Source organism: Callionymus lyra, chromosome 1, assembly GCF_982586985.1.
Source record: "Callionymus lyra chromosome 1, fCalLyr1.hap1.1, whole genome shotgun sequence".
Lineage (NCBI taxonomy): Eukaryota > Metazoa > Chordata > Actinopteri > Syngnathiformes > Callionymidae > Callionymus > Callionymus lyra.
In genome coordinates this window covers 36,483,426-36,622,851 of record NC_141818.1, presented here as the reverse complement: position 1 = coordinate 36,622,851, position 139,426 = coordinate 36,483,426, and the positions used below count along the sequence as shown (strand labels likewise).

Here is a 139,426-nt window from a genome sequence, read left to right as displayed (position 1 = left end):
GAAGTTTTAAAGAAAGTTGAAAATTCGACTTTTCTCTTGACCCCGGGTATGAAAAAAGGGTGGAAAGTCAACGTCTCTGAAATCGGGCAATAATGTCTTTAAACCATAGTTTATGATCAGGCGGATGATGTGAACGCAAAAAAATGTTGCCTAAATGTTGAAAATGTTGTTTTCTGAAGCGTCAAAGAAAGTTTAAAATTCGACATTTCTCTTGACCCCGGGTATGAAAAAAGTGTGGAAAGTCAATGTCTCTGAAATCGGGAAATAATGTCTCTAAACCTTAGTTTAATATCAGGCGGATGATGTGAACACAAAAAAATGTAGCCTAAAAGTTTAAAATGTTGTTTTCTGAAGCGTCAAAGAAAGTTGAAAATTCGACATTTCTCTTGACCCCGGGTATGAAAAAAGGGTGGAAAGTCAACGTCTCTGAAATCGGGCAATAATGTCTTTAAACCATAGTTTATGATCAGGCGGATGATGTGAACACAAAAAAATGTTGCCTAAATGTTTAAAATGTTGTTACTGAAGTTTTAAAGAAAGTTGAAAATTCGACATTTCTCTTGACCCCGGGTATGAAAAAAGGGTGGAAAGTCAACGTCTCTGAAATCGGGAAATAATGTCTTTAAACCATAGTTTAATATCAGGCGGATGATGTGAACACAAAAAAATGTAGCCTAAAAGTTTAAAATGTTGTTTTCTGAAGCGTCAAAGAAAGTTGAAAATTCGACATTTCTCTTGACCCCGGGTATGAAAAAAGGTTGGAAAGTCAACGTCTCTGAAATCGGGCAATAATGTCTTTAAACCATAGTTTATGATCAGGCGGATGATGTGAACACAAAAAAATGTTGCCTAAATGTTGAAAATGTTGTTTTCTGAAGCGTCAAAGAAAGTTGAAAATTCGACATTTCTCTTGACCCCGGGTATGAAAAAAAGTGTGGAAAGTCAACGTCTCTGAAATCGGGCAATAATGTCTTTAAACCATAGTTTATGATCAGGCGGATGATGTGAACACAAAAAAATGTTGCCTAAAAGTTGAAAATGTTGTTTTCTGAAGGGTCAAAGAAAGTTGAAAATTTGACATTTCTCTTGACCCCGGGTATGAAAAAAGGGTGGAAGGTCAACGTCTCTGAAATCGGGCAATAATGTCTTTTAAACCATAGTTTATGATCAGGCGGATGATGTGAACGCAAAAAAAATGTTGCCTAAATGTTTAAAATGTTGTTTACTGAAGTTTTAAAGAAAGTTGAAAATTCGACATTTCTCTTGACCCCGGGTATGAAAAAGGGTGGAAAGTCAACGTCTCTGAAATCGGGCAATAATGTCTTTAAACCATAGTTTATGATCAGGCGGATGATGTAAACCCAAAAAAATGTTGCCTAAATGTTTAAAATGTTGTTTTCTGAAGCGTCAAAGAAAGTTGAAAATTCGACATTTCTCTTGACCCCGGGAATGAAAAAAGGGTGGAAAGTCAACATCTCTGAAATCGGGCAATAATGTCTTTAAACCATAGTTTATGATCAGGCGGATGATGTGAACGCAAACAAATGTTGCCTAAATGTTTAAAATGTTGTTTACTGAAGTTTTAAAGAAAGTTGAAAATTCGACATTTCTCTTGACCCCGGGTATGAAAAAAGGGTGGAAAGTCAACGTCTCTGAAATCGGGCAATAATGTCTTTAAACTATAGTTTATGATCAGGCGGATGATGTGAACGCAAAAAAATGTTGCCTAAATGTTTAAAATGTTGTTTACTGAAGTTTTAAAGAAAGTTGAAAATTCGACATTTCTCTTGACCCCGGGTATGAAAAAAGGTTGGAAAGTCAACATCTCTGAAATCGGGCAATAATGTTTTTAAATCATAGTTTATGATCAGGCGGATGATGTGAACACATAAAAATGTTGCCTAAATGTTGAAAATCCTGTTTTCTGAAGCGTCAAAGAAAGTTGAAAATTCGACATTTCTCTTGACCCCGGGTATGAAAAAAGGGTGGAAAGTCAACGTCTCTGAAATCGGGCAATAATGTCTTTAAACCATAGTTTATGATCAGGCGGATGATGTGAACGCAAAAAAATGTTGCCTAAATGTTTAAAATGTTGTTTACTGAAGTTTTAAAGAAAGTTGAAAATTCGACATTTCTCTTGACCCCGGGTATGAAAAAAGGGTGGAAAGTCAACGTCTCTGAAATCGGGCAATAATGTCTTTAAACTATAGTTTATGATCAGGCTGATGATGTGTACGCAAAAAAATGTTGCCTAAATGTTTAAAATGTTGTTTACTGAAGTTTTAAAGAAAGTTGAAAATTCGACATTTCTCTTGACCCCGGGTATGAAAAAAGGGTGGAAAGTCAACGTCTCTGAAATCGGGCAATAATGTCTTTAAACCATAGGTTAATATCAGGCTGATGATGTGAACGCAAAAAAATGTTGCCTAAATGTTTAAAATGTTGTTTTCTGAAGTTTTAAAGAAAGTTAATAATTCGACATTTCTCTTGACCCCGGGTAAGAAAAAAGGTTGGAAAGTCAACGTCTCTGAAATCGGGCAATAATGTCTTTAAACCATAGTTTATGATCAGGCGGATGATGTAAACCCAAAAAAATGTTGCCTAAATGTTTAAAATGTTGTTTACTGAAGTTTTAAAGAAAGTTTAAAATTCGACTTTTCTCTTGACCCCGGGTATGAAAAAAGTGTGGAAAGTCAACGTCTCTGAAATCGGGCAATAATGTCTTTAAACCTTAGTTTAATATCAGGCGGATGATGTGAACGCAAAAAAATGTTGCCTAAATGTTGAAAATGTTGTTTTCTGAAGCATCAAAGAAAGTTGAAAATTCGACTTTTCTCTTGACCCCGGGTATGAAAAAAGGGTGGAAAGTCAACGTCTCTGAAATCGGGCAATAATGTCTTTAAACCTTCGTTTAATATCAGGCGGATGATGTGAACGCAAAAAAATGTTGCCTAAATGTTTAAAATGTTGTTTTCTGAAGTTTTAAAGAAAGTTAATAATTCGACATTTCTCTTGACCCCGGGTAAGAAAAAAGGTTGGAAAGTCAACGTCTCTGAAATCGGGCAATAATGTCTTTAAACCATAGTTTATGATCAGGCGGATGATGTAAACCCAAAAAAATGTTGCCTAAATGTTTAAAATGTTGTTTACTGAAGTTTTAAAGAAAGTTTAAAATTCGACTTTTCTCTTGACCCCGGGTATGAAAAAAGGGTGGAAAGTCAACGTCTCTGAAATCGGGCAATAATGTCTTTAAACCTTAGTTTAATATCAGGCGGATGATGTGAACGCAAAAAAATGTTGCCTAAATGTTGAAAATGTTGTTTTCTGAAGCAAAAAAGAAAGTTGAAAATTCGACTTTTCTCTTGACCCCGGGTATGAAAAAAGGGTGGAAAGTCAACGTCTCTGAAATCGGGCAATAATGTCTTTAAACCTTAGTTTAATATCAGGCGGATGATGTGAACGCAAAAAAATGTTGCCTAAATGTTGAAAATGTTGTTTTCTGAAGCGTCAAAGAAAGTTGAAAATTCGACTTTTCTCTTGACCCCGGGTATGAAAAAAGGGTGGAAAGTCAACGTCTCTGAAATCGGGCAATAATGTCTTTAAACCATAGTTTATGATCAGGCGGATGATGTGAACGCAAAAAAAATGTTGCCTAAATGTTTAAAATGTTGTTTACTGAAGTTTTAAAGAAAGTTGAAAATTCGACATTTCTCTTGACCCCGGGTATGAAAAAAGGGTGGAAAGTCAACGTCTCTGAAATCGGGCAATAATTTCTTTAAACCATAGCTTATGATCAGGCGGATGATGTGAACGCAAAAAAATGTTGCCTAAATGTTTAAAATGTTGTTTTCTGAAGCGTCAAAGATAGATGAAAATTCGACTTTTCTCTTGACACCGGGTATGAAAAAAGGGTGGAAAGTCAACGTCTCTGAAATCGGGCAATAATGTCTTTAAACCATAGTTTATGATCAGGCGGATGATGTGAACGCAAAAAAAATGTTGCCTAAATGTTTAAAAAGTTGTTTACTGAAGTTTTAAAGAAAGTTGAAAATTCGACATTTCTCTTGACCCCGGGTATGAAAAAAGGGTGAAGTCAACGTCTCTGAAATTGGGCAATAATGTCTTTAAACCATAGCTTATGATCAGGCGGATGATGTGAACGCAACAAAAATGTTGCCTATATGGTTAAAATGTTGTTTACTGAAGTTTTAAAGAAAGTTGAAAATTCGACATTTCTCTTGACCCCGGGTATGAAAAAAGGGTGGAAAGTCAACATCTCTGAAATCGGAAAATAATGTCTTTAAACCATAGTTTATGATCAGGCGGATGATGTGAACGCAAAAAAATGTTGCCTATATGTTTAAAATGTTGTTTACTGAAGTTTTAAAGAAAGTTGAAAATTCGACATTTCTCTTGACCCCGGGTATGAAAAAAGGGTGGAAAGTCAACGTCTCTGAAATCGGACAATAATGTCTTTAAACCATAGTTTATGATCAGGCTGATGATGTGAACGCAAAAAAATGTTGCCTAAATGTTTAAAATGTTGTTTACTGATGTTTTAAAGAAAGTTGAAAATTCGACATTTCTCTTGACCCCGGGTATGAAAAAAAGGTGGAAAGTCAACGTCTCTGAAATCGGGCAATAATGTCTTTAAACCTTAGTTTAATATCAGGCGGATGATGTGAACGCAAAAAAATGTTGCCTAAATGTTTAAAATGTTGTTTACTGAAGTTTTAAAGAAAGTTGAAAATTCGACTTTTCTCTTGACCCCGGGTATGAAAAAAGGGTGGAAAGTCAACGTCTCTGAAATCGGGCAATAATGTCTTTAAACCATAGTTTATGATCAGGCGGATGATGTAAACACAAACAAATGTTGCCTAAATGTTTAAAATGTTGTTTACTGAAGTTTTAAAGAAAGTTGAAAATTCGACATTTCTCTTGAACCCGGGTATGAAAAAAGGTGGAAAGTCAACGTCTCTGAAGTCGGGCAATAATGTCTTTAAACCATAGTTTATGATCAGGCTGATGATGTGAACGCAAAAAAATGTTGCCTAAATGTTTAAAAAGTTGTTTACTGAAGTTTTAAAGAAAGTTGAAAATTCGACATTTCTCTTGACCCCGAGGATAAAAAAAGGGTGGAAAGTCAACGTCTCTGAAATCGGACAATAATGTCTTTAAACCATATTTTATGATCAGGCGGATGATGTGAACGCAAAAAAAATGTTGCCTAAATGTTTAAAATGTTGTTTACTGAATTTTTAAAGAAAGTTGAAAATTCGACATTTCTCTTGACCCCGGGTATGAAAAAAGGGTGGAAAGTCAACGTCTCTGAAATCGGGCAAAAATGTCTTTAAACCATAGTTTATGATCAGGCGGATGATGTGAACGCAAAAAAAATGTTGCCTAAATGTTTAAAAAGTTGTTTACTGAAGTTTTAAAGAAAGTTGAAAATTCGACATTTCTCTTGACCCCGGGTATGAAAAAAGGGTGGAAAGTCAACGTCTCTGAAATCGGGCAATAATTTCTTTAAACCATAGCTTGTGATCAGGCGGATGATGTGAACGCAAAAAAATGTTGCCTAAATGTTTAAAATGTTGTTTTCTGAAGCGTCAAAGATAGTTGAAAATTCGACTTTTCTCTTGACCCCGGGTATGAAAAAAGGGTGGAAAGTCAACGTCTCTGAAATCGGGCAATAATGTCTTTAAACCATAGTTTATGATCAGGCGGATGATGTGAACGCAAAAAAAAATGTTGCCTAAATGTTTAAAAAGTTGTTTACTGAAGTTTTAAAGAAAGTTGAAAATTCGACATTTCTCTTGATCCCGGGTATGAAAAAAGGGTGGAAAGTCAACGTCTCTGAAATCGGGCAATAATGTCTTTAAACCATAGCTTATGATCAGGCGGATGATGTGAACGCAAAAAAATGTTGCCTATATGTTTAAAATGTTGTTTACTGAAGTTTTAAAGAAAGTTGAAAATTCGACATTTCTCTTGACCCCGGGTATGAAAAAAGGGTGGAAAGTCAACGTCTCTGAAATCGGACAATAATGTCTTTAAACCATAGTTTATGATCAGGCTGATGATGTGAACGCAAAAAAATGTTGCCTAAATGTTTAAAATGTTGTTTACTGATGTTTTAAAGAAAGTTGAAAATTCGACATTTCTCTTGACCCCGGGTATGAAAAAAAGGTGGAAAGTCAACGTCTCTGAAATCGGGCAATAATGTCTTTAAACCATAGTTTATGATCAGGCGGATGATGTGAACGCAAAAAAATGTTACCTAAATGTTTAAAATATTGTTTACTGAAGTTTTAAAGAAAGTTGAAAATTCGACTTTTCTCTTGACCCCGGGTATGAAAAAAGGGTGGAAAGTCAACGTCTCTGAAATCGGGCAATAATGTCTTTAAACCTTAGTTTAATATCAGGCGGATGATGTGAACGCAAAAAAAATGTTGCCTAAATGTTTAAAACGTTGTTTACTGAAGTTTTAAAGAAAGTTGAAAAGTCGACTTTTCTCTTGACCCCGGGTATGAAAAAAGGGTGGAGAGTCAACGTCTCTGAAATCGGGCAATAATGTCTTTAAACCATAATTTATGATCAGGCGGATGATGTGAACGCAAAAAAATGTTGCCTAAATGTTTAAAATGTTGTTTACTGAAGCCTCAAAGAAAGTTGAAAATTCAACATTTCTCTTGACCCCGGGTATGAAAAAAGGGTGGAAAGTCAAAATCTCTGAAATCGGGCAATAATGTTTTTAAATCATAGTTTATGATCAGGCGGATGATGTGAGCGCAGAAAAATGTTGCCTAAATGTTTAAAATGTTGTTTACTGAAGTTTTAAAGAAAGTTGAAAATTCGACATTTCTCTTGACTCCGGGTATGAAAAAAGGGTGGAAAGTCAACGTCTCTGAAATCGGGCAATAATGTCTTTAAACCATAGTTTATGATCAGGCGGATGATGTGAACGCAAAAAAATGTTGCCTAAATGTTTAAAATGTTGTTAACTGAAGTTTTAAAGAAAGTTGAAAATTCGACATTTCTCTTGACCCCGGGTATGAAAAAAGGGTTAAAAGTCAACGTCTCTGAAATCGGGCAATAATGTCTTTAAACCATAGTTCAATATCAGGCGGATGATGTGAACGCAAAAAAATGTTGCCTAAATGTTTAAAATGTTGTTTTCTGAAGCCTCAAAGAAAGTTGAAAATTCGACATTTCTCTTGACCCCGGGTATGAAAAAAGGGTGGAAAGTCAACGTCTCTGAAATCGGGCAGTAATGTCTTTAAACCATAGTTTATGATCAGGCGGATGATGTGAACGCAAAAAATGTTGCCTAAATGTTTAAAATGTTGTTTACTGAAGTTTTAAAGAAAGTTGAAAATTCGACATTTCTCTTGACCCCGGGTATGAAAAAAGGGTGGAAAGTCAACGTCTCTGAAATCGGGCAATAATGTCTTTAAAACTTCGTTTAATATCAGGCGGATGATGTGAACACAAAAAAATGTTGCCTAAATGTTGAAAATGTTGTTTTCTGAAGCGTCAAAGAAAGTTGAAAATTCGACATTTCTCTTGACCCCGGGTATGAAAAAAGGGTGGAAAGTCAAAATCTCTGAAATCGGGCAATAATGTTTTTAAATCATAGTTTATGATCAGGGGGATGATGTGAGCGCAGAAAATTGTTGCCTAAATGTTTAAAATGTTGTTTACTGAAGTTTTAAAGAAAGTTGAAAATTCGACATATCTCTTGACCCCGGGTATGAAAAAAGGGTGGAAAGTCAACGTCTCTGAAATCGGGCAATAATGTCTTTAAACCATAGTTTATGATCAGGCGGATGATGTGAACGCAAAAAAATGTTGCCTAAATGTTTAAAATGTTGTTTTCTGAAGCGTCAAAGAAAGTTGAAAATTCGACATTTCTCTTGACCCCGGGTATGAAAAAAGGGTGGAAAGTCAACGTCTCTGAAATCGGGCAATAATGTCTTTTAAACCTTCGTTTAATATCAGGCGGATGATGTGAACACAAAAAAATGTTGCCTAAAAGTTGAAAATCTTGTTTTCAGAAGCGTCAAAGAAAGTTGAAAATTCGACATTTCTCTTGACCCCGGGTATGAAAAAAGGGTGGAAAGTCAACGTCTCTGAAATCGGGCAATAATGTCTTTAAACCATGGTTTAATATCAGGCTGATGATATGAACGCAAAAAAATGTTGCCTAAATGTTGAAAATCTTGTTTTCTGAAGCGTCAAAGAAAGTTGAAAATTCGACATTTCTCTTGACCCCGGGTATGAAAAAAGGGTGGAAAGTCAAAATCTCTGAAATCGGGCAATAATGTTTTTAAATCATAGTTTATGATCAGGGGGATGATGTGAGCGCAGAAAATTGTTGCCTAAATGTTTAAAATGTTGTTTACTGAAGTTTTAAAGAAAGTTGAAAATTCGACATATCTCTTGACTCCGGGTATGAAAAAAGGGTGGAAAGTCAACGTCTCTGAAATCGGGCAATAATGTCTTTAAACCATAGTTTATGATCAGGCGGATGATGTGAACGCAAAAAAATGTTGCCTAAATGTTTAAAATGTTGTTAACTGAAGTTTTAAAGAAAGTTGAAAATTCGACATTTCTCTTGACCCCGGGTATGAAAAAAGGGTGGAAAGTCAACGTCTCTGAAATCGGGCAATAATGTCTTTAAAACTTCGTTTAATATCAGGCGGATGATGTGAACACAAAAAAATGTTGCCTAAATGTTGAAAATGTTGTTTTCTGAAGCGTCAAAGAAAGTTGAAAATTCGACATTTCTCTTGACCCCGGGTATGAAAAAAGGGTGGAAAGTCAAAATCTCTGAAATCGGGCAATAATGTTTTTAAATCATAGTTTATGATCAGGCGGATGATGTGAACGCAGAAAAATGTTGCCTAAATGTTTAAAATGTTGTTTACCGAAGTTTTAAAGAAAGTTGAAAATTCGACATATCTCTTGACTCCGGGTATGAGAAAAGGGTGGAAAGTCAACGTCTCTGAAATCGGGCAATAATGTCTTTAAACCATAGTTTATGATAAGGCGGATGATGTGAACGCAAAAAAAATGTTGCCTAAATGTTTAAAATGTTGTTAACTGAAGTTTTAAAGAAAGTTGAAAATTCGACATTTCTCTTGACCCCGGGTATGAAAAAAGGGTGGAAAGTCAACGTCTCTGAAATCGGGCAATAATGTCTTTAAAACTTCGTTTAATATCAGGCGGATGATGTGAACACAAAAAAATGTTGCCTAAATGTTGAAAATGTTGTTTTCTGAAGCGTCAAAGAAAGTTGAAAATTCGACATTTCTCTTGACCCCGGGTATGAAAAAAGGGTGGAAAGTCAAAATCTCTGAAATCGGGCAATAATGTTTTTAAATCATAGTTTATGATCAGGCGGATGATGTGAACGCAGAAAAATGTTGCCTAAATGTTTAAAATGTTGTTTACTGAAGTTTTAAAGAAAGTTGAAAATTCGACATTTCTCTTGACCCCGGGTATGAAAAAAGGGTGGAAAGTCAACGTCTCTGAAATCGGGCAATAATGTCTTTAAACCATAGTTTATGATCAGGCGGATGATGTGAACGCAAAAAAATGTTGCCTAAATGTTTAAAATGTTGTTTACCGAAGTTTTAAAGAAAGTTGAAAATATGACATATCTCTTGACTCCGGGTATGAGAAAAGGGTGGAAAGTCAACGTCTCTGAAATCGGGCAATAATGTCTTTAAACCATAGTTTATGATAAGGCGGATGATGTGAACGCAAAAAAAATGTTGCCTAAATGTTTAAAATGTTGTTTACTGAAGTTTTAAAGAAAGTTGAAAATTCGACATTTCTCTTGACCCCGGGTATGAAAAAAGGGTGGAAAGTCAACGTCTCTGAAATCGGGCAATAATGTCTTTAAACCATAGTTTATGATCAGGCGGATGATGTGAACGCAAAAAAATGTTGCCTAAATGTTTAAAATGTTGTTTTCTGAAGCGTCAAAGAAAGTTGAAAATTCGACATTTCTCTTGACCCCGGGTATGAAAAAAGGGTGGAAAGTCAACGTCTCTGAAATCGGGCAATAATGTCTTTTAAACCTTCGTTTAATATCAGGCGGATGATGTGAACACAAAAAAATGTTGCCTAAAAGTTGAAAATCTTGTTTTCAGAAGCGTCAAAGAAAGTTTAAAATTCGACATTTCTCTTGACCCCGGGTATGAAAAAAGGGTGGAAAGTCAACGTCTCTGAAATCGGGCAATAATGTCTTTAAACCATGGTTTAATATCAGGCTGATGATATGAACGCAAAAAAATGTTGCCTAAATGTTGAAAATCTTGTTTTCTGAAGCGTCAAAGAAAGTTGAAAATTCGACATTTCTCTTGACCCCGGGTATGAAAAAAGGGTGGAAAGTCAATGTCTCTGAAATCGGGAAATAATGTCTTTAAACCATAGTTTATGATCAGGCGGATGATGTGAGCGCAAAAAAATGTTGCCTAAATGTTTAAAATGTTGTTTACTGAAGTTTTAAAGAAAGTTGAAAATTCGACATTTCTCTTGACCCCGGGTATGAAAAAAGGGTGGAAAGTCAACGTCTCTGAAATCGGGCAATAATGTCTTTAAACCATAGTTTATGATCAGGCGGATGATGTGAACACAAAAAAATGTTGCCTAAATGTTTAAAATGTTGTTTACTGAAGTTTTAAAGAAAGTTGAAAATTCGACATTTCTCTTGACCCCGGGTATGAAAAAAGGGTTAAAAGTCAACGTCTCTGAAATCGGGCAATAATGTCTTTAAACCATAGTTCAATATCAGGCGGATGATGTGAACGCAAAAAAATGTTGCCTAAATGTTTAAAATGTTGTTTTCTGAAGCCTCAAAGAAAGTTGAAAATTCGACATTTCTCTTGACCCCGGGTATGAAAAAAGGGTGGAAAGTCAACGTCTCTGAAATAGGGCAATAATGTCTTTAAACCTTAGTTTAATATCAGGTGGATGATGTGAACACAACAAAATGTTGCCTAAAAGTTGAAAATGTTGTTTTCTGAAGCGTCAAAGAAAGTTGAAAATTCCACATTTCTCTTGACCCCGGGTATGAAAAAAGGGTGGAAAGTCAACGTCTCTGAAATCGGGCAATAATGTCTTTAAACCTTCGTTTAATATCAGGCGGATGATGTGAACGCAAAAAAATGTTGCCTAAATGTTTAAAATGTTGTTTACTGAAGTTTTAAAGAAAGTTGAAAATTCGACATTTCTCTTGACCCCGGGTATGAAAAAAGGGTGGAAAGTCAATCTCTCTGAAATCGGGCAATAATGTCTTTAAACCATAGTTTATGATCAGGCGGATGATGTGAACGCAAAAAAATGTTGCCTAAATGTTTAAAATGTTGTTTACCGAAGTTTTAAAGAAAGTTGAAAATTCGACATATCTCTTGACTCCGGGTATGAAAAAAGGGTGGAAAGTCAACGTCTCTGAAATCGGGCAATAATGTCTTTAAACCATAGTTTATGATCAGGCGGATGATGTGAACGCAAAAAAATGTTGCCTAAATGTTTAAAATGTTGTTTACTGAAATTTTAAAGAAAGTTGAAAATTCGACATTTCTCTTGACCCCGGGTATGAAAAAAGGGTGGAAAGTCAACCTCTCTGAAATCAGGCAATAATGTCTTTAAACCATAGTTCAATATCAGGCGGATGATGTGAACGCAAAAAAATGTTGCCTAAATGTTTAAAATGTTGTTTTCTGAAGCCTCAAAGAAAGTTGAAAATTCGACATTTCTCTTGACCCCGGGTATGAAAAAAGGGTGGAAAGTCAACGTCTCTGAAATAGGGCAATAATGTCTTTAAACCTTAGTTTAATATCAGGTGGATGATGTGAACACAACAAAATGTTGCCTAAATGTTTAAAATGTTGTTTACTGAAGTTTTAAAGAAAGTTGAAAATTCGACATTTCTCTTGACCCCGGGTATGAAAAAATGGTGGAAAGTCAATGTCTCTGAAATCGGGCAATAATGTCTTTAAACCTTCGTTTAATATCAGGCGGATGATGTGAACGCAAAAAAATGTTGCCTAAATGTTTAAAATGTTGTTTACTGAAGTTTTAAAGAAAGTTGAAAATTCAACATTTCTCTTGACCCCGGGTATGAAAAAAGGGTGGAAAGTCAACGTCTCTGAAATCGGGCAATAATGTCTTTAAACCTTCGTTTAATATCAGGCGGATGATGTGAACGCAAAAAAATGTTGCCTAAATGTTTAAAATGTTGTTTACTGAAGTTTTAAAGAAAGTTGAAAATTCGACATTTCTCTTGACCCCGGGTATGAAAAAAGGGTGGAAAGTCAATGTCTCTGAAATCGGGAAATAATGTCTTTAAACCATAGTTTATGATCAGGCGGATGATGTGAGCGCAAAAAAATGTTGCCTAAATGTTTAAAATGTTGTTTACTGAAGTTTTAAAGAAAGTTGAAAATTCGACATTTCTCTTGACCCCGGGTATGAAAAAAGGGTTAAAAGTCAACGTCTCTGAAATCGGGCAATAATGTCTTTAAACCATAGTTCAATATCAGGCGGATGATGTGAACGCAAAAAAATGTTGCCTAAATGTTTAAAATGTTGTTTTCTGAAGCCTCAAAGAAAGTTGAAAATTCGACATTTCTCTTGACCCCGGGTATGAAAAAAGGGTGGAAAGTCAACGTCTCTGAAATAGGGCAATAATGTCTTTAAACCTTAGTTTAATATCAGGTGGATGATGTGAACACAACAAAATGTTGCCTAAAAGTTGAAAATGTTGTTTTCTGAAGCGTCAAAGAAAGTTGAAAATTCCACATTTCTCTTGACCCCGGGTATGAAAAAAGGGTGGAAAGTCAACGTCTCTGAAATCGGGAAATAATGTCTTTAAACCTTCGTTTAATATCAGGCGGATGATGTGAACGCAAAAAAATGTTGCCTAAATGTTTAAAATGTTGTTTACTGAAGTTTTAAAGAAAGTTGAAAATTCGACATTTCTCTTGACCCCGGGTATGAAAAAAGGGTGGAAAGTCAACGTCTCTGAAATCGGGCAATAATGTCTTTAAACCATAGTTTATGATCAGGCGGATGATGTGAACGCAAAAAAAATGTTGCCTAAATGTTTAAAATGTTGTTTACTGAAATTTTAAAGAAAGTTGAAAATTCGACATTTCTCTTGACCCCGGGTATGAAAAAAGGGTGGAAAGTCAACCTCTCTGAAATCAGGCAATAATGTCTTTAAACCATAGTTTATGATCAGGCGGATGATGTGAACGCAAAAAAATGTTGCCTAAATGTTTTAAATGTTGTTTACTGAAGTTTTAAAGAAAGTTGAAAATTCGACTTTTCTCTTGACCCCGGGTATGAAAAAAGGGTGGAAAGTCAACGTCTCTGAAATCGGGCAATAATGTCTTTAAACCATAGTTTATGATCAGGCGGATGATGTGAACGCAAAAAAATGTTGCCTAAATGTTTAAAATGTTGTTTACTGAAGTTTCAAAGAAAGTTGAAAATTCGACTTTTCTCTTGACCCCGGCTATGAAAAAAGGGTGGAAAGTCAACGTCTCTGAAATCGGGCAATAATGTCTTTAAACCTTCGTTTAATATCAGGCGGATGATGTGAACACAAAAAAATGTTGCCTAAAAGTTGAAAATGTTGTTTTCTGAAGGGTCAAAGAAAGTTGAAAATTTGACATTTCTCTTGACCCCGGGTATGAAAAAAGGGTGGAAGGTCAACGTCTCTGAAATCGGGCAATAATGTCTTTAAACCATAGTTTATGATCAGGCGGATGATGTGAACGCAAACAAATGTTGCCTAAATGTTTAAAATGTTGTTTACTGAAGTTTTAAAGAAAGTTGAAAATTCGACATTTCTCTTGACCCCGGGTATGAAAAAAGGGTGGAAAGTCAACGTCTCTGAAATCGGGCAATAATGTCTTTAAACTATAGTTTATGATCAGGCGAATGATGTGAACACAAAAAAATGTTGCCTAAATGTTTAAAATGTTGTTTACTGAAGTTTTAAAGAAAGTTGAAAATTCGACATTTCTCTTGACCCCGGGTATGAAAAAAGGTTGGAAAGTCAACATCTCTGAAATCGGGCAATAATGTTTTTAAATCATATTTTATGATCAGGCGGATGATGTGAACACGTAAAAATGTTGCCTAAATGTTTAAAATGTTGTTTACTGAAGTTTTAAAGAAAGTTGAAAATTCGACATTTCTCTTGACCCCGGGTATGAAAAAAGGTTGGAAAGTCAACGTCTCTGAAATCGGGTAATAATGTCTTTAAACCATAGTTTATGATCAGGCGGATGATGTAAACCCAAAAAAATGTTGCCTAAATGTTTAAAATGTTGTTTACTGAAGTTTTAAAGAAAGTTTAAAATTCGACTTTTCTCTTGACCCCGGGTATGAAAAAAGTGTGGAAAGTCAACGTCTCTGAAATCGGGCAATAATGTCTTTAAACCTTAGTTCAATATCAGGCGGATGATTTGAACGCAAAAAAATGTTGCCTAAATGTTGAAAATGTTGTTTTCTGAAGCATCAAAGAAAGTTGAAAATTCGACTTTTCTCTTGACCCCGGGTATGAAAAAAGGGTGGAAAGTCAACCTCTCTGAAATCGGGCAATAATGTCTTTAAACCTTAGTTTAATATCAGGCGGATGATGTGAACGCAAAAAAATGTTGCCTAAATGTTGAAAATGTTGTTTTCTGAAGCGTCAAAGAAAGTTGAAAATTCGACTTTTCTCTTGACCCCGGGTATGAAAAAAGGGTGGAAAGTCAACGTCTCTGAAATCGGGCAATAATGTCTTTAAACCATAGTTTATGATCAGGCGGATGATGTGAACGCAAAAAAAATGTTGCCTAAATGTTTAAAAAGTTGTTTACTGAAGTTTTAAAGAAAGTTGAAAATTCGACATTTCTCTTGACCCCGGGTATGAAAAAAGGGTGGAAAGTCAACGTCTCTGAAATCGGGCAATAATGTTTTTAAATCATAGTTTATGATCAGGGGGATGATGTGAGCGCAGAAAATTGTTGCCTAAATGTTTAAAATGTTGTTTACTGAAGTTTTAAAGAAAGTTGAAAATTCGACATATCTCTTGACTCCGGGTATGAAAAAAGGGTGGAAAGTCAACGTCTCTGAAATCGGGCAATAATGTCTTTAAACCATAGTTTATGATCAGGCGGATGATGTGAACGCAAAAAAATGTTGCCTAAATGTTTAAAATGTTGTTAACTGAAGTTTTAAAGAAAGTTGAAAATTCGACATTTCTCTTGACCCCGGGTATGAAAAAAGGGTGGAAAGTCAACGTCTCTGAAATCGGGCAGTAATGTCTTTAAACCATAGTTTATGATCAGGCGGATGATGTGAACGCAAAAAATGTTGCCTAAATGTTTAAAATGTTGTTTACTGAATTTTTAAAGAAAGTTGAAAATTCGACATTTCTCTTGACCCCGGGTATGAAAAAAGGGTGGAAAGTCAACGTCTCTGAAATCGGGCAATAATGTCTTTAAACCTTCGTTTAATATCAGGCGGATGATGTGAACGCAAAAAAATGTTGCCTAAATGTTTAAAATGTTGTTTACTGAAGTTTTAAAGAAAGTTGAAAATTCGACATTTCTCTTGACCCCGGGTATGAAAAAAGGGTGGAAAGTCAATCTCTCTGAAATCGGGCAATAATGTCTTTAAACCATAGTTTATGATCAGGCGGATGATGTGAACGCAAAAAAATGTTGCCTAAATGTTTAAAATGTTGTTTACCGAAGTTTTAAAGAAAGTTGAAAATTCGACATATCTCTTGACTCCGGGTATGAAAAAAGGGTGGAAAGTCAACGTCTCTGAAATCGGGCAATAATGTCTTTAAACCATAGTTTATGATCAGGCGGATGATGTGAACGCAAAAAAAATGTTGCCTAAATGTTTAAAATGTTGTTTACTGAAATTTTAAAGAAAGTTGAAAATTCGACATTTCTCTTGACCCCGGGTATGAAAAAAGGGTGGAAAGTCAACCTCTCTGAAATCAGGCAATAATGTCTTTAAACCATAGTTCAATATCAGGCGGATGATGTGAACGCAAAAAAATGTTGCCTAAATGTTTAAAATGTTGTTTTCTGAAGCCTCAAAGAAAGTTGAAAATTCGACATTTCTCTTGACCCCGGGTATGAAAAAAGGGTGGAAAGTCAACGTCTCTGAAATAGGGCAATAATGTCTTTAAACCTTAGTTTAATATCAGGTGGATGATGTGAACACAACAAAATGTTGCCTAAATGTTTGAAATGTTGTTTACTGAAGTTTTAAAGAAAGTTGAAAATTCGACATTTCTCTTGACCCCGGGTATGAAAAAAGGGTGGAAAGTCAATGTCTCTGAAATCGGGCAATAATGTCTTTAAACCTTCGTTTAATATCAGGCGGATGATGTGAACGCAAAAAAATGTTGCCTAAATGTTTAAAATGTTGTTTACTGAAGTTTTAAAGAAAGTTGAAAATTCAACATTTCTCTTGACCCCGGGTATGAAAAAAGGGTGGAAAGTCAACGTCTCTGAAATCGGGCAATAATGTCTTTAAACCTTCGTTTAATATCAGGCGGATGATGTGAACGCAAAAAAATGTTGCCTAAATGTTTAAAATGTTGTTTACTGAAGTTTTAAAGAAAGTTGAAAATTCGACATTTCTCTTGACCCCGGGTATGAAAAAAGGGTGGAAAGTCAATGTCTCTGAAATCGGGAAATAATGTCTTTAAACCATAGTTTAATATCAGGTGGATGATGTGAACACAACAAAATGTTGCCTAAATGTTTAAAATGTTGTTTACTGAAGTTTTAAAGAAAGTTGAAAATTCGACATTTCTCTTGACCCCGGGTATGAAAAAAGGGTGGAAAGTCAATGTCTCTGAAATCGGGCAATAATGTCTTTAAACCTTCGTTTAATATCAGGCGGATGATGTGAACGCAAAAAAATGTTGCCTAAATGTTTAAAATGTTGTTTACTGAAGTTTTAAAGAAAGTTGAAAATTCAACATTTCTCTTGACCCCGGGTATGAAAAAAGGGTGGAAAGTCAACGTCTCTGAAATCGGGCAATAATGTCTTTAAACCTTCGTTTAATATCAGGCGGATGATGTGAACGCAAAAAAATGTTGCCTAAATGTTTAAAATGTTGTTTACTGAAGTTTTAAAGAAAGTTGAAAATTCGACATTTCTCTTGACCCCGGGTATGAAAAAAGGGTGGAAAGTCAATGTCTCTGAAATCGGGAAATAATGTCTTTAAACCATAGTTTATGATCAGGCGGATGATGTGAGCGCAAAAAAATGTTGCCTAAATGTTTAAAATGTTGTTTACTGAAGTTTTAAAGAAAGTTGAAAATTCGACATTTCTCTTGACCCCGGGTATGAAAAAAGGGTGGAAAGTCAACGTCTCTGAAATAGGGCAATAATGTCTTTAAACCTTAGTTTAATATCAGGTGGATGATGTGAACACAACAAAATGTTGCCTAAATGTTTAAAATGTTGTTTACTGAAGTTTTAAAGAAAGTTGAAAATTCGACATTTCTCTTGACCCCGGGTATGAAAAAAGGGTGGAAAGTCAATGTCTCTGAAATCGGGCAATAATGTCTTTAAACCTTCGTTTAATATCAGGCGGATGATGTGAACGCAAAAAAATGTTGCCTAAATGTTTAAAATGTTGTTTACTGAAGTTTTAAAGAAAGTTGAAAATTCAACATTTCTCTTGACCCCGGGTATGAAAAAAGGGTGGAAAGTCAACGTCTCTGAAATCGGGCAATAATGTCTTTAAACCTTCGTTTAATATCAGGCGGATGATGTGAACGCAAAAAAATGTTGCCTAAATGTTTAAAATGTTGTTTACTGAAGTTTTAAAGAAAGTTGAAAATTCGACATTTCTCTTGACCCCGGGTATGAAAAAAGGGTGGAAAGTCAATGTCTCTGAAATCGGGAAATAATGTCTTTAAACCATAGTTTATGATCAGGCGGATGATGTGAGCGCAAAAAAATGTTGCCTAAATGTTTAAAATGTTGTTTACTGAAGTTTTAAAGAAAGTTGAAAATTCGACATTTCTCTTGACCCCGGGTATGAAAAAAGGGTGGAAAGTCAACGTCTCTGAAATCGGGCAATAATGTCTTTAAACCATAGTTTATGATCAGGCGGATGATGTGAACACAAAAAAATGTTGCCTAAATGTTTAAAATGTTGTTTACTGAAGTTTTAAAGAAAGTTGAAAATTCGACATTTCTCTTGACCCCGGGTATGAAAAAAGGGTTAAAAGTCAACGTCTCTGAAATCGGGCAATAATGTCTTTAAACCATAGTTCAATATCAGGCGGATGATGTGAACGCAAAAAAATGTTGCCTAAATGTTTAAAATGTTGTTTTCTGAAGCCTCAAAGAAAGTTGAAAATTCCACATTTCTCTTGACCCCGGGTATGAAAAAAGGGTGGAAAGTCAACGTCTCTGAAATCGGGCAATAATGTCTTTAAACCTTCGTTTAATATCAGGCGGATGATGTGAACGCAAAAAAATGTTGCCTAAATGTTTAAAATGTTGTTTACTGAAGTTTTAAAGAAAGTTGAAAATTCGACATTTCTCTTGACCCCGGGTATGAAAAAAGGGTGGAAAGTCAATCTCTCTGAAATCGGGCAATAATGTCTTTAAACCATAGTTTATGATCAGGCGGATGATGTGAACGCAAAAAAATGTTGCCTAAATGTTTAAAATGTTGTTTACCGAAGTTTTAAAGAAAGTTGAAAATTCGACATATCTCTTGACTCCGGGTATGAAAAAAGGGTGGAAAGTCAACGTCTCTGAAATCGGGCAATAATGTCTTTAAACCATAGTTTATGATCAGGCGGATGATGTGAACGCAAAAAAAATGTTGCCTAAATGTTTAAAATGTTGTTTACTGAAATTTTAAAGAAAGTTGAAAATTCGACATTTCTCTTGACCCCGGGTATGAAAAAAGGGTGGAAAGTCAACCTCTCTGAAATCAGGCAATAATGTCTTTAAACCATAGTTTATGATCAGGCGGATGATGTGAACGCAAAAAAATGTTGCCTAAATGTTTTAAATGTTGTTTACTGAAGTTTTAAAGAAAGTTGAAAATTCGACTTTTCTCTTGACCCCGGGTATGAAAAAAGGGTGGAAAGTCAACGTCTCTGAAATCGGGCAATAATGTCTTTAAACCATAGTTTATGATCAGGCGGATGATGTGAACGCAAAAAAATGTTGCCTAAATGTTTAAAATGTTGTTTACTGAAGTTTCAAAGAAAGTTGAAAATTCGACTTTTCTCTTGACCCCGGGTATGAAAAAAGGGTGGAAAGTCAACGTCTCTGAAATCGGGCAATAATGTCTTTAAACCATAGTTTATGATCAGGCGGATGATGTAAACCCAAAAAAATGTTGCCTAAATGTTTAAAATGTTGTTTACTGAAGTTTTAAAGAAAGTTGAAAATTCGACTTTTCTCTTGACCCCGGGTATGAAAAAAGGGTGGAAAGTCAACGTCTCTGAAATCGGGCAATAATGTCTTTAAACCTTCGTTTAATATCAGGCGGATGATGTGAACACAAAAAAATGTTGCCTAAAAGTTGAAAATGTTGTTTTCTGAAGGGTCAAAGAAAGTTGAAAATTTGACATTTCTCTTGACCCCGGGTATGAAAAAAGGGTGGAAGGTCAACGTCTCTGAAATCGGGCAATAATGTCTTTAAACCATAGTTTATGATCAGGCGGATGATGTGAACGCAAACAAATGTTGCCTAAATGTTTAAAATGTTGTTTACTGAAGTTTTAAAGAAAGTTGAAAATTCGACATTTCTCTTGACCCCGGGTATGAAAAAAGGGTGGAAAGTCAACGTCTCTGAAATCGGGCAATAATGTCTTTAAACTATAGTTTATGATCAGGCGAATGATGTGAACACAAAAAAATGTTGCCTAAATGTTTAAAATGTTGTTTACTGAAGTTTTAAAGAAAGTTGAAAATTCGACATTTCTCTTGACCCCGGGTATGAAAAAAGGTTGGAAAGTCAACGTCTCTGAAATCGGGTAATAATGTCTTTAAACCATAGTTTATGATCAGGCGGATGATGTAAACCCAAAAAAATGTTGCCTAAATGTTTAAAATGTTGTTTACTGAAGTTTTAAAGAAAGTTTAAAATTCGACTTTTCTCTTGACCCCGGGTATGAAAAAAGGGTGGAAAGTCAACGTCTCTGAAATCGGGCAATAATGTCTTTAAACCTTAGTTCAATATCAGGCGGATGATTTGAACGCAAAAAAATGTTGCCTAAATGTTGAAAATGTTGTTTTCTGAAGCATCAAAGAAAGTTGAAAATTCGACTTTTCTCTTGACCCCGGGTATGAAAAAAGGGTGGAAAGTCAACGTCTCTGAAATCGGGCAATAATGTCTTTAAACCTTAGTTTAATATCAGGCGGATGATGTGAACGCAAAAAAATGTTGCCTAAATGTTGAAAATGTTGTTTTCTGAAGCGTCAAAGAAAGTTGAAAATTCGACTTTTCTCTTGACCCCGGGTATGAAAAAAGGGTGGAAAGTCAACGTCTCTGAAATCGGGCAATAATGTCTTTAAACCATAGTTTATGATCAGGCGGATGATGTGAACGCAAAAAAAATGTTGCCTAAATGTTTAAAATGTTGTTTACTGAAGTTTTAAAGAAAGTTGAAAATTCGACATTTCTCTTGACCCCGGGTATGAAAAAAGGGTGGAAAGTCAACGTCTCTGAAATCGGGCAATAATTTCTTTAAACCATAGCTTATGATCAGGCGGATGATGTGAACGCAAAAAAATGTTGCCTAAATGTTTAAAATGTTGTTTTCTGAAGCGTCAAAGATAGTTGAAAATTCGACTTTTCTCTTGACACCGGGTATGAAAAAAGGGTGGAAAGTCAACGTCTCTGAAATCAGGCAATAATGTCTTTAAACCATAGTTTATGATCAGGCGGATGATGTGAACGCAAAAAAAATGTTGCCTAAATGTTTAAAAAGTTGTTTACTGAAGTTTTAAAGAAAGTTGAAAATTCGACATTTCTCTTGACCCCGGGTATGAAAAAAGGGTGGAAAGTCAACGTCTCTGAAATCGGGCAATAATGTTTTTAAATCATAGTTTATGATCAGGGGGATGATGTGAGCGCAGAAAATTGTTGCCTAAATGTTTAAAATGTTGTTTACTGAAGTTTTAAAGAAAGTTGAAAATTCGACATATCTCTTGACTCCGGGTATGAAAAAAGGGTGGAAAGTCAACGTCTCTGAAATCGGGCAATAATGTCTTTAAACCATAGTTTATGATCAGGCGGATGATGTGAACGCAAAAAAATGTTGCCTAAATGTTTAAAATGTTGTTAACTGAAGTTTTAAAGAAAGTTGAAAATTCGACATTTCTCTTGACCCCGGGTATGAAAAAAGGGTGGAAAGTCAACGTCTCTGAAATCGGGCAGTAATGTCTTTAAACCATAGTTTATGATCAGGCGGATGATGTGAACGCAAAAAATGTTGCCTAAATGTTTAAAATGTTGTTTACTGAATTTTTAAAGAAAGTTGAAAATTCGACATTTCTCTTGACCCCGGGTATGAAAAAAGGGTGGAAAGTCAACGTCTCTGAAATCGGGCAATAATGTCTTTAAAACTTCGTTTAATATCAGGCGGATGATGTGAACACAAAAAAATGTTGCCTAAATGTTGAAAATGTTGTTTTCTGAAGCGTCAAAGAAAGTTGAAAATTCGACATTTCTCTTGACCCCGGGTATGAAAAAAGGGTGGAAAGTCAAAATCTCTGAAATCGGGCAATAATGTTTTTAAATCATAGTTTATGATCAGGGGGATGATGTGAGCGCAGAAAATTGTTGCCTAAATGTTTAAAATGTTGTTTACTGAAGTTTTAAAGAAAGTTGAAAATTCGACATATCTCTTGACTCCGGGTATGAAAAAAGGGTGGAAAGTCAACGTCTCTGAAATCGGGCAATAATGTCTTTAAACCATAGTTTATGATCAGGCGGATGATGTGAACGCAAAAAAATGTTGCCTAAATGTTTAAAATGTTGTTTACTGAAGTTTTAAAGAAAGTTGAAAATTCGACTTTTCTCTTGACCCCGGGTATGAAAAAAGGGTGGAAAGTCAACGTCTCTGAAATCGGGCAATAATGTCTTTAAACCTTCGTTTAATATCAGGCGGATGATGTGAACACAAAAAAATGTTGCCTAAAAGTTGAAAATGTTGTTTTCTGAAGGGTCAAAGAAAGTTGAAAATTTGACATTTCTCTTGACCCCGGGTATGAAAAAAGGGTGGAAGGTCAACGTCTCTGAAATCGGGCAATAATGTCTTTTAAACCATAGTTTATGATCAGGCGGATGATGTGAACGCAAAAAAAATGTTGCCTAAATGTTTAAAATGTTGTTTACTGAAGTTTTAAAGAAAGTTGAAAATTCGACATTTCTCTTGACCCCGGGTATGAAAAAAGGGTGGAAAGTCAACGTCTCTGAAATCGGGCAATAATGTCTTTAAACCATAGTTTATGATCAGGCGGATGATTTAAACCCAAAAAAATGTTGCCTAAAAGTTGAAAATGTTGTTTTCTGAAGCGTCAAAGAAAGTTGAAAATTCGACATTTCTCTTGACCCCGGGTATGAAAAAAGGGTGGAAAGTCAACGTCTCTGAAATCGGGCAATAATGTCTTTAAACCATAGTTTATGATCAGGCGGATGATGTGAACGCAAACAAATGTTGCCTAAATGTTTAAAATGTTGTTTACTGAAGTTTTAAAGAAAGTTGAAAATTCGACATTTCTCTTGACCCCGGGTATGAAAAAAGGGTGGAAAGTCAACGTCTCTGAAATCGGGCAATAATGTCTTTAAACTATAGTTTATGATCAGGCGAATGATGTGAACACAAAAAAATGTTGCCTAAATGTTTAAAATGTTGTTTACTGAAGTTTTAAAGAAAGTTGAAAATTCGACATTTCTCTTGACCCCGGGTATGAAAAAAGGTTGGAAAGTCAACATCTCTGAAATCGGGCAATAATGTTTTTAAATCATATTTTATGATCAGGCGGATGATGTGAACACGTAAAAATGTTGCCTAAATGTTTAAAATGTTGTTTACTGAAGTTTTAAAGAAAGTTGAAAATTCGACATTTCTCTTGACCCCGGGTATGAAAAAAGGTTGGAAAGTCAACGTCTCTGAAATCGGGTAATAATGTCTTTAAACCATAGTTTATGATCAGGCGGATGATGTAAACCCAAAAAAATGTTGCCTAAATGTTTAAAATGTTGTTTACTGAAGTTTTAAAGAAAGTTTAAAATTCGACTTTTCTCTTGACCCCGGGTATGAAAAAAGTGTGGAAAGTCAACGTCTCTGAAATCGGGCAATAATGTCTTTAAACCTTAGTTCAATATCAGGCGGATGATTTGAACGCAAAAAAATGTTGCCTAAATGTTGAAAATGTTGTTTTCTGAAGCATCAAAGAAAGTTGAAAATTCGACTTTTCTCTTGACCCCGGGTATGAAAAAAGGGTGGAAAGTCAACGTCTCTGAAATCGGGCAATAATGTCTTTAAACCTTAGTTTAATATCAGGCGGATGATGTGAACGCAAAAAAATGTTGCCTAAATGTTGAAAATGTTGTTTTCTGAAGCGTCAAAGAAAGTTGAAAATTCGACTTTTCTCTTGACCCCGGGTATGAAAAAAGGGTGGAAAGTCAACGTCTCTGAAATCGGGCAATAATGTCTTTAAACCATAGTTTATGATCAGGCGGATGATGTGAACGCAAAAAAAATGTTGCCTAAATGTTTAAAATGTTGTTTACTGAAGTTTTAAAGAAAGTTGAAAATTCGACATTTCTCTTGACCCCGGGTATGAAAAAAGGGTGGAAAGTCAACGTCTCTGAAATCGGGCAATAATTTCTTTAAACCATAGCTTATGATCAGGCGGATGATGTGAACGCAAAAAAATGTTGCCTAAATGTTTAAAATGTTGTTTTCTGAAGCGTCAAAGATAGTTGAAAATTCGACTTTTCTCTTGACACCGGGTATGAAAAAAGGGTGGAAAGTCAACGTCTCTGAAATCAGGCAATAATGTCTTTAAACCATAGTTTATGATCAGGCGGATGATGTGAACGCAAAAAAAATGTTGCCTAAATGTTTAAAAAGTTGTTTACTGAAGTTTTAAAGAAAGTTGAAAATTCGACATTTCTCTTGACCCCGGGTATGAAAAAAGGGTGGAAAGTCAACGTCTCTGAAATCGGGCAATAATGTTTTTAAATCATAGTTTATGATCAGGGGGATGATGTGAGCGCAGAAAATTGTTGCCTAAATGTTTAAAATGTTGTTTACTGAAGTTTTAAAGAAAGTTGAAAATTCGACATATCTCTTGACTCCGGGTATGAAAAAAGGGTGGAAAGTCAACGTCTCTGAAATCGGGCAATAATGTCTTTAAACCATAGTTTATGATCAGGCGGATGATGTGAACGCAAAAAAATGTTGCCTAAATGTTTAAAATGTTGTTAACTGAAGTTTTAAAGAAAGTTGAAAATTCGACATTTCTCTTGACCCCGGTATGAAAAAAGGGTGGAAAGTCAACGTCTCTGAAATCGGGCAGTAATGTCTTTAAACCATAGTTTATGATCAGGCGGATGATGTGAACGCAAAAAATGTTGCCTAAATGTTTAAAATGTTGTTTACTGAATTTTTAAAGAAAGTTGAAAATTCGACATTTCTCTTGACCCCGGGTATGAAAAAAGGGTGGAAAGTCAACGTCTCTGAAATCGGGCAATAATGTCTTTAAAACTTCGTTTAATATCAGGCGGATGATGTGAACACAAAAAAATGTTGCCTAAATGTTGAAAATGTTGTTTTCTGAAGCGTCAAAGAAAGTTGAAAATTCGACATTTCTCTTGACCCCGGGTATGAAAAAAGGGTGGAAAGTCAAAATCTCTGAAATCGGGCAATAATGTTTTTAAATCATAGTTTATGATCAGGGGGATGATGTGAGCGCAGAAAATTGTTGCCTAAATGTTTAAAATGTTGTTTACTGAAGTTTTAAAGAAAGTTGAAAATTCGACATATCTCTTGACTCCGGGTATGAAAAAAGGGTGGAAAGTCAACGTCTCTGAAATCGGGCAATAATGTCTTTAAACCATAGTTTATGATCAGGCGGATGATGTGAACGCAAAAAAATGTTGCCTAAATCTTTAAAATGTTGTTAACTGAAGTTTTAAAGAAAGTTGAAAATTCGACATTTCTCTTGACCCCGGGTATGAAAAAAGGGTGGAAAGTCAACGTCTCTGAAATCGGGCAATAATGTCTTTAAACCATAGTTTATGATCAGGCGGATGATGTGAACGCAAAAAATGTTGCCTAAATGTTTAAAATGTTGTTTACTGAAGTTTTAAAGAAAGTTGAAAATTCGACATTTCTCTTGACCCCGGGTATGAAAAAAGGGTGGAAAGTCAACGTCTCTGAAATCGGGCAATAATGTCTTTAAAACTTCGTTTAATATCAGGCGGATGATGTGAACACAAAAAAATGTTGCCTAAATGTTGAAAATGTTGTTTTCTGAAGCGTCAAAGAAAGTTGAAAATTCGACATTTCTCTTGACCCCGGGTATGAAAAAAGGGTGGAAAGTCAAAATCTCTGAAATCGGGCAATAATGTTTTTAAATCATAGTTTATGATCAGGCGGATGATGTGAACGCAGAAAAATGTTGCCTAAATGTTTAAAATGTTGTTTACTGAAGTTTTAAAGAAAGTTGAAAATTCGACATTTCTCTTGACCCCGGGTATGAAAAAAGGGTGGAAAGTCAACGTCTCTGAAATCGGGCAATAATGTCTTTAAACCATAGTTTAATATCAGGCTGATGATGTGAACGCAAAAAAATGTTGCCTAAATGTTTAAAATGTTGTTTACCGAAGTTTTAAAGAAAGTTGAAAATATGACATATCTCTTGACTCCGGGTATGAGAAAAGGGTGGAAAGTCAACGTCTCTGAAATCGGGCAATAATGTCTTTAAACCATAGTTTATGATAAGGCGGATGATGTGAACGCAAAAAAAATGTTGCCTAAATGTTTAAAATGTTGTTTACTGAAGTTTTAAAGAAAGTTGAAAATTCGACATTTCTCTTGACCCCGGGTATGAAAAAAGGGTGGAAAGTCAACATCTCTGAAATCGGGCAATAATGTCTTTAAACCATAGTTTATGATCAGGCGGATGATGTGAACGCAAAAAAATGTTGCCTAAATGTTTAAAATGTTGTTTACCGAAGTTTTAAAGAAAGTTGAAAATTCGACATATCTCTTGACTCCGGGTATGAGAAAAGGGTGGAAAGTCAACGTCTCTGAAATCGGGCAATAATGTCTTTAAACCATAGTTTATGATAAGGCGGATGATGTGAACGCAAAAAAAATGTTGCCTAAATGTTGAAAATGTTGTTAACTGAAGTTTTAAAGAAAGTTGAAAATTCGACATTTCTCTTGACCCCGGGTATGAAAAAAGGGTGGAAAGTCAACGTCTCTGAAATCGGGCAATAATGTCTTTAAAACTTCGTTTAATATCAGGCGGATGATGTGAACACAAAAAAATGTTGCCTAAATGTTGAAAATGTTGTTTTCTGAAGCGTCAAAGAAAGTTGAAAATTCGACATTTCTCTTGACTCCGGGTATGAAAAAAGGGTGGAAAGTCAAAATCTCTGAAATCGGGCAATAATGTTTTTAAATCATAGTTTATGATCAGGCGGATGATGTGAACGCAGAAAAATGTTGCCTAAATGTTTAAAATGTTGTTTACTGAAGTTTTAAAGAAAGTTGAAAATTCGACATTTCTCTTGACCCCGGGTATGAAAAAAGGGTGGAAAGTCAACGTCTCTGAAATCGGGCAATAATGTCTTTAAACCATAGTTTATGATCAGGCGGATGATGTGAACGCAAAAAAATGTTGCCTAAATGTTTAAAATGTTGTTTACCGAAGTTTTAAAGAAAGTTGAAAATATGACATTTCTCTTGACTCCGGGTATGAGAAAAGGGTGGAAAGTCAACGTCTCTGAAATCGGGCAATAATGTCTTTAAACCATAGTTTATGATAAGGCGGATGATGTGAACGCAAAAAAAATGTTGCCTAAATGTTTAAAATGTTGTTTACTGAAGTTTTAAAGAAAGTTGAAAATTCGACATTTCTCTTGACCCCGGGTATGAAAAAAGGGTGGAAAGTCAACGTCTCTGAAATCGGGCAATAATGTCTTTAAACCATAGTTTATGATCAGGCGGATGATGTGAACGCAAAAAAATGTTGCCTAAATGTTTAAAATGTTGTTTTCTGAAGCGTCAAAGAAAGTTGAAAATTCGACATTTCTCTTGACCCCGGGTATGAAAAAAGGGTGGAAAGTCAACGTCTCTGAAATCGGGCAATAATGTCTTTTAAACCTTCGTTTAATATCAGGCGGATGATGTGAACACAAAAAAATGTTGCCTAAAAGTTGAAAATCTTGTTTTCAGAAGCGTCAAAGAAAGTTTAAAATTCGACATTTCTCTTGACCCCGGGTATGAAAAAAGGGTGGAAAGTCAACGTCTCTGAAATCGGGCAATAATGTCTTTAAACCATGGTTTAATATCAGGCTGATGATATGAACGCAAAAAAATGTTGCCTAAATGTTGAAAATCTTGTTTTCTGAAGCGTCAAAGAAAGTTGAAAATTCGACATTTCTCTTGACCCCGGGTATGAAAAAAGGGTGGAAAGTCAATGTCTCTGAAATCGGGAAATAATGTCTTTAAACCATAGTTTATGATCAGGCGGATGATGTGAGCGCAAAAAAATGTTGCCTAAATGTTTAAAATGTTGTTTACTGAAGTTTTAAAGAAAGTTGAAAATTCGACATTTCTCTTGACCCCGGGTATGAAAAAAGTGTGGAAAGTCAACGTCTCTGAAATCGGGCAATAATGTCTTTAAACCATAGTTTATGATCAGGCGGATGATGTGAACACAAAAAAATGTTGCCTAAATGTTTAAAATGTTGTTTACTGAAGTTTTAAAGAAAGTTGAAAATTCGACATTTCTCTTGACCCCGGGTATGAAAAAAGGGTTAAAAGTCAACGTCTCTGAAATCGGGCAATAATGTCTTTAAACCATAGTTCAATATCAGGCGGATGATGTGAACGCAAAAAAATGTTGCCTAAATGTTTAAAATGTTGTTTTCTGAAGCCTCAAAGAAAGTTGAAAATTCGACATTTCTCTTGACCCCGGGTATGAAAAAAGGGTGGAAAGTCAACGTCTCTGAAATAGGGCAATAATGTCTTTAAACCTTAGTTTAATATCAGGTGGATGATGTGAACACAACAAAATGTTGCCTAAAAGTTGAAAATTTTGTTTTCTGAAGCGTCAAAGAAAGTTGAAAATTCCACATTTCTCTTGACCCCGGGTATGAAAAAAGGGTGGAAAGTCAACGTCTCTGAAATCGGGCAATAATGTCTTTAAACCTTCGTTTAATATCAGGCGGATGATGTGAACGCAAAAAAATGTTGCCTAAATGTTTAAAATGTTGTTTACTGAAGTTTTAAAGAAAGTTGAAAATTCGACATTTCTCTTGACCCCGGGTATGAAAAAAGGGTGGAAAGTCAACGTCTCTGAAATCAGGCAATAATGTCTTTAAACCATAGTTTATGATCAGGCGGATGATGTGAACGCAAAAAAAATGTTGCCTAAATGTTTAAAAAGTTGTTTACTGAAGTTTTAAAGAAAGTTGAAAATTCGACATTTCTCTTGACCCCGGGTATGAAAAAAGGGTGGAAAGTCAACGTCTCTGAAATCGGGCAATAATGTTTTTAAATCATAGTTTATGATCAGGGGGATGATGTGAGCGCAGAAAATTGTTGCCTAAATGTTTAAAATGTTGTTTACTGAAGTTTTAAAGAAAGTTGAAAATTCGACATATCTCTTGACTCCGGGTATGAAAAAAGGGTGGAAAGTCAACGTCTCTGAAATCGGGCAATAATGTCTTTAAACCATAGTTTATGATCAGGCGGATGATGTGAACGCAAAAAAATGTTGCCTAAATGTTTAAAATGTTGTTAACTGAAGTTTTAAAGAAAGTTGAAAATTCGACATTTCTCTTGACCCCGGGTATGAAAAAAGGGTGGAAAGTCAACGTCTCTGAAATCGGGCAGTAATGTCTTTAAACCATAGTTTATGATCAGGCGGATGATGTGAACGCAAAAAATGTTGCCTAAATGTTTAAAATGTTGTTTACTGAATTTTTAAAGAAAGTTGAAAATTCGACATTTCTCTTGACCCCGGGTATGAAAAAAGGGTGGAAAGTCAACGTCTCTGAAATCGGGCAATAATGTCTTTAAAACTTCGTTTAATATCAGGCGGATGATGTGAACACAAAAAAATGTTGCCTAAATGTTGAAAATGTTGTTTTCTGAAGCGTCAAAGAAAGTTGAAAATTCGACATTTCTCTTGACCCCGGGTATGAAAAAAGGGTGGAAAGTCAAAATCTCTGAAATCGGGCAATAATGTTTTTAAATCATAGTTTATGATCAGGGGGATGATGTGAGCGCAGAAAATTGTTGCCTAAATGTTTAAAATGTTGTTAACTGAAGTTTTAAAGAAAGTTGAAAATTCGACATATCTCTTGACTACGGGTATGAAAAAAGGGTGGAAAGTCAACGTCTCTGAAATCGGGCAATAATGTCTTTAAACCATAGTTTATGATCAGGCGGATGATGTGAACGCAAAAAAATGTTGCCTAAATCTTTAAAATGTTGTTAACTGAAGTTTTAAAGAAAGTTGAAAATTCGACATTTCTCTTGACCCCGGGTATGAAAAAAGGGTGGAAAGTCAACGTCTCTGAAATCGGGCAATAATGTCTTTAAACCATAGTTTATGATCAGGCGGATGATGTGAACGCAAAAAATGTTGCCTAAATGTTTAAAATGTTGTTTACTGAAGTTTTAAAGAAAGTTGAAAATTCGACATTTCTCTTGACCCCGGGTATGAAAAAAGGGTGGAAAGTCAACGTCTCTGAAATCGGGCAATAATGTCTTTAAAACTTCGTTTAATATCAGGCGGATGATGTGAACACAAAAAAATGTTGCCTAAATGTTGAAAATGTTGTTTTCTGAAGCGTCAAAGAAAGTTGAAAATTCGACATTTCTCTTGACCCCGGGTATGAAAAAAGGGTGGAAAGTCAAAATCTCTGAAATCGGGCAATAATGTTTTTAAATCATAGTTTATGATCAGGCGGATGATGTGAACGCAGAAAAATGTTGCCTAAATGTTTAAAATGTTGTTTACTGAAGTTTTAAAGAAAGTTGAAAATTCGACATTTCTCTTGACCCCGGGTATGAAAAAAGGGTGGAAAGTCAACGTCTCTGAAATCGGGCAATAATGTCTTTAAACCATAGTTTATGATCAGGCGGATGATGTGAACGCAAAAAAATGTTGCCTAAATGTTTAAAATGTTGTTTACCGAAGTTTTAAAGAAAGTTGAAAATATGACATATCTCTTGACTCCGGGTATGAGAAAAGGGTGGAAAGTCAACGTCTCTGAAATCGGGCAATAATGTCTTTAAACCATAGTTTATGATAAGGCGGATGATGTGAACGCAAAAAAAATGTTGCCTAAATGTTTAAAATGTTGTTTACTGAAGTTTTAAAGAAAGTTGAAAATTCGACATTTCTCTTGACCCCGGGTATGAAAAAAGGGTGGAAAGTCAACGTCTCTGAAATCGGGCAATAATGTCTTTAAACCATAGTTTATGATCAGGCGGATGATGTGAACGCAAAAAAATGTTGCCTAAATGTTTAAAATGTTGTTTTCTGAAGCGTCAAAGAAAGTTGAAAATTCGACATTTCTCTTGACCCCGGGTATGAAAAAAGGGTGGAAAGTCAACGTCTCTGAAATCGGGCAATAATGTCTTTTAAACCTTCGTTTAATATCAGGCGGATGATGTGAACACAAAAAAATGTTGCCTAAAAGTTGAAAATCTTGTTTTCAGAAGCGTCAAAGAAAGTTGAAAATTCGACATTTCTCTTGACCCCGGGTATGAAAAAAGGGTGGAAAGTCAACGTCTCTGAAATCGGGCAATAATGTCTTTAAACCATAGTTTATGATCAGGCGGATGATGTGAACGCAAAAAAATGTTGCCTAAATGTTTAAAATGTTGTTTACTGAAGCGTCAAAGAAAGTTGAAAATTCGACATTTCTCTTGACCCCAGGTATGAAAAAAGGGTGGAAAGTCAATGTCTCTGAAATCGGGAAATAATGTCTTTAAACCATAGTTTATGATCAGGCGGATGATGTGAGCGCAAAAAAATGTTGCCTAAATGTTTAAAATGTTGTTTACTGAAGTTTTAAAGAAAGTTGAAAATTCGACATTTCTCTTGACCCCGGGTATGAAAAAAGGGTTAAAAGTCAACGTCTCTGAAATCGGGCAATAATGTCTTTAAACCATAGTTCAATATCAGGCGGATGATGTGAACGCAAAAAAATGTTGCCTAAATGTTTAAAATGTTGTTTTCTGAAGCCTCAAAGAAAGTTGAAAATTCGACATTTCTCTTGACCCCGGGTATGAAAAAAGGGTGGAAAGTCAACGTCTCTGAAATCGGGCAATAATGTCTTTAAACCATAGTTTATGATCAGGCGGATGATGTGAACACAAAAAAATGTTGCCTAAATGTTGAAAATGTTGTTTTCTGAAGCGTCAAAGAAAGTTGAAAATTCGACATTTCTCTTGACCCCGGGTATGAAAAAAGGGTGGAAAGTCAAAATCTCTGAAATCGGGCAATAATGTCTTTAAACCATAGTTTATGATCAGGCGGATGATGTGAACGCAAAAAAATGTTGCCTAAATGTTTAAAATGTTGTTTACCGAAGTTTTAAAGAAAGTTGAAAATTCGACATTTCTCTTGACCCCGGGTATGAAAAAAGGGTGGAAAGTCAACGTCTCTGAAATCGGGCAATAATGTCTTCAAACCATAGTTTAATATCAGGCGGATGATTGTAACGCAAAAAATGTTGCCTAAATGTTGAAAATGTTGTTTTCTGAAGCCTCAAAGAAAGTTGAAAATTCCACATTTCTCTTGACCCCGGGGTTCAAAAAAAGGGTGGAAAGTCGATGTTACACAGAGTGTGGACGCTGGTGCTGAAGCACACTGTTTTGGCTGACACACTGGAAGTCTTTATAAAACGTTCGGACCATTCTGATTATCTTGTCTGGGATTCCATACTTTTCCATGATTATCCACAGGCTTTTGTGATGGACAGAATCAAAAGCAGAATTGAAGTCTACAAAGTTAATGTACAGTGTTTCTTGCCATTGACTTGTTCTATGATGTTTTGTAGTATGAAGACTTGCTCTGTTGATCCCCTTCCCGTTCTTTTTCAGTCTGCAGTCAATTCAATTTCTTATACAGTCTACAATAATCCTATTTTTCCTAGACTAGATTCCTAGGTTACTGTACTACTGCCGTACTCTGTCTGGGTCTCTCGTTACATAATGTGTTTGTGAGTCCAGATAGTGTCTTCATGTGTTGTTTTCTTGCGGCGCTTCACGAGTGATGTTCTGCAACCATTTCCTTTTGTCTGCTTTTATAATTTTCTTAACCTCTTTGTTCTTCTCTGCATACTTCTTTTTTAGCTGCTTCTTGATACTTTCCGAATGTGTTTCTAGGTTTGTCTTATTTATCCTCTTTTTCCGTGGTCTACCGAGGACTGCTTCGGCTACTTCTTTGTATGCCTTCTCCATTACGTGGGCGTCACGTTCTACCGCTTCATCTCCTACTCCTTCCGTTTCCACTTCCCTTTCCAACACCTGGAACCTGTTTCGCAGACTAATTATAAAGGTCTTTAAGATGGTTTTATCCTTCAGCTTTGCTGTGTCATACTGGACTCTGGAGTTTTTCTCTTCCTTTTGTCGTTTCTTCAGTGTTAGCTTCATTTTTGTGCATACAAGCTGGAGGTCACTTCCAATGTCCGCAAATCTGTGTACTTGTGTATCTTTAACTGAATTCCTAAATCGTTTGTTGACTAGTGTATGATCTGATTCCAGGTTTTCCCATCTGGAACTATCCAGGTTGCTTTATGTATGTCTTAATATGAGAACAGAGTTCCTGTTATTACTAGCTCGTTCATGTCACACATCTCGCATAGCCTTTCTCCGTTATCGTTCTGCTGTCCGAGACCCTGCCTGCCCATGACCCTGTCATAAGCCCTACTTTAGCATTCATGTCTCCTGTTACAATAAACTGTCATTTATTTCTGCTGTCTAATACATCCTGTAGTCTTGCATAGGATTTGTCTTTTTCTTGTTCTTCTGCATTTTCTGTGGGTGCATAGATGTGTATGATTGTCAGCTTCTTGTGTTGGGAGTGGTATCTGACTTGAATGAGTCTCTCATTGACTGGAGTCAAATCGATCAGGGTTCTTGCTGCTGTTTTTGATGTCAGTATGCCTACTCCTAGTCTGTGGTTGTCGTCGTCTCTTCCAGAGTAGATGATGGTTTGTCCTTCTGATAGTTCCACCTTTCTTTGTACTGTCCAGTGTGTTTCACTGATGCCCATGATGTCGATTCTTCTGTTCGACATTTCTCTTGCTGCTATTGAAATGTTGCAACTTGCGTAGAGTGTATATACATTCCAGTTTCTGATTTTCAAGGTGTTCTTTTGGGTGCAGCGATAGCCTAATCAACCCATCCTGTTGGCTTTGGCCCCTGTGCGTCATGGTGTCTCTCCTGTTGTGAAGACTGGCTTCAGCGTTCCTCGGATATATATGGTGCTCTGCTTCTGGTTTCTGTGATCATTTCCAACCCCCAACCTGGAGGCCCAGTGGGATCACTCTTTGTCTGATCTCTACCCTTCGACCTGTTGTCATGGAGACACGCAAACCACCCCACCACGATAAGGTGGCAAACCTGCAGGGTAATCTGTTCATCATCTATCATTATTATACACAAAAATAAATTAGTATTGGTATTCACAGTTTAAAAATCACTCACGTTTACATGAATTTATTTATTTGGATTGTTTACGCCAACTTTAATTCACAAGCAACTTGTTATATTTTATTCTTTTACCACAAAAAAAAGCCTGTGGTGTTGCAATGAACCTTTTCTGATTGTATTATTTATTCGTAGTAGTTCTCTCAATCCTCTTTGGTTTTCACATACACATGCAGGCAGTAAACATTTATAATCTGATGTTTATTTTTTTTTATGTTCGTGTTAATGTTGTAAATGTTGAATATTGATTTTCCTGAATCTGTGACTTTTTACGGATTTTGTCCATGCTAAACACCCGTTTTATTTTCATTTGAAGAAAAGACAGCTTTGTAACAATAATACAATATTTTATTCAGAATAAATAACAACTTTGTACCAACTCAACCCACACAATTTAGTAAACACCAAAATGATATAACTCTGAAGAAGGTTTTGAAGGGACACGTGATGTTAGGTTTTTCCCATTTAGCACAGGGAGCTGATTTCACTCTTGCTGCAGCCCCACTTGCAACAAGCGTTAGACAGGCCCACCACCACATCTCGACCTTTCCTGTCAGAACTTCGGAGAGCTTCCAAAACTTCCTCTAAGATGGGTGAGCGAGACGAGCGGCTGAATCCAGCGTTCAGTGTTTCTTCTTTCCAAAATTGTGAACGTGCAGCATCCTGCTCGCTGGTCAGCTGAGTCATTGAATTTGTGCTCCAGGGATCAAATCTCTCCTCTCCAGGAACTGTTCAATAGAAAAAAGAGTGTTTCATTTTAGTAGTTTTAATTGACATTTTTTTTGTTTACTGACAACTTACAATATTATTAAATTAATTTATTAAGCCAGTCTGTGAGGCTTTAAATTATAACATATTTTCTCTCCCATGATGTTCACCTGCGCCTCTTGATACCTCAGGACACTTGTCTCGGTCATTAGATACACAAAAAAGAAGCCTGGAAATAATTTATGTGAAAAAACTACTTCATAGTTATAATAATGCTGGTCCAGGTTGCATTAAACAATATTTTAAATCCTCAAGATGGTATTGACTTATCAATATCAGGGTTCCCCAAACATTTTCGTTGCATCACAGATACATAAAATGTGGAATTATATTCACAGACTGACCTTTAGATGAAAAACAGTAAAAACGAAATGAAAGAGAGTTTGTGTTTCACTCATTTTCATTAGATTAATGGTTTATTTTAACCGGTCTTGACGCTGAGTCACAGGCTAATATTACTTCAAAAAAATTACTAACTATGTTCTAAATAAAACACAGTTCAGACAGTAATAATTAATAGAACATAAATGATATATATTTTTTCTTTATAAGCGGCTTGGTCACAAATGCATCACGGCTGAAAAATACTTAAAGGACTGGGTGCAGATACTGAAATAAAAAATAGTAACCATCTTGAATAACCCTTGAGATTTTTGGGAGTTTAATTTCATCCTCATCAACCTCTTTGTAGTAAAATTTACCATGTAATCAAAAGATAAAACTATTCCAGAATCTGTGATTTGCAGCATAAACTCTTTCTATCCGCACCTGAATTTACCCGGTTAAGTATTATGAACACAACAAACCTCAAAACGATTCTGAAAAGTACAGAAGATGAAATGAATATCAGGCACATTTACCTGTTTCGTCAACGCTTCTCCTCCAGCGAGAACCTCCACATGTAAAGATGACCGCCCGGATGAACTCTCTTCCACACAGCTTCACACCGTAGAAAGATGGATGCACTTCATTGGCCCGCGCTCTGTCTACCAGTGCGACCAAGAGGCAGATGGTAAATATCTTCGCCTTCCACATGGTTGAAGATTCAGAAATGCTTTGGTTCTGCCTGATCATTTGTGGATGACTCTACCTTATATACCAAAGTCAGAGCGAGGCTGGAGAAGATAACCACTGGAGACCTTTAGATACAACAATGCACAAACGGTGACGGCAAAAGTTTTGATTAAGAAGAAGCCGATGCTACACGTCGAGTCAGTCCAAGACAATCTAATCACGTGTGACCTTTTATTGGCCTTTCCGGTCATCGTCTCATGGTCGTAGGGGGCGGAAATCAGAATGGAGAATTGGATGGAGATGAAAATCTTGTCACCTCAAGCAGGTTAAAGCCACTCGCCCTCCTCCCACAAACGCACAGTATTTCAGAGGTCACACGTTAATATGGGTGTGAGTCACATTAGGTGACTGGCTGTTATCGTAAATGCTAAAGTAGATGATACCTGATTGGCTTGTTTACTGCAATTTGACGTGGCAGAAATCTTCCAGTTCCAACTCCTGCATTGATTTTAATTTATGGTTTAATATTTATTTTTTTATAAATAATTGTATTTAGGTCATATAGTTACATTTTGTTTATAGGTTTATAGGTTTTCTTCTGGAACTCTGGTTATAAGGTTAACTGTTGTGTTATCTCTGGGTCAAGTTGACCCGGAGGCCAGCAATAAAATTGGTTTGTGGTATCCCTTGACACAGAGGCAACACAAGCGATACCGCAAACACATTTGTTTTCAGGCAAAAGGGTCACCTTGAACCAACTATTTACAGTGCCTTGCGAAAGTATTCGGCCCCCTTGAACCTTTCAACATTTCGCCACATTTCAGGCTTCAAACATAAAGATATAAAATTTTAATTTTTTGTCAAGAATCAACAACAAGTGGGACACAATCGTGAAGTGGAACGAAATTTATTGGATAATTTAAACTTTTTTAACAAATAAAAAACTGAAAAGTGGGGCGTGCAATATTATTCGGCCCCCTTGCGCTAATACTTTGTAGCGCCACCTTTTGCTGCAATTACAGCTGCAAGTCGCTTGGGGTATGTCTCTATCAGTTTTGCACATCGAGAGACTGGAATTCTTGCCCATTCTTCCTTGCAAAACAGCTCGAGCTCAGTGAGGTTGGATGGAGAGCGTTTGTGAACAGCAGTCTTCAGCTCTTTCCACAGATTCTCGATTGGATTCAGGTCTGGACTTTGACTTGGCCATTCTAACACCTGGATACGTCCATTTGTGAACCATTCCATTGTAGATTTGGCTTTATGTTTTGGATCATTGTCCTGTTGGAAGATAAATCTCCGTCCCAGTCTCAGGTCTTTTGCAGACTCCAACAGGTTTTCTTCCAGAATGGTCCTGTATTTGGCTCCATCCATCTTCCCATCAATTTTAGCCATCTTCCCTGTCCCTGCTGAAGAAAAGCAGGCCCAAACCATGATGCTGCCACCACCATGTTTGACAGTGGGGATGGTGTGTTCAGGGTGATGAGCTGTGTTGCTTTTACGCCAAACATATCGTTTTGCATTGTGGCCAAAAAGTTCGATTTTGGTTTCATCTGACCAGAGCACCTTCTTCCACATGTTTGGTGTGTCTCCCGGGTGGCTTGTGGCAAACTTTAAACGAGACTTTTTATGGATATCTTTGAGAAATGGCTTTCTTCTTGCCACTCTTCCATAAAGGCCAGATTTGTGCAGTGCACGACTGATTGTTGTCCTATGGACAGACTCTCCCACCTCAGCTGTAGTTATCTGCAGTTCATCCAGAGTGATCATGGGCCTCTTGGCTGCATCTCTGATCAGTCTTCTCCTTGTTTGAGATGAAAGTTTGGAGGGACGGCCGGGTCTTGGTAGATTTGCAGTGGTCTGATACTCCTTCCATTTCAATATAATTACTTGCACAGTGCTCCTTGAGATGTTTAAAGCTTGGGAAATCTTTTTGTATCCAAATCCGGCTTTAAACTTCTCCACAACAGTATCTCGGACCTGCCTGGTGTGTTCCTTTGTCTTCATGGTTCTCTCTGCGCTTTAAACAGAACCCTGAGACTATCAAAGATCAGGTGCATTTATACGGAGACTTGATTACACACAGGTGCATTCTATTTATCATCATCAGTCATTTAGGACAACATTGGATCATTCAAAGATCCTCACTGAACTTCTGGAGTGAGTTTGCTGCACTGAAAGTAAAGGGGCCGAATAATATTGCACGCCCCACTTTTCAGTTTTTTATTTGTTAAAAAAGTTTAAATTATCCAATAAATTTCATTCCACTTCACGATTGTGTCCCACTTGTTGATTCATGACAAAAAATTAAAATTGTATATCTTTATGTTTGAAGCCTGAAATGTGGCGAAATGTTGAAAGGTTCAAGGGGGCCGAATACTTTCGCAAGGCACTGTAAATACAGAGGTTATTTGAAACAAACAAACTTGGTAACAAACTGCAGAAAAAGGTTTGTCTAGTGATACAGAAAGAGACATAAGTAAGTTTGTGATGCTTCTCAGACAATGTGTTGATGTTTGGAATAACCTACCAGCCTAATTCCATCAAAACATGTGTGCAAATGTACCTGTATATGTATATTATATATGTATATTTTAGATTTATGATAACTTGTTAGATATCCTCATGATCCATATAAGCACAATGACATTTTCTGAAAATGCATATTTAGATGTAATCTTATGTTTTTATCTTTTCTATTCATTTAATTTAAAACGGTCAAAACAGGAGTCCGTTACGGTCGCTCCAACACGCCGTCACTTCCTGTTCCCGGGTCTTAATACTTCGCTTTGTGGAGAAAAATGGTCAATGCAGAGTGTCACGGGTCTTTTATTCGCCGCTTCATGTCAAACAAAATACAAGCTTTACGATCGATCGGGCGCACTTTCTCCCGGCGACTTTACAGGTCAATAGCCCCGGGAGAAAAAGGTCTGGAGTTGTAGAAACATCGCGATATTTAAGGAAAATTTCCCGCCCCGGGCGTCGTCTTTTCCGGGGCAAATGGTTCTTTCAACTTACCTGTGTCTCGATCACCCGCAGAGCCATCTTCCTAACTTGCCCTCTTGCAATCTATCATTCAAATGTTCTCGGGTGGGGCTCTTCGTCTTCCAGCACCCCCCCTCCTGGATGTGAAAAGGCAGACAAACAGACATTTTTAAAATAACCAGTGTCATGTCTCTAATTCTGTTTCAAGCTTGTCTTGAAACAGTGTAAATCAGTCTGAGTGAAATGTTGATTGTGAATGTGTATTCAAACGTTTAAGCTCTTAGATGCGAGTCATTTATACTTTATATTTTGATTATCTTTTAGCGATCATTTAAGTATGGCGTATACGTATAGTGTATAATAGTAGATCATTTATTTATGATATTTATTTATTATATATACTGTATATATATATTACTTATTATAATATAATATTTATAATATTATAATAATTATAATAAATAGTAGATCATTGATCTATGTTCTGTCTTTGTCTTTATCTTTAGACTTAGATTGTGTAATTGTGTTCTTTCTCTTTATTTCTCTTGTTCTTATTTTATTTTGATTTTTTTTTTTTTTTAATAAAAAATTGCTGTATGTATTGGCTATTGGAAAAAAAACAATTTCAATAAAGTTTTACCTTACCTTACCTTACCTTAATAATTTTTAATCTAACAAATTTTTGCTTTTAATTTTTTTTACAATATGCTGAGTAAATACATCGGTAATAGTTATAATAAATAATAAAGTTATCTAAGGTAAAATGTGCCAAAAGTTTCAAAAAAGGTTGCTGGCCCCGGATATAAAAACAAAAGCACATTAAGCAGGTTTAAAACTGTCAGAAAGTGATTTCTGATCAAGTATTACGTCGAATGTTAAAAGTAAATCCTGTTTCTATGTATATTCTTTTTGCTCAGACGTGTTGTTTTCGATCACTAACTTTCGAAGAGAGAAAGTACAACTTGTTTGACGACCTGCTGGATATATATATGATGGACAGATATTATCGACCAATCAGGTACAGGTTTTTTAGGTGACGCCGCGATCCCCGCTGACGTCGACCAATGAGCGCGCAGCGTAGGGCGGGGTGAAGAGAGGAGGGTAGCAACAGTTGCCCCGGTGAAGGAGAGGCGCCATAGTCGCGGTAGTCCTGGCGACAAGAACCAAGCAACAACCATCAACAACTCAAATCAAAAGAAAAATAGAAGAACCGAAGACAATTCTAGGAGAATCAAAACACAGGTGAAAATGAAACGTTAACCGCGGATGACATTTTGTTGCTTTTTTCCACGGCCTTCCGAAGTGAAAGTGTTGACGCTTCTTCAGAAGAAGCTCCGTTGTTATGACGATGTCAGGTTTTTTTTTTTTGATAAGCGCACAAGATGGCGGGCGTGTCGAGGAACTTGCGCTGGTGGTTTGATAGAAAACGTGGACTTCTTCCAAAAAGTACAACGTGACACTTTTTTCCGGTTGATCGTTAACCTTCCTCACGAACCAGTAGTAGCTCAAACGCCCTCCTAACTACACGTGTCAAGCTAACAGAGAAGCTAATAAAACTCTTCTCAAGAGTTGACATGAGTTGTTGGACGTGTCATGGAGGTTGCTGGTTTGAAACCTTCGACGCTTTGACTCGGTTGGTTTCATAATGTGTGGTGACGGGGAGAAGTTTTTATGGGTCAGATGGTTTAAAGTCCTCGTGGACTGTCTCACATGATTTAATACAGATTTATGTTTTGAATGTTGCATTTCCAATGAATTAAAAGTGAAAAGTGCTTTCACTTGTGAAAGTAGTGACCTACTTTCTTTTTTTTTTTGACTGAATCAGGAAAATACAGCTTTGACGAATCGTTACTTCCTCTTGGATACACCAGAAAAATGTGCCTAAAAGAACATTGTTATTAACTGTCAATCTATATCACTTCTGTTTTTTTTTTTGGACAGAATCCTTCCCTTTCGGTCGCTATGGCAACTTCTGGATATTCAGAAGAGCTTCAACCTCAGCAGTCGAACAACATCACCATAGCAACGCCTTCCGTCGCCACACCCTCCCCAGCGAAGACGGGACACTTCCTGTCCGAGATGCCTTTGACCTCCGTGTCGATAAAATCCGGCGAGGAGACGCATTGTTCTCGTCCGCTGACGGCGGCTCACGGCCAGAATCCAGGGGTACTGGCCACTGCCGCCCGACAGTTTGTGACCCCACAGATTCAGCACTCGCCCGTGCAGACAAACAATGGCCAGAACATCTCTCCCCAGTACATCATAGTGACAGTTAAAGGTAAGACATTAATTCAGGTTTGTTGTTAAACACGTCTAGATTTGTGAAGGATCATTATTTTATTATAAAAGTAAGAGCTGTAGCTACTTTAAAAACATGAAAAACAATTAGTAAACAAGAGATGCACTTGATAAAAACACACAAACTATACAAAAGTTAGTTTCCACAACTATCTTTTAAAGTTAAATAATGATACAAGAAAAAGTTTTATGACATCAAAAGAATCTTCAGGAGACATTTTGTAAAGTGATTTAATTCTAAGGATAGGGAATAGTATTGAATCCGGCCCGGGTGAGGTTATTTTTGGGCGGTCTATTAGTGGGTGTTTTTGCTGACCAGTGTCAAGTTACACCAGACTGAGAGATGTAAAGGCTGAGGCGCTTGTGCTTTTTCAGAGTCGCAACTGAGCAATAACTACAGGTACATGTGTTTTGGAAGGTCGTTGTCGTCGCCTTTCAAGAAAAGTTAAAAGATAAAGCGAGGCTTCTAATTGAAAAATCTTTAAAGCTAAGTGGTTATTCGTTAAAAGTAAACATTAGTTAAAGAAAACATTTAAATATACACCAGGGTTAAGTAGTTTAGTTATGTTTCGTAAAGCAGTTATATTTATATTTACATAATATTTATTTAACATAACTGAAAACAATTAGTTGGCAACAACTTTATCTGAAAAGAAAATAAGTAATGTTTATTATTTTGGACAGTTCTTCAACTTTCTGATAGGCTTCGACTAGTTATTTGTGGCTCAAATTATACCTCAATAATATTTATTGATATCTTTAAAAAGGAAAATTAAATAAGTCAAAGTTTGTTAAAATGTTCATCACAAACACAATCGTTTTTAAAACATTTAAGCCAAAGAATATAAATATATATAAATATATCTGCGTGTTATCTTATTTTATTCTTTTATTCTGCACGACTCCCACGAAGTAGCAATAAAAGTTTCTGATTCTGATATGAAACGTTCATTCAAACTGACTTTATTGCACTTCTAGATTTGATATCAATTTAAATTGCTTTTTTATTTTGGAGTTTTATTGTATTTGTCATTTAACTGTATTACATGATGTTTTTGGAATTGTAAATGGATCTTGATTTTAAAGGCACTCTGAAACCAAATGTATTATTATTTCCGGTATGAATCACATGTTGTTTTTTTGGTACAAAATGATTTAATTCTACATTTGTCAGTGTTAATTCAGTAAAAAGGGGAAAACATAACCATAAGAGGTGGACAGAGAGTAGGAAGTAGAATGAAGTTTTGCTTTGGTTTCTATTATGATCTTGAAGAAGTGTGTTGTGAGTGACTTCCACTCATATTTTCATTTACTGTTCATTCGTCTCATGATTGTAATTTCCCCGTGACGTTGTTTATCAGAAGGTTCTGTGCAGTCCAGTGACAGTTTGTCAGACGCTAGTCCTCCTGGACCGGCTCTTCCTGCTCCAGTGCAGACGAACCCACAGGTAAGATAAGGTGACCTACAAATGAACTTGTTTATTTGTCTTGTCAGAGCTACTTAAGTCGTCTTTTGCTCTGCGGTCTTTGTCTCTGTGGTTGTTGGCGTTTACTTACAGTCCAGAAAGAAGATTATTTTGTTGTCAGCTCTGTTTACGGACCTTCCATGATGTTCGTGATTTAGCTGCATGTTTAAGAGTCTTTGCAACCTTTTGGTCTTGTGTTATTACTTTATTTTTTATTCTGTTTGTGGTTATACAATTGTTTATATGTATATATGCTACTTATCAGAGCAGGGGTGTCACACTCATACTGGGGGCCAACTGAACATTTGAACAGTCAAGCCAAACAAAGGTATATTTACTTAACTGTAACAGGAAGTATGAGCCTGACTGCAACATTTTAATATGTATTCCTTAAGGCTTGATGTGTCTTAACCAATTAAATTAAATTTAAAGACTGATCTTATCTCAAGACAATTTACAGTCTAAATCTCTACATTTTCCACGATCAAGGCACTGGAGAGCTGTCAATCATAGCTGACTGATCCAATACAAAGTGGGTCACATGACACACATGTGTTGCTTTTTCCCAGCATATCAGCAACATGAACCTTACATGTATATTTAGTTCACAGCATGAATCTCTGGAGTCAATGCCTTAAATGTTTTGGAGAGATTTGTTGCTGCTGATCGATCAATAAGGTTAAGAACTGCAGTACTCTTACTCGCCTCAAGGGGTGAACTGTGACGGGTTATTTCCAGCGATCTAGGATTATTATTTCTTTCTTATCATTTTGATAGACAATCTTGTGTTTTTCACTTTTAGATCCAAGTAAGCATTATTTTTATAGTTTGTCTTTTTCAGTTTTTGGATCCAAAATCAAGTACAATTGGGAAAAAAAACATCTTTAACCAAAGTTCATGTTTCTACCAGAGTTTGTATGATGATTTGTCTACTTCCTGTGTCCAGGATGAGTCGTCGGTTTACTCCAGTCAGGTTCAGTTCGTGGACGGAGGAGGCAACACGACTTACACATCAAACATGTGAGCAGCGAGGAGAAATCATCTTCGTAACCTTGACACGTCATAACAATCGTTTTCCTGCCGTCTCTTCTCTCTTCAGCCGATCCAGCAAGTTTCCGTACTCCGACTCCCTGCTCTACGCGCAGTCCACGCCCACGTCCTCCTCCAGCTACTACGACGCCACCTCCAGCTCCAACTCGGACATCGGCGCGTCTCTGGCCTCTCAGCCGGCGGCTGCGGCGGCCGTCGGGACGAACGGCGGCGGCGGCGCTCCCGGTGTCGGCGCCGGATACGCCCTCCAGACGCCTTACATGCTAGGAGGAGCCGGAGGAGGCGTTCAGAGCTTTTCCAACCCTAACTCTCGTGCTCCGCCCGCAACCGTGAGTGTGTGAAGCTTCTGCAGATCCGAGGGTCGAACATTAAACCTCCCCCCCTCTCAGGTGCAGTGGCTGTGCGAGAACTACGAGGGGGCCGAGGGGGTGAGTCTGCCTCGCTGCACCCTCTACTACCACTATCTGCTGCACTGCCAGGAGCAGAAGCTGGAGCCTGTGAACGCTGCTTCCTTTGGAAAACTCATCCGGTCGGTCTTCATGGGTCTACGTACTCGAAGACTAGGGACCAGGTCTGAACACCCGACACAGATCCTCTCGTCATAAAGTCGTCTGCAGACAAACTTTTATTTTCTATGCTTTTTCAGAGGGAACTCCAAATACCACTACTATGGTCTTCGGATCAAATCCGGCTCCCCTCTGCTCAGACTGATGGACGAACAGCAGCACATGGCCATGAGGCAGCAGCCTTTATCTCAGAAGAGCAGGTGTTTAAACCCCAGTTCCATGAAAAACCTCTATTGTCTGATCATTATGAAAGTAAATCAATCATCAGAGTATGAAATGGTTGAATTTACGGAAAATTTCCCCAAGTCCCCGATCAACCTGTTTGTTTTTGGACTGTGGGAGGAAACGTACAAGTTCAACACGGAAATGTCGTCTATAGATAATTAACTTATTAATGTCTTGAAGGCAAAAGCTGGTTCAGAAAATGCAAGGCGTGAGCAATGGAACGCCCATCGGGACGGCTCAACAACAGGCCGCCGGACTGAGTGACATCTCTGCTCAGGTTCAGCTGTACCAACAGTTTATGGGTGAGAAAATAATCTTGGGCACTCCATTGACACAAACCCCGTTTAAAAAATGGTTCCTTTAACAAAATTTTGAAAGTTTGTCAAAACTGAACCATTAAAGCATGAACTTTCTGTCACAGTCTTATCATGTGCTTTCTATCTTGGATCTTGAAGAGTCATCCCGGCCGCTGCCAGACTTCCCAGAGATTGATCTGCAAGATCACGAGTTGCCTGATGGAATTCTTCTGGAAAATTTAAAGGCATTCCAGGCCTATTACAGAGAACACTGTGAGGTAGGGGTTTAAGATCATGTTGATACACTAGAACATCTCCACATATTCTTCACTGTATTGATATTCAACAGGATTTTGTTCACAATTCACATGCAAATATACAAATGTTTATTCATGTCGCCACTAGATGTTACCTTTTTATTGCCAGTGTAAGTTTGAATGCTGTGATTAATCAATTCAGACAAAAGTTAAGAACAAGAACAAATATAACAAAATTATTTGGGGTGTTTCGACCAATTTTAGTCTCAACAATCTGATACAATTTATTTCCCCCCTATGAACTTGAAACCTAAATTCGCCACTAGTTCTCAATGTTCCTTTTGATCACACAAAACGATTAAATAAAAAGATTGTTTCTTCCCATCTTTAGCTCGTCCACTCATTCATTGTTCATTGAATTAAAAGAGTAATAGCATAAACTTCTATTTATCGTATGTATATAAATAGCCTCTTATAAATTGTTTTGAAGTCATGCGGGTCTCAAAGTGTCTGCTTTCTCATGACACTGTTGATCTGCCAAGAGAACGAATAGAACAAAAGACGTGTGTGAAGAAACGAGTATCAAGGCTGTTGATTACGCATTACTCCCAACACTGGTGATGACTGAGGACAAGCGGATACAGTCAAATCCAGCAGCATTTAAAGTTGGATGTTTGGACATATTTTGGTTTCAAAACAAATGAAAGCAGTCACGCCTTCGTCAAGAGTCATGTGGTCTGTAAATACTACAACACCAGAGTCAAGTACTCGACAATACTACAAATATATCCCTATTACTACAGTATAATAATATATCGTATTGTTGCCCCTGTATCTCGATGCGTATATCCAGATTCTTGATAAAACACACACCTACCTGGAGATATGAACACAAAACCAAGTCTTGTTTTCCATTTACTGGCCTGACTTCAGACTGTAGGTTGATCTACAGCAGCTTCTTAAAGGCCACAGTTGGTTTGGATCCAGCGAGAAGGTCCTTTGTGACTGTTGTTCCTGATCTCAACAGGCTATTCTTGACGTGATGGTCAACCTGCAGTTCCCTCTGGTGGAGACATTGTGGAAGTCCTTCTGGAGGTTCAGCCAAAGTGGCACCACAGACTCACTAAACCTGTGAGTGACAGGAACAAAGAGCTGTGAAGAACCAGTGTAGGATCCTAACACTGTTCTGTCTTTACCCTGCAGCCACAACGAGTCTGAGAAGCGTTTGCCGAAGTCGTGCCTGGTGCTGCTGTGCAAGTTCGAACCGGTGCTGCACTGGACCCGGCGCTGTGACAACCTGCTCTACCAGACGCTGGTGGAGATCCTCATCCCGGACGTGCTTAGACCCATTCCCAGTAAGTCTGGGAAAGATGTTGAAGATAAGATGGAGGAGACTTTGAGTCATTTCAATACAAAAATTCACTTTGATTTGAAGACTTGACGGGTGTGGTTGTCCTCAGGTGCCTTAACTCAAGCGGTCCGTAACTTTGCCAAGAGCCTGGAGAGCTGGCTGTCTGGTGCCATGATGAACATCCCGGAGGAAATGGTTCGCCTGAAGGTATTTGTCTGCTCGACGTTTCCCGGTTGACTGTAAGTTCAATGCACCTCACTGTCCTCTAGGTGGCGTGTGTCTGTGCCTTCTCCCAAACCCTGCGGCGCTACACCAGCCTGAACCATTTAGCTCAGGCAGCTCGCGCCGTCCTGCAGAACTCAGCCCAGATCAACCAGATGCTCTCCGACCTCAACCGGGTGGACTTTACCAACGTGCAGGTCCGTCTGCTGTGGTTTCCTGGTCCCGGGCACACGACCTCACTCTGCATCTGACCCCCCACCCTCAGGAGCAGGCATCCTGGGTGTGTCAGTGCGAAGACCTCGTGGTCCAGCAGCTGGAACACGACTTCAAAGTGACCCTGCAGCAGCAGAAGTCTCTGGAGCAGTGGGCCTCCTGGCTGGAAGGTGTTGTCACACAGGTCCTCAAACCGTTCGAGAACAACCCTGCTGCTCTACCCAAGGCTGCCAAGGTCTTCCTGCTCAACTGGTCCTTCTACAGGTGAGGCGGTGACTGAAGGTCATTCAAATGTGCTAATGGAAGTCTGTCCCTCAGCTCCATGGTCATCCGTGACCTGACCCTGCGCAGCGCGGCTAGTTTCGGCTCCTTCCACCTGATCCGCCTGCTGTACGACGAGTACATGTACTTCCTGATCGAGCACCGGGTCGCCCAGGCCAAGGGAGAGACGCCGATCGCCGTCATGGGAGAAGTACGTCCATCTTTACTTTACTCACAGACGAGGATGATTCATGATGCAGTTGTTGAGTTTTCATTGAGGTTTCGTGATACCGTTGATGAGGTTTCATGATGCGGTTGATGAGGTTTCATGATGCGGTTGATGAGGTTGCATGATGCGGTTGATGAGGTTTCATGATGCGGTTGATGAGGTTTCATGATGCGGTTGATGAGGTTTCATGATGCGGTTGATGAGGTTTCATGGTGCGGTTGATGAGGTTTCATGATACGGTTGATGAGGTTTCATGAGGCAGTTGATGAGGTTTGATGATGCAGCTGATGAGGTTTCGTGATACGGTTGATGAGGTTTCGTGATACGGTTAAGGAGGTTTGATGATGCAGTGGATGAGGTTTCTTGATGCAGTTGATGAGGTTTCATGATGCAGTTGATGAGGTTTCATGATACGTTTGATGAGGTTTCATGATACAGTTAAGGAGGTTTGATGATGCAGTTGATGAGGTTTCGTGATGCAGTTGATGAGGTTTCATGATGCAGTTGATGAGGTTTCATGATACGTTTGATGAGGTTTCATGATACAGTTAAGGAGGTTTGATGATGCAGTTGATGAGGTTTCATGATACGTTTGATGAGGTTTCATGATACAGTTAAGGAGGTTTGATGATGCAGTTGATGAGGTTTCGTGATGCAGTTGATGAGGTTTCATGATACAGTTAAGGAGGTTTCATGATGCAGTTGATGAGGTTTCATGATATGTTTGATGAGGTTTCATGATACAGTTAAGGAGGTTTGATGATGCAGTTGATGAGGTTTCATGATACGTTTGATGAGGTTTCATGATACAGTTAAGGAGGTTTGATGATGCAGTTGATGAGGTTTCGTGATGCAATTGAGGAGGTTTCATGATACGGTTGATGAGGTTTCATGATACGGTTGAGGAGGTTTCATGATACAGTTGATGAGGTTTCATGATGCAGTTGAGGAGGTTTCATGATACGGTTGAGGAGGTTTCATGATACAGTTGATGAGGTTTCATGATGCAGTTGAGGAGGTTTCATGATACGGTTGAGGAGGTTTCATGATACAGTTAAGGAGGTTTGATGATGCAGTGGATGAGGTTTCGTGATGCAGTTGATGAGGTTTCATGATACAGTTAAGGAGGTTTGATGATGCAGTTGATGAGGTTTCGTGATGCAATTGAGGAGGTTTCATGATACGGTTGATGAGGTTCCATGATACGGTTGAGGAGGTTTCGTGACGCGGTTGATGAGGTTTCATAAACTTTGATTCATCTAATGAACGTGGATTTTGTGCGCATGAGTCACTGTTGTTGTTCCAGTTCTCCAGCGCCGCACGCAGCCGGACATGTCGTGATCTGGAGAAAGGTCAGTTTGAAGCGTCTCTTTTCTCCGTCATCATCATCATCGGACGACTAACTGTGTTGTTCCTCAGATGAAGAGGAGGACGAGGAAGAAGAGGAGAGCGAGGACGACGGGGGAGACCTGGTGATGCAGTCCGGGTCTCTGGGCAGACTGGACGAGGAAGAGAAGGAGGGGCCTCCAGCCAAGCAGCCGAGAAGCAGCTTGACCCTGAACACACACAACCCCTGAGTGACCCTTGTGTTCCCCCATCATGTGTGGAGGTCACGGACCTTCTTCTCTTGTGCCTTCCAACATATTTATTTCCTTCCTGCCTTAACTTCCGAACCCGTCTGCTGCTCCGGAAACTGGAATCTATGCAGAGAAGTTTATCTTTCATGTTCTCGCCTGATAAGATTGTGCCTCAGAGATTTTAGCAGCTTGATGAACTTTTCTGTGTCAGTGATCAACGAATTAAAGCTCAATCATGATGTTCTTCTCATTTCTCCTTCTACTCAACACGACACGGTTTCCCTGGCAACGCACAGCTGGCTGCAGCATCTGTATATAAGAAGTCACAGAGGAGTCAGTCTAGTGTTAAAGGCTGAAGCAAGTGATAAACGTATACATAGGGAACGGTTGAGATACACTTTCGCAGCGAGGACGTTTTTTTAGGTTTCCATTTTCAAACACTCAAGAAAAGGAAAGTCGCGTTCGCAGCATATTAACCAATCAACGCCAGAGATACAGCGACATATGCAGAGGAAACATGTCAAGAATAAAACTCAGTTGAGAGGATCTCTCACTTCAACATAAAAGCTCGACCATAACACCCGTGATTCACCATTTTGACTCAAGACACTTTCAGCTGCGGCTCGATAGTTAGTCGCTGAAAATAAAAACACATTTCGATTTATTTTTTTTAACTTCGTCTTGTATCTGACGCGGTTCTATCGTGATGCGAGAAAGTCTCTAACTTTTGAACAAACACTCAACAAACGGTGACAATTAACAAACATTTTATTCAGTGAAATCTTTACTTACTCTTAAGTGTATGATAAAAAAAAAAGACTTTTCTCTGTAGTGAAGGAACATGGAGCTTCATGAAGCTTCATCACTTGTGAAAAAGACACCAATAGAAAAATGTAATTCCATTAAACATAGTCTTGGATTTTTTACAACTGCACGAGTGACTCCGGTCGGTCGTCGCCGACATCATAGAACGATCCACGTGGAGCGGTCGGCGTCCGCCAACACCTGGAGCGACGAACCTACGGCGGGAGCATGAACGCATCATCAGACATTTGTTACCACAGTTGAAGGAGAACATTGTGACAGATGTGCACGGACCTCAATGCTACACTAATGGCTCACACTTTTTAACAAATCGATTCATAATGGAGATTTTGTCTTTTGATGAGTTTGTCAATAACTTGCAAAGTAAAGATTAGAAATTTTTTTATCTTTATCTACCATTTATATAGTAGATTTTTTCAATTCTGGACCCTGAAGGCATCACCTTTGTGCAGAGCTTCGTTGGTCATGCGGTTGATGTATCTGGAGCTGCCCTCTGGAATCAGCCACTTCATCACCGTGTTCACGCACGACTTCCTGTACGAGCTCCACACGACGCCACTGCAGACGAAACACATGACACTTTATTAAAAAACAGCACATAATAAAAAGAAGTTTTAAACCACCATTATTGTGTTCAACACTAGAAGATTCTCCGCTTTAAATGCAAATATCATTGTTGTGAGACACTGGAAAATAATCAACGTTCATCAAAGAGAACAAGGAGATTGTTGTCGCTTTTCAATGGAATCTTTTCTTTCTTTTTTTACATCTGATAAACAAGACTTGTGGTATTTCTCACAATAAGTACGATTTAAAAACATGGCTCCCTCTAGTGTCAGAACACTGTATCTGCAATCTTGCGTCAGTTTCATGTTTTAAATTCCAACAATCAAGTCAAATACATTCATTTAACATCCATTTTATCGTGAGCTGAACAAGAGAAGGATCGTCACCTGGTTTGACCTTTGACCTCCGTCAGGTCTCCCACACCCACGGTGCAGCACACGCCGGTGTTGAGGTTCCAGCTGACCTGCAGGTGCGAGTGGTAGGTGTTGGGTCTGAGGACAGAAGCACAGGTGAGTCGTCAGGTGAGCCGAGGCGGCAGAGGCAGCGACGCACCTGCAGTGTTCCTCGTCGGTCGAGGAGAAGGCGAGGAGCAGGAGGCCGATGTTGATCATCACCGTGTTGGTGTCTGGACACACCTGCGACACACGTGTTGAAACGACTCTTAAACACACACATCTGACCACAATCTTGTAGCTGCTGGTGAAAACTACTGTAATATATCAGTGTCATCAGAATATTACATATATTTATACTTTTTACATTTCATTAAATCTTATAACTTTGACATTTTAAAAGTGACATTTTTAAGTATTGACTGTATTTTAAATTGAATTCTTTTTATCTTCAAAGATGTTATTCTTTTTTTTTATATTGCCAATTTTCTTTTTCTTTTTTTTTTCACATTTTCTATATGATTCAAATGTTTAAAAATTGAAATTTGTAAATTATTTTTTAATTTTGTATCCTTTTAAATTCTAAATACAACTGATGGAATAATAGAGACACCAGATAATACCATTACTTACCATTTATTTTAATGCCAACATTTATATAACATTCAAAGTCTACAAAATAAAATATTTAATTAAGAAAATGTATTTTTGAATTATTGGAATTAGAATTTCAAATTATAGTAGTAGGAGTAAGAAAAAAAAATATTTTGAAAATAATGGATTTCTATTTTTAATTTTAAGAACAAATTTCACCTTTTAATATATAAAATATTTCATTAAATTATTACAAAAAATCTTCTAAAAACCCCAACATTCAACGGAAAGATTCAAATATTTGAAATGTTAAATTCAACCATTGAATTTTCTGATGGCACTGATCTACTTCCATCTGCCACCATCAAAGTGAAGATACCATAAACAAAGTTTCACTAAACTAAAGAACTAACTAAGGGTTTTATAAAATTAGGCAAAAGTAACTCATGTGTTATTTTCACTCTAACAACAAAACAGAAGTTTACCTCCAGAATAACGACGTCGTAGTCACTGAAGGAGCAGAACTGCGGCGCCCACACGGCGTCGCTCCGGATCACCTCGTTGATGAGATACTCAAAGTCCAGAGTCAGCTGTTCTACACACACGCTCTGGAAGACACGACAACACCGTATCATACAAGCGACACTTTTGGAGTTCATCGTTTCAAAGTTTCTTTATACATGTGTTCAATGAAAATGCAGAATCAGCAGATTAAAGCCGGTCATCCGTGTAGAGATGAAGTGTCGCTCACCTGTCCTGCGTGTTGCCCGGTAACCAGCTGTAGGTTTCTGCCCTTTAGATCCGTGACTGTGAACGGAAGCTGGAACTTATCGTCATAACCTGGAGACACAAACGAACATGTTGCTAAGAAGATGCAAATGGATTTGGTGAGAAAATATTAATACACTTCAAATATGGCAATATTGACGATAATCATAATTATTTAAGGTTTCACATTTTAATTAAGTGTCTATATAATCATCATTGGATTTAGATTTTTTTTTTTATATTATGTCAATATTCACGTTTGTACATTTTTCCGTGTCACGATTAAACTTTCGGCCGCTAGGTGTCGTTACATCCAATGTAATCCCGACACTGACTGAGGACAAGAGGATACAGTGACTCCAACAGTTTTTAAAGCTGATGTTTGGACATATTTAGGTTTAAAAACAAATCAAGGTAGTTACGACTTTAAGAGTCACGTGGTTCTTAAATTCTACAAAACCAGAGTCAAGTTCTCGACAATACTACAAATATACCTTGTTACTACAGTATCACAATACAAAACATGTTTGCTCCTGTATCGTAATACGTATCCCCAGATTGTTCTCAATACACATCCTTTGTAAAAAAAAAAGTACTTTGTACCTTCGCCTCCTCCTTCACTCTGCTCTGCTGCCCCCGGATGTGGGAGGCGGAAGTGCAGGCAGGAGTAGTTGACATATCCAGGCTCACTGGGGTCATTGTCTTGTAATGTGGGCGAAGAGGACGTTGTGGGTGACGAGGATGAAGAAGCTGTTCGATCTTCTGAACTCGATGCCTGTGCAGGCGAGCGGGACTCCTCGTCTGAGCTCGATTTACATTCCTGCTCGTCTGCCAGAGGCGGCATATTTAAGGGCGCATCCTCATCTTTGGCCTCCTTTTCGTCAGCCTTACTCGCGGCTCCTCCTTGGGCCCGTCGGAAGAGATCGGCTGCAAACTCCCGGGCCCGCACTGTCGCCGTCGACGGACCAGGAGACGCAGAAAAGTGCGGAGGCCTAGTGGTCGGTGGCGGAGAGTCGGGAGAGCCGTGAGGTAGCGAGGAAGTGGACGAGGACGGGCCGGGTAGTGTGGAGGGAGACAGTCTTTTTGTGTAGAGAATCTGTGACGACTGACTCTGTGGACCTGAAGACACATTATGGAGTGAGATCATGTTGCATGTCGTCTTGTTTTCATCTCGTCAAGAAATCTAGCTTTTGTCATAAACGTTTTAAGTTTTAAACTAGCACTCAGTGTAGGACAAAAGAACTAGAGGAAGGCAGAGTGAGGTTGATCTCAACCAGACTTTTTCCCCACCAGTGTCACTATGATCAACGGGAACGAATATAAGGAGTGATATCACAGCTTATGTGTTTCAAATTGCACACTTCTGGTCTTACACTTAATATTTTGAGTACACGAGTGTATGACACAGAGCAGTGTGCGAAAATGTGCACACTCAAACGGCCAGAAAATTGTGGATCGATGGACACTTTCCACCCTTAACGGCCGCCATCTTAGATGACACTAAACGGAAGCTATGACGCGTCTTCGGAGCAGATTCTGACGTAAATGTCTCGAGAAAACACTCATTTATCTCCAAAACAACACAACAATAATGATAACAAAATTAACCACAACTTAATAACTTCAATTGGCAAAAGTTGCTGTCAAGTGTCATCAATAGGGTTAAAACAGCAACAGCTAGTTTCGATCAGAGTTTAAAAAGTATAATATGCTAAACAGTCATTTTCGGTAAGAGTGTAGCAGCAGTGTTTGATTTCAGTCAGTACTGTTCTGTCGTAATTTGCGCACTGTTCAAATAAGTTCACTGTCTTACAGTGTACTAAGAGAAGTGAAACAAGAGACAATAGTTCAGAACTTAATAAATCTAAATCTTCAACCAGACAAACAGGTAAAACATTAACGTATTTAGGAAATAGCATCAACAGTTTTACGCTTTACTGTAGTGTTTTTCCTTTGATCTGATTCAAAAGCTTGAGCTGCATGCACCTGACAAGAACCAACCGAAAAGACCCCCTGAATTACCCATTTAACATTTTTAAAAATCTCAATAAAGGTTTCTGAAAAAAGGACAATGTCTAAATAAAGAAACACTGCCTGGCGTTTTCTTTCCAGTTAACAAGCAATTCATAATTTTTGTAAATCAAGTTTTCACTTGTTTTTGTAACTCATCGAGGGACGCAAATGGCCCCCAAGCTGCAAGCCCTTTAAACAGCATAATCAATCATTTTGGGGCTTAATAAAGGGTGAGAATCACCTGTGCAGAGTGAGATGGCACATGCCACCAGAGAGTAGCTGGTGTTCAACAGGATGACCTGGTCCTTCTTCAGTTGGAACGCTGGCTGGAAGGTCGGGAAAGGATAGACAACTTGGTAGCGGCTGTTGAGCACATATCCATGCTCCAGACACTCTCCGCCTGCCGAGACACCAACAAGCTGCCGTCACTGGAGAGAAAGCGGGCGAGTAGAGTGGGGCGGGCGTGAAGTACCTGTGCGTATGGTGGAGTGTGTGGGCACAGGGCAGCAGTCGGGGCACGGCTTGGACGGAGGCATGGCGGCGACAGTGATGTAGATGTCTCGGTTGTTCTCGTCGCTCATCATCAGATTCATCAGAACCGAGGTCGACCGGGTGCTGTGAACATGGACAAGTAATTAATTAAAACTATAATCAGAAAATCATTTTTTGAAAATAGATTTTGGGAGGTAAACTCACTTAAAACCAAAAATGACAATTTTGGAAGGGTCATTCGGCCACTCGCAGACGGTCAGATACAGATCACTGTAGATTTCCTCGTCTGCAAAGAGTCGCACATGATGGACCTGCAGAGGAGCCGTCAAGAAAATAAATTAATATAAAACTTGCATTTTCAGGACAGTGACGAGAGCAACAGTTCAGAGGACAAAGGACAAAGGAAAGCCACGAATGATGATGTGTTTGCACTTCTTCTTTTTTAGAAGCTTGTATGATTTGTGGATTAGAATCTACTGATGGTTCCAGAACATGGTTCCGGACCAGAGGAGAGAAATCCTTCCAGACTGTTGCTCCTAAGCTTTGGAACGATCTTCCTCTCTCTCTGCGCTTGATGGAGTCTACTGACTCCTTCAAGAAACATCTTAAGACACTTTTATTTGTTTATTTGGAGCTGCTGGGTTTGTCTTATGTCTTGATCTTTCAAAGCATGTATTTTAATTGTGTATTGTTTTGATTGTTTAAGTGTTTGTGACCCTGATCTAGAAAGGCGCTTTAAAATTAATAATGACTTACTTAGAGAACAAAGAAATACACGAGAGGATCTTGAAAAAATATGCAATAAAAATACAAGTCATTGAAAATACTAGTGAACATGTTTATTAGTTTATTTTTTGTACACATCAGCCTCTAATGTGAAGAAGCTGATGCTCACTTAGTTAAGAAGTCCTGCGAGAAAGTTTTGACTCACCTGTTTTAACCTGCTGTGCACGTTAAACTCCCACCAGTAGAGATGGTAGGTGAAGAAGGAGAAATCATCATCCTCGCCACAGTTGCTGGTGTAGGACAAAACATATCGCCCACATTTGGTGAAGCCGAGGAAGATGTGCCTGCAACAATAACGAAGGGAAGTGACACACAGGAAGCCAGAATAATTCAACCAAAGTTCTATTTTTACTTGTTTTCTACTCGGCTTCACGTCGACTAAACTGGGATTATTTAGTAAATAACATTATCCTTTTTAGAGTTATATGCAAAAATGCAAGTCCATTTTAAGGCAGTGAATTTTGCTCAGTGATCATGGTCCAAAACACCCACACGCTTAAACATCCAAAGTATCGGCTGATACCAGTGACAATTAAAATAAAAAATGACTACATATAAAATGATAAAGTTGGTATTTATTCAAATAAAGTGTTTAATATTTACCAGCATTTTGAGAACAAAAACAAAAGAAATAGAGTTAAAATTGCAAACTTTGTCTTTTAAGTTGAGAAGTTGGTGAAAAAAACAACTTTGGGTGACAATGTGGGACAAAGTGCAAACATGTCGGGATTAGGGATCACAAAAAGTCAAGTAGTAAATAATAATAATAATAACACTTTCGTAATATCACTTTATAATAACACACAACTTTTATAATAAGTCAAATAAACTCTTAGAGTCTTCCCTGCTTTAATATTAAGTAGGTGTTGAGAATAAATATAAAGATGTATGCAAGACAAACACTCAATATAATCATATTAGAACAACATTATGTAAACAAATCCAGTAAACTAGTTAGAACCTGATTCACAGAAGTTGCCTGTACGCTTGACCTGAGATCACAGAGAAGGTCTGGAGGACTTTCTTTCACAATTGAAGTTTTAAACACAATTTTAAAACAATAAACATTAAATAATAAAAAGGAAATTAATAGTATTGACAGATACTGTTTGGTGCTGGATTTATTGAACAATGATGAGTTTTCTGTTTGCAATTCTCAAACGTAAATCATCATTTTATCTGTAATCGACACAATTTAAAATTAAGTTCAACAGTGCTATGACTAAACTAAACTTTTTAAATTTACTTTTGTGTCATCATTGATCGCCCTGCAGTTTGTGAAATTTAAATTTAAGGGACGTTGACGTCACAAACACGGAACTGCGCTGTCAGCCTTTATTAACCCACTATCAAACACAAACTATTTATTGTACGAGTCAGATTCCAATGAGGAAGTCAACATTAACACTAACAAGAACGTTTGTTATCGTTGACTTTCATGGATCGACTGAAAGTTTCTCTCGTCTCTACAGAACCGCAAAGTTAACCGTTTTCTTTTGTCACTTCTTGTTTCTTCGATCTGCTCATATTCTTTGTCCTGATGCTTCTTTAGATGCTTAATAAATGTAGTTGTCTAAAATGCTGTGGAGGGATACACCCTCTCAAAACATCTGCTCACATCTTCTCTGGAAATATAGTTGTTAACTGTTTGGATCAGATGAACTGAACTGATATTCGATGCCAGTATCGTATCGGTGGATCCCTAATCCAAATACCTCAATACTGGTCGTCTGGAATGTTTCTCTTGCAACACCTCGACATGAGGAATTGTTCCAGAAAAATCTAAAAAAAGTGTATATTTCAAAGTTATCTGAACAGAAGCTAAAAGGCAAACATGCTACACGGACAGTAAAGACTCCGGGTAAACAAGTGAAGACAACAGACTGGAGAACATCAGGGTAAACATGGCATACAATCAGCATGGAGGTATTTGGATGTTTTCAGAATCAGAATCAGAAATACTTTATTGGTCCCGCGAGGGGAAATTCAGTTTTGAAGTTAATATTGTTGGACGACGACGATCGAGCATGATTCACTACATCAAAAAAAAAAAATGTTAATCCATAGAGGAAAGGATTACCCTAAAATAATCTCAACCCTAAATCGTCATGAGGGGGGAGCGAAGTTTGATTTTTTGGGGACAACACTCATTAAAAAACAAAGATGGGACACAAGGTGGATCATTGACTATCATAATTTACATCAGAACCAGACACGTTTATGCCAGTTGTTGTAAACAAAACATATCAGTATATAAAACCATAGATGAGGATGAAAGAAAGAAAGAACACACAGCTAGCCTGGCTCTGGTGCTTCAACAATCCTGATGTAAGATGGAGTCAGACACGGGTGTCAACTCACCCTGCCTTGAGGAACTCTCTACTGACGATGCTCTTCAATGGGACACACACTCGAGGTGGCAGCTTCCTGAAGAGTCGCTGGGAAAACTGTCCTGTTCGCTGTCAAAGCCAAAGGAAAGAATAGTTTCAGTCACAGTGTCGCAACATGTATCGATATTATTGGTTGTTGTTTTTTTTTTAGCTAAAGACAGAACTGGAAAAACTATCGTCAAGTTTGTGGTCTAACAGGAGCTGACAAAGAGAAACCTTACTGCTTTATTTCTGACAGTAAAAACTGTTAATGCTACCATGTGCTTACTATTATATACATTATTAAAAAAAACTAAGAAGAAAAAGTGTTTGACAGTAACATATATAATAGCGCTAGTTAGCCAGTAAGCTAGGTAAGTTAGCTTTGAACGCTGCAGAAATGAGGAAATGCTACGTTCAGGTTTGTCCATTTTTAATCCACAAAGTGACACAAGTGCACGCCTACCTGTCCGCGCACGAGAAGCTTAACAACGTGGTCCTTGTGTTTTCTTTGGGGCTTGTGTTTGCCCTCGTCCTTCTCAGACTTCGAGCTCGGCGCCATCTCTGACTCGGCTGTTGCGCGATGGCCCGCCTACCTGCTCCCGATTGGTCGGATGACTGCACTAAGCTCCGCCCACTCGTTCAAGGATGCGTCAATCACAATCTGGACACAACACTTTTTCCTTGTATCATGCTATGTGATCGAGTATTTACAATTTAATCCTCAGTATCAATATAGTTAATAGTAATGGGAGAGGCGGTGGCAGTAGCATTCAAAACGTTATCAACAATTCAAATATTTTTTCCGCAATAAACATAAAAATGGCAACATGGCAGGAGTTAAAATGAAATCTCTTCCACCAAAATAGTGATAAAGTTTAGACATACCCATCTTTTTTTTAAAAAACAGTTAATAAATTAACGTCATAACAATGTCAGCATGCTTTTTTTTTACATTTACAATTAACATGCCAATCATTAACATTTGTTCATTTTTGTGTTGCAATTAAACTTCCGCCACTAGATGGCAGCAGTCATAACGTCCTGCACAGTTAGAGGAATTAAATCCAACATGATGCAGGTGAGAATAAAAAGGCAACAGTGCACTTCAGCAGCTTATACATTTGACATTTTAGTTTCAAAACAAACTAAATCCGTTAAACATTCATCAAGAGGTCTGTAAACTCTTCAACACCAGAGTCAAGTACTCGACAATACTACAAATATATCCTTGTTCCTACAGTATCGTTGACCCGGTATATGTACACAGCCCTACTTTACAGGTTTAACTTCTGCATAAAAATGGGTGGGAAGTCTGCCGACGTACACAAACATCCCTCGGCTCGCACATGTGACATTTTATTTATTGAACAAAGTCATTTTTAAATGACCAAACATAACCTTTTCATAACAAAAGTCTCAAGATCAAGAAAGTCACTTTTAATGTTTTTATTTTAAGTATTTAAAAACAAGCTGTAAAAAAAAACAAGATACAATGACAAAAACTATTAGGACCAAAAATAAACAAAAAAACATCTGTCATTAATGAAGTAATTAGAGGGCAGACATTCACACATGCATGCACTCGAGCAGCCAACACACTGTAGGTCAGAGCGCCTTTTTACAGCTAACACACGCACTTCTGTCAGTAGCATACACTGTATACAGACACACAAACACCAAGCCCTCTAAGTGAAATTAATTACAGTGAATAAAAAATAAGAAATTGTGATCGCAAGGAAACATAATCCTGCAAACGAAATACTGGGAAGATTTAAAACTTAATTAAAAAAAAAAAAGAAAAAAAAAGGAAAAATAGTTTGATCTCAAAATTTATGTTTTCAAAATACTGCACAGACTTGCCGCCAGAAAAATGGTAAAACATGTGAATCAACATAAGGGTGTTCAAGCTTGCGGTGCTTCTTGATTCACATTTGACTGAAACAGGATCAGAAATGATTAGGAGGGGAAAGTCACTGCTCAAAGAAGTAATTTAGTGCTTCGATCGATGAGAGAAAAACATCTTCCCTTATGAAATCTTCAATTTAAATAGACAAATACAAGATGGGTGGTTTGTGTCAACCACAGTATTGTGATGTCGAGGGAATAAGGAGGGAAAAAGTCCAGAGAGTCACTGTCCAGCTGGCCAAAGGTCTTTACTGGGCCTGGAGAAAACAATCAAACGTGTATTACAACTATGTTATTGATCGATTGACGAGAACGAGGAAGAACATCTACCTGCTGTCCTTGCTGTGGAGCAGCTCCAGGTCCAGGCGCTTGACCCGTCTGTCCATAATAAGCCGCCTGCTGTCTGTAGTACTCGGCCCAGGCGGCGCTATAATCTTGTTGACCTCCTGCTGCAGCGCCCCCAGCTGGTGCGGCAGCGGCGGTACCCGGAGCCACTGCAGCGCCTCCGGCAGGCTGGGCTGGGAAAGACGGAGAACAAATATGAAACTCGACTCGAGTTATATACAATTACAGTACTTTCTTTCTGCAACTGAATATAATCTGTGTATAAAAGTATCGATACACCTAAATATCAATGTTTTTTAACAATATCATATATGGTAAAACAGTCATTTTTTCAGCCTAAACCTTGAACATGCTCATTACACTGGCAATGCGTTTGCATGAGCAAAGAATTTTTTTCCCCCGAACAATTCTTATGGTGCAATTAAACTTCCAGGCTTGAAGACAGCAGTCATTAAGTCCTCAAAAACTAACGTAACAATTAATAACGCAATGACCGAGGAGGTACAAATATATCGTTCCCACAATAAAAATCTAAGGCACAGATACAATACCTTCTTGCAAATACACACCCCTAGTGTTACGGTGCCCACCAGCAGTAAAATGACTTTTCTAAACTCAAATATGCAACTTACTCATGCCCATCTTCTTGTAGTATTCCTCCCAGGCCTTTGTGTAGTCCGGCTGTCCACCAGCAGCCTGTGGCGATTGGCTGGGGTCACCTGGCGCGGCTGCCTGTGCGGGGCCTCCAGGATTCTGCCCTCCCATAGCGCCACCTGGCTGCTGACCATAGTATTGGGCGTAGTAGGCTGCCCATGCGGCGTTTGGATCAGCGGGAGATTTATCTTGAAATTAGGATTAAAAATAGTCAGCGATTTGATCAAAATTAAACCTCCTTTTTGATTCCAAAGTAACTACACACTTGGGTCATGTGGCCCAGGTGCCTGCCACTGCTGGTAGGCGTTACCCCAGCCCTGCGGACAGTACCCCGGACCTCCAGGTGCACCTCCACTGAAAAGCACAGGACAGTTGAAATCTCCGTTTAAAAGATTACACTTCTGTCGATCATTTTGTACTTACTGTGGGGCGCCACCTGGTGGACCCGAATTGTATGGGTTGGGATTATAAGGACCCATTGGTCCACTTGGTCCTCCTGGGCCAGGCCCACCACCAACAGGGCATAGAGGAGCCTGCAGAGAAACAAGATGGCGGTTGAGCGATGATCAACCGTGAAGTATTGAATAAATGCCAATCAAGTACCTCGATCTTCTCTTCTATCAGCTGCTTTGCATAGTCGATCTGCTGCGGGGACCCTCGGATAGTAAAAAGTTTGAAGTTGGGGTCCCCATTAGGGGGTGGTTCCCGGGATATCTCCACAAATGCACCGGTCTGTTGGTTGATGGCTTTGACATGCTCCCCTCCTCGACCAATCACGAGGCCACATTTATGTGCTGGGATGGAGAAGGTCATCTCTCCTCCGGGTGGACCCCAGCCGCCTTGGCCTCTCCCCCGTCCTCGCCCACCAGGCATCCCTGAACCAGGAGGCCCAGATGGTCCCTGTGCAGGTACACGTTTGCAGGTGTTATAGAAGAGAAGACTTTCAATAAGGGAAAGAAATAAAAAGAACTTACTCCCTGGCCGCCCTCCTCTCGAGCTCGAATGCTCTGCAGAAGGTCAGTGATGATGGACGCTGCATGTTGACACTGGTCTGGGGGACCACTGATGTGGGCGATTTTTTCAGGACCTGTACCGTCATCTGAAAAATAAGATTATTTTATAACTTTATCTCAACCCGTTTCAGGTGCAATCATAATCATCTTCCCAGGCAAGTCAAGACCACAACGGCTTCAATATGTATCTTGGAAGATTACGGAATGAGGGATTTTTACCTGTAACATATCAGTACTGTCTCAACAAGGACATATTTGAGGTATTAAAACTGGTTACACTTAAATATAGCAGTATTTTTTATCACAATACTGTATCGATATTCAATTTGTTTTGACCATAGTTAGAGTTCATAATAATTATTTTTTTAATTTAATAATAGTACGTTTTATTTGTAAAGTGCCTTTCAAAGGACACAGCAGAGGGAAATCTCGACAATGACTGAGGACAAGATGATATTCTTTAAAGCTTACGTTTTTACATTATGTGTCAAACAAATGAAAGCAGTTACGACAAGAGTCATGTGTCTGCAACACTAGAGTCAAGTTCTCGCCAATACTACAAACTTATCTTTGGTACTATGACAATAATTCGTTCCGTCATCGTACGAGCGTTGACATATTCTTGACAGCCCTAGTTAGTATAAACAAAAAGCATACCAGGTTTGAACTGTATTTTCACCCCAGCGTCGCTCTGAATCTTCTTTATCATCTCTCCACTGCGACCGATGACCACACCAACAGAATGACGAGGCACAGCGATCTATAAATTAATTAAAACAAAGGGGGAAATTAATATTTGACCTTTAGAAACAACCATACATGATATTTGCAGCTGATGTCAAGAGCTTACCTCTATTCCTCCACCACCTCCACTGCTGCTGCTGCCACCACCACCTCCTCCTCCGCCTCCTCCTCCTCCTCCACCTCCTCCCATTCTGGATCCATAATCATTCCTCTCTCCAAAGCCGCCGTGATCTCGCTCTCGAAGAATCTCGTTGACCATGTCTTTTGCTTGCTAAAGAGTGTGACCCAGAGGTCAGAGCTTCCAATAAAACTTGCACTACCCGCCGCCCACAGAAGGAAGACAAGTACCTGCACTTTGTACGGATCTCCAATGATGCGGAGTGGTTTGTCAACATTTGGCGGCTGCGAACCATCTTGGATAAGAATCATCTTCACTCCAGCACGTTCCTGAAATATCCACATCAAAAAAATCATTTTATATGAAAAGACTAACGATCAATAACCAACTTCATTTTCTTTTCAAATTCTTGTGAAATACTGTAGAAGAGCATAGACTTAAGCAACCCATTATTGCTCTATAGCCCCACAGCACTATACCCTGAAAGGAGAATCGAGAAATCACCTGCAGCTGCTTGATGGTCTCTCCTCCTTTACCAATGATGAGGCCAGCTTTGCCTGCAGGGATTATCATCTCCTGCATTGAACCCGACTGGCCATTCGATGACTCATGACCCCTCGACACAATGTCATCTATTAGTGCCCTGGCTCTCCTGGAAGAAAGAAAACAAAATACATTGTCAAGATAATTTAAACACAATAGATGTTGTACAGTTGATGTCCATTTAGAGACAACTTATGTGTCGTTTTGAATGTCTGTTAAATTGATCTTAGACCTCCATTTTACTCAATGCGTCAGTTTGAACAAAACTCTTGATTGAAATATTTAAATTAGAAAGGCCTCATTGTATGTTGTGTGGAGCAAGTTTGTGTGGTGTTATTAAATCATAATGGGCTCCGCTATCTTAAACCTTCAGACAGGGGAGAACTTTACGAAAACAAATAAAACCTCTTTAAATATGACCCCAAGAACATTGATCTTTAAGAAAAAGAGAACAATTAAAATTTGAGATGTAACCAGACAGAGGACAAACTTACTGAATAGCATCTGCTGAACCCGTCAGAGAAATGCTGCGTTCAGCAAGGCCAGCACTGTCTGTGAGCGGAAATTGAATTGATCAGCAAAGATGATTGAATCCCAGCAAATGCTTCTTTATTTTTAATAACTCACCATGTGCGATTTGAACTTTACAGCCAGAGTCCTGTTGTATTTTGTTAATCTGTTCGCCCCCTCGTCCAATAACTTGACAGAAAACAAAACATAGATTTAGTATCGAAGTCTAACCAGAACCCATGCAGGGACTGTGTTTGAGAACTTACTGAGGCCGACCATGCTGTCTGGAACTCTGCACTCTTCAGTCATTGTAGAGGATCGTATGCTGGGGGGAAAAAAAACAGTTCAACCGTCTAACCAAGACACATGCGTCTACTATATCGTATCTCCCATGGTCAAGTTTTAAAAAGCATTAATTAAGTCAAGGGGAGCTCATAAAAGGGACTTTTCTATTACAATAAGGGCTTACCTTTGTTGAGAGAGGGCTGCGAGCTGAGCTCCAATGGCTGCAACGAGAAGATATATTGAGCACTAGAATTCAAATAAAAGTGCTAATAAGGTGCTTTTAACATACACAGTGCAGAATCTCTGTCACTCTGCGAGGCTACCTTCTTGGCATCAGGTTCATCTAAACATAAATTAAACGTCTTATGCTTTGCACATCATCAAATAATGTATAGATGGTACTTTTAACTTTACCTGCTTCTTCAAGAGAGCGTTTCTGTGCAGAGAATGAATACCCCTCAGCTCCTCCGTTGTTGCTAACCAGGGGTGCACCGTCACCGCCGATTTTAGCTGCAATCTTGAACCAGTAACCAAGACATACAAATAAGCATACTAGTAATTAGAAAACAACATTCTCATGAACACTGGCCAAATAATGTGATTACGGTTTCAATGTTAATTGTAAATATATGTACAAAATAACCTTGATTATGTTTTGCCATCTTCAGGATTCAAACACACTACACTAGCAATATAATAAAACAAGAGAGATATGTGCAAAATATATCTTGGATGGCATGTGTGAACTTGTGTTTTTACTGGTGTGTGTCAGTGATTTAGTTTGAATTGAACAAACATTTCCCCGATCCAGCTTGTAGATAAATATTTAAAGAGTTGCTTTTCTGTTGTACTGGCAAGACATGATCGTATTTAGATATTAAATCCAGGAGGTATATCCCCCCCTACAATAGATTTGCATCTTAGAAATCCTGCATCTACTCGCTTTAATTCGGAATAAATGGGACACATGATCTCAATTTCGCTTTGATGTCCATCTTGATCAATATTTCTCAATTAAAAACTTCGGACCCAGTTAACTTAAAAGGGTTTTAACACATGCGCTGTGTAACATTTACGTTAGGAAATAACTAACATGGGGATTTATTTTTCGATCGTTTGTGTGTGTGATATATATATATATATATATATATATATATATATATATATATAAAAATATGCACATTTCGTTAATATAGTCGCGATTTCCAGGTAGTGTGGTCACGCTGAGTATACTGTGGAATAACTGTGTTTGATTTATTTAAACATATGGAGAGGTTGTAAACAAAGCAGTTACCTCTTGCAAAATGGTAGCACTACTGGATAGCTTTACGCGCTAACGCTGTGAACGGATCGCGGATGGAGCAAATAAATAAGAAAGTAATAACTGAAGTTTGAATTAAGGAAAGTGCAGTTTTAACCGCTAAATGTCCGATTAAGTACTTGTTTGAATAATCCCGTCGCATGATGGAGGTCTGAAGCGCGGATAAAAAAGACATGCTAACCGCTAAGACGCCTGCCGATGCTAGCCGCCGTCTCCCAGATGCTAACTAGCCTACATGCTAACCCCGATGAACACTCGGTTACCTGTCGGGCTCTCTCTACCGCGTCAGCAAAAGCGTCTTTTTTCATTCCTCCGCTGACTCCATTCGTCGAAAGAGCGCCGTATTCAGACATACTGCTCGGTTGGACACACAGGGGTCAGATCGAAGCGCTACGGCCAGGTCAGGCTGCGCAAAAGCGGGAAGGCTGAACAAGAGCGTCTTGGCGACACCAGTGTGCGTGACAAACGTCCCCGCGCGAACCAATCACAGCTCGGTACCGCGCTGCCTTATGCTAAAAGGTCGGCGTTCGACCGACAGCGCCACCTGCTGCACCGGAATACCTTCCTCACATACACGGTCAATGAACGTACTGATTTAATAATTATATATATAGAGAGAGACAGATTAAATTAAATAAAGCAAGTAAGTAATTTTTATGTATATAGCGCTTTTCCAGACCAGGGTCACAAAGCGCTTAAACAATCAAAACAATACTATACAATAAAGTATATACTTTAAAGATCAAGATAAACCTGATAACACAACAGGAGTTCCAGAAAATCAAGGAAAAGCCTGAACAAATAAAAACGTCTTAAGATGTTTCTTGAAGGAGTCCGTAGATCCATCAAGCGCAAAGAGAGAGGAAGATCGTTGCAAAGCTTAGGAGCAACAGCCTGGAAGGATTTCTCTCGGTGTTATCTTGACCTTTAAAGTATATATTTTATGGAATATTGTTTTGATTGTTTAAGGCAGCGCTTTGTGACCCTGGTCTGGAAAAGCGCTCTATAAATACAAATGACTTACTTTCATTACATAAACAAATTGACCAACTAGTTCATTAAATGAAATACAATAACATTTAATTATACAATATTAACGGGTGGAACGAGTTCTTGAACCGAGATGTTCTTGTCAGTGATCTCAGGCTCCTGTGTATCAGGATGGATAAAATCAAGATGATTGTCAAATCATTTTGGATATTTTGATTGTTTTATTTATATAAGTGAGAACACAAGTAGAAAACAAATCAAGAGAAAGCAGCCACGATAATTCTTTGACGTTTGAAAAATGGTCGATATTATTATTTATTCACACTCAAGTGAGCAGTAATGGAAGGCGCGTGATTGTTTCAGACTCATTGTTAGATTTGTGAATTAAGAGATACATTTTATTTCACCAGCTCGTCCTAATATCACTAAAATATAGATCTTTTTCACTTTTTTTGGCTAACATTTAAAAAGAGAAACAAAATCTGTTTTATTACTCATTTTACATTCAGTTCAGTTCAACGGTTCAGTGATTAAAACTGGCAAAAATGACACAAGGAACACAAACAATTGTACATTTAATAATACATTTCTTAATAACTTAAATGTAGCGGTGCTAAGACCTTTGGGACCTTGTTTTTCCAGTCAGCCTCTGAAGATTCATTAAGACAATCAGTCACAATCCCTCCACTCCTGGTATCTCAATCCTCTACATCTCACCTGAGAGAGAAGAAGAGGTAAAACCTTCTGGCAGTTCTCAACACCGGGAATGTAACACAACCTCCAACTCTAGTAGTTCAAGCAAGTTTGTGTGTAAATGATTCAGTCCAACACAGGCATCACTCAACGCTTGTTAGTGGTCCTTAAAAACCTTCATGCCTCGCCAAGCAGTTGTCGGTTTAAGTAGGTCAGAAACGCCTCCGATTGATTTCCAGTCTGAGGCCGTGAACGTCCAGGATTATCTCCTCATGCCTGGGATTTTCCTCACCATCAAACCACACTTCAGTTCAACCCTTGCTCTTCCCTCCTCGCCTACCGTCGATGTCAACTCCCAGGAGTATCCGTGTGTATTCGTAGGCTACGTATGACACGCTGACCGCGGGGATGACCTTCAGTAAATTCGGGGAGATTCCTCGATAAAGACCGGTGACTCCCTCCCGCGAGACGATGTTGCGGATCAACGCCAGCATCGACAGCTTTGGCGTTCCGATCGAAGACGCTGAGAAACAGAGAGGAACATCAGGTGAGTAGAGATCAAGAGCCATCAGGATATTGAATGGTTGAATTTAATTTTTTTTTTTAAATAATCAAACTTAACAAATCTGATTTTTTATTATTATTTTAACACATGTAGTTTGATATTATAATCCAATTCATCCAAAAATAGATTTTCTTTACTTTATAATTCTTAGCCTTTTGAATGTAATATAAAAATGTTGGTGTTATTTTGCCACCTTACCAGACATAACCAATCGAGCATCGAGCCACTCGCTCTAACTTTTAAATTGATACCAAGCTGTAAAACTACAGTGAGAAAGAGCTTAAACGTTATAATTATTTGAAATCCGCCATGAAGATCTGATACTCCAGGGTTTCTACGTAGTCACATGATCATCTGTGAGTCACGTGATTGGCTGAAGGTTTAATCAAGTAGCTCTGTACTCTTTCTGTATTGTCTGGTGGCACTATTACACCAAAAGATTATATTGAATTTAAAAGGCAAGGAATTTAAAAATATTGAATTTAGACAACTTTTTTCTAAATTATTTGTATGAGTATATAAAACTATGTGTAAAAATAGAATGTTTTCTTTTTGAAAATATTAAAATTCTCATATTCAATTGTTTGAAAAAGCAACAAACAAGTCAACCTAAAGATATAGAAATGATTTAATTCAATTATTCAATCAAATAACACATATAATAACATTTGAAACAAAGTTTCAACATTTAAAATGTTAAATCCAACAACGTAATATTCTGATTTCACAGATAAACTTGCATCGTATCTTTAGAATCTACTCCTTGGCATTTCCGAATCTCAGAGATGTTTCAATTCGATCCAATATCTGATCCAACAAGCAGAGATTAAACCAACCTTGTGCCTGCATTCGGGTTCGGATCAGCGCCAGCGGGTAACTAGCGAGCTGCCCGCATGTGCTTGAGACGGCGCCACAGCCCACCAGAACCATGACGCCCGGGTCTGCAATCCCGCTGTTCCTGTTCAGCCAGGAAAACTTCAGAGACTGGGAGAGAATCATAAACACATGGAGGGTAGGAACGGACGTGCGGGAGATGAAGGTAGTTTTGGTTTCTTAATTACAAAAAAAGTTGCTTCAATCAAAATCTAAATCCATTTAAAATTCTTTGATTGAAGTCATTTTATTGTGTTTGGACAACATTATAGGACATTTGTGTCTTATTTATTATATCCCAAAGTAGTTAATACATTTTTTTTATTGAATTAACTTTTTATTTGACTTAAAATATCTATTTGATTGAAGGAACTTTTTATTGAAGGATTCATTTTGAGTTTGGGCCGCATTATGGGAGGGCATTTGTGTCTAGATTATTTTAAAATGTAACTTTTTTTTAAATTGAAGTAACGTTATTATTATTTTTTTGATTTAAACAACTTTTCATTTGATTGATAATGTTTTACAATGAAGCAACTTCTTCATTGAAAATATATTTTGGATTAAAGCAACTTTTCTTTTGATTAATGTTTTTTTTGGTAATTGAATAAACTTTTCTTTTAATTGATATTTTTTTTGATTGAATAATATTTTTCTTTGATTGACATTATTTATAAAGCAACCATTTTTTTTGATTAGAGAGTAATTTAGATAATATTTCTTTCAATTAATTTTTTTTTAAATTTAAACTTTAACTTTTGTTTTATTTATATTTTTTTTGATCGAATCAACAATATTTTGTATTAAAAAAAATATATGTATATATATTTTGTATTGATGCAACTTTAAAAAATTCAAAACTATTGTTTCTGTATTTGAAAAAAATGTTTTAGATTGAAAAACAAAGAAACAAAACTTCCTTCATGAGATGAGTGATCAGGATCTTACCTCATAAACGGCCAAGTCGATCCCTGCGTAGGGGACGATCCCCAATATGTTTGGTACGTAGCCCTTGTAGAAGGCGGCGACGCCTTCCTTCTGCAGGATCTGTTTGGCACAGTCCAGTATTCCTGAGTACTGACCCGTGTTCCTGAGCGTGAGTCGAGTCTTCAACACCTATATTGAGAAAACACACTGAAGGCTGGAGTCTTGTGTGTCGTGGTGAGTGTTTTACACTGACATGACCTCCAGAGGATAGATGACGGTCTGAGCCGTGGCTCCTGCCAGAGACCCGGCCAGGAACCGCTCATGAACCTTCAGCTTCTTCGTCTCCGCACTGCCGCTCATGAGACACTTGATCTGGACACAGAATCATAGAAGTAAATGAGTAACATCAGAATCGTTGAATGTAACATTTCAAATGTTGAAACTTTTATTTGGCTATTTTAATTAAATACTACTATATTTAAAAGGTTGAATTTGTGTTTATTGTTTTCAATTATTTCTATGATAAAAGGTTTCATTTGTTATGAATATAAATTGAATTTTTTCAAAATGAATACATTTTATTTTTAGACATATAGTTCTAAATACTAATTCCAATATCTTTTTTCCCCTAAATTCAATATTCTTCAATACAAAGCCTTTTTAATTACCACCAGACAAAACCAAAAGAGTAAAGAGATACTTGTGAGATTCAATGTCGTCTTGTGATCATCGCGTCACATGATTGGCTGAAAGTAGTTCTTCTGGTATTTTCTTGTGGCATTATTATACTTTCATTTTTATTTTAAATTTAAAAGTCAACAAATGTATTAATTTATTAAAAAAAATATTGGAATAAGAATATTAAACTCTATTTGTAAAAAAACATTAAAATGTTTTACTGAAATAATAATTAAAAAGAAAAGGAATTTAATAATTAAAAAGAAAAATTAACCTTTCAACCTACAAATTACTAGAAGAAATTATTATTTTTAAAATTCTTTCCCAAAAATTCAATCATTCAATATTATATAGCAACACTGAAATACCTCCTTAGAGATACTTTGACAAATCTTTATAAAGAAAGAAGAAGAAATGACTCGCCTGCTCGTAGGCCGTGAACTTGATGGCAGTTTCCGGAGCGATTTTAAGAACATTGATCCCATTCCCCCTCCAGAGAGACCCCCAGCCCCCCTCTTTCACCATGGACTTGAAGCTGCTCACAAAGTTCCCCCTGAAGACTGTTAGCCCGTGAACCTGGAATGTTGGAGCACAAACCTCAAAACACAACGAAGAAGAAGAAGAAGATCCCTTTGAAGTCGCACAAAGATCACCTGACGAAAGACCTTGAGGCGATCCAGAGGTGCGGTTCCGGTCCTGGACACCGACCCGGCCAGCGCTCCTGCCATCAGCTGTCTCCAGACGTAGCCAGACTTTTTCTCCTCTTCAGTAAACTCATCTGGGACTGACAGCTGCTCACCCAGATCCAGCATCTAGTGTATTATTTATTAAAAAAATGTATCATAAAATATTTAAAAATGAATGCATTTATGTACACACACAGAGTTTGATATACTAGTTCCAATAATTCAAAAATAAATGTTCATAATTCAATACGTTTTATTTCATTTGCCTGTTAAATTCTATATTAAAATGTTGGTATCAAGAGACACCAGACACACTATTGCCTCTATGTTGTCACATGATCTTCTGCACTTCACGTGATTGGTTGAAAGTTCTATCAAGTATCCCGGTACAATTTTGGTATTTTCTGGCGGTACTATTATGTCTATATTTGTATATTGAATTTAAAAGACTACGAGTTAAAGATATATTGAATTGAGACCATTTATCTTTGAATGATTGGAATAAGAACATAGACTACTGTATGTACAAAAATAAACAATAATTGTTTAATATATATTTTTTAAATATAATATCTTTTAATTTAGAAATGCTTCAATTCAATTATTCCAAAAAATAACTTCAAACATTCAAATAAAAAAAGAAATGTTTCAACGGTTAACATTTTGAATTAAAATATTTAATATATATCATTTAATATTCACTGATATACTTCCATAATCAATAGTGTTACTAAAGCCAAGATAACAGAACTATGGACAAGGTATAATAAAACAATAATTATGCTTCATACATTTCGTGTCTCACCATCGAGCGCTTCCAATAGCGGGCCACATCCTCCATGTTAGTGATGGGGTTGAACAGGAAGTAGTCCCGCCACTCCGTCCAATTGATGGTCATGGTGCCGTCCTTGTCAATACTGCGGCACATACAGGAAGGTTTATGTAGGTCATGTAGAGCAAACAGCGGTACTTTTTTGATCGATGATTATATGAGTGGTATTCATCTCTAAATCAGTGTCGATACACTGATATTTTGTGGGTCTTTTAAATCATATTTAATTTTTTCATAGATATATTATGGTTAATACCTCAATAAAATATGTATCACGTAAAGAAAATTTGATTTAATTTACAATTAACCTGCAAATATTCAAGTCGTTTATTTTTGTGTTGCAATTAAACTTCTTGCCGATAGATGGCAGCAGACATTTACCGTGAGCAGCTAAATGAAAACTCCGGCGATGACTGAGGACAAGAGGATACAGTGAAATCCAGCGGCTTTTAAAGCTGATGTTTAACACATTTTTGTTTCAAAACAAATAAAAGCAATTACGAAAAAAGTCATGTGGTCTGTAAATTCTGCAACACCAGTGTCAAGTACTCGACAATACTACAAATATATCCTTGTTACTACAGTATCACAATATGATGCAATATACTAATTGTTGTCCCTCTATCTAGATACGAATTGTCAGATCAGGTCAACCTACGTTTTTAAAATCCTGGTGGCGGCGTCTAAGCTGATGCTGATCCCGAGGCTGCGCAGAGATTGCTGGATCTCTGACGCATCGATCCGACCTGCAATAGTGAAAACTGGAAATGACGACATTCTCAGGGGCTACCGGTCATTTCACAGCTGCTGCTGACCATCTTCGTTCTTGTCCAGGCTGCGGAACATGAGCTTGAGCTGTTTTTCATGCGTGCGAAGATATCGGACGAACTCCTCGAAGTCCAGAACGCCGTCATTGTTGGTGTCTCCTGCCCGAACCATCTGGAAACAAACACCCAAACAATGTTAAGACAGTGAATACTGTAACCATTAAACAGTATTGATCAGAAATACGATGACAAAACCTGTTTGAACATGTTAATATATGTGGTTTAAGATGTTTTATAAAAGGACACAAATGGTCTCGTGAAGGAGAGGAAAGGTTACACGACTCTTGTTTCAGAGACCCTCACTAAAATAGACTTGACTGTGCGCTCAATATTTTAGTGTAAACAGGACCGAGTGTTGTTCGAACTGTAGTCATTGCATATACTACATATTTGTACAGTATACATGAATAATTTGTACTACATAAAGTAAAAACAATTAAACATTTTGATGGAATGTAATTAATTCATTTGTGGATTAATTTGGATCAATGCTTTTTTAAATGTAAGAGATTATTATCGTGTTTATTAAATATAATTTTAAATAAACCTACCGCATATTTATAAATGCTGTACCTTTTTAATCAGGAAATACAGTTAAAAGGCAGGTTTGTGGCTCCAAAAGTGGCCTGGCAAAAGGCATTAAATGGCCATAGACATCCTTACATTTGTTATCTACCTACCTTCTCCAGGGCGGTTCTGGACAGCCCTCGGCCGGCGAGTCCAGCCCGTAGCTCCGTGATGTCCACGCGTCCATCTTTGTTGAGGTCCAGCTGATCGAACAGCTCTGCCCAGCGCTTCTCCCTCTCTGGGTCCGAACCATTTCCTTGGCAGTGAACCCTCGAGATCCAACTCATCTGACCAAAGCGCTGATGTCCTTCAGATCATCTGAAGCAACACACCAGGGTCAGAAACACAAAAAGTGAATCAACATCAATGTTAAAAATGGCAAATATTGGAAATACAGAACTTGATAGACACACTATTTAAAAATCATGGTTTAGGGAAGCAAATACTTAACAGGAGTTTAAGTAAATACAGAAAGAAAAAGTGAAGTGAACATGAATAAACTATAGTCATTACACTAATAAACTAAAGTGACATATATACTTTATTGAATATTGTTTTGATTGTTTAAGCGCTTTGTGACCCTGGTCTAGAAAAGCGCTATACAAATAAGAATTACTTACTTACTTACTTACAACATAAGTAAACAATAATGTCTTTAAAATCGTGAGACTCAAAAATAGAACCAGAACTGGGTCTCAACATAATATTTAGCATTTCTACAACGTTAGCATCAAGCGACGTGTTTACCTCAAGGAGTCGAGAATCTGTCACGGAGCAGAACCAGAAAAAAATAAAACTAAAACTCAAGTGTGACCCTGACAAGGTTTCTGGTTTGCGTCTCTTCTTCGACCACTCCTCTGTCCAGGAATGAGGAAGCGACGCCCCGCCTTCATTGCGAGTGAATTGTTATTATTGTTTAAATGTATGTGTTTATTTATTAAAGACTGAAACAAGACATGCAGACGTTGGTTCAAAGTGAGAGTTTTGCATCAGATCCAAGAACTCGCTGCAAGTGAAGCGGTTCAGACGACAAGCGCCCGTGACGTCATCATTAGACGACGGTATAAAAAAATAACATAATCAGAAACTTTTTTTTTTGCCATTGGTGTAAATACAACATTTGTCCGAACAAACTATAGATTATTGTTTACACATTGAAACTATAAATTTAAAAAAAAAACATTTATTTGCAGTTACTGCTAATACATAGATGAATAAGTAATTTATAAAACATTTTTTTTCTTTATTCATTACCAGTTATGAAATATTGTAAATAACTGGGATATATAACTAAGACCTTAATGGTTCTAAGTGTTTTATTTTTCAAATGCACTGTTTAAAAAGAACACAATTACACACGTCTATAATTTTTTTTTTATTATCATAATGTATTCAAGTGAATATATGTAGCTTATTTTTTTACAATACAATGACTTTTACCTTCTAAACAAATATTAGAAATATTTAAAATAGTTGTAATCTTTTGTAAACCTTTTTTTTCTCCACACAAAAACAAGGGTCTAAAGTGCCATCAGATTGAAAAACCTGCAGTTAGTCGGCATTATGACGGCTACAGTAGACTTCATACTTTTACCAAAGAGTATTAATCAAATACAGACCGCATTAATAAAATAGAAACTTTATTTATAAGAACAAATAGTTGTCTTAAATGTTTCTAGTCGAATAGAAAAGAAAATGTCATCCATGTCAATAGGAGGTTTAGTAGAAGAGTCTTTATTTGGAGGATGGTCCTGGTTTGCCTTTTTTTTCTGCTCCCTTCAGCACACTCAGAGGCTTGTGAAGGGATAAACTGGCTCTCTGCGTCACCTCGTGTTCAATTCTGTTCCTGATGGCAACTTCCAGACCCTTCAGTGGACAGAGAAATATTTTTTAAAACACAAAAAACATTACATAGATTCAGATGAATTCAAAAAGCATCAACATATTTTTATATGAAGCCAGACTAAACCATGCATATAGTTTCTGTCCGTAAATGGCTCCATTAATCCAGGAAAAAACGTTTAAAGGATTAGTTCGCTTAAAATTCAAACTTCACTCATTTTCTACTCAACCTCAAGTCGATTTAGGGTTGGGATTATTTTTTTTTAGTAATCTGTTCTTTTTTTAGAGATAGACAAACATTTTTGTTCATTTAAATGTAGCGACTGGATCTGCTCTTGTCTGTAACGTCCCTCTGGTATTGAAACCTCGACTTGAGGAATTGTTCCAGAAAAATAAATTAACAAGTGTTTATTTTGAGATTGTTTGTGGCAGAAGTCTAAGGAATAACAAGCGATACAGACTCAAAGTACTCCTGGTAAATATCCCAAGAGCTTCCAGTGTAGACAGTAGAAAATTTCAAGTGATAGATTCGTTATTGATTATCATTTTGGAAGAATTTGCAGACGAAGAAAACTTAGCATCATTCGCTTTATTCAAAGGGATTTACATTGTTGTCAATAGGGTGAGTAGAAAATTAGTGAAATTTACGCTTTAAAAAATAAAAAAAAGTTAAACATGTTAAGGATGATTAATGACATTTGTGTGGCGGATCATCTAAGGTGTACTTACATTATTAATCCTTCTAAAGCATTGACATGTGATGGAGGGTGAAGTAAAATGTAATTTGAGTCTTTTGTTTTTACCTGTTTGATCTTTTGTTGTTCAACCACATGAGCCTTCTTCGGAGCAATGGCCCTCGCTTTTCAAATACAAGACAGACATTAATACGTTAAATTTGGTAGATTTAGGAAATACAGTAAACACGTCTAAAACAAAAATCAGTATTTTAGCACCAAACTCGAGAATGACAACACTAACAAAAATAACATTTATCACTCTTGAATAACTTAAATCATTGAAATATAAATCAATACAAATACAGGTTGTGAAGATAAAAAGCTACGCCGGGAAGTCTTGATCAAATGTAGTTTATATTGAGCCAGAGATAAAAATGTCAACAACGTGTCCTGTTGTTTCCACGTTGCGTCACGTGTCGCCAGTGATAAACTCCCTTTAAAAGATGACAATAGACTGTTTTCAACGTGTGACCCTCATACCTCCTTTCTTTGGGCCCTTCTGGCTCCTGTGAGGGTCCTTCTTGGGGCCACCTGGTCGCGGAGCTTTAAACTTCTTCGTGCCTTGAGCCATGTTAGCTAACCAAGAAGCCTCAGACTTCTTCTTCTACGTGGATAAATGATGGCAACGGAGGACGAGGTCCTTTTCCGCCACCAACTGGTCACGCTGTGGAAACGCATGTAAAAAAAAGCGCACAATAATGGGTATTTATACATATATCTATGCGATTTACTAAATTAAATTAAATCATTTCGAATTTATTAGATAATGCATTAAATACCGCTTTAGTGGAGGATTATTTAACGCAAGCTTGACGTCAGATTTCACGTGTATTCAAGAGAATCGTCTTAATATGTCAATGTCAATTTATTGTTTTTCTTGAACCAGGGTGAAGAAACTTGTAGTTCATGACTACTCCATTTGTATTTATATACATAGATATATATTGTTTAGGAAACAAAAAAACACATCAATGTTACAAATAGAACCCAACCAACATGTGTCTTTTTGTTAAATATGTAATTCAAAGGCTACACAGTCCTTTCATGGATGGAAATCCCTGCTTATAACCGAGTAAACATGTGGCTGGATCTTAACAAAGATATTTTCTTACATAGCAATGAGAAAAATGGTGGAAATCACAGAAATAAAATTGTTTGCATTCTTAATTTGGAAAAATATTGTAAGGAGACCAGTATCACAAATACCTCAAGGTTGTCCTGAGTCCAAATAACACAACAATTCAGCTCCAATCATTTACATAAGACATAATACAACTGGCAAAATAAATAAACGTACCACTACAAACTTTAATGTGCAAGATACAAAGAAGAAAAAAAAAGAAAAAGTTGGATCTCACAGAAACTTTCCATCGGTTAAACTGCCATCTGCATGTGAACGGTTCATGCATTATGGTGTCAAGAGTCCATGAACGCAGCAGACATCGAGGTAGTGTGTATGGTCGAGGAGGTCTCCTCTTTGTGGTGCTCAACCGGTCAAAAAACAAAACCACAACAGGGATTCTCAAAAAAGAAAGCTTGACAAAGACCTGGTACAAAAATGGACATTGCTACTCGTCTTCATCATGGGACCCCCCAAGTGTACGCAGAGGGAAAAAGTGGTGTCGGGAACGTGATCACTGTGAAAAACATGCACACAGGATAATGAAAGTGATTTTTTTTTTAAATGTACAAATATCAGGAATACTGATGTCCTAGAGCTACTTCCAAGAGGTTAAAAACAGTGGCGAGTGTGAAATATTCTATTAAGTAAATATTTACAATATTTTGTGTTGTTTTGATGCAATGAAAGCTACTGGTTTAACAAGGAACATGGACGGCTGATGGAGGCCTACTTTAGAAAAGGTGATTGACGGCGTGAGATGACAGGTGAGAGAGCGATGACCACATCTAAGTTACTGCGCAGGTAAGGCTGTAAAGCTGTGAGACATTCAGTAGAGTGAGAGGTCGTGTCAGTCCGGCAGGTTTATCTTGTCAACTTAGAAGGTTTAATTTAAATTATACTGCAATGTTTTGATTTTTCCAGTTAGTTTTGCGGATTTAAATCAGGAATTCAACCATTATGAGCGCTTGAGTATATTTTAGTTTTGTTAGGAACAGTTTTCTGTCACCATTTTCTTTAGCCATCTCTCCGTCTGACTGGAGAAAATTTGCCAATTGAATTTAGAAGGGAACCACAAAAGAAACAACAACCCAAAGAGGTCATTATATTATGGTCGTGCGCACACTGGATTTTTTTTTCTGTCGCCTGTAATATTGAAGTATATCAGTGCCATCAGAATATTTAACGGTTTAATTTTAAAATTTCAAAAGTTTAAACCTTTTTTTTTCATTTATTTAAATGTATTTTATAAATAATTTAATTTAATAATGTCTGTATTAAAAGGTTGATTTGTTGTGAATTAAATCCAATAACTGGTCAAAAGATTTAATACTTTTTTTTATTTTTATAAACTGAAATCTGAAAAAAAAATCATGGATATTTTAAATCCAATTACTCAAACATACATTATTTGAATTTAAGTTATTTGAATTTTAATTTCCAAGTTTAATATAAAAACGTTGGTATAAAAGATTACCAAAAGAATAGAGAGATTCCGCCAATCATGCGACACACAGACCATCAGACACAGAGACATCAGGGCGTTGCATGACTGGCTGAAAATTGGATTGAATTAATTTAAAAAATAATTCAGATAATATTCTGATGACACTGGTATATTTCCATATTATCATCTAAAATGAAGAACCTTCTGAACTCAAGGTAAAGGCAAGAATTAGTCTGGATTATTCCTAGACGGGATAATCTGAGGTGAATGTTACATTCAGACAAAGCATGTGATTAAAAATCCAGTTCACCCCAGAATAAAGAGGGACAGGTTGGGATTTCAGAAATATATTTAGATTTTTTTAAAGACTACAACATCACTACGGAGGGATTTGTTTCAGAAATGTGGGTACAAAACATAAAAAAAGGTGAAAAATCCCAATTTGGTTCTGGTTAGAAACTTTTTTTTAATTATTATTCCAGAGAGAAAACTGATCTCTGCTGAGCATATGAAGATCAAGGAAGTGCGAAGAGATGATGAGAATTCAAGAACAAGCTACACAGGAGAGTCTGAGGAGCTTATGGTCAACGTTTATTTTGGGGTGAACCTGTCGATTGAACAGCTGAAATCAAGCTAAGTCGACAAAAAAAAAGAAAAAGGTTACAATCCATATCGAGTGTGAAGGTGAGTGGATGTCACTGTGGATGGACACGATCACGGTATGAAAAGAATGATTCCAATAAACAAAAAAACAACTGGAAATGGTACGACTTTAAAAAGAGAAGTGAGGTATAACTACAGCCACGTTTGTCTCCAGGCTTCAGATGACCAACGATGGCCCAGCAACAAATTAACCTGCTTCAAAAATTTGGCCACAAGGGGGATCGAAAATGTGCAAACAAAGCACATTTTCCCACGAAATAGACTTTGGATTAACCTCCTACAAAAGAGTATCTACACTTGGAAAAATGGGGAAAAAAAACAGAAAGTAAATGTTAATATAACATTTCGGCGTCATCTTGTAAATTTAACAACCACTTATTTGGTTAAAATACTAGCAGGGGTTCATTTCTACATATGTACACTCTACCCGCAGGGATCATGTATATTTACAAGTGGATAGCAGCAGTTTAGAAACCAGAATCATCGCACCTTTTCATACTTTTGCTCATTTACATGCCCTGAAAAAATAAAAATCGCCTTGAGCTTAAATTTGTTGAGAATCGAGTGTAGCTGAGCACGGCTCGTTGTCATGAAGCCTTTAAGAAAGAGAAAGGGGCGTCAAAAGAGAATGACAGACGTGAGGTGTGTGGGGGGGGTGAGATGAGGACACATTTACAAAAGTAGGTCAATAAGAAAACTGACATATTGTTCTGCACCTTTAACTGTTTGTGTTTGTGTGTGTGTGTGTTTGTGTGTGTGTGTCACTGTCAAGTCAGTGACTGTGCAACTTAACGAAACGGAGACGATGATTGAGTGATCAGTGTCTTTTGAATGCGTGGCCTTAAAAGGTGCCATGGTCGACAAGGACCAGCGGGGGGCGCTGCGGGGCTCTAGAGGGCCGTGAGGCGGCCAGTGAGCGCCGCCTGGAGCTCTGAGGGGAGGAAGACCCCGAGCTCTGTGATGATGCCTCCAGTGATGAGCTGGTGAGGGGTCACATCGAACGCCGGGTTCCACACTTCTACACCTGCAGACAAAAAGAAGGATTATTGGCACCCCTGGTATAGAAGTATTATTTGACAGAATGACATGATATTTAACCATCACAATCTTAACTTTACATACACATTTTCAAATTCCTTATACAACTTTGATATTTTTATTTTCTTCTTCTTCTACCTCAAACTAAACGGAAGGATTCTCAGTCAAGTTTTTCTTTCCAAATACGCGTAATCTCGTTATCTTTTGACTTTTTGTTTCGATCTTCTTTTCGGCATGACGGCCCCACCTGGTAATAATGTGGCCCCTTGTGAGATGTTGATAAACACACGAGAAACTAAGTAAGACCATAAAAAGTTATCGCTATGACAACAAAAAGCGTCTAAAAAAAGAAGTTAATCTCTTATTGTTATGAAGAAGGGGATCAGAAATGAATATTTAGTATAGATCGATAAGACCAATAAATGAAAAACTAAAAATTAACAGTAGAGAAGAAAAGGGAAAACACAAATAAAAGGCTAGATTCATGTGAAATCAAATTGCATTAGTATTAAAATGCACAGTTTTTTATCATTAATGATTATAGTTACAGCAGAAACTGCCATAACACACTCAATTTAGAGTGAATATTTCTGAACCAAGTCCCAAACAACTACATCCTTTAAAGAAACTTTGCAGGATCCCCATCATGACAGCTGCCTCCCGTGGTGCTCCGCAAGGTTCTGTTTTGGGCCCCATTTAATATTCCATACTTGCTACCACCCAGTCAGACGTTAATGCAGCGTCTTCACCGCTTTATGAACAAACAAAACCAGTATATGTGCCACGCTGAGACTCTTGAGATGTGGAATTATTGTTTTCTTCTATGTTTATTCTGCCTGCTGTGGCTCCGCTCCTGCAGGAACCCCACAATAATGTCTGATGTCTACAATTTGACCCTTTCTTTAAGGAGTTTATGTGTTGGCTTTCCTCCGGGAACTCTAGTTTCCAAATGTTGTTTGGACTCAAACTTGCAAGAGGATTAATATTGAAACACTTAATCCTCTCAGTGCTGTTACGTATCACTATGTTTTTGTTAAAATACCATTACGATATTTGTCTTTTTCAATAAAAGAAAAATATGTTTTTTTTCCTTTTAAATATTTTTTGTTTCATGATAGTTCTGTTATGGTTTATCTCAATAAAGTGTGTATGAAAAACATCTTTTTATGTACAATTAACATGCAAATATTCAGAGTTTCTTCATTTTTGTGTTGCAATTAAACTTCCAGCCCTTAGATGGCAGCAGTCATTACATCCTCCGTAGCTAAAGAAACAATAAAGTCCTGCAATCCTAGAGATGACTGAGGTCAAGAGGATACAGTCGACTCCAGCAGCTTTTAAAGCTGGTGTTTGGACATAGTTTGGTATTAAAATCAAAATCAGTTACAGTAAAGAGGTTTTCTTTATCGTTATAATGTTAAGTTTATTGTGTGATCTGGACCCCTGGCTTTGTATGATACCAATTATTGGGTGAAGCAGTATTATAAATAATCTTTGCATGGAAAGTCATTTACATGTTTTCATCAGCGCTAAACCATAAAAGGTTTCAGGTTTGCTTGTAGGATAGAAATACGCGGCGCAGATTAAACAAAAATGCTTGATTAAAATGAATGGAACCTTTTAAAAATCTTGCACAGACGACTCACTCCGCCATTAAGAGACTCGGGAGAGTGGCGGTTTTTAAAGAGCAATTAAACGTCTGAGTGTCCCCCGAGGATCCACGCTCTTATTGAATTAGTGCACTTTAATTACTGTGATGTCACCGGTCCAAGTCGCCACTGAAATTAAATGACTCCACGACACACTCACACACACACACACACCCTTTTAAACGTTCCACACTTGGCGAGTCTCAGCGAAAATTCCGGCGTGAAATTGAGCATCGAATATAAATAGCTCCTCCCCTTAATTTGATCAGAGACTCTTATCTTCTCACTCTCCCAGTTTAATAATCCAATACAGCCGTGGAAGCACAATTCAATAAAGTGTAAAAATAACATCGGAAACACTGCGTCGCTTGTCCCAAGATTCCCTCACTCGGCCCTTTGTTCGAGCAGCAGTGATGCTCACATCTCAGCTACTATATGACATTAGCACTGGTTAGCTTAGCTCTGCTACTTGGCTTTTCTAAAGCCTTCCGTGAACTGAGAGAGAAAAATAAATAAATAATAGAATGTATAGGTCTTTTTTGGGGATTTTCCAACAATAATGATTAAATCCCTTCTGTTTGAAACCTTAATGAACTGAGGTTTTTTCTCTTTGTGGTGTCTAGATTTTTCATTAGTTTTAGTCTCGCTCATTTGAATCATTAATCCATGACTGTTTTCATCTCATTTTAGTCAAGAAAATGTTTTTTGGTCCGTTTGGTGGGAACCTTTCTAAAGTACCCATTATTGCATTGCTTTTATTTTATATTTTCCTAATAAAACATCAAATATTGTACTCTTATTCTTATTATTAACTACACTTTCCGTACACCATCAATCATTATGTGAAAGAAAAAAAAAAGTACCATTTTAAAATCCAGTAAATGAATTACCGAGCGCCCTTTGATTATCTCACGTGTGCTTTTGCCGCTGTGGTGAATCTGCTCCATGTTACGTGTTCCTACTATAGAGGTTTTTTTAAATACACCTTTGAGGAGTTACATTCATTAACAAGAAGATTTTCTAGCCACAACTGCAAGGAAGGGCTTGTAGAGGATGATGGGAAAATGTCCAGCATTAAAAGTTTGATAAAAGTTTGTTATGTTTTTAAAATGCCTCGAGTGTATGCTGGACTTCATCCTGGCCCAGTTCTGCACACTAAAGAACTGTGCTGGAGTCCCAGAGGCTGTGGTCTGCGTAACCCCCCCCCCAACTTCTAGAACTCCATCCAAGAGAACTGCAGCAGAGTTTGAGGCGGAAACTTGACAGAGAAAGAATAAATGAATAAGCAAAAAATCTAGACAGAAATAACCCTCCGACAGGCTCGTGCTTTGGCCCGAGTTAAAGAATCGCACAGTGAACGACAGATGGTGACGAGTGGAGTCGAGCGTCTTGGCTCCGTCGTTTGGACTGCGCTCAACTGAGCCTCATTTAAAATCTACAATTAAACCCAGTGTTTAAGTAACACACATGGTTTTACAAGTTATTATTTAAACATTGCAAGATCCTCTAGATTCTACCTATGAGAAAATGCTTTGAACAAAACATTTCTGCAAAATACAATTTGTGTTGCGTAACAATAACACTATTAAGTTACATATTTTTAAACTTATAATGCTAGTTTCCTTTTTAAACATGCTACCACTTGCTTTTGGACATTTTACTACCCCTGCCTCAAAATGCTGATTTTATTCCCCTGCCGATGGCCCACTTGGCTGCCCCCCCCCTCCACACTCCAGATTATTTGGATAATAAAAATAAAAAAAATCCCAATCTCACAACAACAACAGCTCCAAACTAGAGACGGATTCATGTTTTGAAAGATGATCCGAGACACCTCATTGGTCCAAACATTTACTCAGCCAATCAGATGGCCAGGAAAACACAAAGTATGGCGGAAAAATTGCCAGGAACCCACGAGCAACAGCAAACCAAAATGCGACTAAGCTAAGGATTTTAATGGGCCAACGACCTCCGGGTGGCGCTCTCACAGTCGCTCACCTCAGTTACAATATTGCAAACTACAAAAAAAACAAACATTCATTCGCTTTTTTTCCTCCTACCTGGTGCAGCAACAGGGACTCCGTTTATACTGGTGAGCTCCTCCGGGGGGCGCACTTCTATGATGATATCCCGTCCGCTCTCCAGGCTCAGGTCACACGACGTGCTCGGCGCGGCCACGTAGAAAGGAATCCCATGATGCTTAGCAGCGATGGCGAGTTGGTACGTGCCCACCTTGTTGGCCGTGTCCCCGTTGGCGACCACTCGATCCGCCCCGACCACCACGGCTGAGAAAGGGAAAGGACGGAAGTGTGAGGAGGATCGTGCTTGTAAGGACGAGGTGCGTTCGTTTTTCACACCTGTGATGCCCATTTCCCTCATGGTGAGCGCCGCCATGCTGTCCGTGATGAGCGTGGCGGGGATTTTCTCGGCGACGACCTCGTACGCCGTCAACCTGGAGCCCTGGTTGTAGGGCCGGGTCTCCGTGCAGTAGACCCGCTTGAGTCGACCCAGAGTGTGTAGGCTTCGCACCACTCCTGCACACACACTCTTCGTCAGGGTCATGAAAACAAACTCACCCACTCGCGTTCGCACTCACCCAGCGCCGTGCCGTACCCGGCCGTGGCGAGCGAGCCGGTGTTGCAGTGTGTGAGGATGGTCACGGAGTCTCTCGGGACCCCGGACAAGATGTGCTGGGCGCCGTAGTTGCCGATCTTCTTGTTGTCGTTGACGTCGCGCTCCAGCATGTCTTCGATCCAGGAGATGACACTGCACAGTCAATCGAAAATTTAAAATCGAAAATAAGGAATTTTATAAAAAGGTCTACAAGAATCTGAAGATGAAACCTTTTATAATTTTACTTTAAGTATTATTTCACATCATTTAATATATTTTTCTTTCTTTTGTTTGACTGACAGCTCTTACAACAATCATAGTATATGATAAACCCCTCTGGAAACTTATAGAACGCCAACAATTCAGGTTGTTTCTCTCATATATATATATATATATATATATATATATATATATATATATATATATATAAACATGTTGTCTCAGGAAGCAGGTTGTTTTTTTTCCCCGCTCAATAACTAAAAACTACAACATAATATACATTTACTTAATAAATAAATTACTATCACTCACTCAAGTTTGTTTAAATGATCAGGACCAATACAAGAATTAAGAAACATTTAAATCGTGTGTGAGATTAATCTCAAAATAATAATCACAATTATTTTGAAACCACTGTTTATTTGGGACTCACATTTACATTTATTTGACATTAGTTTTACTTTAATTTACTTGTATAGCTTCTATGTCCTGCAGCCGGTACAATCTACAAAAGCTCTAAAAGGTAAAAACACAACAAAAATTGGATATATAAATATAAATATGAGGTGACTAAATCCACAAGTTTTGATCCTGATGAAGTAGTTCTGTCACCATTTATTATAAGACCTATGACAAGGCTGTGAGTCATCTCACTGCATTTCCTGTTCACTTATTTTGCATTTATTTTTGTTATCACAGATTGCTGTGACTCTCAAATCGCATACTTCTTAGTGCACTAGCAGTTAGTATGCATAAGGATAGTGTAGTACTAACTAGTACGCACATTCTCAACAGATAGTATGTCTCAAATCAAACACTGCTGCTACGCGCTAACCGGAAATGACACTACAGCTTCTTCTTCTGCTGCTATTTAATGATGATTTCAACCAGCTGTAGGAACACTATCGCCACCTACTGGCAGCACGTTTTGTTTGGATCAAGAAATATGAGAAACGAAATATTGGCAATATTTTCACCGGTATCATCACCGAAGACGTGTCATCCTCTTAATGCTGGCTGAAAATGCACCTGTAAGTATATATATATATATATATATATATATATGACGTAACAACGTCACTGAGATGGCAGCCATTTAGGGTAGAAAGTGTCCATTGATCAAATTTTTATGGGCGTTTTAGTCGCCAATTTAGTGTGCATGGAACACCTCATTTCGAATACTAAGAATTAAGACGCAATTATGCACTAAAAATACTAGGTTTAAGTTTGCAAATATGCAATTTGAGACACATCTCTACAGCGTTAATCTGCACTTGACGCGCAGAGAGCCATGTTCACCAGTGTGTGCCAACCGCTCGCACATATTTAATAGCATGTGGCCGACACACCTCAAGGTGTTTCTTCCTTTTCACACCATTAATGACGTGTCGGGCGGAGAGTCGTCTCCATTTTTAACTTCTGATCCGCGAGGAGACGTCAGTAGCTCTTTCAAGTGCAGCACAGTGGAAACACTCGCCATGAGTGACGAGTACTTGACCGACTGTTGTGTCAATAATCCACGCCTGTCAACGAAGCCTTTCCGTTCACAGCTGTGAATCCGCTTGTGTCAAGTTGTCATTCTTTAATACACCATTGAATTACTTTCATCACACTCTCCCGAGATGCATGATGGACGGCTGCACACAACAACGCAAATGACGTGGTTTAACAGTGTGAGCGACAACGGTTGGTGGTGATGGAGTGTGTGTCAGTTTCTAGTCCATGACACAGTCGATGATGCCACAGACACTTTTACTAGGGCTGGACGAATAAGCTCCAAAACAAAAACTAAATCTTTATTTGGACTGGGATAAGTAATTCTGGCAAAAAAAAAAAATAATAAAAAAATCAATGCCTCACCTCAGAACGTTTTATTTTGTAAATGATATTAGACTAACTATTTATAAGATTAATTATTGCTTTCATATTAAAATCATTCATTTATTTTAGTTTTGTAATGAATTAGTTAATATTCTATATTTAAACATAGAATCTTAATATAGATATAAGGCTCAATCAATTAATAGTCTGTGTAAATTTGTAAATATATAGAATATTAGCAGGTATTGGCATACATATACAATAATAATTATAATATATATAATGCTAATAGCCAACGTTGGCTAGTTAGTAATCAGCAAAACCACTTGGTAGTTGGTAGTATACAGTATATCTTGAAGTCAAACGCTGCACTGACAAGGCTTATTTTTTAATAATTTAATCTAATATATTCAATAAAGAATGCGATTAGAAGCAAAGATATAATGCTAATTGCTAACATTCGCTAGTAACCGATTAAGCTCAACCTTTTCACATTTGAAATTGACTAACTTGTTTTTGTCATAAGCTTTATTTAAAAAGACTATTTTCAATCCACTAACATACTGCTTTGGTTAAAAAGAATAGAATATTTGCAAATAATAGCATAGACATAATGCTAATGCCAACGCTCACCTGTTAGCGATTAGCATTTCCACAGCTAGCTACTAGCTCAACCTCTTCCAATTACCTTGTTTTGTCAAAAGTTGCATTTTAAATATCATTTTTTATCAGTAAATCTTCAATGTTTAAATATAGAATATTATTAAGTATTAGCATATACTGTATATTTGGTAATTGTCAACTTTGGCTAGTTAGCGATTGGCATTTCCACAGCTAGCTACTAGCTCAACATCTTCCAATTACCTTGTTCTTGTCAAAAATTGGATTCTAAATATCATTTTTTATCAGTAAATCTTCAATGTTTAAATATAGAATATTATTAAGTATTAGCATATATATTTGGTAATTGTCAACTTTGGCTAATTAGCAATTAGCATTGCAAGCTAGTAGCTCAACCTCTTCCAATTACTTTGTTCTTGTCAAAAGTTGCATTTTAAATATAAATATATCAGTAGATCTTCAATGTTTAAATATAGAATATTATTAAGTATTAGAATATATATTTGCTAATAGTCCACTTTGGCTAGTTAGCAATTAGCATTGCAAGCCAGTAGCTCAACCTCGTAACATTTTAAGTCGACTCACTTCAAAAGCTGGGTTGAATAAACAAATTTTCAGAATAACGTTGACCCTCTACGAGGGTCCCCTGTTGACCCTGTTCTCGTCCATTGAGATCCATCAAAGAAATGAAGGTTTTGCAGCCGAGACTGTCACGTGAGTCGCTCAAAAATAATTCCCGACATCGTACCTTTCCTTGAGCTGCTCCGAGTTCTTCTCCATGCTCTCATTCTCGGCGAACTCCATCAGCTCTCGTGCCGCCCGGCCCATGTTGACGGCGGTGGGCCGGGCCGAGGTCAGGCGGCACAGGGACTCCCTGATGAAGGTCACGGGGTCATCGCCGCCCGCACCGGCGCGCAGCTCCACCGCCAGGCTGAGGCAGCCCACGATGGCGATGGCCGGTGCGCCCCTCACCTGGGGGCGTCGAGGGGGTCAGTTAGTCGCACGGAAGAAAAAAAAAAAACACCCCAAAAAATCTTCATCATATCTTGGATGAAGATTTCATGTGGCCCTCAAGTTTAACATCAAATAGAAACTAACATTTGGCCCAGAAGTTTAACATCAAATAGAAACTAACAATTTTATTTTGTATTTAATCATTTTACTCATTACTAGTTAATAATTAATTAATAAGACTTTTTTGAAGGACTTTTTGCCTCCGCTTTTGTTCGTTACTTAAAATAGATTGAAGTAAATTTAAAAAGAGATTTTGAGAAAAGGTACTTTTGTATCACTTAAAAAAAAGAAAGTTATATATAGATAAATACACATTGTAACCTAACAGAGTAAAAGGAAATTACTGACATAATCTGTTGTAGATTTAGTTAGTAAGAAAAATACAATATTGTAAATATGTGGAAAATAAGCAAATATAAGTTAAATAATTATTCAGAATATGTTGCTTTTTATACTTTTCGCTGCTTTATTTTTGCTTGATGGCCCCAGTGTATTAAATGTGGCCCCTGAGGAAATCGGCCACTGAGTTAGTAAGTAAGTAATTTATATTTATAGAGCGCTTTTGTAGACCAGGGTCACAAAGCCCTTTAACAATCCAAAAAAATACCCAAAAAATATATACTAAAAAGATCCAAATAACATGAGAAAAACACCACAAAATCTTCATCATATCTTGGATGAAGATTTCATTTGGCCCAGAAGTTTAACATCAAATAGAAACTAACAATTTTATTTTGTATTTAATCATTTTATTCATTACTAGCTTATAAATAATTAAATAAGACTTTTTTTTAAGGACTATTTGCCTCTGCTTTTGTCATTTTTGTGAGTATTACTTAAAATAGATTGAAGTGAATATAAAAGGAGATTTGGAGAAAAAAGTACTTTTGTATCAGTTACAAAAAAGAAAGTTATATATAGATAAATACACATTGTAACCTAGCAGAGTAAAAGGAAATTACTGACATCATCTGTTGTAGATTTACGTAGTAAGACAAATACAATATTGTAAATATGTGGAAAATAAGCAAATATAAATTAAATAATAATTCAGAATATTATACTTTTCGCTGCTTTATTATTGCTTGATGGCCCCAGTGTATTAAATGTGGCCCCTGAGGAAATCAGCCACTGAGTTAAGTAAGTTAGTAATTTATATTTATAGAGCGCTTTAACAATCCAAAAAAATACCCCAAAAATATATACTAAAAAGATCAAAATAACACGAGAAAAACACAGAAAAAAAAACTAAATCTTGATCCTAAGTAAGGAATCTTGTCTTTGTGTCCCATGATGGCCAAGAGTCCAGGGGTCACTAAAAGATGTGAAAGTTGTGCCCGGGTGAGGTGCCCAGGTGAGAGAGGACCGGGGTCGGATGACCGGGGTGGAGATGACCGTGGTGGAGATGACCGGGGTGAGAGGAACGGGGTGAGAGAGGACCGGGGTGAGAGAGGACCGGGGTGAGAGAGGACCGGGGTGAGAGATGACCGGGGTGGAGATGACCGGGGTGGAGATGACCGGGGTGGAGATGACCGGGGTGAGAGAGGACCGGGGTGAGAGAGGACTGGGGTGAGAGAGGACCGGGGTGAGAGATGACCGGGGTAGAGATGACCGGGGTAGAGATGACCGGGGTGAGAGATGACCGGGGTGGAGATGACCGGGGTGAGAGAGGACCGGGGTGAGAGATGACCGGGGTAGAGATGACCGGGGTAGAGATGACCGGGGTGAGATGACCGGGGTAGAGATGACCGGGGTGAGAGAGGACCGGGGTGAGAGAGGACCGGGGTAGAGATGACCGGGGTGAGAGATGACCGGGGTAGAGATGACCGGGTGAGATGACCCTCCTCTCACTCACGATGACATCATCACATTCCGTCAGTGACAAAAACGGGGAACTTGAGCAGCTCTTGGACCAGGATCCGTGTCTGAAGATGTATTTTTTGATGGGGGGTCGAAACTCAACATCAAATCCCGAACAAAAAAAAACCGGGCGAGGGTCATTAATAATTCATCACATCTCTCAAAGAAAGGGCGCAGAGTTCTTTTTAACGGGGGGGGTGGGTGTCGCTGCTGCAGGTGCATCAAAACAAAAAAAAGGGGGTCGACGGAGGCAACAATGGAAGCCGGGGAGACCCGCACATGAAGCGGGGCCTGATGGGGGGACGAGAGGCGGGTTCTTACCTTCATGGACTTGATGGCCTCGTACGCGTCCTGCACCAGGCGGATCTCCTCGTACACCGTCTGGTGGGGGAGCAGCAGCTGGTTGAGGATCTGCAGAGACCCGGCCCGGTAACGGATCGCCTCCAGCGTCATGACGGACTAGGATCTACACACGAACCCTCTCTCACTCACGGTCCTCCCGTCAGACACCGCGGCCTTTTGCTGTGGGGCTCCCACGCGCGGACGACACACGTATGGGGGGGAATAGAAAGCGCGTGCAGACGAAAAGATGGGCGAGCGAAGGGGGGGAGGTCTGGCGAGGCGAGGCGGGTTGAGAGGAAGAGGAGGAGGAGGAGGAGGACCAGAGCCGCGAACCTTCACGCGCTGACAGGCGGGCGGACACGGAACCACGTGCTCGGCAGCAGGAAGTCTTCGCGGCGTAGGCTCCGCCCACCTGCTGGCTGCCCAAGTGGATCATGTCTGTGCACCATCCCCCCTTCCCAGGGTCTCTCCCCCCATCGCTCACCCACATACATCCCCCCACACTCGCATCAGTCTAGACCTCAGTGCGACTGAAATCCCCCCGAAATTTGTTCTTTCACTGTAACGCAGATCATTATTATTCTTCATTTCCTGTGTTTGTTCTCCACCAAAATAAAACCCCTTCGTTTGATATCAGTAGTTATTAGGTTTGTTTTTCAACATGAGATGCATCTCTATTCTCATGATTCAAATATTCGACGTGTTGCAAAGTGAAACATTTCGTCTCTGAACTACAGCACTATTACTATATAAGTATGTTTTCAAATCTCCTACATTTTTAACTACAGTTGGAAATAAACCTTATCTTTTAACTGTTTTTACAATGTATTAGAAAACCGTTGTCGACCATCAATAAGAGCAAAAAATACAATTGTATTTATATGCTGGTTAAGACCTTGGCTCTCTCGAAGGGTCGAGTTTTCTCCTGCCTGCGATACCGCCTGTCTTTGTAACAGGTGTATGTGTTACAGGCTGGTGAAGCCATTTAAAAGGATCCAGGTTTGGATTATTTGAAACACAAAGAAGATAAACTAGACATGAGGAAAAAGGGAAAAAAAAGATGGAAGGATGGGTAGAGGAGAAGAAAAGTAAGGAACAATGGGGATAAAAAGAGGAATAGAAAAACGACAAAGAAAGGAATGTAGAAATGGAAAAAAGAAGGGGAAATTAAGGAAAAGAAACAATGATGAAGGAATGGGGAAAAGAAGAAAATAAAGGGAAAGAAAAGAGAAAAAGGATGGAATAATGGGTTGATTTAAGAAAAACCAATAAAGAAACAATGATGAAGGGATGGGGGAAGAAGAAAATGAAGGAAAGATAGGAGGAAAGTGAAAAAAGACAGAGAAAGGAATGGAGAAATGTAAAAAAGAAGAGGAATTTAAGGCATAAAAAAGAGATGGGGGGAATAAGAGAATGAAGAATAATAAGGATAATAGGAGTGAAATGAAAAAGCCCAAAAAAAAGAAAAGAAAAAGGACAGAGAAAGGGGTGGAGTAAAGAGAAAAGAAGGGGAAATGAAGGGAAGAAACAATGATGAAGGGATGGTATAAAGAAGAAAATTAAGGAAAAGAAAATAGGAAAAGGAAAAAGCTAAAGAAATATAAAGGATAGAAAAAAGATGGGGGCAACGGAGGAAAGTAAAAAGAAGAGGAAAAAGTAAAAGGAAGAGATGAGGAAAATAAGTAAAGTAAATAAACGAAGATGGAAAAAGAAGAAAACAAAGTAAATGACTAATATTAAAAATGAAGCTAAATAAAAATAAAGGAATAGAAAAGAGAACTCGGTGATTTAACCCTTTTATTGATGTCAGCACCTTCATGAAGGTCAGACTCACCACACCTTTAAAATACAGTTTCTTGATACTTTATATACATTTATGTTGAAGCACAGATTTAATAAAAACACCACGGATGGATTAATGCACTTGTACATGGAAGGAGATGAGACAACATGATGTCATGCTGTGAGTCAGCAGCGCTTTCAAGGTCGAGGACGTAGTTTGATTGATGTCCAACCAACGTTGAAGAAAATGTAGTGTTGTCGAGTCGTGGAGAACACGTCAATCAAAGGATGCGACATGATTGACTGGCACCATAGAAGTGCACTTGAGATCAGAACCAACAGGAACAGTCGGTCACGGTGACCCGTCTCTGCGGCGCCGGTCTTCACATCAGACGCCGGCGTCTGTCCGTCACAGCTGCAGCGGCTCTAAATTGTTTCCTAATTGACGGCACATCGGGCTTAAGTCTGTCTAAGAGTCGCAGAGAATCCAAACAAGAGGCGCATTACTGGCAAATGTGGAATAATCTGCTGCCCGACATGAAGGCATTACGGCGGAGAAAGTGAAGAAAAAGCTGATGGAGTAGAAAAAAGAAGCAGCTTTCGGGAGCTAAGCCAGCCTCGCATTCATGGGAGGCTGTTAACCCCCCTTAGATATAGAGAAGAAAAAAAAAGGCGACTACGACTGATCTTGCCGTCTCCTTGGTGACACAAACACTAATCCCTCATTATGGGATGTCGGCTCCAGCACCCCCTCCCGCCCCCCAAGCTCTGTTTTTCTTTTTTCTTTTTTTATTCCCATATCACACCACTCCAAATGGAGCAGATTACAGTAATCTGTGAACACTGGAGCAGACAGATTAGATTAGGATCATTGCGCACATTAAAATGCAGGGAAAGGGGTTACACAGGCCGACGTCCGCCACTTCAACACACTCGAGGACATTCTTGGTTCATCAAAAAATAGGATTTTTAACCCCCCCTTGATCCCACATAGAGCTGTGTACATGTGAACTGAAGGGAAAGTCTTTGGGTTGTGATTGTAGAGTCGCAGATCATGATTTAATGAACAAGAGCGTCGGCCACTTATTCAGCTTCTGTCGTGACGTCTTCTCTTCAGAGACTCCAGCTGAAGGAATGTATGGAGATGATCAGTGACATCACAATATTGAATATTTGACTCGAACCAAAGGTTACTGCTAGTTTATTTTATTGAAATCTTCTTTTGTTCTTTTTTTAAGTAATTGAATAATGTAATTTCTATGAAAGGATGAATTTGTCCTTGTTCAAAAAAAAAATTGGAAAAAATAAAGTAAATGTATTTTTAGTTAAAAACATTTTTAAATAATTGATATGATTATTAAAAAAATAAAAATCAATTTTCTATATGAATTTTTTTTAATGCGTTGCCTTTTAAGTTAAAGAAACAATGATGAAGGGACGGGGGAAGAAGAAAATGAAGGAAAGATAGGAGGAAAAAAAAGACAGAGAAAGGAATGGAGAAATGTAAAAAAGAGGAGGAAATTAAGGCATAAAAAAGAGATGAGGGAGAAAATAAGAGAATGAAGGATAATAGGAGTGAAAAGAAAAAGCTAAAAAAAAGAAAAGAGAAAGGACAGAGAAAGGGGTGGAGCAAAGAGAAAAGAAGGGGAAAAATAAGGGAAAGAAACAATGATGAAGGGATGGTAAAAAACGAAAATTAAGGAAAAGGAAAAGCTAAAGAAATATAAATAGATAGAAAAAAGATTGGGGCAAATGAGGAAAGTAAAAAGAAGAGGAAAAAGTAAAAGGAAGAGATAAGGAAAATAAGTAAAGTAAATAAACGAAGATGGAAAAAGAAGAAAACTAAGTAAAAAAAATATATATTAAAAATGAAGCTAAATAAAAAATAAAGCAATAGAACAAGAGAACTCTGTGATTTATTATTAAATTAAATGTATTTTTAGTTAAAAACATTTTTAAAAAATTGATATGATTATTTAAAAAAAAAAAAAGGCAATTTTCTATATTATTTTTTTTTTAATGCATTGCCTTTTAAGTTCAATATAAAATGTTGGAATACTAGAGCCACAAGAAAATACCAAAAGAGTAACAAGAGACTTGATTCACTTTCAGCCAATCATGCGTCGTGCAGACGATCATGTGACAAATGTGGAATAACTATATCAAACTCTATGTGTGAAATTTTTTGAATTTTTCTTATTAATTATTATAAAATGCAACCTTAAAATATATAAATAATTGAATTGCATTTTTTCACAGGTATAAATAAATGCTTAAAAAATGGGAATCAATTCAACAATTGAAAGTTTCAACATTTGAAATGTTAACTTAAACCAATACGTCTGAAGACACTGAGAACAGACTCACCTCATTCTCCACCATCCTCAGGCGACCGAGAGCGTCCTTGGCTGCTTCCTAACGACACAAACGTACAGTCACAAGTCAACACGACAGAGAATAATGACCGAGGCGAAGAAGAATTTTCTTTACTATACACCTGAAGTACTGAGAGGACGTTTGGAAGCTAATGAGAAGATAAACTGAAGTAACAAGAGCCTCCATTTAATTTAGTAGGACGACCGAGATTCAACGATATTGTCGTTACACTGTCACGACACAACAATCAAAAGCTGCAAATAAGGACATCAGTTGTTTTATAATATCAAATTAAAAATAAATATCAATACATTTAATTCAATTCAATTTATATGAATAAATAAACGTTTACTTGTCAAGTAGTAAATATATGGGTAAATATGATAGAAAGTTATTTTATTACAAAACTATTGAATTGAATGTTCAAGTGTCATCAGAATATTGAAGGGTTACATTTAGGATTTCTTTAGAATTTAAATGTTGGTGGTTTTAATTAAATTAAATTATTTTTCATTAATATTTCAATTCAAGTATCTCTACGTTGAGTTTTTGACCGTTTTTGTTATTTAAGATTTGAAATAATTATCAAATCAATTCAAAAGTATTTTCTTTTACACCTAGATTTTGATATGTCAATTGTTTCTTAATCAATATATTAATATCAATATTATTTTCATTTCTATCCTTTTAAATCCAATATAAAATGTGACTATAATAGAGCCACCAGACAATAACATTGGTTTGGAACCACGTCGTCACATGATCGTCTGCGTGTCTCTTGATTGGCTGAAAGGTCGATTTATTAAAATGTATCATATCATTATGTATTGATTTTATATTGGATGTAAAAGGATACACACCTACTTAAAAGAACATGGGAAAAAACAGAATAATTGGAATTAGAATATTAAAGTTGCGTGAAAAAAATTCACACATTCTTACAAAACCATACATTTAAAAAAAAGAAATTCAACCTTCAAATATACAAATTAATTTATTAAATTAAAGGGGTGGAGGAGGTGAAATCAAAGCTATTTTATGGTTTATATTTCAATAGTGTGTGCATAAAAGAAAATCATTGGATGTTTTATCGAACAAATAGCACTACAGTATTCACGGCTTTCCATTGATTTGTGTGAAGCAATTAAACCTCCGGCCACTAGTTGGCAACATTCACTATTTACTGACAACAAAACCGGTGAAATGGCAGCAACGAGTGAAAAAGAAAGAATGCAACAGACTCCAGCAGCTTTTAGAGCTGATATTTGGACTCATATTGGCTTTAAAGCAATTTAAAGTTTACAAATTTAACACTCTTATAGGAGTTGGAAGTCGCTCCAGGTTGTTTGAGATGTAAATGCACGTCATTGTTAATATAAGTTTAGAAATTACATTAGAAATTATTAGAAATTAGATTAAGAAAACATTTGCTCATTTCTTTGTTGAATCTAGAAACTAGTGCTCTTTCTTTAAAACAAATAGTGAAGTAATTTGAAATAAAATGTATTCATATGTGTGTTTAATTAATTTTCATCCCGGTCATAATATTACATGATGAAAGCAAACCACTGATATTCAGCATCAATAATAAAGTTAAGTTAATATTTCTGTATCATCAGATCTTGGCGAGGGCTGCAAAAACATAGAGCAAAAAGCCACAACTTGAGTCATTTTCCTGAGCGGACGAGTCATGTCGAGTGACTCACCCTGTTGTCTTGGCTGGAGTATTTCTTCACCGAGTCGGTGAGTCCTTGTACGAAGCGTCGCAGAACGTTCTCGTACTCTGAAACACATGTCCAGGGTTAGACGACGATTAGGGCGTGAAAGGGTCGTCGAGGGTCGCACCTGAGAGGAGAGCCGGCGAGCCACGTTCCAACTGCGCCTTCTGCCACTGGAGTCTCCGGGTCACGTCTTTGTACTGATGCACGACGTCGGACGGAGGGTCGCGACGGTTCTTCTTGTAGTCCGAGATCTGCGTTCAGGATTGCAGGAGCGTCAGAGAGCAGCCGAGGTCAGGACACACACACACCCTCACCTTCCTCTCCAGCCGCTCCCGGTCGTAGTTGAGGAGGCTGAAGCTGTGGAGTTTGTACTCGTGGGGGGAGCTGGAGTCCGAGTGGCTGCTCCTGCCGCTCGCCTCGTGTCTGGGTTTGGACCGAGGAGACGGAGCCTGAACATGCACAGAAACACACATCGTCAAAAATATGATGTAAAGCTAATGAGCAAAAAGAGTGAATAAGTAGAAACATGCTGTGATAATAAAGTCTACAAGAGTGTTTGAATGTTTTTAAATCGACCCGTTTTTTATCTAAAAATAACAATGTTTTGATTTTTAAATCACATTATCAAAAAGGGGAACTAAAATGGTATTTTATTTAAAATAAATATACATTTAATTTTGATTTAAAAGACAAATATTTATGGAAATACACGTCATTCTTATATGAAATTGTTAACTTTTTTAAGCATTTGATTTTTATTTGAATAATTTTATTAAACTATTTCTATAATGAAAGGTTGTTTTTTTTTTTACAATTTATCTTGTTATGAATGATTTTGTTTTTTTACATAAAGAGTGTGATATTGAAATTTCAATTATTTTAATTATTAATTCAAAACAATGATGTTGCTATAAAACTGACATCTTTTAAAATTGAATTTAAAAGGCTACAAATGTAAAATACAAATACATTTGAAAATTATTTAATAATTATTGTAATCAGATTATAAACTATGTGTTAAAAAATGTATTCTGAAAATAAATCATTTATCTTTAAATTAAATTATTAAAAAAAAATCCAGGTTTCAATATAGAAATAATTTAATTTAATCTTTAAAGATAATAAGACAATACTTCAAAAACAAAATTTCATTACAAAAATGTATCCATTAAATACTCAAATACAGTTCAAATGTTGAAAAGACACATAATAAAACGGAACATTTAAATAAAACCACATGTTTGTTTATAGTAGGCCTGATATGTTAAACATAAACTTGTTGTCAGAACTATTTTAAGATGAAATAAAAAGTGTTCATCCGACTTGTGACCTGCATCAACTCACTCGTTCCTTCTGTCTCTCCGGAGGAGAGAGGGAGGTCACGGGCTCCAGCACCAGCCACGTCTCAGTCACCGGACTAAGATCCACTCCAGATACCGGCTCTCGGATCTTCACCCGGACCTCCAGCTTCCCACCCGTGGCCTTCCGCCCGTCCATCACCTGAGGAGGAGACACAGTTACGACGGGAGCGCCGGCATGGAGACGAGTCAGAAGTTCTACATCAATGATCTCTCGCAGGTCACAGTGGTTCTCCAGAGGCTCCAGTTTGAGCTGAGCTGTTCCCACAGACTTGTCGGTCTTGAAGAGACCTCTGGAGAGAGAGAGAGAGAAGACACCATTGAAGTCACACAGACGTGAAGTCGAGCTGGGAGCAGACGGTACCCTTTGTGGAGGATTTCAAACTTCAACCCTTTGGACTGGATCACACGTTTGAAGCCTCGATGCGAGCGGTTGATGTTGAGCTTGAACGTCTCTTTGAACTCAGGGTTGCTCGTGTTTTTTATGGTGGCGGTTTTATCCCTTTGAGCCTCCTCCTACACACACACACACACAACACACACATGTGACTACAAACATAACCAATACAACACACACATAATTACACACACACAGTAAGACACACACACAAAACCAAAACAACACACACAGGTACAAACACAACTGTAATTATGTGTATGTATTGTTTATACACACACAAGCACAACACACACGTGATTACAAACATAACCAATACAACCCACAAACATAATTACACACACACAATAAGACACACACACAAAACCAAAACAACACACACAAATACAAACGCAACTGTGATTATGTTTTTGTATTGTTTATACACTTCAGTACAACACCAAAAAAATTACACACACAACACCAAATAACACACACACAGAATACCAAAACAACACACACACATATTTACACAACCACAAGACAATGCACACAAGTAATTAACACAAACACAACACAAAAACAACGTTACAAACGAACACAACAAAAAACAACTGCACACACAAATGCAACACCAAAAAATCCACACACACAAACATAACGCCAAAACAACGACACACACATTCACAACGCCCAAAACAAAACAACCACACACACAAACACAAAACAAACACACTCCCCGAACACAACAACCGCACATACAAACATAAAACAACCATACAATCAAACAGCCGCACATACAAACACAACACCAAAAAATCCACACACACAAACATAACGCCAAAATTAACGACACACACATTCACAACACCCAATACAAAACAACCACACACACAAAACAAACACAACTGTTTTGAGTATTGTTTTGATTGTTAAAGCGCTTTGTGACCCTGGTCTCGAAAAGCGCTATATAAATATATATTACTTACTTACTTACTTACTTACAACAACCGCACATACAAATATAAAACAACCATACAACCAAGCAGCCGCACATACAAACACAACACCAAAACCTCCACAATCCCAGACAAACCCATCCACAAAAAAAACACACACAAGTTCAAGAACTCACTACAACGTTGCTTCTTACCGAGCTGGGAAAGGGAAACTCAAACTTCACGCTGGCGTCTAGATCGTGAGGCGACACACCTGAGGGAGCTGGCAGGTTGATGCCTCTGATGATGTAGAGAACCATGTCGCTGGGCGCCAGGTTGGCATTGATCCTGCAGCAGGAGAGGGAAAAGTTTGGATCCTCAGGAATGTTGTTTTTTCTTTTTCTTTTTTTTCTAGTTTGTTTCGTTTTTTTGCTCCTTTGCTCTTAATATTGATTAAATTATAATTAAAAAATAATAATAATAAATAGTTAAATCATTTTAGAATGTACTTTCTAAAAAATACTTTTTAATATATTTTTTTAAATAACTGTGGCTATAATTAAAAAATAATAATAAATAGTTAAAACATTTTAGAATGTACTTTCTAAAAACTACTTTTTAATATATATTTTTAAATAACTGTGGCTATAATTAAAAAATAATAATAAATAGTTAAATAATTTCAGCATGTACTTTCTAAAAACTACTTTTTAATATATTTTTTTTAAATAACTGTGGCTATAATTAAAAAATAATAATAAATAGTTAAATCATTTTAGCATGTACTTTCTAAAAAATACTTGTTAATATATTTTTTTAAATAACTGTGGCTATAATTAAAAAATAATAATATATATTTAAATCATTTTAGAATGTACTTTCTAAAAAATACTTTTTTATATATTTTTTTAAATAACTGTGGCTATAATTAAAAAATAATAATATATAGTTAAATCATTTTAGCATGTACTATCTAAAAAATACTTTTTAATATATATTTTTTAAATAACTGTGGCTATAATTAAAAAATAATAATAAATAGTTAAATCATTTTAGCATTTACTTTCTAAAAAATACTTTTTAATATATTTTTTTAAATAACTGTGGCTATAATTAAAAAATAATAATATATATTTAAATCATTTTAGAATGTACTTTCTAAAAAATACTTTTTAATATATTTTTTTAAATAACTGTGGCTATAATTAAAAAATAATAATACATAGTTAAATCATTTTAGCATGTACTTTCTAAAAAATACTTTTTAATATATTTTTTTAAATAACTGTGGCTATAATTAAAAAATAATAATATATAGTTAAATCATTTTAGCATGTACTTTCTAAAAAATACTTTTTAATATATATTTTTTAATAACTGTGGCTATAATTTAAAAATTATAATATATAGTTAAATCATTTTAGAATGTACTTTCTAAAAAATACTTTTTAATATATTTTTTTTAAATAACTGTGGCTATAATTAAAAAATAATAATATATAGTTAAATCATTTTAGAATGTACTTTCTAAAAAATACTTTTTAATATATTTTTTTTAAATAACTGTGGCTATAATTAAAAAATAATAATAAATAGTTAAATCATTTTAGAATGTACTTTCTAAAAAAATCTTTTTAATATATTTTTTTAAATAACTGTGGCTATAATTAAAAAAATAAATAGTTAAATCATTTTAGAATGTACTTTCTAAAAAATACTTTTTAATATATTTTTTTTAAAAACTGTGGCTATAATTAAAAAATAATAATATATAGTTAAATCATTTTAGAATGTACTTTATAAAAAATACTTTTTAATATATATTTTTTAATAACTGTGGCTATAATTAAAAAATAATAATATATAGTTAAATCATTTTAGAATGTACTTTCTAAAAAATACTTTTTAATATATTTTTTTTAAATAACTGTGGCTATAATTAAAAAATAATAAATAGTTAAATCATTTTAGCATGTACTTTCTAAAAAATACTTTTTAATATATTTTTTTAAATAACTGTGGCTATAATTAAAAAATAATAATAAATAGTTAAATCATTTTAGAATGTACTTTCTAAAAAATAATTTTTAATATATTTTTTTAAATAACTGTGGCTATAATTAAAAAATAATAATAAATAGTTTAATCATTTTAGCATGTACTTTCTAAAAAATACTTTTGTAATACTGTGGCTATAAATAAAAAACAATGATTTAAATATAATAAATGAATAATGTTTTAATAAACGTTTTAATAAATGATAATAAATAAAAAAAACAACATTATTTCAAATCATTCTCAGTTTTACAACAAAAGTTAACGTCTCAAATTCAAAGGTTATTTTAGGTTTATTTAGATGCAACTGGTATTGATTCTCAACACAAAAGTGACTGACTTGACCGAGTTGAAGGTTCTCTCCTCGGTGCGACACTTGGGAACAGGTTGACCTTTAGAGTAGGCGTTCTTCAAGATCTCCAGGTTTTTATTACACTCCTCGATAAGTCGCTCGCACCTGCAGCGAGGAGCAAAACAAGGAAATCACACACGAATGAACTGTTTTAAAAACAGTCGACTTAATAATGGGGATGTAAAGAATCCTCACTTGAGAGCTTCGACGACGTTCCCTAATCTTGTGAACTCCTGGGAGTTATTGAAACATTTCTGTGAACCGAAGACAAAAGAAAGTTAGTTTTTTCAGTTGAAGAAAGTCAAAAGAAGAACAAAAAAACGTTGTCGACCTCGTGCTGCTTCTTCAAAAGTTCCATGAGGCCGTGGAACTGTTCGCTGGTGCGAGCGGAGTGAGGAGAGGAGCGGGAACGACCGAACGAGAATTCATTCTCGCTAAACGGAGTTGCAGGAACCTGCGGGAATGTAAAGATGCATCTTTAACACTCGTTATTTTTACTCTCCAGACTAAAGCAGGTTTTGAAGAGAGGTTTATTATAATGTTTTGGTTATTATCAAGTCAAAGTTAATGTGTTCTGGTAAAGTGCTATATGGATATTTTTCATGATGTTGTTCAGTGATTATTTATAAATAACTTCAACATTGAATAATTACAATTTATAAAGTCAAATATTTTTACAATACATTTCGACATATAGAGTTTGATATTTTATTCCACGAATAAATTATCAATTCTTTATTTTTTTTTAATTTGTTGCCTCTAAATACAATATAAAAATGTTGGTATAAAAGGAAAAACGTACCAAAAAGAGTAATAGATGGAATTTAACTTGAATTTCATTTTACTATCAATTCAAACTGGAATAAATAATTCAATATTTTCAATTATAACAATTTATGTGGAAAAAATGAATTGTTGCGTTAATTAAAGGCAGCTTAACTCAGTAACCCCTCAAAAATCCCTTGTTTTATCTCTGGGTCAAGGTGACCCAAAGGCACAAAAACAAATGTGTTTGAGGTATCCCTTGTGTTATATCTGGGTCACAGTGAACAACCTTTCTGGCCTCCAGAAAGGGATATGCACACATTTGTTTTCAGGCCTTCGGTTCACATTGACCCAAAGGGTTAAGTTCCAAAAATGTGTTTTTAAAGGGATTTTCTTTTTAGTTATACAACTAAAGGTGAACTATTTCACTCATCCTTTTATTCGAGTGTTCTCTTGATGCCACTCATGCCACACACACGTCAAGATTGTAACTATTAAGAGTTTCAATGAGATGTAAAGAACTGTGATAAAAACACGATTACTGCAGTTACAACCTTGGTGATATCGACAGGAAGGCCCGACTTGGCGGCGGTGATCATGGGGTCCAGTCCTTTGGCGTGCCTCAGGTGCTGCGCTGCAGCCGACATGTCCTTGGAAACAAGACCAAGAAGGCGTCACAGAGAAGAACAGATCTTCGGGAGGCGCTCGTGATAGAAGAGACTCACCTTCAGTTGCTTTGAGCGGAGAGCAGCTCGCGTGAACGCCTGGCGCTTCAGCAGCAGGAAATCTATCTGCCCCTGGGCTGAAGAGGATCGGTTGGGAAAACGGTTAGAGATGAAAACCTAAAACAAGCTCAAGAAATTCTTACTAAAAAAAGGTTGAACTGATTAAAAAGTCACCTTTAGTTCCTGGCTTTGCGATTGAAATCGTTTCTTGAGCTGCAGGAGACTTTGCTTTCTGAGCAGGTGGACGAGCTGCAGGCTGCAATCACACGACCGGACGAATCAAACGGCTTTTTCTGGATTTTCATGAATTATTTGTTTGGGTTTTCTTGCATCATTTGATCGTGATTAAGACTTTATACTTTCTTAATGTAAAAAACTAACTGACATATCGATTGATATTCCTCTCCTTCATCTTTCCCACATTGGGGAAATTTGAGGTTTCTAGCAGTACCTACACATATTAGGACATTCAGTACATATATTAAAACAATAATAGCAATAATAAATAAAACAAAAAAGGAGAAATAATACATCATTTTAGGATATATTATAAATAATTCTAAATATATCCACAACAATAAACATTTTATAACAAGACAATAACTACTAATACTTATTTTTTTAATGCACACACTACAGAAAAGGGAAGAAAATGACTGATTAAAAAAACAACAATATTCTTTATTAAAAGACGTGACTGCAGTGGTCAGAAAGAAACGGCAAAACCTCCTTTTCATAATAACTTGAGGGGCTTTTTCTCTCAGGGAAACACAAGACGCTTCTCAAATGAAGCTCATTTCATTCACATTTTAAATAAGAACGACAGGTTAAATAAGATTTTCCTTCATTCATCCCACAGTGGGGAAATCTGAGTTGTCACAGCGGTAAGTTCACAGTAGAAACAGAAATAAGATTAAACAAACAGAGCAAAATAATAATAATAATAAAATATCCTGCCATCATAATATAAGAAAAGGGATATTTAAAGATGGTTCTATATTAAGCTTAATCCTAAATATCAAAAGTGATTCACTCTTAGTCATTACTGAAGGATTTAAACATTTATACTGGCTCTCAAATATTATTTTTAGTTATAAATAAATAATATATAACATCTACACCTCAGATGTACACCAGGGGTGTGCGATTACATTTCCTTCAGGCGCTACTTTATATACCATGACTGTTTTAAGGGGCCGTCATGTCAATATAAAGAAGGGAAAAAACATTTGAAATAAAAAAGGTGTGATTATGCCTCTTATAGCAAAGAGAGAAAAAGAAAACCTAAATTAAATATTAATTTGATGGAAAAACAAAGGTAGAAAAAAAGAGTGTGAAACATTTTTTTTTTTTTAAATGTTATGGTGTCTTAATATGGTTAAATGAATACAAAATAAAATTGTTAGTCAGCTATCAAAGGAACTTCAACATGATCATACTTTGATCTTATGAGGGCCACATGAACACAGGAAAAAGGCCGCATGTAGCCCCCGGGCCGCCCTTTTCCCAGGTCTTATGTGTACTGTATCTTTTATAAGTGTATGAATGTTGAGAATTAAAATAGGTTTTTGAATGATTTCCTGGAAGACATTGAGGAGTTTTATTTGATCAAAATTCAGTAAGTAATTACAAATTCAGTTTATCTGCAACAACGCCTGTGTTGTGTGCATGTTTTTTAGTGAGTTAGAAAATTGATTTTATTGTATATCGTTGATCCAAAATAGTGCCATAAGTTTGACCCTGTGAGAACATTGATGATTTAATAATGTTGGGTGATAATTGTCCGTCCATCGTTACATTTCTGCTCGTCCTTTTACCTTGGCAGCTCTCGCTGGATCCTCCTCCTCGTCGCCCTCAGCATCTGGGTCCTGATTGACGAGTTTCATCGCGTTCTCCAGGACACCCATAAAGTCCTGCTGTTCATTCTCCGAGCCCTTGAGCGGGGGACAACCTGCCGAGAGAATCGTCTTAAATAAAAAGGAGCCGCTGCTGTGACACTCCCTGTGATTGTGTTATCTCGTGCCTGGTGGTATTGGAAGATCGGTCAAGTTGACGGGTCGTCCAGCTTTGTGAGCTTTCACGCTGTCTTGATATTGCTGAGAGAGGACGAGAAGAGAGTGAATATGTTTGGTTTTTAGTAAACAAGAGTAAAGATTCAACCAACTTTGACTATGCGAAGATGCATGCGAGATTTCCTGTCGTCTCCTTTGCTCTTGGCGGCCTCTGCCGCCGACTTGTAGATGTCCATCCTCTGCTGCAGAGCTTCGGCCACGTTGGTCGGCGCTTGCAGTTCTTTGAAAACGACACATGTACTTTAAAATTCAACAAGACACACGACAACGGAGGTGGTGCCATCTCACCGGCTTTCTCTGCCTGCTGAGGTGCAGGAGCAGCAGGAGCAGCAGGAGCAGCGGCCTGAGTGGGAGGAGGAGACGACTGTACTGCGGCGACATCCCCTGAGAGGACAAGAGTTTAAGAACATTAAAATAAGAGGTGGATAATTGTTTTCCTCATTAAAGCAGGGAAGAAATACAGATAGTTAAAGTGTAATGCGGAGTTTAAAGTAGAGAAATTAATCTATAATATGTGATCGTTGTTGGATTATAAATGGGGAAAATGAATAAACTCCAATAGAGGAGTCAGATGTAAAGAGGGTTAGTTTAGAGAAGGGGTCGCCAACCTTTAGAAACACATTCTCATCCCTCTAGTCTCCTATTTTAGACATTTTAGGAAAACCATTAAAACAAATAAATAAAAATATTTTCAATTGGTAGGTTTTTAAGTTCAATATAAAAATGTAGGTATAAGTTCCACCAGACAACAAAAAACACTTCTTTTTTTTTTGTTTTTTTAAATAAAACCTTTAAATATATGAATTATATTTAATTCAATAAAAATAGTAAGTAAGTAAGTAATTTATATTTGTATAGCGCTTTTCCAGACCAGGGTCACAAAGCGCTTAAACAATCAAAACAATATTCAATAAAGTATATACTTTAAAGATCAAGATAAAACTGATAACACAACAGGAGTTCTAGAAAATTAAGGAAACGCCTGAACAAATAAAAAAGTCTTAAGATGTTTCTTGAAGGAGTCAGTAGATCCATCAAACACAGAGGGAGAGGAAGATCGTTCCAATAATTCTACCCTTTAAAAAAAGACATCATTACATTCCATTATTCAGAAAATATTAAGTGGTATAAAATGTTAATTTCTACTATTTAATATTTTGATGGCACTGATCTACTTCTAAAGAGGAAGTTAAATGAAGAAAAATACATTTGTAGTCCAAATACTCACCAGGCGGTGGCGGTAAAGAGTCCAGATCAACCGCTTCACCTCTGTCCAACTCTTCAATGACGGAGTCCAACTTCTGCATTGATTAAAAAAAATCAAAAACAATATTCTTATTTTGGATAAAATTTCAATCACAAACTTAGTTTTTACTGCATCTCTGACCTTGGCGATGATGTAGTTCTTCTTGGCTTGGTCAATATCTCCAATGTGTTTGGCATTAAGGGCTGCCATTTTGTATTCTCTCTGCCGGGACAAAACCGCCTGCTTCACGTCTGGAATCACAGGCAAAATTTAGCAGATAAAATCTCTCGGTAACGAAAAGAAAAAAAACTATGTCTGAAGGGTCAACGTCTTCTAACCCGAGAGTCCATCGTGCGACTGGTTTGGAGTGAGAGGGGAGATGGCAGGAGTGTCAGGTGTGAGTGCAACAGTGGGTTTTTGGGGTGGGGTCAGATGGAGTGGCTTGGTGTTAGAAGCAGTCGGTGCAGACTCGCGGAGAGGCTTCTGATTCACGGGAGGAGACGGTGCCAGCGTTGGTTCTGGAGGCTGTCGTTCATGGACGACTTCTGGTTCCGTGTCGCGCTTCACGCCGAGAGCGACGGGAGGCGGGATCTCCTCCTGCTTGACGGGCTTTCCTTTCCTGGCAGACGCCAACATCGACTGCAGTGTCTGTCGTTTACAAATGAAGGATTGTCAACACAAATATATACACAAATATATGGAAGATCATCATAATATTTATTGGTTAAATTTAACATTTGAAATGTTAAAACTTTTTTCAAGAATTTAATTTATTTAAACGTTATTTTCAGTATCATTTCTATATTGAAAGGTTGAATTTATTGAGCTTTTTTAAATAAATGAATTAAAAATGGTTAATATTTTTATTATTAGAATTGAAATATCAAAATAAATGTTAAAAATATGAACATTTAGTTTGATATTTCAATTCCAAAAATAAAAATATACATGTACAATTGCTACCCTTTTACATTTAATATAAAAAACATTAACATAATAGCGCCCCAAGTCAATACCAGAGGTTTACTGAGCCACTTCTATGTAGTCATGTGACCGTCTGTGCGGCACATGATTGGCTGAAAGGTTGATGATTTTGAAAATATTCGATTTTGAAAATTGTATTATTAAAACAAAAAAAATATTGAACCTTCTAATATAGATTAAATATATATATATATATATATATATATATATAATATATATAATTATAACATTTAATTATTCCAAAAAATAATTAAATAAAAAAACATCAAGTTTCAACATTTGAAAAGTTAATCTCAACCATTCAACTCTCAAAGTAATGGACAGAAACGTAGTTTTTTCACCTTCAAACCTCGTTCAAATCTTCGGACTTTACTGGACTCCCCAGAAGCCTTCGCATTAGCGATGGCCAGCTGGTACATTTCTACGCGCTCCACCAGCAGCGACTCCACACTGGCTGCACCAGTCGGGGCGCTGGCGGGGGAACTATGGGATGGTGCTGGCTTTTTAGGAACGCTCGGAGTGACGGCTGGAGGTCTGGTGTCTGGAATGTCCCCATCAGCATCTTCCAGAACATCGTTCAACTCGGCCTGTGTTCACAAACACTGGTCAGGTGGAGCTCAATTTTGGTGACAAGAGACTGTAAGAATCACACATGCAAGCTTCACATGAACAATGGAATGGTTTTACCAGGAGGTCTTCATCGTCCTCCAAGTCTTCATCGTCCATATCCTCATCGTCCAGGTCTTTCATGCAAAGAGCCGCCATTCGCTCGATTTCAGCCATGGCAACAGGAGCTACACACACGACGTCAATAATGATGATCTTACTGAACCACCTCAGAAGTCATGCCTGTTCAACGATTGTCACAAGCAATGAAGGGAATTAAGCCTTTCTCACCTTTCCCCACTTCTTTCTTTTTCTGGGGCTTCTCACCTCCACCAACAAGCTTGAGTAGTTCTGCCTCAAGATCAGCATCATTTCCGACATCATCCATCCCTCCGTCAGGGTTTAGGTCCAGCAGCAGACCCATCTGACAGATTATAAAAAGAGGAAAAACCAATTGGCACCTTCACCTTCCCGTTCTCTTATAATAAGTGCATCGAACACTAGACTATCTTGTTACTGAAGATATTTAACTTCTTATTTTATGTTTTGAAACTGATTTTATTGAAATATACGAGTTACCTGTTTGGCCCGTGCTGCCCCTTGGCCCCGGTTTTGGGGGTTCCGACTGCGACTCATTGACTAGGCTTAAAAAAAGATAAAGACAAAAGCTTATTAACACTAGACACATTTTTTTATATCAAATAAATCTAAAATGTAACTATTAAAATGACCCTAAAATAAATGGTTACACCCTTCTGTTTTCATAAATGACCCATTCAATTTTCAAGTGCAAGTGGAAGTCAGTAGTTTGCAAGAAACTTTTAAGTCTGGATCCTTTATTTATTGATGCTAATATTTCATGCAAGTTAACAACCTTGGAAAGACAAATTGCTCCGCCTCTTAACCTCCCCGGCTTAACAAACATTCTCTAGTGATTTTATCTCAAACTTTATAACTTTCCAGATTAAACCGATACCACTGCTTTTATATTAGCAACACTTTTTAGGACATGAATTAAGACCATATCTGCCGACTCCGACATGTGAGAATTATAAAAGAAATGTGGCATTGACTGGATTTAATATATTCGAAATAACTGCTTTTAACATTCACACAAAACACATTTGTATTTGTTTATTTTTGAAAAGTAACGCTTTCTTTAGATTTTAAATTGAACAAGTGTAAATAAACATGGTTGTTTTATTCTCACGTGTTGTCTGACAATTCAGTGAATTCATTCAGTGACTCAGCACTTGACATGAGACATAAACACTGTCAGGCAGCATTCATTTGTTTTATTTTTATTTTTCTTGTTGTTCTAGAAGTTGACACAAATCGTCAAATATATTTCTTTTTACACGTAAAGATCTTCATACCCACTAAAACATTACATTAGTTACAGTTAAAGTAAGATAAAGTAAGTAAACGTGGTACTGGTCAACTCTAGAAACGAATGTACTTTGCTGTATATTATACATTAAAAGTTAAAACAGTGCAAGTTTATCGTTTTATGACAGCTTGGAGTTTATGAAAGTCAAAACAGTAGGACTGGTTGTTTACCTTGTCAATCCACGTCAGCGAACACTCGTCTTACGGTTTAAATAAGTCATTCACTTCTGCGTCAAAACTGGTTTTATTTCGCTAAACGTGAAGAATCGGGTTTGTTTTGTTTCAATATGTCAAAGACAAGCCGAACAATTCACTTCCTACATTCCGTCGCCAATAGCAACGGCCACAGCACTTTACGGCAAGTCGAGTTACGCCCAACGTGTGACGTAAAAGCATCTGCTCAACCAGTAGCGACCGCGGTTTCTAACAGTGAGTTTATAAATATTATTTTTTACAGTTATAGAATTGTAAATAACAAAATACATTTCATTCTGACCGTGAACATTTGTACTTTGACTGTTTAACTGACGGTAGGAAGTTACATTAACGTAAAGCAGTTAATTTATTAGACGTGCTTATTTGTTTGTCGAATAATGTTTAAATACACATTTTTTAAATATATATGCTTTAAAAAAAACAATAGACTGATTTAAAATAGTTTAATAGTACTTGAAAATTAGAACGAATGGGATGAATACTGATAATTTGATTTGATATTGTTGTTTTTTTTTATCAGAAGTTGGAAGTCTACTTCTTCACCAACGCAACCAAAATGGCTTGTTCAACCGATGAGATCAACAATATGGTATTTATTTAAGAAGACTATTCAACTGTTTGATTAGTTTGTGTTTATGTGTCCTATAAATGAATACCATCTATGTAGGGTGAATCTGAGGAAGAAATTCCAGAACTCATTCCTATCACTGAGTCTGCTCCATTGTTGCGTGGAATAAAGGAAATCGAACAGCAAAAAGAAGAAAATGGTATCTATCTAAATGTCGATTCCAACATCACAAATAATCAGGAAGCTTGGGTTGGAAATGATCGTAGTGTCGATGTAAAAGCGGACGATCCACCGGAGATTCAACAAGAGCTGGAAACCATACACGAAACAAAGGGTGAAGAACAAGAGTTGCCTTGCGAAGAAAAAGAAGAAACAGGTGGACAACCACCCAAGAAGAGAAGAATGGGCATGTGCAACGTGATAAAAAGGGAGAAAAGTAAAAACATAAAAGAAAATGTGACAGAATCTGACCCACCGGCTGACCCGGAAACTACAAGGACAGATTTCATTCAGCAGAACAGTGAGAGAGACTCACTCGAAAGGTAAGAAAATATACATGAAAACACGATTAAAGTGAATTTATATATATGTATATCTTCACATATATGTATCCCTCTTATTGTCAACGCCTAAGTCAGATGAGATGCAGCACAGAATAAGAATATATTCCTATTCTTGGAAGGAGATCAGGGGTGTCAAGCCAACATTTTTATTCGTTTAAGGCGCCAAAAAAAAGTATATTTACTATACTTTCTTTTACCTGAATTGCAATATTGAGAGCTCAATCTCCCTTCGAAAGCAGTTTTACTGTTACTGAAAGTCTCTGTGTAATTGTTGATATCTATAGGTAAGTAAGGTGTCCCAGAAAATCAGGGAAAAGCCTGCACGAATAAGAAAGTCTTAAGATGTTTCTTGAAGGAGTCAGTAGATCTTTAAACACAGAGGGAGAGGAAGATCATTCCAAAGCTTAGGAGCAACAGTCTGGAAGGATTTCTCTCCTCTGGTCCTGAACCGTGTGCGAGGAACCATCAGTAGATTCTGATCCACAGACCTCAGAGCCCGAGCTGGAGTGTAAGGCTGGATCAGATCACTGATGGAAGGAGGAGCCATGAATAGATCTGAAAGTAAGAACCAGAATTTTAAGGGTTGATCCTGAAAGAAACTAGCAGCCAGTGAAGAGTTTTAAGGATCGGAGAAATGTGAGTTCTTCTACTAGAGCGGGTCAGAATTCTCGCTGCAGAGTTCTGTATCAAAAGCGCTATATAAATATAAATTACTTACTTACTTACTTATAACCTCTGCTCCCTGTTATATCTTAAACACTGGCATATGTATAGGTCACAATATCAAGATGAACATTCATCTACTTTGGTTTGAGTCAACCTCAGGCAGGCTTCATTGCATTAAATGACAGGTTTGGTCCCCAGGCCTTGAATGTGACCCATGTGAGGTAGATCATTATTATAATTCATGAATAAAGGGTATGGAATCTTAAATTCTTATTTATTAATCCACATACAGGATGGAGAATGGAGGCGACGGCAATGTCTGTATTCCTGCCGGAAACCTTACGGATTCAAATGTAAAACCTTCCAGTGAGGATCAAAACAAGGATCTTTGTCTCGGAGAAACGGATGAAACAAAACCAGAAGCACCGGTGGAGATCAAGGAGGAAATGACAGGAAGTCTCGAGTCCTGCATTGATATACCTGCAGCCGAGGAGAAGATTGATGACAACAGAACGGTTTCCTTACAAGATGACACAGTTAAAGAGATCAATGAAGATGGTTCCGACATGTCAAGAGAGGTGGGCGTTTATAGAAGTATATCAATCACACCAGAAGACTTTTTGTAAGCATTTAATATATTTTAATACTTACATTCGATAACTTCTATATTAAAAAAGTGATTTTCTTTTAAATCATTCAAATATATATCTAAATATTGTGGTAATATATATTTTAAAAAAAAAAGTTATGGGTGAGAGGCCACCTCAGGTCCTAGTTCCCACTGTACCTGCGCTTAGTCTCCTGAAGTTTGCGCAACAGACCCTACAGCTATGTCTCATGCATCAGATGTCAGGGTTTGCTAGAAGGGTTACGCTAGCCGAGGCAGATTTTGCCAAATCTAAAACCCTGGGTTCGCTCTGGAGTCCGGTCAACAGGATCTTTAGCACCCTTCTTGCCCAGTGCTTCGTACAGGGTTGCAGGAGTTGGGCAGCATGAGGGAGAAAACGGTTGTAGGAATTCACCATGCACAAAAACTCTTGCAGCACTTTGGTCGGGTTCTGCAGCGAAATTCAGCACTTTCTGCCAAAACAGGATGGCCCAATAAAAATCAATTACCCCAAAACCAAATTGACATTTTGCAGGGTTATCACTGTGGTCTTGGGATTCACTTTGGAAAACACTAGCGCCGGCCAGGGGCGTAAAAAAATCCTGAATGTGCGGGACAGGATAACGGTCGTGTGAAGTGACTTCATTTAAACGGCGATAGTCGACCACATGGTCACCATGAACCATCCGCTTCAGGCATCATGTGAAGTTGCGAAGTGGCAAAACTTCAAGACGACGTGCACATGCAAAAATGTTGTACATCGTTCAGAGCAACGAAGGCCGCAAAAGCGGGTTTAGTAAGTGATGGAAAAATCAGAAAGTAAACGCTGGTAAACGTCGCCACCAGCTAAAAAGTAAGCGTGTGGCATCTGCGTAGATAAGTAAGTGAGTAAGTAATTTCCACTTGTATAGCGCTTTTCCAGACCAGGGTCACAAAGCGCTTAAACAATCAAAACAATATTCAATAAAGTATATATTTTAAAGGGAAAGATAAAACGGATAACACAACAGTAACGCACTGCATGAAGACTGCATGAATCAAACGCTGGTTAGTCACATCTACAAGTATTCCATTTGCATACAGGAAATCTGCGCCAATAATAGAAACTTTAATAGAAGCAACTACGAATTCCTACTAAAATATTGCCCTTGAAGTTTACAGTCACAAATGTTGAAATACTTGATCCATTTGCAGCGCTCAACTGCAACCCACATCCTTGTGTCTTTAAGTCACCGTAAAACATGTACCAGAGGCTAAATCCTTGATGAAAAGCGGAGTTTTATGGTCAACAGCTTCTACTGAGATCTGGCCCTTTCCTTTACCCGACGCCTCTAGCGTACACGGTGGAACACAACGTCTTGCCTCACACCAGCCATCACCGCTGGATAGCTGTGTTCCGTGAGGGGAAATGAACCTTCAACCTTCTTGCTGCGATCGTGCCAACCACTGCCTCGTGTAAAGTTCAAACTTCTTCGTCCTGCAGAATCCTGAAGACAAACCAGGCTGTAGTCCTGCTACGAACACAGATGATCTCCAGAAAGAAACCCGCGAGCAGTTCGGCCCAGAAGGAGATCCCGACATATCAGACTCGCAGCTGAACGACCTGTCATGGACGTAAGCATGAAGGTGTTTGGGTGATGAAGACTTAAGTTCTCTCCTCAGACCTTCTACTTGCAGCGAGGAAGACGTGTCGAATGACGGGAGTTCCGGCTCGGCCGAATGCATCGAAGACGCCACAGGGCTGGTCTGCGGCCTGATCCAGGAACTCTCCCGAATGAAGTCAGTAGTTTGACAACTGGAATTATTTTTCGAGATTTGAGGCGTCGTAGAGGAAAAACAAATGTGAACTTTTATGGGAGCTTTAACTCTATGACTCACAATGACACAAGACGCTTGTTTCTAGTCAAGTTTACACAAAATAAACTATTCAAAATGAATGAAGAAAACAAAGATTAGACTAAGATGTACATTTATGCCGGGGGTCGGTCTGTGAATACAAGTAAGTAAGTACTTTCTATTTATATAGCGCTTTTCAAGACCAGGGTCACAAAGCACTTAAACAATTAAAACAATATTCAATAAAGTATATACTTTAAAAGGTCAAGATAATACTGAGAACAACACAGGAGTTACAGAAAAATCAAGGAAAAGCCTGAACAAATAAAAAGGTCTTAAGATGTTTCTTAAAAAGAGTCAATAGATCCATCAAACACAGAGAGAGAGGAAGATTGTTCCAAAGCTTAGGAGCAACAGCCTGGAAGGATTTCTCTCCTCTGGTCCTGATCCATGTTCAGGAACCATCAGTAGATTCTGATCCACAGACCTCAGAGCCGAGCTAGGGTGTAAGGCTGGATCAGATCACTGATGGAAGGTCTGATCATGAATAGATCTGAAAGTAAGAACCAGAATTTTAAAGTTGATCCTGAAATAAACTGGCAGCCAGTGAAGAGTTTTAAGGATCGGAGAAATGTGAGTTCTTCTACTTGAGCGGGTCAGAATTTTCGCTGCAGAGTTCTGTATCAAAAGTACTTACTTAAAACCTAAGAGCCTGACCATGAATAGATCTGAAAGTAGAACCGGACTATGGTGCAAAAATCGTTGGCGACTCCTGCTTTAAAGAACTCGATGATCGACATGACTGAAAGTTTCATTACTAGTATAATTTTATAACATTAAAAAAATATTAAAAAACGGATGAAATGACCAATTAATTCCCTCCCTTTCTGTCGCCCTCAGTCGTACAGTTATGGCCACTGACCGAGAGCTGACGAAGCGTGGAGGACGTCCGACTTCAAGGAACTCCAAATGAAAGTGACATTTATTTTGTTGATAATAGGTTCGGCAACTGTTTTTTTTTTTTAATGGAATCTTGGTCATCGTGTTTCCAAGTTGTTAATATTGTTTGGTATTCTTTCAATAAAGTTTTTTTTTTTTGGCATCGGGTGACATCGACGAAACACTCAAAGAAACGTTTCTTACAAACATTGTATTCACACACGTTGTCAAACCTTCATGCAAGTAAACAAATAAAATAACTACACAAACACTTCAGAAGCATGATGTCAAATCTATGGTTTTAAAATGAAGTCAGTGACGATGATCGTTGATTCATATATATGACCCTGGTTGTTAAAAGTCTTTAAAATGTGTTGGTGCATCTGGTCTGTCCAAAGAAAATAACTTGAAAACAACTGGTAAACTTTTCACAAAACTCGAACATACACATAAAACTTCAAAAACCAAACGTTATATTATAAAAGTCAACACAGTCCTCAGGGCCTGGACTTCACATAAACGGAGGCGTAGGCTCGGTCCACTTTAGGGCAGAACCTCTTGGTGTGCGCCGCCGCCCCAGTAGCGCCACACAGCGGGCACACGTACTCCCTCAGGTACGGACACAGTACGTCTCCGTCGCGGTTCTTCAGCCAGTGGGAGTTGAAGACCACCTCGGTTTCCCCGTTCTGTTTGCAGAAGCTGCACATCATGGGCGGCGCGCTCGCGTCTCGCCCGCGTCTCCTGCGCGGCGCGTGCACGCGCTCGCACCTCGGAACCGACTCGCATCTGACCCGCCGGACCGGGTGACCCCGAGAAGGGGTCGTCGGTACCGTCGGCGGTTTCGGCGAATCCATCGAGTGGTCGTCCAGGGTGTTGATGCGCCAGCGACCCAGAGCGGCGCAAACGTCCTCCGCGGACTCGTGCGGTTCCGAAGCGGTTTTCTGACCCAATATGTCCAGGATGGCGTGCGACAGACCCATGTAGTCTCTCCAGGGCTGGAAGCTCTGGGCTCCACAGTTGGGATCCATGATGGAATTCTGGGGCGACATGGATCTCAGGTGGTGCAGCATCGCTGGTTCTGGAAGAAAAAACTTCTCTGGTTCCGAGAAAGTTCGTTAATTAACCACACCCGTGGGCTCGCGCGGCAACCAATCACGCCCGCGGACTCCATTGACCAATCACAAAGAAGAAGTCTTTGTTTTTCCCCAACTCCTTAAAGGTAGACATGACTATTATTGTGAGGAAAAGAAGTTATTATTCGACAGACATTCGCTCCAGCAACAGCCGAGTCATTGTCCGCTACCTGCCCGGAGAGAGCTCACTGAGAGCGGCAGATAGAACTGTCAAGAGTCGCTGACTCTCCAGCGTCTCGTCTGTTAGGGACCGTCAATGAATTTTTAACTTTGACAAACGTCAACATATGAAAATTGATTAAAAATTGTTTTGAGACATGAACAGTTGAAAACAATGAATACATATTACGAATATGATGTAGTTCTATGATCTCAAAGTGATTTTGATTAAAGGTAAGGTGAGGTGGAACTTTATTGATCCCTCAGGAGCAATCCACAGCAAATACAGCAATTTTTCATTAAAAAAATTAATCAAAATAATATAAGGACACAATATAAGTCTAAAGAACATAGATCAAAGAAAAATAAAAAAGACAAAGGATAGAAAGACTAACATAGAACAGAACATCCAGATACTTTTACTCCACTTATACTGATTGATGTTATCCCAATATCTGGAAGCTATTGAGAAAAAAAAAAACAACCAATATTTACATATAAATATTTAAATATTTTCGGTTCCGAAATCGTGTTTTGTGCGAATACTCGAAGTCAAACTAAGAAGCTTAATATGAGTAAAAAAAGGAACATTTGTTTGTGTGATGGAATCTATACCCTTTCAGTGATCTGATCCAGCCTTACACCCGAGCTGGGGTGTTCTCTGAGGTCTGTGGATCAGAATCTACTGATGGTTCCTCGCACACGGTTCAGGACCAGAGGAGAGAAATCCTTCCAGGCTGTTGCTCCTAAGCTTTGGAACAATCTTCCTCTCTCTTTGCGCTTGATGGAGTCTACTGACTCCTTTAAGAAACATCTTAAGACACTTTTATTTGTTCAGGCTTTTCCTTGATTTTCTGGAACTCCTGTTGTGTTACCAGTTTTATCTTGACCTTTAAAGTTCATACTTTATTGAGTATTGTTTTGATTGTTTAAGCGCTTTGTGACCCTGGTCTGGAAAAGCGTTATATAAATAAAAATAACTTACTTACTTTAAACGACATGAGTCATGAAGCAAATGCGAGTTTAACGCAACACAAAGATAAAGAAGCGGCTTTCTAAAGGAAATTACGGAAATCGGACCAACAGATTTAACAGGACTTTGGCGAAATTAATCTATGAAGTTGGAACGGGAGCTTTAATCCCACATACCAGCAACATAAGATGTGTACTCGTACTATTAGGTTGCATTGACACAACTACATAATCATAATTCAGAAGGTACCATGCGTACTAATCTCACGCCCAAGGGAACTTCTTGTGGTGTCTCCAGTCGCATCGGTACAAGTAGGTCGGTCTGGGTCTAAAGCTAGTGGAAGCTCAAAACCCCTTCACTTACCGGTCAGTGATGAGGTCACAGGTGTACGAGGATTAATGCAATTAGATTAATAGTTTGACATTTGCTAGACTTTTAAATGTGTATTTAAAAAAAAGGGTAATAATAATAATAATAGATGCATTTACAGATATAAATAATCTAAAACCAGTTTTTACATGAAGGGTTTTTAAACCACCTTGTAATCCAACAAATTATTAGTTTAATAAAAATAAAACCTGGTAAACTCAACGTAGAGCCAGTAAAGAATAGAACCACTCGCCCGATATACTTAAAATACAACATTCTTACTAGAAATACATTTTATTTATTCAAGTTTGTTCATACATTTCAGTGAGTAAAATACGAGGTCCGGTAGAAGAGCATGAAGGACTTTAAAACCAGTTAAGGTGTGGGATCTGGGTGTGGTGCAGCACACAGTCTTCACTGTAGTGCACTGACTCATCCCTCCTTTCTGCTCTGATGAAAAAAAAAAAAAAGGAAATCAAGTTGAGTTTTTGTAAGAGAAATTATTCGAAACAAACCAGAACCATTGGCAATGAAAAAAAAAAAGGAAAACCAGTCAATAAGAATAAAAAAGGTTCATTAATATAGTGTTTAATACATTATTCATGTCTCAAACTCTTAATTGTAAACTATACTTTAGTAATTTTACTGAGATCAGACAATTTATTCATGTCTTTAAAGTTCCAAATAAAAAAGTTCTAAATTTGCCCTGAAACTATTTTTCAATGGTACTTTATAAACGCTTCTTAAAATACTATTTATTGAGTTAAAAGAAAAAAAAAGGATGATTTAAACCAATCCTGCAGTTTTAAACAATACCTGTAACACTTTTATTTTCTGGCTCTTACAAAGAGCGGGTTTCTTTAAGTGAAATAACGAAAGAAAGGGACATTTCTCTTACAAGAGCCAAGGTCTCAAGCAGCAAGTTTCATCGTGATCTGAAAGGCGATAGTTGCCTTTGGCATCTAATATAGTCATTTAAAATTCTGGAAAAAGATAGTGTTTTACAAATAGGTTAATATTAAAATTGACTGAACAAATTGACCTCAAAGCCATTTTTTTAAGTATAATTTTACTTTACAAATGTAAGAAAATAATCCTGCATTTTAAACTAAAAGTCAATCTCAACTCACCAAGATACTCACCTGTAGTCATAGGGCAGATTCAGGGCTGAGTAGAGCTCGGGGGTGCTCGGGGTCAGCACCCCGACTCTTGCCTGGCCTGATCCAGCTACAGACTCGGATACATCAGAGGACGGACTGATGGGTGCGAGGCCAGATATGTTGCAATGAGTCAAAGATGAAAAATCTGCAGGATGGAAGTCAGATTTGCATCAATGACTAGAAATTGCAGACCTTGAATTTGTACACGTCTTGTGCGACATTCCATTCAGAAATATGAAGGTAAGAAGCGAGTTAGCTCTGCGTTAGTTAGCCGACGTGTGTAAGAAAATATGGAAATATATATATATATATATATATATATATATAGTCAATATTCAACAATACCTTTTTAAACTTTAAAATACAATTTATTTTTATAGTTATATTATATTATATATTATATACTGTATATATTATAGTCCTTTTATTGTATATATATTTTTTTTAATTAAATAATTTGATTAACAATTAACATGCAAAAATTCACAGCCTTTCTTTATTTTTGTGTTGCAACTAAACTGCAGCTCAAGGAACAATGAAATCCTGCTAGATCACAGCGATGACTGAGAACGAGAGGATACATATTTTGGTTTCAAAAACCAAATGAAAGCAGTTACAACTTCGTGAATAGTCATGTGGTCTGTAAATTCTGCAACACGAGAGTCAAGTACTCGACAATACTACACATATATCGTTATGTTACTACAGTATCAAAATATATCGTATAGTAGCCCTAGAGCCACATTCTATTCCATCATGTCATCCTTGCAAACTCACTCAGGGACGGGCTCACGCTTCGCTCGCCGTCAGGTCCGGTCACAAAGACGGGCGACTCGCACAGATACTGCTGCTGCAGGAGGTATCCTCGGTGTTGCTCAAAGTCGCGGCGCTGTCGACACAAAAGTTGCCCTGAAAATCCCACTCTTTCTCTCTCTCTTTAAACATTCCGTCATCACCTCTCTGGCCAATCTTATGGCCGCATCAGTGAAGGCCCGTCGCTCCATTTCAAAAGTCGACCGCTGGTGTTTGAACTCTGCCCACCTCAGCTGGAGACGCTCCCACTCCTCCAGGAAGTACGAGTCGGCCAGCTCGGAGGAGGCCGTCGATACGAGGCTTCCCTGAAGAGCAACATATTTATCAACATATTCATAAGCATTAATTTAGCTGATGCTGCAACAGCTTTAACTCTACAAATGTATAACTCCTTGTAAGTAAGTAAGTAAGTCATTTTTATTTGTATAGCGCTTTTCCAGACCAGGGTCACAAAGCGCTTAAACAATCAAAACAATATTCAATAAAGTATATACTTTAAAGGTCAAGATAAAACTGATAACGCAACAGGAGTTCCAGAAAGTCAAGGAAAAGCCTGAACAAATAAAAACGTCTTAAGATGTTTCTTAAAGGAGTCAGTAGATCATCCAACACAGAGGGAGATCGTTCCAAAGCTTGGGAACAAAAGTCTGGAAGGATTTCTCTCCTCTGGTCCTGAACCGTGTTCAGGAACCATCAGTAGATTCTGATCCACAGACCTCAGAGCCCGAGCTGGGGTGTAAGGCTGGATCAGATCACTGATGTAAGGAGGAACCTGACCATGAATAGATCTGAAAGTAAGAACCAGAATTTTAAAGTTGATCCTAAAAGAAACTGGAAGCCAGTGAAGAGTTATAAGGATCGGATAAATGTGAGTTCTTCTACTTGAGCGGGTCAGAATTCTCGCTGCAGAGTTTTGTATTAACTGCAGGCGAGACAGAACCTTCTTGTTTAGACACGAAAATAAACTGTTGCAATAGTCCAGGCAAGAAGCCACAAACTCCCTCCCCGTGAACTCATCCTCATCATCGTTTTGTGAGCCAAAAACACTATTGTCTGCAGTTTAAATATCCTTTTTCTTTATGAACATACCTGAAGCATTTGCTGTTGCATTTTGACTATTTGTTCGCTCTCCTGGAGTTCCATCTCCAGCTGAGCCAGCACTTTATCTTGGTCCGTGCCTGCAGCAGTGGTTCCTGCAATCACAGATTTAGCAAACGCTGGGATTTATCAGAAGCGTTCGGCTTTTTATCGACTCTTTTTTTTTAATAGCAACAGATTGTAAATTTGACCAGAACTACTGTAGACTTTATCATCCCATCAGACTCATTTTATATTGTTACAGAACCTACATCATAGTAAGCATGTACATCAGTGCCATCAGAATATGGAATCTAATCTAAATTTAACATTTGAAACTTTCAATATTTTTATTGAAATGTTGTTTTGATAACCATTTAATTATGTTTTAAATAAATGAATCATCTCCACATTAAACGGTGTAATGAGTTTTTATTTAATAATTCAAATATAGATTTGCAATAATTTAAAACAAATATACAAATTATTTTTCAGATTTGAAGGTTCAGGTCAAGTAATTTCGGTACCATTATGCCAACATTCTTATATTAAACTAAAGGGGCTCAAATTAAAAAGTAAAGGTTATTTGCAAAGCTCCTAGACTAGGGTCACAGGCGCTTTAACAATCAAAAGCAATACAAAGTTAAAACTATATACTTTAAAAGGCCAAGACACATTAGACAAACACAGTCCCAGAGTAAAAAAAAAAATTTTAAACTTGATCCTGAAAGAAACTGGCAGCCAGTGAAGGGTTTTAAGGATCAGGGAAATGTGAGTTCTTCTACTAGAGCAGGTCAGAATTCTTACTGCAGAGTTTTGTATTAACTGCATGCGAGACACATACAAATGCATGGATTACAAGCTCCAGATCGTGTTGTGACAGAATTAAGATTATTTACCTTTAAATGATTGTATTAAGAAAATAAAAATATATGTAAAAAAGTATTGAATTTTTAAATTAAATTATAAAAAAGAAACCAATATACCTTTTTGTTTCTAAAACAAATTCACCCTTTCAATGTATAAATTATTTAAGTATTCCAAAAAAACTATTAAATGTTAAACTAAAAACTGTTATAATCAACCACTCAAATGGCTCCGATACAAATGTCTCACACAAACCAGAGTAATCCAACTAATGATGTGCGAAGAGTAGAGGTTTACCGCTGGAGTGAAGGTCCGCAAGTCTCTGTTGCACCAACTTCCATCCCTGGACCACACCCCCGGTCACGTGGTCGCCCAGGGCCGCCTCAGCGAGACTCAACTGTTGGTCGTCCTTCTGCGGTTCAGCCTGAGTGTCCGGAGACTCCGACAGGGTCTCAACACGGGTTAAAAAAAACAAATCATGATTTGTACGCAGGAAAAAGAAAAAAAGTATTATTTCACTAACGCAGATTCTTGAAAAACAAAAAAAAAAGAAAGAAATACAATGAAGTAATTACTGTTAAACTGATCTTTACTGTCATCAAACCTGTGGACATGTATTTTGATATTGTGATTTTTCTTCATTTTTTTTTTTAATTTGACAACATTTTGTATTTAAAAATCTTTAAAAACATTTTAAAACATTTTGTTAATATTTGTATTGATTTTGTGCTTTTATTTCCTTTAATGATCGGCTGGATGGATCGACTGGTTGAACATAAAATGATTTAAGATAAACATTTTCTTGCCTTCAAAGAAATCTCTCATTGGTAGTTAGACTGTGTTCTTAAGCTTAAATCCTTAGAATTAACGCATTAAATGGAGACTTTTTGAAATATTTTTTTCAAACGTAATGCTAAAGTTATTAGCTTAGCTTGTTGATGACAATCACTTTGAGGTACAGATTAGTTCCCTGTAACAATTTGAATTATGGGAATTTTCTGTATGTTTTTACACTATTTTGTATATTTAATTTTAGTCACCAACAGCAGTGTATATTATTAATATATACTGGGAAAATAATACTGTTTGGGATTCAAGTTCAACAGTTTCTTATATCAAAATGAGGATATTTTCAATGAGTTATATGAGGTGATATTCTGGTGGACCCTCACCCGCTCCATGTCCACCCTGAGGGCGTGCAGCAGCGTGGTGAGGCTGTGTCGCAGCTTCATGGCCTCCCTCAGCTCCGCCTCTCTGCGCTCCAGCATGAGGCGGAGCGTCGAGTCTTCTCGCCTGCAAGACGGTGAGATGTCAGCCTCACGAAAGGTTTTTGAAACTCAACGTTTGAGGCGGTACTTCAGGCTCGACCGGAAGGCGGCGGCTGCTGGTTCTCTTCTGGCTCGACCCCGGGGAGGGAAGTTTAGAACCTCGATGGCTGAAAAAGTCAGAACTTGTTAGATTCTTTCATCTTTAGAAAAATGGCAATCGTTTCTGTACCGAGGACAATATTGACGGACCAACAAAAAAAAAAAAAAGGCATTTCACATTAACGCTGAATCAGCAATCCATGTGTATTTGATTGTATGCTGACGACAGTGTTCTGTATGTGTGTGTTTAGTTTTTAATAGCAGGGCCAATTACATTTCCTCAGGGGCCACATTATATATATTGCAACAGTCTGTTAAAACAAACGAGAGGAGCCAAGAGACACAATATGATGGAAAAACAAGTACAAAAAAACAAGGGGAAAAAGAATTAAAACCATAAAAACTAAAAAACAATGCCAGTAATGCATATATAAACCTTTCATTTAAAAAATATATAAAATAACATTTTTTTCTAAATTATGATACCGATGTTAACTTTTTGAGGAGAAAAACGTATTCACTGAATGGAGAAAGAAAAAAAAAGTCCTGAACAAAGAACCTAAGAAAGTAAATAATATAAACCAAATATATTGTTTAGCTGTCACGGTCATGTTCTATGTGGATCACCATAAGCAGGGACACATAAATACAGTTGAAGTCCCACTTTGTCAATGTCTGTTTTAAAAACTTTGTGCATTACTTACATTTTAACAAATTATTTAAACCACCATTATTTAAATGGAAAAAAGGACTATGAAACAGAAATTATGTTTTCTTAAGACTGTCTGTTTTTCTAATAATTTACAGGTTTATTATTGAGGTAAACTGACTTATAGTAAATAGTGTGGACGAGTCAAGACTCACAGGCCAATGTAACTTCAGAAAAAGCAGTGTCTGAAACGAGTTTTATTTTGAAAGAACAGATATTATTATTTTATTTTTGGAAACCAAGCTCATGAGATGGTGAGACTAGAGGAGGAGATTATGAAAGATACTCACCGGGTCCTTTGTCTTTGTGTCGGTCCGTCAAGAGTGAGAGTCGCTCCCTCAGCCGGTTGTTCTGCTGCTCTCGTCGCTTCAGCTCGGCTTCCTGCTGGTTACATCTCAGCTGCAGGTTGGTGCTCTTCAGTGGAAAGAGATAAAGATCTGAAAACCTTTTTATTCCTCATCACTGTAACTTGTTTTCTATTTTTCAATAATTAGTGTGTTATTGTTAAGTTTGTAGTGGATTCAAGTTGTGTTTATATTATATATATATATATATATATATATATATATAATATATTAATATTATATAATAATATATATTATATATAAGTAGTTTTATTTTGACTGTCATCTTCCGCGACTTATTAATATTTATTTAATGTAATTTAGTTTTATATTGCATGTTATTTCCGGTTATATTGACGCCGTGTTAACTTCCTTTTTTCTTCTAATTTAGGTTCAGTTTTCACGGTGGATCTTGGGGATAATCCTAAAATAAAAACAAGAAAGCCACGTATATATGTCTGTGCCTGAGGGAGAAACGATCATTTTACTTTGTTCCGTTCACATCTCAGCATCTCCTGCAGCCGAGCCACGTGATCATCCGTCTCCTTCAGCTGCTCCTGTTCGTCAGCAAAATAAACACAAAAACATTTTTAATTTTGCAATTCCAATTTTTTACTTAAATAACAATTTTTAAAAACTTTTCCTCGAGGAATAAGGATGTCCAAATATCCAAGAGGATACGTGTATTCGTGACATTTTTCTTTCACTGGTGGTTTAAATATTTCCACGTATGTATTTCGCTAAAACAACATAGTATCGATAGTCGACAACTGAAGAAATACATTTAGATTATATATCCTTTATTTACTGCACTAATGAGTGTGGACAATAAAATGCTTGGTTTTCCAATACATACACTCAACTTATATGTAGCATTCAATTAAATAAATTACATTTTTAATGTAGAATGTACATTAATCTTGTGTGTCCCTTAAAAGAAAGCGAAGACTTAAAAAATGTCAATATTGAATATTACAATCATATGTAAAGTTTACTCTTTTGGTTGCCAAATTATATATATTTTATCAGTGACAAATGGAGAAAAAAGGAAAATCAAATTAAAAAATGTTGGTATTTATGATCCAATTGTCCAACAACAAATGTTCTTCAATGGCAGGTTTACACAGTTATTGTTGTTTTAGCACAAATATTGATTAAATAGATTTGAATCCTCGAAAGCTCAAGTTTCATTAAAATCTTCACCAGAAATATTTAGTGTGAAACTCACTCTTAGGAAGACACACTGGTCGTGGGCCTCCTTCCTCTGGTCGCCCCAGAGCTTCTGTCGGGGAACTTCACGTAAACCGCTGAAAGAAGGGACTTTCAAAAGATTGGCATCTGCAAAAGAAGAAATCGAAGAAGCTCTTGATCCAACAATTTCCTTCTCAGGGTGATGATTTTGTCTCACTTACCTGAGATCCTCTGCTGTCGTTTAAGTCTCTTCTGATAAAACCCTCCTTCCATCTTTGAACTAATATTCCAGTAACTCAAATTATATTAAGAAGTTTAAAGTCTTTTTGTTTGTGTCGTCCACCGAAGAGCACCTCAGCAGGTCCTGCTGTCAAAGCTTTCAGCTGATGGTGATTGAGGTGATTGCATGTCAGTCCATGAAACAGCAGTCGTCACTGGGGCCATACATGACTTTTCTACGGTGGCCCTGAAGGAAAAACAAAAGTCCCCAAAACTAACAATAACTGGGCCGTGAATCTCACGATCATTTGGGTAGAAAACCGTACCTGGAAGTCTGGCCCAATAGCTTCTGTGACAAAGCTTGTTACTGATTGGATGGTTGACACATAGACATATTTACATAGAAGCCTCATCGACTGCTGCCGCCCACTAGAGCGGTGTGTATACAGGGCGGCCATCTTGGTACAGTGCCACTGGCTCCTACAGTGCATTATGTCTATAGAGGAATGATGTGTTTACACTATAAAAGTGATCATAAATCTTTCATTTCTCAAGCTTTTTTCAAGTGGTTTCTTTTTTAAACCTCAGACCAGATAGACAGACATTATTAGAAGTAATATTTTACTATATTTTTTAAAAATCCAAGCACCATGTATCATAGCTACATGCATGACGATTTGAACGGACCAAACCGTTTGAAAATCTGTCCAGAATTCAGCCAATAATTGTATTCTAAGATTGACCTCTTTCCCTGTAGTTCTTAATGCGCCGGTGCCTCTGATGGCACTGTACCAAAATAGCAGATGGATGTTCTTATATGTGGAAAACGACTGAGTAATCATACCATCCTGATTATGCTTTTGTGCTTTTAGTTTTGTTCTTGTCTTCACCATTCTATTTTGTTTTTATACTACCTTTACATTTTTTCGATAAATCAAAATTAAAATGTATTTTTAATAAATATATTTAAGCATTGGCATTGAAGGATGGACCTCTCAACCAAACTAGAGCCATTTTCACCAAAAATAAAATAATTTAGGACAAAGATACCTGCATTGGCTGAGACATAAATCTTTTTTTTTATTACAGACATGAAGCGACATCTATATCTATAATACTATACTATATGTTCATACATATACACAAAACACTTTTTAATTCCAAGTCAATCACACTCCTGCGAAATCAAACTGTCCAATTACGAAGCGACACTGATCGACGATAAATTTCTTTTGGGGGCGCACAGCCCTCCATGTGTCACCAGAGGTACCCCGACTGACATTAGGCACCGCCCTTGTACCTTGTGTACCTCCTTTTCCGATTACATTACAATTGAAAAAAGTGGATCCAGGAAGTCAATAGGTTGAGATGTCAAAACTAGTGTGTGTGTTGTACTGTCAGACGAGTGAGCAGCACAACAACAAACAAAAAAAACACTGAACAAGCAGAAACTTATCGTCAGCATCACAAAGCGTTTATTTACTTCATAGCTTTTCACACAGTTGTACGGTTTACATAAAAACAAAGCATTTGTTGGCAGGAAAATTAGATTTTGTGTTTCGAGGGAAGTGCGACGACGGAGGAGAAAAGCAAGTCTTCTTTCCCACAAAATGTTCAGATATTATAACAAATTAGAATTTCCAACACAAACATGATTCTAACTAGCATTCTTTATTTATTTATTTTACTTCTCCCTGTTAGCTAACCTGCTTTGAATACTAAGCATAAACAATTGTGAACATAATAACTTATAGTGTACAGTCGAACCATTTAGACAAGTCAGTGTTATAAACTATATCTGTATATATTATTAGTAGAATTTGGCCCTGGTTTCATGTAACAGAAAGGAATTAACATGACTCCAACTGTGTTCACAAACAAATTGACCATTTTGTTTCTTCCAAGCTTGTAATCCCCAACAAGCTGCTGACCTACAGCAGGGTCAAGTCAAGGTGAAGTCAGCATTTGATGTAGAAATCTTCATCGGCATTTATGCCCTGTTATGAGAGACAGAAGAAAATCCATTACAACGCGTTTGCACATTTGTATTACAGTTAATTAATACACAAAACAGGTGCCGTTTTTGATCATGAAGGTTTCCTTGAATTTATGTTTTGATGACTTAATAAATACAAGATTCAATCGAATCAACAGAATAAATTTACACAATTCGAGAATTGTCTTCTGAATGAAAACCTGGGAAGGACTGGAAAAAAGGGATCTTGTAAACCACTTGACCACCTACAACTTGTCACCATAGACCATACATGTGGATTTATCTTTGTGACTTTATTGTTAAATTTGTTTTAAAATAACAAGTTGTTTTTTCTTCTTCTCTGACTATCCTTCAAAACCTTCCTGAATCAAGCTGGAACTCCAGAAAACAAACAAAATTAAATCATTCCTCAATCAGCCTTTATCTACTCAATAAACTGTATTTTATTTTTATTTCTTTAAGAATGCATAAAAACGAATTACCAATCCTTCAAAACCTTCGTAAGTCCAGATGGAAATCCACAACCATTGGGCACATCATATTCTCTTATGCAGAGTTAATGAATAACAGTTGATGTTTAGATTATCAATGGTGGACGACTCTAGGAATTAGTAACCTGACTGATTGTGGGATTACATTATATTAGGGGTGTTATAAAATAATGGTTATAATGTTACAATATGGATATATAACAGCATTATATCGATTTTTATTTTTTAAATAAATATATATTTTTAAATCAAATCATATTTTATTGTTAACATCTTTTTTATGGTTTATTTTACAATAGATTACAATACGATTTATTTTAATTTACAGTTGACATGCAAATATAATAATATCACAGTTTTTTGTTGTTATAAATAAACTTCCGGCGGCTACCAGCAGTCATTACGTCCTCAGCAGCCAGAGGAACAATGAAATCCCGCAAGATCCCGGCGATGACTGGGGACGAGAGGATACAACCCGGCTCCAACTGGTTTTGAAGCTGATGTTTTGACATATTTTGACTTTCATTTTTATCAATTCAACCAAAAGCGAGAGGTAGAATGACCAGATGTCACTAAAATTCAGTGACACCTAAAATCGTTCCGAAGATTATGCCAGTTTATCGTAATAAATGGTGTCACATCGTATCGCTACAGCCCTACATGATATCTGATATTTCTGATATTTTGTAAATGGACCTGCTTTTATTTTTCCCAGTGTCAGGCATGCGTGTTGCTTGAGCAAGAGTAAAAACAAAAAATTCTCATAACATGAGGGCCGGCACAACTGACCCGACCACGTGAGAGAACCTCATGTGACAAAGTTAGGCATCATGTATGGGATGCAGTAAGTTGGAGACACAGGGCTGCCAAGTGTCGCGCTTCGAGTGCGTCAGACACGCATTTCTATCGCTTATATTAACCTATTCAATAGACTTTATTCGGTTTATTTTTATGATAATAAACTTTGGTACTTTTGTGTGAATCTAGCCAATTACGGAAGGTAACAGGCAATGTTAACCAATCAGAAGGAACAAAAGGCGGGTCCATCTTTCATTATAGCAACACAACTCAAACAGATATAGACAACAATAAATATGTACATCATTCTGCAGTGAAACTACTTGTATTTTGGGAGTTTCTACAGTCATGAGCAGCTCTTAAATCTAGAGAGTTCTCGCTAAACATTTCCCAAACGCCATTAAACGCTTTTAAATTAAGAACAATGAATTAGTCGTGTCTGCTTTGTGACCCTTCATTTTCACGGTCATACTTTTTACTAATTTAAAGGTATTCATCAATCTTTTTATTAAGTCATAAATTCATTTTTGCCGTAACTATTGATTATTTAAAACAGATTTAGATTTATATTGTCACCTAGTTTCAGATAATAAAAAAAAATGACATTTTAACATTTTAAATCCTACATTTTCATAACATAAATGTAACATTTTTTTTAAGTTAAACATAATACTTCAGCAATGACACTCAGCTTTATCTTGACCTTTAAAGTATATACTTTATTGAATATTGTTTCTTTTGTTTAAGCGCTTTGTAGCGCTATACAAATAAAAATGACTTACTTACTTATGTGGAATCGTCAAAGATTTATGATGCTGTAAATTAAATGATCTCACATTATAATCGTCAACTGCCAGAAGACGTAGACTTTTAAAAATATCTTAACAATTCAATATAGACTTTGAGAGAAAGAATCAACGACAACTGACAGAGATTTCTCATAGAAGACGTAGACTTTTAAAAACATCTTAACAATTCAATATAGACTTAAACTATAATGAAATCCCTATATTTTAACCAACTTAGTCATATGTCATCGTCAAAGATGACAGGTTGATTCTATAGCTGTCATGGAAATGAGGTCCAATAAAAAAAAGTATAAATCTGCTTTAGAAAGAAACGCCTTACGACACTCGGATCACACTATTGTCTAAAAGTTGACAGGCCAGTTTTTTTTTTGTGTAATATCTACAACTGTTCCTGGATCTGTGGAACATTCCTCCTCGTGGTGTGTGTAACGGATTAACCGTCAACCCACCTCAGAACAGGGAGCAGGATTTGGGGGGTCTGAAGGGATTATCACTGGAGGGGACTCCGACCAGCAGGGGGTCCTTGTTGGCATTTTGCAGACAGAAGTTCCTGAGCTCGGCGGCGGCCTGGGACACCTACAGAGCCAGACAAGGGATGGAGTTAAAGATGTTTTTTTTGTTGTTTTTTTTCACTGTGGCTCGAACTGCTTTGCGTGGGATTTGCAAAGCAAAAGTCAAATAACGTTGCGCGGAAGTCTTGACTTGACAGTTACTTCCGTTCCAAGCGTCACCTTTTTACACGCCGTTGACCGTCAACGGCGAGACAACTAAGACTTTAGACTTTGACCAGGACAGCTGGACTTGTTAGTGACCAAAATAAAAGTTAGTGAGTAAAGAGTAACTTTAACTCGCCATTCAACAGGAAGTCTTCCGTGTTCAGGTTTCTTACCTTCATTCTGCGGATACTGGCCTCCAGACGCAGCTGCTTCACGGCCCTCTGGGCGATGATCAAGTTGTTGCTGGCGTTGTTGTTGGACATGGCGACGAATAAGTTGAGTTTAGTTGACTTTTTAGGTTTTTTTTCCAACGAGCGGAAACGAGCCTCGGAGCCTGTGAAGCTTCAACTAGACAGGAAAACACGGGCGGCGCAGAGCCCGCCCCCTCGCTCTCCGCGGACACTCCCAATTGGATTGTACACCTGTCAATCAGGAACGTGTTTCTAAACCACGCCCCTTTGTGTACATTTCGTCTCGCTCACTCTGCAGGTTTAGTTTAGTTTTGCACTGTTGAGGTGGATTTGTTTCTTTAATATTTAACCAGAAAAAGTCACAAAAAGATGTCTATTATAATTTACAGTTATGGTCGGTCTGGATCAGTGTCATCAAAATATTCAATAGTTGAATTTAATATATAAAAATGTGAAACTTTTAATATTTGTATTCAAAGGTTTGTTTGTTTTTTAAACATTTATTTGTTTAAATAGTTGAATTACCAATCCTTTTTATATTATAGTTTACATTCTACAAATGTTTTCTAGATTAATAATTTCTTTCTTTTTTCACACATGGAGTTTGATATTCTAATTCCAATAATTAAAGAAATAAATGTTCCAAATTCAATGTTCTTTAATTCGTAGCCTTTTTAAATCCAATATAAATGTTGGTATCATTGTGTTATCAGTTTTATCTTGATCTTTAAAGTATATACTTTATTGAATATTGTTTTGATTGTTTAAGCGCTTTGTGACCCTGGTCTGGAAAAGTGCTATACAAATAAAAATTACTTACTTACTTACTTACTTACTATTTCTATGTTCAATTTAAAAAGGTTACAAATCGAGTTTACAAAATATATTCTTGAGATTAATGTAATTAAAATATCAAACATAAAACATAAAAAATATTTTCAAATATAATAAATTTAAAAAACTAAAACAAATCCAACATTTCAATAAAGTAATTATTATTATTCAATTATACACTGAATGATTCAACGCTTTAAAAAATAACATTTCAATAACAAAATTCAAAGTTTACATATTTGAAATGTTGAATTCAACCATTTAATATTCTGATGTCACTGATATACTTCCATAGATAAGTGCTTTTCAAGCTGATTTAAATAGACGACATGAAATCTCTTTGCATGCACAGAAAGGTTTATTCAGGAAACATTACATGAAGAAGCAGCGGAAGTGGAAACCATCAGTAAAGAAATCAAACTATCTGATAAGTAGTTTAACTACTGTCAAATGGATACAAGTCAATAAGGATAGAATAGCGTTAAAGAATAGGAAACATTCAGGAGGTCAACGTCTCGCCCGATGATCACTGAGAGGATTTGCTGACTGAGGACAAGAACACTGAGGTCAGAACATGTCTGTAGATCATGAACTTTCAGCAGATTGTGTTCTTATACTCACAAATGATGGGCCCAACAGAGAGAGAGTTCAGTGGAGAGGAGTCGGACACGGATCGGGATCTTCTCCTGGCACAGGACTGGTTGGAGACGAGAAGCATTAGAGCAGATCCAGACGTGTGAGGACCTCAAGTAAGACTCACCGGGACACAAGAGGATCTCCTGCGGTCGCACAGGCTGAGGCTGCAGTGAAGGAAAACATCTCTGTATTCGCCCTGGAGCAGGAAGAAGAGGGACGAGAAGCGAGCCCTGAGGGACACCCCGTTCTCCATCACAGCGACCTGTCTGCGGTCTGCAGAGCACCTGGAAAGAAAGACGATTATGAGTCTCACATCCTCTCCACCATCAGGGGCCACATTACATTACAAAAAAAAAACTTTTGTCTTCTTTTGATTGTATATAATTATACATTTATTTTATTACATAAAGATATATTTGTGTTATATACATTTCTTTGAAAGAAATGTGATATAAAAGGACTAAAAAATAACCATAAAATGACAAATAAAAGTAGGAAAAGAAAAGGAGAAAGCAAACATTTCTAAAAGGTCCGTTTTATATCATGCGGGCCGCAGAGATGGTGTCAGGGGGCCGCGTGTGGCCCTTTAGAAACTCACTTGTTACTGATGAGAGGATAACGGCCGGAACTGGTGGGATTCGGAGAATGAGACGCGAAACAGTCGTCAAGAACAACCACGAAGCTCTGGTCCCTCCTGTCCACGGTGACGCCCACGTAAAGAGGGGAGCCCAGCATCATCTCCACACGACCCCCGGGATAAGCCGAAGTGAAGCCGGCGTCCCGGAACAAACGCATCTGGGCGATAGTGTTGGGACCCAACCCGGAGAGTCCGCCCTCCACCCTGTGGACGTAATGATGGTCAGTTAGTAACGACATCACTCTTGTAAAAAAAAAAAAAAAGACTTCTCTTCAGAACGAACCCTCGGCTAGCTATGCTATAATGCTTTAGCTTATCCATGAGCACCATGACAGTACATACATCTGCCAAGGAGCTCATGACAGCTCTGCATTCTGGGGTTGGCGGAGATGGCGAAGATTGACTTTCTAAATCTGTTGATTCTTTGTATGTTAACAACATAGACTGTCGTGTGAACTACACTTTACATTTACTATTCTTATTTATTCATTTTATGTTATTCATGTCTTGCGATTAACATTTTATGTTATTCCGATCTTATGGATCTGATTTATCTGAGTGCACTCCGTTCGGATTTTGACTCATTTCTCTAAATGGCTCCTATGGTATCAATAGAGTTCTATCCATATATCTATCTATATATTTCACATATTTCACAGCAGATAAACATATCAGGACGTGTCTTGACTAAAAGCGAATTATAATTGGATCGAATTAATTGAACAAATGCTGCTTGAATGACACACACAAGTATAAATGAAGTCAAAACTATTGGATTAAAAATATTAATTCTTTCCCTAATATCTTGTTTAGATTACATTGATTTTTGGAAGTTTGACTTGAATTTTGTCGCCACTTATTTTTGGGGAACGCTGGCTTGAGAATGTTGTGACGCTGCCACCTAAGTTAGAAGCTTCTCCTTTTGTGCCATCGTCAACATTTCATTGAAAATGCATAAAAAACTTCAGAAGTGATTTTGCTCACAAACAGACCGATAATTAAATAAAGGTTTTTTGTTTACGGGAGGTAAATATTAAAAGTGGTGATACAGGCCTGAAGGTCCGTTTCATTACTTTTTAGTCAAATATTGGCCAATGACGTCACGAGACTCAGGCTTTTTTTATGACAGTACTCACGGCAACGGTCCAACGGCCACATTCAGAGAGGAGTCGGTATCCAGGGAATAGACGCAGGAGAAAGGAATGCTCTTTGGAATAGCAAAAGAACCGTTGCTGGCAGCGTAGAGGAATAAGGTGTTGGAGTAGATGGCATGTGTGCCGTTGGTCTGGAAGAGAAGAAGAAGAGCTTTTAACTCTAAAAATGAACTCTAGAAAATGTCATGTTTTTGCTGTACAAATTCAACATCATCTATAAATAGACTCACACAAGGGTCCACATTTCTTTTTGCAATGTGTCCAACCGTCCGTAACAGGAAGTATAAGTCTTATGATGCAGACTTTTTCATTTTTGGAAGCTTGATTTATCTTTTTATTCTTTCCAAAAAACGTATTATTCCCTTCAACATTAGTTTTGCTGTTATTGCAAGCGTTTTTAAATACCTTATCTTATGGTAAACATCTTTATAGGTCCCAGTATTTAACATTCATCTTGAATCCATATAAAAATGACTTGGCGGATTTGGTCCCTGGGCCTTGACTTTGTAATACAGTCTGTTATTTTTTGGTTTTGGATCAACATTTTTATTTTTTTTTAAATAAAGATTCACTGATATTCAAAAAAATCTACCTGCAGTGAGTTTCCACAGGCACCGGCTCGGTTCTCCACCTCGTACCACACGACTCCGCCGCTCACTCTCGTGAATGTGCAGTTTCTCATGGCAAGGTTGCCGGACCGGGGGTCCAAACCAGCGCTGACGAAGCTGTTCACGTTGAGGCCAACCTGGATCTTGCTGCTGCTACAGATGAGGCTCGATGGTCGGAGAGGAAGATCCTCTTCTTCTGAGAAACAAGAGATTAAAATGCAAACGATCAGAAAAGCACTCGTGACTTTTAAAACCAATTTATCCCTAGAATCTGGTACATAAAGTTTAACAGAGGCAAATGAAAATTGAAAGGTTGAAGGTCAGAGAAACAACTATATTTCTACTTCGTTTTTAGGCAGCAAAAAAAGTAATTATAGTTTGAGTAAAATTCCAATAAAAAGAAATTAAAAATTCAATGTAAAAATGTTGCTATAATAGTTAAAATATTAAAAACAATTCTAAAATATAGGAGTTATTGAATCAATCAATTAAAAATAACTTCTTTAGCAATAAACAACAACAAAATATAAAAAAAAATTAAAGATTCAACTTTTTAATTGTATAATTTAACCACTCGTTTTTCAAATGGCAATATTACTTCAATAGTTTTTTAAGCATTTGAAAAATCAATCAAATCAAATCAATATCATGGCTCCAACAAGCTAATCTGGACAGCAGGTGGCAGTAGCATCCCAGAACAAATACACAAAGTAAACAAATTAATTTTTAGCCCTAGTCTCAACAGAAGCTGAAGAATCCCTTAAAATATTTGTGGCTCCAGATGGTAATCAAGAACACCACAAAAAATCTGCACTTCGTCTGGAAAATTTCCCGAAATCTGATCATCAGTTCATCTGCGAAACAAACCTTCACAGACAACACCGGCGTCCTCCTGGTGCGCACAATTGTGGACCCCGAATCCTCGATGTCTGCACTCCGTGATTGAGTTTTCTCTCCCGGAACAGTTGACGTCGTCCAACCAGATGGGTCCGCTTCCACGACCGAAGGCCGCACCTTGAGGCGCGCTCCTTGCCCTCCCGCAGCCCAGCTGCCGGCACACCACGTGGGCGTCGTTGAGGTCCCAGAAGTCGTCACACACCGTCCCCCACTGGTTGTTGTTGAAGATCTCCACTCTACCCGCACAGCGGCTCCCAGAGTTGACCAACCGGACCGGGTTTGACGCTTAAGAAACAACATTTGGGTCATTATCTCGACGCCGTCAGACGGTCGTGCGAACATACCTTGACAAACGACGCCAGCATCCTCGCTGTGGCCGCAGTTGTGAGTTCCGACGCCTCTGTGCCGACACTCACTGAGCCTGGATTCGTTTCCTCTACAACCGACGTCATCGAGCCAGATCGGCCCACTGCCTTGTCCGAACCGAGCTTGCCCCGGAGCTGAGAGGACCCTGCCACAGCCCATCTGTCTACACACCACCTGACCGTCGTTCACGTCCCATAGATCGTCACACACTGTCCCCCAGCGTCCAAAATGGAAGACCTCAACTCTCCCAGTGCATGAATTGTTCCCGTTGAGAAGGCGGAGCTGGCCCTCAGACACCGAGACATTTGGGGTTGTAAAATACGGGACTAGGTTGGTGGTGGTTGGGTGTATTTCTGTTGGTCCGGGAGTCGCTTGTGTTGTTTGGTTGTTACCTATATGACCTAGAAAGAAATACATTCACAACATAAGACGATAATCCAATCAAAATAACTTTATACTTCTGTTAAAGCAACAATACATACATTTGAAAAGATTGTCTATTTCTCCCTTCAATGCAGTGAATCTCTGTTGCGTTATTGCCAGACACAGTATGTGTTTACGAAATATTATTATTAGAACATCAGATGAACATAATCCCAATTTAGTGTGAGGCATATGATGGTGCCACAACAAAACAGTGAACTCCCATGATGCCTTTCTTTACACAGTGAGTGCTGATTGGTCGCTACAATAGTGTATTTCAATTCTACGTCTGTTGCTTTGTCAAAAGTGATCAACGGCAGGGATTAGTTGACTGGGCGGCAAAGCATAATGGCAGCTGTTAAGATCAGTGTTTAAGAGAATTAAATTGAAAGTGAAAAAAATTAGCCGGTTTTTTACGGTTTTCGCTCAATGCTTGAGGTTTTTTAGGATGTAACCCACGCAATAAATTAGGGACCACTGTACCTTATAGATAAAACACTCACATGACACATGTCACATGACACATGTCACATGACTGTCTCTGGGCAGGTGTAGTGGAGAAAGTACATTTTAAAAATATCTAGAGCGTTCAATTTTGTTTCGTACTGTTTAAAATAAAACCAATAATTACAGAAAAAAATGAAAGTAAAACTTTTGTCAAATCTTACTTATTGCTTGTTTAATAACTGATTAAATTCACAAGCATTAACAAAATTAAAATAAGTATAGTTTCTTGTGTGCTACAGTATATGGTCAGATAGTAAAAAAAAAAAGAGTAGATTAGAGGTGAAAAAAAAATGTAACTTTAAAAAGCTAAATGTTAATATCTAGTAGCAACAAGGTCTATAAAATGCAACATTTGAAAAGCTAATAAATTCCAGTACAAGACTATCAAAATAGAATACGGCCCTTCCACCAGTTATCACCCATTCATTCTTTTTACCTATTATCTATACACTACATTTATTTGATCTAGATAATTTTATCTGCTTTTTTTAGCATCATAGGTTTCATTGAGACTAGAGCGATGAATCCTTCAAAATATGTGTGGATCCAGATGGCAATCAAAGTTTGAGTTATCTGATCTGTTTCGCATCTTTGTTGATACTTTTTAAAAAAGAAATTCATCTGTTTTTTTTGGCAAACATTGGAACAAAGAAAGATGATCACATGACCAGCGGAGGTAACAACATGCATCAACAAACAAGGACTTGAACGTCAAGACGGAAAACAAAACAATCGAGTGAAGTTAAATACCTTCACAAACCACGCCGGCGTCCTCCCTATGTACGCAGTTGTGAGCCCCTGAATGTCTGCACCCAGCGAGGGCACACTCGCTTCCATCACAGTTGACATCATCCATCCAGATTGGTCCAGCTCCAGGTCCAAACTGCGCATTCTGAGGAGCGGACACTGCCCGGCCGCATCGGAGCTGTCGGCACACCACACCGGCATCGTTGAGATCCCAGAAGTCGTCACACACCGTCCCCCAACGGCCGTTCAGAAGGACTTCAACCCTGCCGGCGCAGCGGCTCCCGCCGTTGACCAGTCGCACGGGAGGAGGATCTTGAACGACGACAGATTTGAATAAATAAACTGAATCACAGTGCGCAGTTTTTCAAAGTGTTCTTCATTCTCACATACCGTTGCAATCCACGGTCGGTCCAAAAGTAGTGAACCACGATTCTGAAGGCGTAGATTCTGAAGTCGGAGATTCTGAGGTCGGAGATTCTGAAGCCGGAGATTCTGAAGCCGGAGATTCTGAAGTCAGAGCAAATGAAGTCGGAGATTCTGAAGTCGCAGATTCTGAAAGCGGAGATTCTGAAGTCGGAGATTCTGAAGGCAGAGATTCTGAAGTCGGAGATTCTGAAGTCAGAGATTCTGAAGTCGGAGATTCTGAAGTCAGAGATTCTGTAGTATATTCCGTAGGGGTGGTTTCTGAAGTCATGAAAATGTTCAGTTAGCAAATCAGGCATCAAACCCCAAAATTACATTTTTTTTTTCAGTGTCAGCCACCTCTTCATCCACTTACCTACAAACCAACCACGGTTGAGGAAGTTAGAAGAGTCTTTCTCCCCCATCGTCATCTCTGCTTCCGACAAATTAAATCGGGGGTTATGGACGGTTTTCCTTTAACGCTTCAAGAAATACAAAAAAATTCACTACCTGACGATCGTCCAGCTTGAATCTGCAAGACCAGGAGCAGCGCCAGGATCTTCAAGAACCCCATAGCGGACCAAACCTGGGGCACCAACCTGTGAGACAAACAAAGAGTCTTTCAAAGAGCAGTTGAAGCCTCGGAAGGATTCCGTTCTGTATTCACCTGTTCGAAGCTGAGTGAGTTCCAGAAGTCAGGCAGAAGACAGGAGTGTGGGAGTGAACGAGAAAGACAGAATATATAGCAACGGCAACACAATGGAGCTAATTCATTGCAGTTACTTATTACTCAAGTACAATACAAAAACTTAACTTGAACAGGGAAACAAATCCAAAGCAAACATGTTACACCTCAATCGATCTCTGGTGGACAAAGACAAACACTTCAAATTCAGGTTCGCGCATTCCAGATTTTTATAGTCACTTCATGAATTCAATGTCGGATTTATAGGTTTAACTTCAACATGGAGGTGCACGGAAATGTGGCAAAACCCGCTAATGAAGGATGTAAGATCCTTGGTACCAAAAACTCAGAATGAACAGTGGCCTCGTTTTGTTTCGACAGGCTGAGCTCGAAATGTATTCTTATATGAACATCTCACTGATGTACAGCATGAACAGCCTCCAAATTCAGTTGACTTGTCGCAGTAAACGCCGTCTCTAACAATTATAGAGTTGTTTGCTTCAGAAGTCAGACGTAGATATGAGTTTTTCATGTCTCCTGACCTTGCAAGTAAAGCTTCTCTGACTTCAAATCGTCTCTGATTTCTGTTCTCGGTTTAAGTAAAAAGTCAGATGTCCAGCCTTGACACGGGCCCTCGAGCCGAGAGACTGAGCGAACTTCTCTGGGGAGTTGTGATGTCTTTTCATCAGTTATATACGACTTTTTTCTTTGGTCCAATAATACAGTTTATAATGGAGACGATGGGGCCACACTTCAGACCTGTCTAAGATAGATATTTTTACATGTTACGTGCATTTTAATCAAACAATCCCCACAATATTCCACTGTTTCTTTTAAGTGACAACATGAGAATCACAAAACAAGATAGAAAAATGGTAAAAAACAAAAACACGTATGTTCTAATAGTTGTAAATACTTCTTCTCGAGTCTTCCTGGTGAATTTATCTTTTAATTTTTTTTCTTTATTGTTTTTAAATTTAGTGAGTTTGGGAATTCAGGTACTATTTATATAATCTTTTCAGACATATTGACATAGTCAAGGGTTTTTAAACTCTTGAATCAAATCTCTTTACTCTTTGACATCACGAGTACGTACTTTTTCACCTGTCAAAGATGCAGGAAGTAAAAACTCCGTGTTGACACTTCGCATTCATTTTTTTTCACAACTGGCGTCATCATTTGTTTATGAGTGTTTGAGGGGTTGCATCAGCAAAAGTGCTGGATCAACACCCGAGGGAGTTTTGACGTCACTAAAGTGTTGTCGAAAAAAAGGATCAATAGAGCCGCGAGCACTTCAGTTCGGAGCACAAGTCAAGTCTTTCCCGCAAGGAAACACAAGAAGACTTCGCGACCTGTAAACGTGTTTGCTTTACTCGTGAACATAAAACGTTTAAACATTGACATCGAGCGAGCGAAAGATCAGAGAGTGAAACCACTCATAATGATTGAAGGGAATTTATTTTCCACACTGTAAATGATCATCATTAGGACTTTTAGATCTTTCATTTTGACTCTTCGCAACAGAACTGAACTCCCATAATGCCTTTCTACACGGAACTGCTGGTGGACAAATACATAAGCAGGTCGAAAGATGACGGATGCGTTCATGATGGGATGTTGGATTCCATGGTGCCAAAAATAAAGTTGAGAATTTTTTCTTATAAAAAGTTTCTGTTTCTGGCCGGTGAGTTACTTTTGGATGTTGACACACCCTTTGAGAATCACTATGAATAGAAGTGTTGTGAAGGATGTGTCAATATCAATCAATAATTTCTGGCAGGACCACTTAGAATGAACACCCAATAAATGTATTCAAACGTTTTTATTGTTGTTCTTTTTCATAACATTTTTTAAATTTTCTTTTTTTTAAAACCTGCCTTTTGCAGTATACAGTAATGCAACTCTAATTAATTTTAGTTTTTAAATTCCTTTTCTTCCAGTTCATTTCAACTAAAACGATTAAAACTTGTCCGTTTCTGTCGCTCCAACACGACGTCACGTCCGGGTCTTAATACTTTGCTTTATGGAGAGAAAAGGTCAAAATGCAGAGCGTACGGGTCGTTTATTCGCCGCTACAAGTCAAACAAAGATATAACTTTACGATCGAAAGGACTCGATCTTTGCCGGCAGCTGTACAGGTCGATAGCTCCGGGAAAGACGGTCTTGGGTTATGGGTCTTCTCTATATTTAAGGAAAAGTTTCCTGTCCAGGGGGCGTCTGTTCTGGGGCAGTGGTTCTTTGATGTTAGTTCCTGTCTCGAGTCACCTGGAGAGCAACATCCTTGCTTCCCTGTTGTGTGGGCGGATTCCTTTGTCTTCCAGCCCCCCTCTTTTGGGTGTGTTCCGTGTTGCCCTTTTGTTTCACGTCC

At 37.6% G+C, this 139,426-nt stretch overlaps 13 protein-coding genes across 15 annotated transcripts; 2 read left to right on the top strand and 11 right to left on the bottom strand.

Annotated features, from left to right (window-relative positions):
* Positions 1-34,460: 34,460 nt before the first annotated feature.
* Positions 34,461-35,808, bottom strand: rln3b (relaxin 3b). Its single transcript, XM_087783529.1, has 2 exons — positions 35,624-35,808; positions 34,461-34,723 (listed from the first exon to the last, which is right to left on the bottom strand). Exons 1-2 carry the CDS (start codon positions 35,796-35,798, stop codon positions 34,461-34,463), a joined length of 438 nt encoding a protein of 145 aa, XP_087639655.1. The 5' UTR covers positions 35,799-35,808.
* A 4,042-nt stretch (positions 35,809-39,850) lies between these two features.
* On the top strand, positions 39,851-49,002 carry rfx1b (regulatory factor X, 1b (influences HLA class II expression)). Its single transcript, XM_087805649.1, has 17 exons — positions 39,851-40,001; positions 40,701-41,037; positions 42,419-42,504; positions 43,469-43,542; positions 43,622-43,901; positions 43,962-44,143; positions 44,219-44,338; positions 44,544-44,665; positions 44,819-44,937; positions 45,944-46,047; positions 46,120-46,271; positions 46,377-46,474; positions 46,537-46,686; positions 46,755-46,966; positions 47,021-47,174; positions 48,499-48,544; positions 48,612-49,002. The coding sequence occupies exons 2-17, from the start codon at positions 40,722-40,724 to the stop codon at positions 48,767-48,769; spliced, it is 2,373 nt and encodes a 790-aa protein (XP_087661775.1). The 5' UTR covers positions 39,851-40,001; positions 40,701-40,721; the 3' UTR covers positions 48,770-49,002.
* A 517-nt stretch (positions 49,003-49,519) lies between these two features.
* On the bottom strand, positions 49,520-58,152 carry dcaf15 (DDB1 and CUL4 associated factor 15). The gene is made up of 13 exons (XM_087805636.1): positions 58,042-58,152; positions 57,568-57,665; positions 55,352-55,490; positions 54,625-54,731; positions 54,401-54,543; positions 54,170-54,328; positions 52,519-53,034; positions 51,899-51,987; positions 51,633-51,755; positions 50,714-50,796; positions 50,548-50,652; positions 50,037-50,152; positions 49,520-49,788 (listed from the first exon to the last, which is right to left on the bottom strand). The coding sequence occupies exons 1-13, from the start codon at positions 58,135-58,137 to the stop codon at positions 49,733-49,735; spliced, it is 1,830 nt and encodes a 609-aa protein (XP_087661762.1). The 5' UTR covers positions 58,138-58,152; the 3' UTR covers positions 49,520-49,732.
* Positions 58,153-59,009: 857 nt separating this feature from the next.
* Positions 59,010-65,470, bottom strand: khsrp (KH-type splicing regulatory protein). The gene is made up of 18 exons (XM_087805625.1): positions 65,280-65,470; positions 64,110-64,212; positions 63,985-64,038; positions 63,880-63,916; positions 63,677-63,735; positions 63,528-63,599; positions 63,395-63,452; positions 62,862-63,009; positions 62,588-62,686; positions 62,346-62,510; positions 62,153-62,255; positions 61,457-61,581; positions 61,086-61,382; positions 60,906-61,015; positions 60,748-60,836; positions 60,461-60,670; positions 59,814-60,001; positions 59,010-59,740 (listed from the first exon to the last, which is right to left on the bottom strand). The coding sequence occupies exons 1-18, from the start codon at positions 65,367-65,369 to the stop codon at positions 59,732-59,734; spliced, it is 2,016 nt and encodes a 671-aa protein (XP_087661751.1). The 5' UTR covers positions 65,370-65,470; the 3' UTR covers positions 59,010-59,731.
* Positions 65,471-66,256: 786 nt separating this feature from the next.
* LOC148089321 (mitochondrial adenyl nucleotide antiporter SLC25A24-B-like) lies at positions 66,257-73,627 on the bottom strand. Of its 2 annotated transcripts, none has more exons than XM_087805607.1 (11): positions 73,402-73,622; positions 72,768-72,972; positions 72,076-72,199; positions 71,919-72,006; positions 71,234-71,345; positions 70,396-70,554; positions 70,166-70,318; positions 69,323-69,436; positions 69,086-69,253; positions 68,101-68,248; positions 66,257-67,222 (listed from the first exon to the last, which is right to left on the bottom strand). In XM_087805607.1, exons 2-11 carry the CDS (start codon positions 72,939-72,941, stop codon positions 67,011-67,013), a joined length of 1,452 nt encoding a protein of 483 aa, XP_087661733.1. In that variant the 5' UTR covers positions 72,942-72,972; positions 73,402-73,622; the 3' UTR covers positions 66,257-67,010. The 2 variants fall into 2 exon arrangements, with proteins under 2 accessions (XP_087661733.1, XP_087661740.1); XM_087805614.1 differs by having other exon boundaries at positions 67,083-67,222; positions 68,101-68,222; positions 73,402-73,627.
* A 650-nt stretch (positions 73,628-74,277) lies between these two features.
* Positions 74,278-75,852, bottom strand: c1h19orf53 (chromosome 1 C19orf53 homolog). The gene is made up of 3 exons (XM_087783518.1): positions 75,714-75,852; positions 75,300-75,355; positions 74,278-74,520 (listed from the first exon to the last, which is right to left on the bottom strand). Exons 1-3 carry the CDS (start codon positions 75,802-75,804, stop codon positions 74,389-74,391), a joined length of 279 nt encoding a protein of 92 aa, XP_087639644.1. The 5' UTR covers positions 75,805-75,852; the 3' UTR covers positions 74,278-74,388.
* A 227-nt stretch (positions 75,853-76,079) lies between these two features.
* mri1 (methylthioribose-1-phosphate isomerase 1) lies at positions 76,080-89,989 on the bottom strand. The gene is made up of 6 exons (XM_087805595.1): positions 89,620-89,989; positions 87,173-87,396; positions 83,747-83,916; positions 83,508-83,684; positions 83,211-83,435; positions 76,080-79,487 (listed from the first exon to the last, which is right to left on the bottom strand). Exons 1-6 carry the CDS (start codon positions 89,749-89,751, stop codon positions 79,354-79,356), a joined length of 1,062 nt encoding a protein of 353 aa, XP_087661721.1. The 5' UTR covers positions 89,752-89,989; the 3' UTR covers positions 76,080-79,353.
* Positions 89,990-91,423: 1,434 nt separating this feature from the next.
* Positions 91,424-108,709, bottom strand: cc2d1a (coiled-coil and C2 domain containing 1A). Its single transcript, XM_087805583.1, has 27 exons — positions 108,557-108,709; positions 107,576-107,640; positions 107,288-107,420; positions 107,078-107,184; positions 106,732-106,977; positions 105,745-106,054; positions 105,548-105,657; positions 105,389-105,461; positions 104,449-104,544; positions 104,253-104,380; positions 104,112-104,184; positions 103,906-104,039; positions 102,263-102,344; positions 102,089-102,165; positions 101,918-102,013; positions 100,930-101,052; positions 100,794-100,852; positions 100,587-100,703; positions 98,407-98,539; positions 97,242-97,393; positions 97,080-97,170; positions 96,864-97,019; positions 95,834-95,968; positions 95,644-95,770; positions 95,505-95,581; positions 93,790-93,837; positions 91,424-92,548 (listed from the first exon to the last, which is right to left on the bottom strand). Exons 2-27 carry the CDS (start codon positions 107,630-107,632, stop codon positions 92,510-92,512), a joined length of 2,979 nt encoding a protein of 992 aa, XP_087661709.1. The 5' UTR covers positions 107,633-107,640; positions 108,557-108,709; the 3' UTR covers positions 91,424-92,509.
* Positions 108,710-108,784: 75 nt separating this feature from the next.
* On the top strand, positions 108,785-114,243 carry LOC148089317 (uncharacterized). Of its 2 annotated transcripts, XM_087783505.1 has the most exons (8): positions 108,785-108,814; positions 109,122-109,190; positions 109,269-109,368; positions 109,450-109,711; positions 110,691-110,976; positions 112,489-112,619; positions 112,683-112,784; positions 113,742-114,243. In XM_087783505.1, exons 2-8 carry the CDS (start codon positions 109,158-109,160, stop codon positions 113,812-113,814), a joined length of 987 nt encoding a protein of 328 aa, XP_087639631.1. In that variant the 5' UTR covers positions 108,785-108,814; positions 109,122-109,157; the 3' UTR covers positions 113,815-114,243. The 2 variants fall into 2 exon arrangements, with proteins under 2 accessions (XP_087639631.1, XP_087639621.1); XM_087783495.1 differs by having other exon boundaries at positions 109,269-109,711.
* Positions 114,244-114,277: 34 nt separating this feature from the next.
* Positions 114,278-114,808, bottom strand: nanos3 (nanos homolog 3). The gene has a single exon (XM_087785592.1). The coding sequence runs from the start codon at positions 114,806-114,808 to the stop codon at positions 114,278-114,280; it is 531 nt and encodes a 176-aa protein (XP_087641718.1).
* A 1,908-nt stretch (positions 114,809-116,716) lies between these two features.
* Positions 116,717-124,215, bottom strand: LOC148089315 (afadin- and alpha-actinin-binding protein). Its single transcript, XM_087785582.1, has 12 exons — positions 124,164-124,215; positions 123,980-124,089; positions 123,240-123,308; positions 122,698-122,821; positions 121,688-121,766; positions 121,504-121,624; positions 120,629-120,782; positions 119,477-119,580; positions 118,531-118,692; positions 118,352-118,463; positions 117,557-117,719; positions 116,717-116,864 (listed from the first exon to the last, which is right to left on the bottom strand). The coding sequence occupies exons 1-12, from the start codon at positions 124,213-124,215 to the stop codon at positions 116,780-116,782; spliced, it is 1,335 nt and encodes a 444-aa protein (XP_087641708.1). The 3' UTR covers positions 116,717-116,779.
* A 1,398-nt stretch (positions 124,216-125,613) lies between these two features.
* Positions 125,614-129,334, bottom strand: LOC148089314 (guanine nucleotide-binding protein G(I)/G(S)/G(O) subunit gamma-10). Its single transcript, XM_087805571.1, has 3 exons — positions 129,145-129,334; positions 128,705-128,831; positions 125,614-126,158 (listed from the first exon to the last, which is right to left on the bottom strand). The coding sequence occupies exons 1-2, from the start codon at positions 129,232-129,234 to the stop codon at positions 128,706-128,708; spliced, it is 216 nt and encodes a 71-aa protein (XP_087661697.1). The 5' UTR covers positions 129,235-129,334; the 3' UTR covers positions 125,614-126,158; position 128,705.
* A 1,001-nt stretch (positions 129,335-130,335) lies between these two features.
* Positions 130,336-137,100, bottom strand: LOC148089313 (uncharacterized). The gene is made up of 13 exons (XM_087805557.1): positions 137,041-137,100; positions 136,884-136,972; positions 136,750-136,806; positions 136,362-136,655; positions 135,975-136,283; positions 134,273-134,695; positions 133,899-134,213; positions 133,016-133,227; positions 132,406-132,554; positions 131,231-131,473; positions 130,757-130,916; positions 130,618-130,693; positions 130,336-130,542 (listed from the first exon to the last, which is right to left on the bottom strand). Exons 2-13 carry the CDS (start codon positions 136,945-136,947, stop codon positions 130,523-130,525), a joined length of 2,322 nt encoding a protein of 773 aa, XP_087661683.1. The 5' UTR covers positions 136,948-136,972; positions 137,041-137,100; the 3' UTR covers positions 130,336-130,522.
* Between the last annotated feature and the right edge of the window lie 2,326 nt (positions 137,101-139,426).

What these genes read in the sequence shown, in the direction of transcription:
- LOC148089321 (XM_087805607.1), bottom strand. Translation starts at nt 72,941, where the DNA reads ATGAGTTGGATCTCGAGGGTTCACTGCCAAGGAAATGGTTCGGACCCA. An exon ending in GCCTCAAGGTCTTTCGTCAG is followed by an intron (nt 70,319 to 70,395) that starts GTGATCTTTGTG and finishes CCAACATTCCAG; the next exon opens with GTTCACGGGCTAACAGTCTT. An exon ending in AGTTCACGGCCTACGAGCAG is followed by an intron (nt 69,437 to 70,165) that starts GCGAGTCATTTC and finishes TTCTGTGTCCAG; the next exon opens with ATCAAGTGTCTCATGAGCGG.
- cc2d1a (XM_087805583.1), bottom strand. Translation starts at nt 107,632, where the DNA reads ATGAGTCGCAGTCGGAACCCCCAAAACCGGGGCCAAGGGGCAGCACGG. An exon ending in CTCTTTACCGCCACCGCCTG is followed by an intron (nt 104,545 to 105,388) that starts GTGAGTATTTGG and finishes TTGTCCTCTCAG; the next exon opens with GGGATGTCGCCGCAGTACAG. An exon ending in TCCGCTCAAAGCAACTGAAG is followed by an intron (nt 102,014 to 102,088) that starts GTGAGTCTCTTC and finishes CTTGTTTCCAAG; the next exon opens with GACATGTCGGCTGCAGCGCA.
- LOC148089313 (XM_087805557.1), bottom strand. Translation starts at nt 136,947, where the DNA reads ATGGGGTTCTTGAAGATCCTGGCGCTGCTCCTGGTCTTGCAGATTCAA. An exon ending in CCTGTGGAAACTCACTGCAG is followed by an intron (nt 132,555 to 133,015) that starts GTAGATTTTTTT and finishes CTTCTCTTCCAG; the next exon opens with ACCAACGGCACACATGCCAT. An exon ending in TATCCTCTCATCAGTAACAA is followed by an intron (nt 130,917 to 131,230) that starts GTGAGTTTCTAA and finishes CTTTCTTTCCAG; the next exon opens with GTGCTCTGCAGACCGCAGAC.
- rfx1b (XM_087805649.1), top strand. Translation starts at nt 40,722, where the DNA reads ATGGCAACTTCTGGATATTCAGAAGAGCTTCAACCTCAGCAGTCGAAC. An exon ending in TGGACTTTACCAACGTGCAG is followed by an intron (nt 46,687 to 46,754) that starts GTCCGTCTGCTG and finishes CCCCACCCTCAG; the next exon opens with GAGCAGGCATCCTGGGTGTG. An exon ending in ATGTCGTGATCTGGAGAAAG is followed by an intron (nt 48,545 to 48,611) that starts GTCAGTTTGAAG and finishes GTTGTTCCTCAG; the next exon opens with ATGAAGAGGAGGACGAGGAA.
- rln3b (XM_087783529.1), bottom strand. Translation starts at nt 35,798, where the DNA reads ATGTGGAAGGCGAAGATATTTACCATCTGCCTCTTGGTCGCACTGGTA. An exon ending in GAGAAGCGTTGACGAAACAG is followed by an intron (nt 34,724 to 35,623) that starts GTAAATGTGCCT and finishes TCTATTGAACAG; the next exon opens with TTCCTGGAGAGGAGAGATTT.
- LOC148089314 (XM_087805571.1), bottom strand. Translation starts at nt 129,234, where the DNA reads ATGTCCAACAACAACGCCAGCAACAACTTGATCATCGCCCAGAGGGCC. An exon ending in CCAGTATCCGCAGAATGAAG is followed by an intron (nt 128,832 to 129,144) that starts GTAAGAAACCTG and finishes CTGGCTCTGTAG; the next exon opens with GTGTCCCAGGCCGCCGCCGA.
- khsrp (XM_087805625.1), bottom strand. Translation starts at nt 65,369, where the DNA reads ATGTCTGAATACGGCGCTCTTTCGACGAATGGAGTCAGCGGAGGAATG. An exon ending in CGGTAGAGAGAGCCCGACAG is followed by an intron (nt 64,213 to 65,279) that starts GTAACCGAGTGT and finishes TACTGGTTCAAG; the next exon opens with ATTGCAGCTAAAATCGGCGG. An exon ending in ACGCTCTCTTGAAGAAGCAG is followed by an intron (nt 64,039 to 64,109) that starts GTAAAGTTAAAA and finishes ATTTATGTTTAG; the next exon opens with ATGAACCTGATGCCAAGAAG.
- mri1 (XM_087805595.1), bottom strand. Translation starts at nt 89,751, where the DNA reads ATGACGCTGGAGGCGATCCGTTACCGGGCCGGGTCTCTGCAGATCCTC. An exon ending in CGGGTACGGCACGGCGCTGG is followed by an intron (nt 83,685 to 83,746) that starts GTGAGTGCGAAC and finishes GTGTGTGTGCAG; the next exon opens with GAGTGGTGCGAAGCCTACAC. An exon ending in AGTCCCTGTTGCTGCACCAG is followed by an intron (nt 79,488 to 83,210) that starts GTAGGAGGAAAA and finishes TTTTGTCTGCAG; the next exon opens with GTGTAGAAGTGTGGAACCCG.
- LOC148089315 (XM_087785582.1), bottom strand. Translation starts at nt 124,215, where the DNA reads ATGGAAGGAGGGTTTTATCAGAAGAGACTTAAACGACAGCAGAGGATC. An exon ending in TGAGATGTGAACGGAACAAA is followed by an intron (nt 122,822 to 123,239) that starts GTAAAATGATCG and finishes TTTCCACTGAAG; the next exon opens with AGCACCAACCTGCAGCTGAG. An exon ending in TGCGGACCTTCACTCCAGCG is followed by an intron (nt 119,581 to 120,628) that starts GTAAACCTCTAC and finishes CTGTGATTGCAG; the next exon opens with GAACCACTGCTGCAGGCACG.
- nanos3 (XM_087785592.1), bottom strand. Translation starts at nt 114,808, where the DNA reads ATGGATCCCAACTGTGGAGCCCAGAGCTTCCAGCCCTGGAGAGACTAC.
- c1h19orf53 (XM_087783518.1), bottom strand. Translation starts at nt 75,804, where the DNA reads ATGGCTCAAGGCACGAAGAAGTTTAAAGCTCCGCGACCAGGTGGCCCC. An exon ending in GAAGGGCCCAAAGAAAGGAG is followed by an intron (nt 75,356 to 75,713) that starts GTATGAGGGTCA and finishes GTATTTGAAAAG; the next exon opens with CGAGGGCCATTGCTCCGAAG. An exon ending in AACAACAAAAGATCAAACAG is followed by an intron (nt 74,521 to 75,299) that starts GTAAAAACAAAA and finishes TGTCCACTGAAG; the next exon opens with GGTCTGGAAGTTGCCATCAG.
- LOC148089317 (XM_087783495.1), top strand. Translation starts at nt 109,158, where the DNA reads ATGGCTTGTTCAACCGATGAGATCAACAATATG. An exon ending in CTGAACGACCTGTCATGGAC is followed by an intron (nt 112,620 to 112,682) that starts GTAAGCATGAAG and finishes TTCTACTTGCAG; the next exon opens with CGAGGAAGACGTGTCGAATG. An exon ending in CAGGAACTCTCCCGAATGAA is followed by an intron (nt 112,785 to 113,741) that starts GTCAGTAGTTTG and finishes TGTCGCCCTCAG; the next exon opens with TCGTACAGTTATGGCCACTG.
- dcaf15 (XM_087805636.1), bottom strand. Translation starts at nt 58,137, where the DNA reads ATGGCGCCGAGCTCGAAGTCTGAGAAGGACGAGGGCAAACACAAGCCC. An exon ending in TGCACAGCAGGTTAAAACAG is followed by an intron (nt 54,732 to 55,351) that starts GTGAGTCAAAAC and finishes GCTCCTCTGCAG; the next exon opens with GTCCATCATGTGCGACTCTT. An exon ending in ACGACGTCGTTATTCTGGAG is followed by an intron (nt 50,797 to 51,632) that starts GTAAACTTCTGT and finishes CGTGTGTCGCAG; the next exon opens with GTGTGTCCAGACACCAACAC.